Here is a 115,762-nt window from a genome sequence, read left to right on the forward strand (position 1 = left end):
TCTCTGATCTTGTCCCCAAAACAGCCAACCTGAGATGTCCCTCAGATGTGCTTGATCCTAATCCTGTCCATCTTCATCATTCCTAAAGAGAACCCCAACATCCTCATCTTTGCTACATTCATCTCTGCCTCATGTCTTTTCATCACTGCTACAGTCTCTAACATACTGTACAGCAGATCTGCTCTCACTACTGTCTTGTGCAGGACACAATTAAGTCGCTTATAATATGTAATGTAAGAGAAATGAGATTTGTTCAAACAAATGTTGAAAGCAAGCAAACATCTACATTTTTACTTTTAGGGTTTTCTGCTACGTTCACAGCTGCAGAGCTCCTGACTCTTTATACGTAGGAGACTTTTCAAACCAAGAGCTTTGTTAATTATATGCTCTGTGTCATTATCACCAGTCCTCACCAAGTGTATTTTGGCTTGCTCTTGTTGCCTTACTCGGTTTGAACTTGCTGACTGTTTTGGATTGTTTGCTGGAACCACTGTTACTATTATTATTTATTAAACAATTTTACGTGGACTTGAATCTCCTCAGCATGTCACTATATGACAATAAACAGTCATTTACTCCTGTATTTTTTCTCTCTTGAAGTTAAGACAAAAGTGATGCCGATCAGGTTACTAAGAATCTGGGAAAAGCAAATCCTTTGAAGATTCCTCAAACTCCATCCACAAGAGTCTCTTCACCAAACCCATAACTGTTCTTTATTCTTTGTTAAAATAACAGCACTTTTGAATCTGTTATCTATTTGGGCTTAGATTAGCTGGATGTTCTGTCCTGAGTGGTTACTATAGAAACAATAATGTATCAGAATGAGTGCAATAAAATAAACTTGTGATTTAATTTACACCACATTTCAATACCTTATCCAACAGCTGCTATTACATAAGTGTAGATATGTTTACAATAAACCTCTTTGTTAGAATCTTATACTTTTGCACAATGTGCTGTGTAATATACTGTACACTGGTCGGTGCTATTTTTGTGTATAGGTCCTGGTTTGCACTGTCTTTTGTCACGATGCACTTTATCTAGCTAGGACAACTTACTTTACGTCCTTAGCTCTGTGTTGTTTATCTACATACGTAGCTTCACGGTCCTGGAGAAATGATTAATTTCAATCTGTACCGCTTCTATATGGTTAAAATGACAATAAGATTCTTTACTTCTTGACTTGAAAGCAATATAAAATGCAGTAGTAAGTGTGATTGATCGGATTAGACTTCAGACTTTACATGTCCCTCGCAAACAATTGAAAAAAAAATAAAAATACACACCGTGTGATTGCTCTTACTCGAGTTAGTGGTGGCTGTTAGAGAGCTGGTGTAAAGTATAAGATTTACATGGTTCAAACTGAAGGTTATCCATTTAGTTTGGGAGGAGTTTCAGAAATATTCACTTGTTTTATGTAATTAGCTTCCCTACAGATTACTAACACATTCTTCTAATGACCAAATAGTGCACAGAGGCCTTCTTCTGATTAAGCTGATATTTTTTTAAATAGGAAGTGAGAGTTAACTAAACTCCAAAAACGGTTCATACAGTTTCCTTCTCATAGCAGTAATGTTGCTGCGTATGTATGTTTTTGAGGTCAGATAGAGTGTTTAACAGCTGATGTGTGTGTATTTGTGTGTATGTGTGTGTGAGATATATATATATATATATATATATATATATATATATATAGATAGATAGAGAGAGAGAGAGAGAGAGAGAGAGAGAGAGAGACAGACAGACAGACATAGAGAGATGGACAAAAGCAGCTGCCCTGATTACTTGAGGTAATAAAATATGAGTGAAAATCTTTTAACATAAATCATGATGTAGCTGATCACAAAGAGAATAGTTGCTATTGTTAAAAAACAACAACAACCCTACACTAGCCTTGCTGTGTTGTGTGATGAGAATGTCGTCCCCTGTGCTTTAGTGTGTGCAGCGTATGTGGGTGTGTTATGTAAGAAGTAAAATGCAACATGGTGTGCTGTTAGAGGAAAGTAATCAATGGTGAAGTGTACTATTTTCCAGTAATATCACATCCCAGAGGGTTTCGTTCCTCTTCTGTCACAGCAGTCTGAGGAAACTAACAATTTATATTACTCACCTATTAAACAACAGCATGTCAAACCTTTTATGTGTTGTCTGTGAAAGAAATGATTTCTTGTTATAACTTACATCGTAACTACACCAGCCTTTATTTTTTTCCTGTTGAATTTAAAAATTACATTCACTGCTTGTCAAGTGCCCTAGAAACCACAACATCCTCCAATTTGAAGAGTTTCCATGCCAGGCAACATTAAGTTATACAGAGCTGGCAAAAAATTACACCTGCTGACCAATCGGAATCGAGAATTGTGGTTGGATGTGATTAGTCAGGTTTTCTGGCTGTAACATAAACAACATATTCATACTAATATGCTCGTTCTAATACGGTACGGTTTCTATAGTAACAGACTTGTATGATGGATGCACGACATATACATACTGTACATTGTCTTTGCCTACCCTAGCCTCAATTCCTTCCTGCTTCTGGACACGCGTCCCTTATGTGTATTAAATTGTTTCCTCTATATATCCCTGCCGGGTTGCCTTTTGTGGCACGAAAACCTCGTCTTCGAATTTGTTTTTCCTTGTCTATGAGTTTTGTTCGGTGCCTCCAGTTATGTTTTGTCCCAGGGTTTTTCCTAGTGTCTCCTGTCCTTGTTTTCCCAGTGTCTCCTGTCCTCCTGTCCTTGTGTTATTTTTGTTAATAAATCGTGTTCGTTGGCTATCCCTGCACTTGAATGTGGATTTTTACCCTGTTAGAGGCATCCACTTGCTTTACTATGTACTCTAGCTCTAGAATACAAAAGTGAGTATCTTTGTAAGAGTGTCATCTGCCATCTTAAAATTTTTCTCATTCAGACGCGGCAACTCCTCCCCACTTAACACTACGCAAGTAAAGCTGTGAGTGTTGAGTGCATGAAGTGTTCCACACTTGAGTTTTTCAGGTTGAATAAGAACATCATCCAGGTACCTGAAGTGTAATTCTTCTTGCTGGAAGTTTCAGTGTGAACACAATTCAGAATGGTGTGTTGTGTGATTTGGAACAGTACAAGGAGACAGCTGTGGAATTTAACTCCTGTGACTATTTCTTTAACTGATAAGCTCCATCAGGTAGAGGTACATAGGGAGGTATGTTTGGTAGACTTGTTGGTTGAAACAAAGAACAACAGGGAACCAAAATTAATGCAATTGCAGTATTATTGCTAATACTAAATCGATATAGATATGAAGTAATGCATTACGCCTTATATCTTGATTTTATTTATTTATTAATTTGTGGTTTTGGTGCATTTCTTTCTGTTGTTTGTGTTTGTCATGTGAGTCACAACCTTGCTGATAGACTTTATGTTTCATTATTATATGGTTGTTGTTTATCTTTGTCAAGTTGTTGTGCGCTTTATAAAAATAAAAATCTGCAATTGCAACCAACATGTCTACATATCTGTGAGATAAAATAGGTTAGTAAAAATTCTGTCATTCGATTATATTTATGTTTGTGATAAACACAGGACTTCTACAATCCACAAGGCAAAAAGAAAAAACACTTCTTGGGGAAACCGAAGTTTCTTATTAGTCTGGCTCGTGCTTCGTTTCCTTTTCATAGGTTTGCATTCAGTCCTCAAAGTCAATTAACTGAATGTACTTGCAAATAAGAATTATGAGTAAGAGGCTGGTTCGCAGACAGGAATGAGTAACTGTCATTGTGACTCATCTGTCAACTGGAGAAGTGAACAGAAAGGGTGTGTGTGTGTGTGTGTGTGTGTGTGTGTGTGTGTGTGTGTGTGTGTGTGTGTGTGTGTGTGTGTGTGTGTGTGTGTGTGTGTATGTATGTGTGTGTGAGTGAATAGGAGAGGGGAGAGTTGCCATTTCTCTTATTGTATTCGGTATGATTCTGCCCACTGCTGGTAAACCCCAGTAACACACATCACACTGTTGTTGTTTTTTCTTCAGTTTTACCTACCATATTTTCAAGATTACTGACAAACACAAAGGGGAATTTAAAAAAAATATTTTTTGCTTATGAGGGATTTTTTATCCAGAACGAAACTGAAGCATGCACAGACCAGTGTTCCATGACATGCTATAATTATGAAATAGAAGCTCAGATTTGAGTCTTACCTTCCGACTGGTGGTCATCTTGCACAGGAAGCTAAATGTTCGGATGAAAGCATTGCCTGCGACCTCCTCTTTGTCCTCGTCCAGTTCTCCTTTTTTCTCTCCCCAAAGTGAGGACAACCCACGGTCTAAACTGAGACACAGAATCAGAAGTGTTGAAACATTTAAATCATATTCCAGTTGGGGTAAAACTAATATATGTAACATGACCTGACACCACCTAAGGGATAGAAGTGCTCTTCCTACTGCCTCTCCACCCTGCCCTACCACAGGGGTTCTCAAACTAGGGGTTGTGACCACACATGGAGTTGCTTAATTTATAAACATGGTAAATTATGTTTTATAGATCGATTCAAATTTGTATGCTGCTACTGTATATATGAAATAGTTGTAACAATCAAACATGTATGTGCTGTTTTAATTTTATTCACTATCATGGTGCAATACAGAAGGAGTTCAGGAAAAAAAAATGCACAAATTTCTTCACCCATCTGACTGACTGACCCGTCTTTAATGAACGAAAAGTGACTCTGAAACAGTGAAACAACATAAAATAAATAAAAATATCTACTAAATATGGATTAACCACCATGAGGAAATACAAAACACTGAAAAACAGTGTAACCACTTATATACTTGTGTGCATGTATGCTGGTCAACCTGTACTCCCCATTTACTGCCTCTAATCCAACTAGTACTAATAATAATACTTGGGATTTGGGAAGATAACAAACATGAACATGAACAGTCATAATAAATAAAACTGTTTGAAACTCAGGTTACGAACCTTTGAGTTGAGCCTCCGCCTTGGTAGTAAAGAGCACTTTCTGTATTATTATCTGGGAACAGAAAACATATCATGGGCTTCAGAAACTCAACACATCCTTTTAAAATGACACTAAAGTTTGGTTCTTCCCTTTTTAACAGTCAAACTTTAACAAACAGAACCTGAAAGATAAAACCCATGAGCGTTTGTCGATTCTCAGCTCCGCACAAAGCGCCCTGATTCTACAGCTATGGGAAAAGTTTGATCTTTTGGTCAGAATGGTGTTAAGGGCAAGGAAAGAAGAGGAACCATTCTAGAGCTTGCACACAAACAGACACATACACACACACACACACACACACTCACAATTACACACACACACACACACACACACACACACACACACACACACACACACACACACACTCACAATTACACACACACACACACACACACACACACACACACACACACACACACAAAATTACACACACACAATTACACACACCCACACAAACAATTACACACACACACACACACACTAACTCACACTCACTCACAATTACACACTAACTCATAATTACACACACACACACTCACACACACACACACACACACACACACACACACACACACACACACACACACACACACACACACACACACATAATTACACACACATACACACACAATTACACACACCTACACACATACACAATTACACACACTCACCCACAGTTAGACACAATCATACACAATTACACACACCCACACAAACAATTACACACACACACTAACTCACACTCACTCACAATTACACACTAACTCATAATTACACACACATACACACTCACACACACACACACACACACACTCACAATTACACACACATACACACACACACACACACACACACACACACACACACATACACACACACACATAATTACACACACATACACACACAATTACACACACCTACACACATACACAATTAAACACACTCACCCACAGTTAGACACAAACCCACACAATTACACACACAATCACACACAATCATACATAATTACACATACACTATTACACACACTCTCACACATTTACACACACACTCACACACACATACACAATTACACACAAACCCACACATTATACACAGTCACTCACATACACAGCGACACTCACACACAGATATACACATTCACACACACACTCACAGACAACACACTCACTCACAATTACACACACTCACATGCACACAAACACACACAAACACTCACACACTCACACACACACACACACACACACACACACACACAAACTCACTCACAATTATACACATACACTCACACACAATTACACACAAACACTCTCACACACACACACACACACACACACACACACACACACACACACACACACACACACTCTCACACACACACACTCACACACAATTACACAGACTTACACAGACACACACACACACAGTTTCCTTACCATAGCAGTATGAGTGTGGACGAGGAGCAGAAGATTTTGGGGTGCGTCTCACCACACAGAGGCTTGGAGCTGAGACACTGCAGCTACACATCTGACCCACCTGTTCCTAGGTTTTACAGTGTATGTTATTATCATTAGACCACAGCAGTAGTACATTTTGAAATCTGATTGGTCAAAAGGTGATAACAATACGGCTCTGGCAAAGCACAAGGCTAGGCATGGGTTTATATTACAATGCTATTATAATACAATAATGTGTTATCATTTCTGTAGTAACAAGTAATTAACAGGGACTCATAAGTCTAATAAAAATGGATTATAAATGATGTTTTATTATGACAAGATGGATAAATATGCACAATAAAAGTGTTATTCTTGTAATAAAAAGAAAACCTTGGCAAACTGATATTGTATAAGAGGAAAAAACCTTCAGAATAATTTAATTATGTGAATCTGTATCATTCTGTGACTTTAGATAATGATCAAATAATGTCTAAAATAACAGCAAATTAAAGTCTTAAACCAGGATATGAATATCTGTGCATCTCTTTTTGCTGACACATTCAGGGACCTCTATTCTCGGGAATCCTGCATTATCTATTCTATAATTTCTACAGTGACTTCATCTATTTCATCAAGAAACTAAGTTGTAGACAGCAAACAGCGTTCGCATACACACCTCCAGTGTTGTACAGTGCTGTGTCTGTGTCTCAGTCCCAGCTTCCTCCTCAGTAAGAGAGGATAAAGAGCCCTCACAGGTGATAGACCTGCGCGTGTCTCGAGCTCTGCAGCAGCCCAGAGCTCCATCCAGAACCAATGCCATCTCCTCCATGTCCAAGTCTTCCAAACTAACACTGGCAGAACATGATAATGACAGAGTGAGAGAGAGAGAGAGAGAGAGAGAGAGAGAGAGAGAGAGAGAGAGAGAGAGAGAGAGAGAGAGAGAGAGAGAGAGAGAGAGAGAGAGAGAGAGAGAGAGAGAGAGAGAGAGAGAGAATACAGAATTTGGAGTAGGTATAAGCTCTTTAATTAAAGAGGGCACTCTTGAGTAAGATACTATGAATCAATCAACACTAAGACTAAAAACATCACACTTACAAATACTGCATAATGTGGCATTGAATGTGTGTGTGTGTGTGTGTGTGTGTGTGTGTGTGTGTGTGTGTGTGTGTGTGTGTGTGTGTGTGTGTGTGTGTGTGTATATATACCTGCGTGTGTCAGGGTTTGAGTTGCCCTGCATAACGGCACCAGGCTCCCAGCTGTGCCTTCTCCAGGCATCGAGGTGGGCAAGGTGGCGTGTGGCAGGAGAGCGAAAGGTCACGACCCCTGACCTTGCAGGAGAGATGGGTGGAGAGGGAAGAGTAGAGCTTGGAGAAGGAGCAGGATAGCAGCCGTTCGGATGAAGGGAGGATGGAGGAGTGTTTGACATCTAGACACAGACAGAGAAACAAAAGTCTAGAAAATAGAAATTAATTTGACTGCTAAATTCTATTCGGTTCAACACAACCCATTTAATATCTGTTCTAAAAAGTGGAGTGATAAAATAAATGAATTCTAATAATAAACATAAAAATATCATTCAGATAACTTCATGATCTGCAAGAATGTCTTAACTGAAGATACTACAAGTAACGTGAAATAAATAAATAAATTCTGAATAAGCAGAGGTCTAAAAATTATTAGGTTCAATGTAAATAAATATAGACACAAATTACTCCAAGTCATAATAAATAAAGCTAAGGTACAACATGATTATTTTGACTACTGTGGTTATGGAGATTGTTCAGTAAAGTCTCCTCTCCACCACTTTTCCGATCTTGTCCGAATATAAGGAAGATTACCCTAGCTCATTACAAGGTAAATCCCAACAGGTTAAAGATGAGTTCTGGCACATCAGACAAAATAATGATCCTGAGACATCAAGTTCTGCACTGAGAAGGAAACTATGAAAAGGATGCTGTGTGCATCCTAATATGGGTTCCCAGTATGTCATGCCCTCTTTTTCTCAGTGGCATCATTTGTTCCAAATAACATTCACATCCTCTGAATCTCTGAATCACATATGACACAACTAAATATTCCCCTGATGAACTCATTCATTGCTAATTATACTTCAGTTCCAAACCTAAGCAGACAAGTTTGAAGAAGTCATTTCATTCAATTCATACTTCATACTACAGCCCTTACACACACAAGCCTTGCTACGACAACAGTGATCTCCACCCTCCTGAAACAAGTGATCCCTATACCCCAGAGTGAAGACTCCATAAGAATTGGATGCACTGAGGATACAATTCAGTTCAGTATGTTGCTCCAGGGGCATCATTAGGGATGTTACTGAAGGTATCATTCCTCCTCACATTAGATTTAAGGAAGTTGTCACACCACCTTCTGACAATGATGTGGCCACTGAGGTCTAATCATGACTTTACTTCCTGATGTGACCAAGGACGTCATGCCAACAGCCTACAGGGAGCAACTCAGCTTCCAGCTGGAAAGCTGGTCACCTGACTGTCCATAAATCTGTGCTGCCTTGAGCCGTGACCATCCCAAGCTTCCAGTCGGTTCCAACAGATGCTACAATTAGACTTTGCCAGTCTGTCAATCTCTTTGGGTTTCCTGCTATCTAGGCTTCTGGTCCTAATACTGATGACTCTATGGATGTTAAATGTTTAACATATCACCAGTATTGCTTTATATGGAAAACCATCCAGCCATTTTTATAGCCCAAAACATGACATTCAGGGCTCTAAGACACTATGTTGAGTGCATTAAACACCATGCATTAACCCAAGGGGTTCTTTCATGGTTTTGTAATGCGCATTGTGGTCTTTCTGTAACAAACACCCCTGAGCCTTACACACAAACCTGCTATCAGGTCTGCAAAGTATACGTCTATGGCTCTGACATTGGGCTTCATTCATGAAGCTGAACACACATGGATATATGCATAAATGCCTTGTACAAGCATACATTTGCCTTACATTTCTGCTCCTGAGTGTGTACATTTACATGTAAAAAGACTAACTAATGTGAACCTTGATATATCAGATTTGAATCCTTGAATTTGTTATGAATGCATAATTAAAGACACACGAATGTAATCTTTTTAGACGCGTTAGCACGATGCCCTTAGGCCAGATATGTAGTGACTGGTATGAAATGCTTCTTCTTTTGGGGATTTAGCAGCAGTTGCCACATTTTGAGGAATGTTATGGGCATCACCTAATGCAAAACAGCTGGGATGTGCATGCACCTGGTAATTTATGAGTGATTTATGATTGCAAACAAAGTAGTGTACAGAACATGAACACTATTAAAGAGTAATAAAACTTAAGAGCTACAACAAGGAATTGGGAAAAACAAACACACACACACACACACACACACACACACACACACACACACACACACACACACACACACACACACACACACACACACACACGTATACACACACACAATGTTCATACCGTGTCTTTCAGGTGGAGCGACTCTTCAGGAACCATTCTCAGGCAGCATCTTCTGAACTCCCCTAAAGTTCCCACGCTGATCTGACCATTCCACTAGCTCTTGCGCCCTGCAGGTTAATAAAATATTTATTTAAAATCGTATTTCATCCAGTTCTTTCTGAAATGTTTGTTTAGCCTCAACAAAAACTCACAGCTGATTTTTAATGCTGGTGATAATCTGAAACCCAATTTAAAAGCAGTCTGTGTTCATTTAATGGTTTCTTTATCAAAGGGCAGCCATAAAACTCCTCATCAAATAACCTGGATGACAAATAAACACATACGAGCATTTCTATCAATAATAAAACAATCAGCTTTATTAAGATGAACTCTTTGTTAAATCAATACAGACATGTCTGAGAATCATGAAATACACTATCACTATCATACACTATACTCTTCTCTTCACTGCAGTGAGTGTGTTGTTGGGTTCTATATACATTTTTATATAAAATTTATATATATATATAGAACATTAATATCATACACATACTATCATACACTATACTCTTCTCTTCACTGCAGTGAGTGTGTTGTTGGGTTCTATATACATTTTTATATAAAATTTATATATATATATAGAACCCAACAACACACTCACTGCAGTGAAGAGAAGAGTATAGTGTATGATAGTGATAGTGTATTTCATGATTCTCAGACATGTCTGTATTGATAGATAGATAGATAGATAGATAGATAGATAGATAGATAGATAGATAGATAGATAGATAGATAGATAGATAGATAGATAGATAGATAGATAGATAGATAAAACATTTCAGGGAGTAAACAGGTTCTATAGTGAAAAAAAAACGTAAAATATATCAAACATTTATTATAGATTTATTGTATATACAATATTATTAAAAAAAATATACTATATATATATAAACTTTAACTTTAAATTAAACCTGCTGTATTTTGTAATTGTCATTTTTGTATTCGAAATTATTTTTGCATTCGGTATATTGAACTAAATTTTTTGCATGATTATTATTATTGTTGTGAATGAATGAACTCATAAATGTTCTTTATAGAAGCAAAGGTTACAAACAACTCAAAAATAGTTGAACCCTTGAAAATGATTCTATATAGAATCTTTTAGGTGTTCAAAATATGGCGCGCCCAGCGAATCTTTTTACGATTCTACAGAGAAACTTTAGCATGTTGTAATTGTTTGTTAACAGTAGAGCAAATTGAGTTCTAGCAAATGACTCAATGTTAGCATGAGTAGTAAGAGTCATGTATACAACAATGAAGTTTTCCTTTGACATCATATCCCAAAGTGTTTTATTCCGCTTTTAAGACAGTGTCTGTAAAATAATAAATTTAATTTGTGTCATAGCTACGTTCACAGCCATCACTTTTTTCTTTCTGTTGAAGTAAGTGACATGTTAATAATAAATGGCAAGGTGCAAAGTCCTCGTCTGTCCTGAACAAATGTGAGGACACTGAAGACACCTTACACAAATGCTAATAAACTTCTGGCTTACTTATAAAGAAAGCTTCAGTATATCAACATGTTCATGTGTTTTTAATTATTTTAAAAGCCAGCTGGAAATGTCAGAACTGCTGTTACAGAAAATGAATCAAAACCTTTTGACAAATTAGGTCTGAGAATTCAACAGTGTTGTGAATTCAATGATCAAATGATTTCTCACACTAGCAGGTCCTCATTTCTCACAGTTTCATAGTTTTCATAGTTGTTACATGTTTGAAAATATAAATATATAGATGTATAATTTATTTAAATGCAATTATGTTTAAAAAGCCAGATTTATTAAAAAGGTTTGGTTAGCCTCAAAACACAATTCACTGATATACTCTGCTATGAAGTCAACTAAATAATAAAAATTATTTTACTGAATTAAATTGATTACATTTTAAGGTGTAAGACCTTTAAGGTGATTTCATTATACACAAAACACACTTCATAAACTGTAAATGTTCATGACATTTAAATCACTGCCAGGTGAAGTGAATAACATTGAATATCTCTTTACAGTGGGGCCTATTAAAGGGCGGGATATTGAAATCAGCTATAAAGACTCTTGAAACAGGAACAATGAGCAAGCATAAGGACCTGTGTGACTTTGTTAAGGACTAAACTGTAAGTCTAAGAATGCAGTAGTTAGAACCTACCAAAGATGCTTCCAAGAAAGTGGTGAACTGGCAACAGAACCAAAGTGCCCAAGATTCAGTGATGAGCACATGGAGCGAAAGCTAGCTTTTTTGAGCCGAACCCACAGAATACAGAGACACTGTAGCTCAAATTGCTTTACGCTGGCTATGATAGAAAGGTGTCAGAACATGAAGTCCATAGGAGCTGGCTGTGTAGCTGCAGACTGGTCAGGGTTCCCATACTGACTCCTACCTCTGGAGCAGAGAAAGCTAAAAGCCTTGCTTAAGGAACTAGGTGTGGCAGATTGGCAGCTTGAACCCTGACCTTCTGATCAGTACACATGATTCTTAACCACTTGAGTCACCACATAATGGATAATGATAATGGAGACTACAGCACACCTTCAGCAGCATCATACTATTAGAAACAGCTCATTTTTCCTTTCCATGTTTCTAATATCATCAACTGTATATATACTACACACAGTGCAAGACCCCACCACACACACACACACACACAAACACACACATCAAAGCTATTATTTGAAGTGAAGTAATAAGCATATGAGCATGGACACAATGTATGCGAGCTTTCAAAAAGCACACTATTTAATCAGACAGCAAACACACCAGTGATAAGCCTGTTATTACCTCCACACACATTCACACACACACACACACCCATACACACACACACATACACACACACACACACACACACACACACACACACACACACACACACACACACACACACACACACACACACACACACACACACACACACACACCTACAGAGAGAGATTACAGATTTTCTAACAAACCAAAACAACAATCTTTGCACAAAAAATGATCCCTGGCTCTCGTTAGCTATTAAAATGTTGAAAGTAACATACACTGAAATGCATTGATATATTAATACATTAATTAGCTTAAATTTAAATGGAAAGATTCAATGCTAAAATGCATAATTCCAATAATCAGTAAAGTGAAAGAATATGAAATCAAACACTCTTTTTGTTTATGAGTTGCATAATGAAAAAAAAATGGAAATCAACAAACAGCATTAAACAGAAAGTGGGCCTTAGAAAGTGGAAACTTGTATAACTGTGTTGTTGCATAACACTGTCTAAAATCCTATGTCATGATAATGTAATCATGTTACCTCACGGTGAAGGAAGCCAGCATGTTTGTTCTCTCAACACACCCAAAGTCTTCCTCTTCACTCACTCTCCTTAACCCTAACTCTTCCTGCTCTATTTCCTTTCCCTCCTGCTTTCTTTTTTACTCCCTCGCAAAATCCTAAATTCTTCCCCCTTCTCTCTCTCTCTCTCTCTCTCTCTCTCTCTCTCCCTCCCCCCTCCTCCCTTATCACCCTCCCTCTGAAAATTCCTAAAATCTCAGCTGAGTTCCAAAACAAAAAAGCTCAGATTTCCACCCAGTATCTGTAACAGGTTCTGTATCTGTACAAGTATGTGTCTGTGTATATACCTGTGTATGTGTATATGTACATGTATGTGTCTGTGTAAATGTATGTGTTTGTGTATGTGTGTATGTTACACACGTGTGTTACTGTATGTTACATTTACATTTCCAGCATTTGGCAGACGTTCTTATCCAGAGCGACTTACATTATCTGTCAGGACTCAGCCTGGACTTTGGCCATGTGCCTTTTGTTTATGTTCGATGTTCACGTGTCTGCCCCACCCTTGTCTTTTCCTCCCTGCCGCTGCACACCTGTCCCTCATGTTTCTTGATTATTATTAGTATTTAGTTAAGCCGCGTTGCCTTGTGCAGTGCGGAATCCTTTGTTTTGTCCTGTTGTCTTTGTCTTGCCGAGTCTATGTCTCTGTTTCGTGTTTTTTTTAGGTATTAAAACCTGTTTTTCGTTAAGCTGTCCTGCATCTGGGTCCGTTTTTATCCCCGAGCCCCTGACATTATCTCATTTTTTTATACAGCTGAGCAACTGAGGGTTAAGGGCCTTGCTCAGAGGCCCAACAGTGGCAGTTTGGTGGACCTGGGATTGAACTTACAACTGATTGGTAGCCCAACACCTTAACCACAAGACTACCACATGTCACATGTGTGTAAGTGTATGTTACGTGTGTGTGTGTGTGTGTGTGTGTGTGTATATTTTAAACATGTGTGTATAAGTGTATTTTAAAGGGGTGTGTGAGTGTGTAGTTAAACATGTGTGTAAGTGTGTGTGTGTGTGTGTGTGTGTGTGTGTGTGTGTGTGTGTGTGTGTGTGTGTGTGTGTGTGTGTGTGTGTGTGTGTGTGTGTGTGTGAGTGTGTGTGTGTGTGTGTGAGTGTATGTTAAACATGGCTTTTGCACGCCTGTAAATAGTTAACAGCAGTTGCGCTTCATGAGCTACTTTAAAACATCATGTTAGGGCAAAAAAAAAACACTTACCAATCTGCCTTCTACAAATGCTGAAACTTTAACTCCTTCTTCTGGTTTTCTTCTCCTCCTTTTATACTGCTTTCCCTCCCTTGATTCCTAATCCATCCATCAGAATTCTGACGTAACACTTGCACCACTGTCCCTCTCCCAAAGTGCAAACACTCCATCAAGGTGACGATGTGTCACAGTAAACTGGAAGCCACCCGCTGTGTGTTTGTCCGTGTCCGTGTCCGTGTGTGCACGTGTTCCGGGTTAAGCTTGCAGGTGCATCATGAGGACATTAAAGCTCGATTCATGACTCAAGCTACACTCGTCTCCTTAGAAACCAGATTAGCATTAAAAACAGAGCGGATGAATATCTACTTAATGGAGGCTTCATGTTTGACTGTGGCTCACAAACCAGGGACTTGTTTAACTCTCTTCTTACCTCTACATTGCCAACAAGCATTCCCCCGAAATCCTAAAGCAAATTATCCTAATAGCAAAATGTTCTTTCTACTATGAGAACTGGTATCATGAGGGCAAATATCAATACCTACTTTTACAATACCTACCTTATTATGTATGATCAATACAGCATGGCATTAAATTAAATGGCAAAAAACCTTGTAGAAAGTAGAAGTATAGAAACAGAATAAAAATGTTAAAGTTCAAAATTAAGTTATTAATTATCTCTAACAATTTTCCCTAATGATCAAGCCTGAGGAGACTGCGGTGAGAAAAAACTCCCTGAGATGATATGAGGAAGAAACCTTGAGAGGAACCAGTCCCATAAGGGAACCTCATCCTCATTTGTATGACACTGAACAGGAAATAATGTCAATGTAAATAATGCCCTTTCTACAACAGTTTGTAGTCCAGTGGAATTGTGAAACCAAGAGCTCCTGAGGAACTAACAGGTCAGAGTTCACCACATACACTACACTAAATCTTCCTTGCTAAAGTCTACAAAGTAATCAAATGCACGTAACGTGATGCAGAAGTGTATGTCTTCATGTTGAAGTTAGACCTACACAATTTCACTACACTATAGAGTAGAATAATGCAGAATGCCTTATGTGATTTAGGACACACTAATAAAGTTGGCCCAAAGTGAAACTAAATATATTTCACTTCCATTTCCTTTCCCCTCTCTGGCTCTGATTGTGAGTGCTCAGTTGCCTGTAGTCTCCGATTCCTGTGTGTGTGTGTGTGTGTGTGTGTGTGTGTGTGTGTGTGTGTGTGTGTGTGTGTGTGTGTGTGTGTGTGTGTGTGTGTGTTCTGAGATGCTTTTCTGTTTTCTGATCAGTTCAGATCAATCAGTTCATTCTCTTCTCACCTCTCTTATTAGTAAAGCATCGACCAAACTGACGAATCTTTTTTGTTTTTTCCACCACTCTGTATAAACTCTATTCACTGCTGTGTGTGAAAATCCCAAGAGATCAGCAGTTTATTAAAAACCTCAAATAAGCCACACTGAGATGACATTTTTTCTCCATTCCGATGTTTGTGTGATTTGATCATTAACCTAAGATCCAGACCTGCAATGTGCATGATCTCATGCATTATGGTGTATAACGAACGAGCTATTAAAGTGTTCATGTCATCCGTGGAAATGTCAATAGTTCTGTAGGAATGATTAGCTTTTCCTCTTCTGTAGTTTATTAGTGTAATGTTTAAAATATTGTAGCACTTTTTAAGGTAATATTTCACTATATCTGAACCACTCAAAACAATATGCAGCAGTACATCAACACTATACTGTTTTACGTTATTCACTACCATAGTAACTATCCTTATAACTGTGTACAGTATCATCACAATGCAGCACATTCACACAACTATTGCACTACTGTATAAATACAAACAGCTTTCAAGCACACAAAACAGCTGTGCTTTTGTGGTATAGATCTAAAATCTCAGTATTCTCGTGTTTATGAGCTTTTCCTGTTTGTTCTGCCTCAAGAATTAAAGTAAAGGATACAGAGAAAAGTCTAGGAAGACTCACCCCTCATCCTCTGCTCCTACAGCCTCCTGGCTTGTGCTGTTGGGTTTTTGTGTGTGTTTTCTTCACCTCTGTTACAGTCTGTCCATCCCCCGGTCACCTCCTGTGCCATCACTCACTCTGTGACCGTGAACACGCCCTCCCCCGGGCCTCTTTTGTGTCTCTCTTCTGTCTACTTCACCCTTCTTCCCTTTCTTATTCAGGGAGTAGGAGGGAAAGTGTGGATACTAGAGGTCCTGGGTAGGACTGCAGCCAGGTCTGAATATCCACTAATGAGCAAATTTTTTTCTCTTTCCTTGATAAATATGTAGATATTTATTATCTTGTATAAATTTAGAACAGTTTCTTCTGATTCTTCTTATTCTTGTTGTCACTGTCAGTAGACATGTTTTATATTAGAGAGAAATAAACGCTTCTAAAAGGTTCATCTGCTGAGTTAAAAACATGAGAAAACTCAACCTGAGGATAAGATTTGCTTCATCTCACAAGCCAATTAATTACTTTAATTTTCATTTTTGAAAACTTTCAAACTCAAGTTCAATATCCAAAACTTGTCAAGACAAGTGGTGTTAAAGAGAAGAAAGAACTTCACATACAGTAACTCTATCAGGGTGTCGTGATTTACACTGAAGAAAGTACAGCAGTTTGACAGAATGAAGAATTGACAGCATGTGGCATGTGGCATTCACTTTCAGAGACGTGAACGTAAACGAACAGCTCAACCCAGGAGATGCTGAAGTTGCTGGTCTGGTCTGTACTACGATCAGCTGCTAGCTCTTTTTGTTTTGTGTTTTGTTTTGACGCCCTTTTCTACCCAAAAGTTCCTCTCCCAGTGCCGATAATCCCCCCAAGTGCCTCATTACTTCACTATCATTTTCTTTTATGGCTTAACACAGCTGGCCTTACACACACACACACACACACACACACACACACACACACACACACACACACACACACACACACAGACAGACACGCATACTATTAGTAAGAGATTTCCATATTCGGTTCCTTACAAATCTGTTTTTGTCATTCAGTGTTTTTCAGTTTCTCCCTACAGCAAGTTTCTCGAGCCTGTATTTCACTAATCATAAACTCATTAACATTTACTTTTTATCTTTATGTTTTTTTTTCATGGTCCGGTCTGAGCTGTTAAAAGGCAGAAGAACTTAGAGTTATGTTTGGAGGCAGAACAGACACAGTCACTACTGCTAGTGCTGGTACTCAGACATGTTACAACCCTGTCTATTTTTACTGTCATGTCATCAATACACAAGTGTAGAACAGAGCAAAAGGCAACCAATGTAATCCAAATGCACAAGCTGAACAGGATAATGATGAAGTGCTGATGAGTCAAATGAAAAGCAGTGCTTTATCAGTTCTCTTCTGTTGGTGAGTCTAACACTTATTTCCTCTGGTGTGAATCTCTTAACTCTGTCTCTCCATTAGGTCATGCTTTTTAACTTTTCAGATAGAAAACAATCACACACGCAGCAGGCGCGTCCATACAGCTGTTGTGCTCTGTCAGATTTGCTTTGGGAAAAAACAAAGCTTTTTTTTTGGCCTTTGGATGTCATTTCCTAATAAGCGTTTAGATTGGGCAATAAAATAGTCGAGGCAAAAGGATAAAAATGATGAGTCGTCAAAATCCACCCTATTAAACTTGACCACAGCATGAACATATCAAATAATAGTGTTCCTGTGTTACCTATTCACTAATTTTCTGTAGAGCTTGTATTACACAGGGTCAGTGTGAACCTGGCGTCTCTCCAAGAGAACTCAGTGCACAATGCAGGGAACTCCCTGGACAGGGTGCCAACCCATCACAGGGAACAATCACACACAGACACTCTCTCTCTCTCACACATGCACACAAACACACACACGCACACACTCTCACACATGTAAACACACACAAACACGCACACTCAGACACAGACACACACGCACACACTTTCACACACACACTGACACACACACACACACACGTTTTCACACACGCACACACTTTCACACACACAGACACACACTCACACAGACATGCACACTTTCACACACAGAGACACACACATTCACACAGACACACTCACACACACACACACACACACACACACTCACAGACACACACTCAGACACACTCACACAAAGACATGCACTCAGACACACACTCAGACACACAGATATGCACACACACACAAAATACATATTTTTTGACAGGGGGAGAAATGCCTCTATATGCCTCTACAAAGAAATTCTAAAGACTGGAGTACCTGGAGGAAACACCCAAAGAGCAAGGAGAACTTACACAACTTCACACAGAAAGCAGATGTGGGAATCAAACCCTAGAACCTCTAAAAAATAAGAAGGACACTGAAATGTAGAGATTTAATAAATACACTGTAAGCGATGTATCCAAGCCATGGATCAGGAGAATCAATACAAGAGGGGGATTGAACACAAAAAAACACAAAGGAAAAGCACTATCCTGGCAACACTTGATTAGGCGGTCTTTTGATGTAAGAAATGCATCAGGACGCTTTGCCGTTTACACAACAAAACTGAAGTGGCTACATGCAGCCCTGATCTGCTCACGTGTTCTGAGTTATCAAAACAATAGATGCATTTTGAACATGTTCACACTTGCACTACGCAGCATCCAGATGTGATCCGATTAGTCAAGATGGAAATCAATACCACGTATGAAGAGGATTAGTAAATTAAATTACACGCTTGCTACCTCTCTCAGGCTTCACCTTCTGTAAGCCTGGCCTTTCCCACACACTTTAATCACACACCTTCCAGTAGAATAACAAACACAAAAAAACCTGAATAAAGCAAAGCTTTCTATTTGTACGCACACCCACATACACACACACATACATGGAAACAATGTGATTTGCACATGAACTGCTCAATGGCATAGAGAAAATTTACAGTTTGTTTTACTATGCTTGTAAAGACATTCCATTAACATATAAAAATAACCGATAAAAATAACACAAAAATACACCTGGATATGTATATACAGCAAATGTAAGTATATGTGTATGTACTGTATATGTATATATACATGCGTGTGTGTGTTTGTGTGTGCCTGTGTTTTCCTTATGGCAAATATGGGAGCATATCAAGCTCTATAATTCCTGTACAATGCATTGCAGTATATTTTTGGTTCATTACCATACAACAATAAGTATAAGTATATGTGTATGTAAATGTATAAGTACAGTAAGTATATGTGTATGTAAAAATGTAAGTATATGTGTATGTACTATATAAATAAAATAAATACCTACCAAGCTCTCTATTTCCTCGCACTATATTATTGGTTCATGGTTAAATGTCTGTCAAAAGATCAAAACCGAAACACTAACAAACTGTAAAGAGACAATAAGGAGACTTTCACAGTGACACTTTAGCCTGACAGAGAGGAAAATCCTGTAAGCTGTCCTGTGGACCGGGAAGCGCCGGTAAAATCCCAGACTTCCTGCAGGTACTGATAACTTTTGCACACTTTCCGGGCTTTAAGCTTCAGCATACATCAGGATTTCTTAATGGTCTGTATGTGCAGTTGTGCGCAAGCTTTTAAGCTTTTAAGACAAAATGATTTACATGTATAATACGGTGCGTCCTGGGATCCGGATAAGAAAAGCTGATGATATCAGTCAAGATATCATAGAGTTTTCTTGGATACTGATTGCAGTTGACAAGAAATGAGCTTTTATAAAATTAATGAAAATAAAGTGTATTTTTATTGTTGCGACCTTTTGGAACTGAGGACAAATATCTGTTCTGCTGGGTTTTTTCTGTCTGGAGGACAAAATGAGTATATAGTTAATTATTTGTTTGGATAGTTTGCAACTTCTTGTGCTACATTTCAGTGTTTAGATTCCCAGGAACGCTTTTTGTGTCCGTTTTAAATGTATTAACAAAAACTAAACAGCTTCTGTACAGCTTGTGTCGAATTGACTGTTTCTAATGTCATTAATATTACCTGTAAAACGTCTGATCTCTTCAGGTGTCTTGGGGGTCTCACTTTAAGCTCCAGGCGGTCTTGCGTAAAGAATAATAATAATAAGTAAATAACAAAAAAAAAAGTCCTCAAAAAGCCCTTCGTCTTCCGAAAAAGTTCTCTGTTCGGGCTGTTTTCCCACCTCCATCTGAATGAACAGGGTTGAGGTGCTCTGTGGAGTTAATAACACACTGTTATATACTGGCTCATGAGCTGGTTGCCAGATTGGACGTTATTGATTCGAATCACAGTTAATTTTGGTTGAACTGCTGACCTAATGAATGAACTTTTATTTTCGAAATAAATTTGTCCGTCTTGAGTCGAAATGTCTTTTACTCAGTAGTATTTTCTTGTTTATAGAACTGTTCTGTAAAGTTTTTATTTTATTCTATTTATAATGTATTCTGTTGCCTTTATTCTGGATATTTGCATTTCTTTCAATAGTTAAGTGTAAGTTTAGAATGTTAAGTTATTAAGATATTCTGATGTCAAACATGTCCCCAAACCATACAAGGGGACACAGTGGCTTAGTGCTTAGTATGTTGCACCTACAGAATTTGATTCCTGCCTCTTCTCTGTGTCTCTCCATGGGTCAGAGGTTTCCTTCCCAGTCCAAAGATATGTGTTGTAGGCTGATTAGCATCTCCTAATTGTTTAGAGTGTGACTGTGGAATGTGAACAGATTATTTTCTTTATTAGGTAAATATCACATTCATTCTTTAGTCTTAAAAAAAAACAACTTTAAAATAATACAAACTTTGTGCATAATAAAGGTGTTTGAAATAATTTAGATGCAATGTACAATATGTATGAATAAATAGAATTCTATATTACAAAACAATCGTGTATGTATTTGTATGTATGTATCAAGCGAAGTGAGTGAAGTGATGTAGTCTTGAGAAATCTGCTATTATCGCAGACAGTATTATTATTATTATTATTATTATTATTAATTCATTCATTTTCTACCGCTTATCCGAATTCTCGGGTCACCGGGGGAGCCTGTGCCTATCTCAGGCGTCATGGGGCATCAAGGCAGGATACGCCCTGGACGGAGTGCCAACCCATCACAGGGCACACACACTCTCGTTCACTCATGCAATCACACACTACGGACAATTTTCCAGAGATGCCAATCAACCTACCATGCATGTCTTTGGACCGGGGGAGGAAACCGGAGTACCCGGGGGAAACCCCTGAGGCACCGGGAGAACATGCAAACTCCACACACACAAGGCGGAGGCGGGAATCGAACCCCCCAACCCTGGAGGTGTGAGGCAAATGTGCTAACCTCTAAGCCACCGTGCTGTCTATTATTATTATTATTATTATTATTATTATTATTATTATTATTATTATTATTATTATTATTCCACAGTGTCAAACAATACAAATCTGAGAACGTCTTACAGTAATAAAAATATGCATGCACTTAATTTTCTCCTCAGAAGGATCATAAAGTTAAGAATAAAAATAAAAAATAAGGGTATGAAATCCAAAACTACACAATACACTCACATTGGACAATTCAATACTGCTAAAGAAAATCAATGTAGGTAATGTAACAGCTTTAAATTACAGCTCCAGTTATTCATTGTCAGTAATGTGTCATTAAAAACTTAATAAATGTTGACAATATATTACAGTATACAGTATTATGGTACATTAGTTTATTATCATTTTGCTAAAACACAGCTCTACAACAGTGAGATAACGGATAATTACATTTTGTTATACAGCCAGAAAATATATATTAGGAAAATAATAAACTTTACAACCGTGCAAAAATAATTATATATTTTTAAGCAGAAGTGGTCCTGAATATAACGAGTTGGTTACTTTTCAAAACGGAAGACTTTTCTTTATTAATCTTTTCTCTAATTCTCATAACAAAGACAACAATCTCACAAATCTATTCAATGGTATAATGGCATTTGTGACACATAAGGGAGGAAACATTAAAAGTTTCGACTTATTAAGTGTGCAAATTGATTCAAAACACACCTTAAAAACTATATTTTTCAAGCTTTGGGACTTACTCACTTTATCTGACCTGATATTACTTTATGACTTTTCACTATGACATGTTTGATCTATCAGTGTTAATTTTGTTATGAAAAATGTTAAGGTGCATCCCAGATCACATACCTCTACCTATTCACTATTCTAACCATTTTGTAGTGTAAATAGTGTGAGTAATGAGTTCACACTGACTTATACTTCCAGTTAGTAAAGACCCGTTAGCGATTCATTTGATATAACTCTAACCTTTTAGCATTCATACACAAGACACTAGCATGATGTAAGTGCATAGGATGTAGAATGTCATTTGGAATGCAGCTTTAGTGTTTCATAAATCACTAACGTCTGTGAAGATGAACTTTTAGACCATGCGTTGCTGTGGCAGTACTTCAACATGGCAGTATAACTTTATTGTGCATTCAAATTCTACCAAGTTTTTTCTGTTATAAATATCACATCGTCAGCTAATTAATTATCATCTTCTCATTATACTGAAAATGGAAGATTATTTACTCTGGTTCTACAACTGCATGAATGACCAGCAAGAAAGTTTCCTTGTGCAGTACAGAAGTGTGCTCATTTCCTGTTTGCTTATTTCCTTGTCAAGTACAAATTATTGAGGAAAGCTAGAACGCCAAGATCATGACCGTGTGCTAAAGACCCTGCTATGTCCTCCACGTAGTCACAAAACCAAATTCCTCACATCAAATACACCAGAGTCTGCATACCAAGGTCACACAGAGGCTTCAGAACAGGTCTTGATAGGCTGCAACTAGTGGGTTTACTCAATGGCTACTCACCATTCTTTAGACAGCAGATGGCACTATGGTGGCACTCTACAAAACAGAGAAACAGCTGAGGATTTGAGAACCTCTGGATATAGCACACTTAATGAAGGCCAAGTCAGTTGGCTGTTTAATGCTGCCATGATTTATCCCAATGGTAAACCTACTGACATTGATATATCAGTACATCAGGGTCAGTCTCCACTTAGTCAAATTCTGCACTTCATTACGACACCATCTTGTTGGTAATAGCACTTGCATTCAGCTCCTGCACACTAAAAAAAACACTCCCTTTTCCCTGTCAGGAAACTGATCCTCCTTTGGTTTCTCCTACAAGCATGCAGCATTTTTTTTCTTTCTTTCGGCTGCTCCCTGTTCAGGGTTGCCACAGCAGATCATGTAGCATGCATATTAGATTTGGCACAGGTTTTTTAAGATAGATGCCCTTACCGATGAAACCCTCTTTTTTTTACCATGGGATTGGGAAAGAAGCTGAGAGTTATCTCTTCAGTGGCTGGATTAGATCTATTACCAGGAATTGAAGCCATGCGGACCACCAGGAGGCTATAAGCATAGCAAAGTTGTCTACTGTAAAGTGTAGCCCGAAAACCAGGTCCACAAAGGTTGGACCCCTGAGCAAGGCCCTTAACCTTCAGTTGCTCGGTTGTATAATTTTAAATAAACATTTAAGTCACTCTGGGTAAGGGTGTCTGCTAAAAGCCCTAAATGTGTATGTACTCTTTCGTACACTGAATTGATTTTACAAAAATATTCTATTGATTCTAATCTGTGTAACATTTTTATTGTTGTTAGTGAAATAATGAAAACAGTGATGTTGGTTTGTCATGAACCTGAAACTGCACCTATTTCCATTACAGTAGGTGTGAGTTTTACCTACGATATAGAAATGTAAAGCATGAACCTCAGTTATGTCCTGCTCCCAATTTGCTATTGAACTTTCTGGTAGTCTCAGCATAAAAACAAATCAATTACAGCATTCCACGACTGACAAGATAAGAATGCATAAATACACACAGTGTGATACTCCTCAGCTGGAACTGGCTTGGAGTCAAACACACATCCTTTTAAATGTGTGTGTGCGCGCGTGTGTGTGGGTGTGTGAGTATGAGAGAGAGAGAGAGAGAGAGAGAGAGAGAGAGAGAGAGAGAGAGAGAGAGAGAGAGAGAGAGAGAGAGAGAGAGAACTATGATGTTTGGGTGTGATAAAAGATTCACCAGCCAGAAATCAGCAGTCATATTTTATGTAAGTTTAAGGCACACAAATTAAGACTCCACCCATTTCTCAAGGCATATTATCAAGTAAATGTTCCTAAATCCCTTTGACATATCACAGCTTGATGCTTCATTACCACAAGTTCCAGTATCTAAACAATTCATATCCACTCTGACTCAGCTTACAAAATGCCGTTGTTGACTTTACTCAGGACTTGGAAACGTCACATAAGTGAACGCCTGCAGCCCAGAGAGCGGAGTGAGAGCAAAATATACAATATGAACACAACCTGTTTTGGCAGCATCAGTGACTTTTTGTGTAGTTAACATAAATGTTTATATTTCCTTTAAACTATGTACAAAAGAAATACACACTTGCTTGTTAGCTAGCTAGCCATTTAAATAACTAGCAGCCATTTTTACAAGTCAGAATGCCCAATGAACTAGCATGCTAACTGGCTGGCTATTGAGGCATATTAATACAGAGTCTATTTAAACACAAAAAGAGTAAACACTGTGATGGATTAAATATTTTGTGTTGTGCTGCTGTTTAAAGTTTATAACACCTTAATTTGCTGTGTTGGATACGGAAATTGTGTCAGCTCAGAAAACTCTTAAAGTCTGCAACGATGTTGGTTCCTTCTCTCTAAGGATTCTAACAACCTTCACTAGAGTTACTACAGTTGTGTAATCGCACTTAAGATGCTGTTTCCCAAAGGAACCAGGCAATGGTAAGTTCAGAAGGTTGTATTAAAAGTTAGCACAGCTCATGTTTCATATTTAGGGCTGTAACTTGTACCAACTAAGTCATCAACGTTTAGTTTTTCAGAGGTATCTGTCAGGGAACAAGTTTTGCATATTAGTTTTGAAAATGTTGTGGGTTTGGCCCAGTTTTACGGAACTTTACGGCCGCAGCAGGAAACATTGTGGGTAAGTTGCAAAATTCATTTGGTCCAAAAACTTTGTTTCTCAGCATAGACCATTACCAAGAAACCATCCACCTGCTTTCATTAATGCAATGCAGATGATTTCTTTGTCACTTCTCCGCTTTAGGAACTGTTGCTGAGACGGCGGCGCAAGAGAGAGGAGGTTTTTGTCTCTGTGCCTTCCTGGTCGCTTTCACAATCTCTCTAAACAAACAGGAAAAATACAAACATGAAATAGACAGAAAGAGAGACATCTATCTATCTATCTATCTATCTATCTAGATATCCATCTACCTACCTACATACCTATCTATCTACAGTGGCAGCTTGGAAGAACTGGTGCTTAAACCCTGAACTTCTGATCAACAACGCAGAGCCTTAACCACTTGAGCCACCACTGCCCATTTGACATCTAATCTTTATGTCTGATTTTGATATTTAATGTTTAATCTTGAATGATTAAGCTCATTACCATTTTTTGATGCAGGACATCATGCTGTACACACAAACAGCTGCAGAGTCAGTGTATTTTATTATTTCCCACCTCTGGCTATTTTAAATTCAGCGCTTGTGTTAATATCTTACCAGATCTTGATTTTCCAAGGCACTGCTCTTACACACCAGCTTGAGCTTGCACAGGCGATTGCAGGCTGACACCATGTTATAGGACATCTACAAAATAATGCAATAATCACAATTACATACACATAAACAGAGCCAAATGTGCACAACTCATATCTTGCAGACTTCTGAACAAAACCATATTCAGATATATGCATTCTTATCGCAATGACTTATGAATTAGCTCTAGTACCTAGTTTTCTCTTTAATTTAATCCTCTATCACAGGAATTAATGCAAAGACAGCAAACTCTGATATGAAGCGCTTGCATGTAAATTTTTTAAAATTACAGCAAGCTTTTTGCAGATTTGGACCAAAATCTCTCACTCTCATCACAAGTGTGCATTAAGAATTTGATATGTAGAGCCATCAAATGTTAAAGCCAGCATGAGGACAGCATTAGTGAAAGAAGCAATAAGACACCAAGGGTACTAGGGGAAAGGGACTTAAGGAAAGACTACAAAAATTCCACTCACAGTACAGATAATAGTTTTGGGAAACATCCAAGGTTCAGAATTTTGCATAGATAGAACATTTTAGACCTGAGGTAACTTTGGTGCTTAGAAACCTAAATATAATCCATCCATTTTCCACAGACACCATGTTTTTCTCTCACAGGGTCACAGTGTCTATCCCAGGAGACAGGGGACACATTAGACAGGAGAACAACTCGACACACAAAAATTCAGAGATGCCAATCAGCCTACAACACACACGTGGACAATTGTTGGTACCCTTCGTGCAATGAAAGAACAACTTACAATGGTCACAGAAAAAACTTTAATCTGACAAAAGTAATAAATAAAACTTCTACGAATGTTAACCAATGAAAGTCAGACATTGCTTTTCATTTGTTAAATAAGTAATTGTGTGCACATCCCACCTTCTGGCAGGTGCAGGACAAAAACTGCTAAAGTAAAAAAAAAAAATTGAAGTCCGCAACACTGTTTTAACTCCCATATTTATTAATTTGTTAAAAAGCAAAAGCAACGTTTCGACCCTGCTGGGTCTTCTTCAGGCAAATGGAACACATTTGTTAAAAAGGGGATATATAAGCTTTGCAATCAACTGACCCACCCTGTGATTTCAACTAGTTTGATTTGGTCTAAAACAGGCCTAGTAACCTCACCCTTTACTCAATTAAAAGAACACATTCATAGAAAAACAATACAATGAAAAAACACTGCAATGGAAGAAACAGCTCCACACATACTGTACCTACAAGCTCAAAAACAACATGAAAACACCACTCCACATATGCACAAAAGACCACCGAAAAAAGTCAGCTTTTTAACAAATTAATAAATATGGGAGTTAAGTGTTGCGGACATTACATTTTTTTACTTTAGACATTGCTTTTCAACCATGCTTTAAGGGAATTATTTAAAAAAAAAAACAACTCTTAGAACAGGCCTAGACAAAATTATGGTACCCCTAACTTAATATTTTGTTGCACAACCTTTTGAGGCAATCACTGCAATCAGACGATTCCTGTAACTGTCAATGAGACTTCTGCACCTCTCAGAAGGTATTTTGGCCCACTCCTCATGAGCAAACTGCTCCAGTTGTTTCCGGTTTGAAGGGTGTCTTTTCCAGACGGCATGTTTCAGCTCCTTCCAAAGATGCTCAATGGGATTGAGGTCAGGGCTCATAGAAGGCCACTTTAGAATAGTCCAATGGGGCAAGTCATGGAATAATGGTTAGAGAGTCTGACTCGTAATCCTTAGGTTGTGGGTTTGAGTCTCGGGCCAGCCACGACTGAGGTGCCCTTGAGCAAGGCACCGAACCCCCCGCAACTGCTCCCCGGGCGCCGCAGCATAAATGGCTGCCCACTGCTCCGGGTGTGTGTGTGTTCACTGCTGTGTGTGCGCACTTTGGATGGGTCAAATGCAGAGAATGAATTCTGAGTATGGGTCATACTTAGCCATATGTCACGTCACTTTCACCTTCATGTTTTCCTCTTAGCCATTCTTGGGTGTTTTTAGCTGTGTTTTGGGTCATTGTCCTGTTGCAAGACCCATGACCTGCGACTGAGACCAAGCTTTCTGACACTGGCCAGCACATTTATCTCTAGAATCCTTTGATAGTCTTCAGATTTCATTGTTCCCTGCACAGATTCAAGACACCCGGTGCCAGATGCAGCAAAACAGCCCCAGAACATAACATAGCCTCCTTCATGTTTCACATTAGGGACAGTGTTCTTTTCTTGATATGCTTCATTTTTCCGTCTGTGAACATAGAGCTGATGTGCCTTGGCAAAAAGTTCCATTTTTGTCTCATCTGTCCATAGGACATTCTCCCAGAAGCTTTGTGGCTTGTCAACATGTAGTTTGGCATATTCCAGTCTAGCTTTTTTATGATGTGTCCTCCTTGGTCATCTCCTACGTAGTCCACTTTGGCTCACACAACGACAGATGGTGTGATCTGACACTGATGTTCCTTGAGCATGAAGTTCACCTTGGATCTCTTTAGAAGTCTTTCTGGGCTCTTTTTACCATTCAGATTATCCGTCTCTTTGACTTGTCATCAATTTTCCTCATGCGCCCACGTCCAGGGAGGTTGACTACAGTCCCCTGGATTTAAATTTCTGAATAATATGTGCAACTGTAGTCACAGGAACATCTAGCTGGTTGGAGATGGTCTTATAGCCTTTACCTTTATAATCCTTGTCTATAATTTTCTTTATAATCTCCTGAGACAACTCTTTCCTTCGCTTCCTCTGGTCCATGTTGAGTGTGGTACACACCATGTCACCAGACAACACAGTGACTACCTGGAGCCCTATATACAGGCCCACTTTCTGATTACAAGATTGTAGACACCTGCGATGCTAATTAGTGGACACATCTTGAATTAACATGTCCCATTGGTCACATTATTTTCAGTCTTTTTTAGGGGTACCATCATTTTTGTCTAGGCCTGTTCCATGAGTTTATTTTTTTAAATAATTCCGTTGAAGCATGGTTGAAAATGTCTGACTTTCATTGGTTAACATTCATAGAATTTTTATATATTATTACTTTTGTCAGATTAAAGTTTTTTCTGTGACTGTTGGGAGTTTTTCTTTCATTGACCGAAGGGTACCAACAATTTTGTCCACATGTGTATCTTTGGAGTGAGAGAGAAAACTGGAAAACCCAGAGAAAATACCCAAAGCACAGGGAGAACATGCAAGCACACACACGGAATCAAACCCCAACAAAAAAGGTGCAATGCAAACATGCTAACCACTAAGCTACCATAATCTAAATATAAAAACTGATAAATGTAAGATGTTGGTTCCAGAAAATATATATAAATAAAAAAAATACAAAAACACTGTCTATGCCTCAGAGACCCACTGCTATAAATCTTGTGTGTTGAACAAACTATTTTATAGCTCTTATTCACTGCGCATATTAAGCAATGTTTACATGATGTTGTGCTCATACACATGGGCAGTAGATGTCTCTGTTGGTCACACTTGAGCTGATACAGCATGCGAATAGTCACTCACTGAAGAGCTCGGGATAAGTGTAGGTAGATTTGGACTGAAATACTAGAAATATGATGCCATATCAGTATGATTGAGATCAATTTGAATCAATTTGCCAAATTTTGATTATGAAAAATGAATTGGACCAGATTTTTTGTTTTTCTTTTTAAACAGAATTCAAGTTCAGAAAAGAAACCAGATCAATAAAATCTGAATATAAAAATAAATTTAAAACTGAGAGTTGCAATGTGACAAAACAAAAATACAAGGCATTGTTTTGATGTAGTTATTCAAATAGTTGGGTTATCCTTAATCTTACTTAATATGAATTTGTTATAATTTATAATTCAAAACTTTTAGTCAGGAAAAGTATTTCAAACTTGATGATTCGGCAGGTTAAAGATATATATATAAATACAAAATACAGAACAAAAGGCCAATATTGTATCTTATCATCACACGGTGATTTTTTTTTGCAACACTACTGATACATGTATAATATGTAACTGAATCCCTCCAGAATTTTGCAGATTTTTTTATGAATATTGCAGCCAAAAATTTCAACTGATGAAATTTGAAGCACAAAAGCATCTTTTTTCTAAACTACCAGTGAAGACACATATGTGATGACTTTCTGTGAGAGCTGCACTCAAATTTGATGCTTGTGAGTGGAAGAGAGCTTTGGCTGAATGTGTGCTGTGATGATCTGTAACAAATGTTAAATCTGTTGTATTTAAAAAATTTTTTTTAATGAAACTTATATTATTTATTATTATAAATATTGCAGAGGATGCATCAGACTTTGAGTTCATTTCTGTAATTGCAAAATATAGATAACAAACTGCAGGCTGTAGAGTTTAACAACAAATAGATAACTAGATTTGTAAAGTTCGTCACGACAAACTTTGATGTTGGCTTTGACGATGCAAGTATTCGCAAAGGCCGGTGCTTTTTGGAGGTGAGTGGACATAAGGGTCAGTGTTACTTTTGGAAGCAAGCAGACAGAAAGCTAGGGTGCCAAAACATTTGGAGGTAAGTGGAGACGAGAATGTGGCCTCATCCGAATACTCTTGAGGAAGTTCCCCACATTGGGCTGAGTGTTTTGATATGTCCATGTTGTGCTAATTATTTTTTTTCATGTGACGTCACGTGACATGACCAGAATACACGTGAGGAGTGGTTTGATATGTCACAAGTGGGGGATGTGGTAGCTCAGTGGTTAAGGTGTTGCGCTACTGATCGGAAGGTCATGGGTTTGAACCCCAGGTCCACCAAGCTGCCACTGCTGGGCCCCTGAGCAAGGCCCTTTAATGCTCAGTTGTAAGTCACTCTGGATAAGGGTGTCTGCTAAATTCTGTAAATGTAACAAGACCATGTTGTGCAAATATTTAATTTTCACGTGACATCACGTGACATCATCAGAATACCCGTGAGGAAGTTCCCCTCATTGTTCTGAGTGTTCTGATATGTCACATGTCCATGTTGTAAAAAGTTTTGATTTTGCATATTTTGGGGGCGGGGCTGCGGCACAACCGAAAGGCCAGTCAGTACACCAATTTAAAACTTTGTTCAGAGTATCACCCTAAAGGAGCTGGCCCGAGTTTGGTGTAGATAGTTCGAAAGCTTGCCAAGTTATAAACCTCCAAAGTTTATAATGGGAGTCTATGGGAAAAAAGGCCAATTTGAGACCTGGTACCAGAAGTACTGGTACTCGGATCACTTAGAAAAGTAACAACAACAAACCTCAGACCAGGGTCGACGACATATCCGAATTTGGTGCATGTGGCTCGAAAGCCCTAGGAGCAGTTACTATTTATAAATTTTTGTCTAAGCTTAAATAGGAAAACAGAATGTTGGCTTCTACAAAGCCAACATAATGAACACACCTCAATCCTGCTATTAGGTATGAGAAAAAGATCATCGCATCAGGGAGACAGAAACATGTGTGTGCAACATCGGAAGTCTCAAAATCTGAGCGTGCACCGTCGCCGGCCAATGTTTGCTTAAGTAGCAGTGGTGCTATTGAATGTGTGGTGATTCAGAGCTAAGAGCAAACATGACCCACCTTCCACTTTCTCTTAGCATTAAACATCCTGAAGTTCTTTATGTTGATGGAAGAGCGATTTCTCTTTGCCAACTGCGTCCTAGTGAGAGGCTAAAACAGAAGTCAAGTTGAAAACACTTTATCTATACACCTGGCAAGATTATTCTCTCATACATTTAAATTTGAAAGAGGGTTGTTAAGGGGGGCTTTTTTAAAGGCTTACTTTAATCCAGGGGTGAATCAGGCATTCCTCAGCAGTCATTCTCTCACTGTGTTATAAATACATACACACACAAAAAAATATGGAAATGAAAGATAATTAACAACAATGCAATAATTTGTTTAGTTTCTATATTACTTATTCTACACAGGGTCACAGAAAACCTGGAGTCTATACCAAGAGACCCGGGGCAGAAGATCAATCCATCACAGCACAAACTCACTCACACACACACGCACACAAACACACACACACACACACACACACACTACAAAGAATTTAGAGATGACCTACAAAACATCAGCCTACAAAACATGTCTTTGGACTGTGGAGGGAATCAGAATATAGAGTATAGAGAGGAAACTCCCAAACCATATCAACAAACCACAATCTAAGGACTGAAATTCTACCATTAAACCACCAAAAACTGCTCACTGTGCCACACTAAGGGGGAATATAAGGTAAAAATCTAACTTTTTTCCTCATAAATTATTTATGTTTTATATTGTTTTATGTAGCATTTAGACCTTTTTATAATGTAATATTGTGTGATATCTGAATTTGGATTCTGACTCACGTATTAAAAAGTGACAGGATCGTCCATGAATATTTGTTCCGTGAACATTAAAATCATTAAAATCCCGAGAGAGATTTTGTAGCTGAACATTTCTTTAAGAGAAGATGTGAAGGATAAAATGCAGCTTCTGTCAGATAAGCTCTGTTACGCCTCTAATATTTTCTAGCTCAAATGTGTTACCTCTGCTCTTTGACAAGTAGTTTCTGGATAAAGTCTTTGGCCATAGAGCTGGTCTGGCTGAAGTAGTGTGGCTCAAACTCGTACTTCATGTCCACAATGTTCTTCAGCGTCTCTTCGTTTGTGTCGCCTTGGAACGGAGAAAGACCGCTCAGCCTGAAAGCATAAAAGCTTACTTTAATCTCAGAAAGATATTCAGAGTATGCACATTTTCTATCAACCGCAATGTGTTTAAATAGCTATCTTTAAAGAAAAGGAAACACATAACATCTTAATGTAGACATTCATTTAAGATATTAAGTGTACATTAACTAATACTTACAGTGCATCATTATTTATTACACATTATTTAAACATGATGAATCATGTTTTATACTTCATATTGATAAGAAATTCATGTGTAATACTGTAATGTTACTGTATCCTTTCACACACAAACTCTGAATGAATTCCTCCATCCATCATGTGTCAGGTACATGGTATACTGCAATATATCTGCATCAATAGTTAGAAATAATTTGACAAGATTGCCATATAAGCTGAAGTGATAGGGAAAAGAAATGTCTCCTACTTAGAAAAAATAATTGTTTAAGAAATGTTTCAAGTTTGTAACTGCTTCTTCTTTAGGTCCATTACATAACAACGTCCACTATTCTGGGAGTACATTTGCAACCCTGCCCATTGATTGCTATATTTGGACTTCCAGATAAAGCATCTCAGTTAAACTCAATGCAAAAGGAAGTTATTAGCTTTACATCATTGCTGGCTAGAAGTCATCATCTTCTTCAGTGGAAGTCCTCCATCCCACCTTCTCACTCACAATGGCTTAAGGATACAACGTTTTTTATTAAGCTTGAGCTCATATTTCATAGGCCTTCAGGTTTTGCCGGATTTCTGCTTCCTTTCTATTATTTTTATTATTATTATTGTTGCAATTCTTTTACTTTACTCCATTTTTATGTAAAAGCAAACTGGGATTCTGTATTATTATTTGACTTATGTTTGTTTTCAATAAAAAGACTTTTCAAAATAAAAAAAATAAAAAAGAAATAAAGAATGCTGCAGGGATGACGTATTTTTGTAGCACAGCCCGAAAGATAGCATCACTCTGGTTTCCTCAATAAAAAATAAGTGGGATTATTCCATTGGCTTTGGGATTGTTCGAGAAAATAATTTCTGTGATCAAAAGTATATGATTCTTATGTTTGTTATTAAGATAATCTTCAAAATTAAACACAAGTATTAAAAGCATTTTAAACCTTAAATACAATTCCCAGAAGTGACCAAAGATCTGTTAAAAAAAAAAAACCCACTGGCTTCAAAATGACGGAACAAGATGTGCAACATAATAGAAAAAAAAAAACATCAGATGTCACTACACCACTAGCTTTTCTGCCAATAATATACATTAAAATGACTATTTTAAAAAGACGTAAATACATCTTTACAAAACAAGTGTAAAAATATTCTGTGTGGCTAATGATGTCTAAAACTTTACTAGCCAATCAAGTTTTTTATAATTACTTCCCCTAACATAAAGTGCCTAATGGTTTAAGTTTGCAATCAGTTACTGGGTATTAAAATGCTTAACTTTTTACCTAATAAAAGAGATTAAGAATGACAAGAAAACAGAACCAACAGAACTAATCAGAAGTTATTTCCATAATGTTGGCATGAAAATAGCTCAGTCAAGTGAAGAGACAATGAAGACCTTTAGCCAAAGTGACTTTTAGCCCTTTTCACTTATAGAAGAAATCAGATTTTAAAATGTGAAAGCCTAACTTCAGATTGAGGCAGAAGCAAAAAGTAAACACACCAGTAGCTAATAATTAGTTAGGCTGCTATTAGATTGACAAAAACATACATTCACACATATATCTACAAGCTGAGCTCTGTTACAGCTCTGATGTCACTCTTCTAAACAGGGCAGGTACAAAACAAAACACATTTGAGTTCAGTAAAACCTACCTTTCCAGAAATATAAAATAAAGTGTCAACACGACTATATCAAGGGATATTTCAGGCTATTTTAGTGACTACCTGCACGTCTGCCACCAACCACAAGAGGTCACCTTGCTTAGAGAGCTGAACTGCTGATCACCTGCTTGAGATTCACTTCTTTATTTCTCTAGTTGTGCTTTGATGCTTTGTACTACATGTGACAATCTCAGTTTGTACTAATGTCATTGTCTACCTCACACTTTTACAGTGTTCTGTTGTACAAGAGAAAAGTTTAAACGTTCATGCAACAGTTTGGACTGAAATTACAGCACAGCAACAACAATAGCAATTCACTTAGCAACAAGTTAGTAGGTTAATGTTTGTAATAATGTAATGTTGATCATTACCTTCTCCAAACAGCAACTAGTATAGTTTTAACTAGTGTCTTGGCTCAAGAGAAACATTAAACTTCCTGGGGAAGTTGTGGCTTGGTTAGAGAGTCTGACTCCTAACCCTAAGGTTGTGGATTCGAGTCTCGGGCCGGCCACAACCGAGGTGCCCGAACGCCCCAACTGCTCCCCGGGCGCCGCAGCATAAATGGCTGCCCACTGCTCCGGATGTGTGTTCACAGTGTGTGTGTGTGTGTGTGTTCACTGCTGTGTGTGTGCACTTTGGATGGGTTAAACGCAGAGAACAAATTCTGAGTATGGGTCAACGTACTTAGCCGTATGTCACGTCACTTAAACTCTACATAATATCACTCTATAATATGAGGAAGTCAAGACTACCCAAGTAGATAGATTGAAATTTTAGGTTGAGGTGTGATTTGGATAGGGCTGAGTGGTAAATCTATATTGATACTATATTGAAAAAATATCTCCACGATTTTGATAAGGTTTTTGAGCATTTTTCAAGACTTAGCCGATGTTCACAGGATATAATATACACTTACACACATTTATAGTATTTAGCAGATCCAAATAATTAATCTATTTATACAACTGAGGGTCTTGTTCCAGAGATCAGTACTGGCCGTTTGACGGTGATGGGATTTAAACTCACAAACTTCTAGTCAGTGGCCCAACATATTAAAGACTGTTCTACCACTGCCCACAGAACAAAATAGTTCTTCTGTGCAATTTCTGTGAAAACCTGCCAATTTCCTGTCATTTTTATATGTAAGAGTGCAGGGCAGAGACAGGAATTCAACCTCCAACCTAAGGGGTATGAACCAAACATACTAACCACCATGCCAAAGAACTGTGTTTTTTTTCCACAACAGATTTCTTCTTTACTTGACAATCATCTTATTGAGAATACAAGGATCCAAAAGTCTGCACTCCACTGCATAATCCAAATGCATAAACAACCCTCAAAAAGTGTAGTCAAAAAGTGAAGCAGTCACTTGTATGCACTGTTTCAATGATTACTCCATGTGAGAGGAGTTAAAAAAAGAAGTAATCATTTTGTATTTTATAATTAAACTCATGCTCCAACTTAAAAACAGTGGAAAATCAGCACTGATCTCATTACATTGTGACGTAAATGTTATGGCTTTTAGACTGAGTTTTTGTTATGCTTCTTCCACTTCAGAATAAAAGTTATCTTAGCATGGGAAGTTTATATCAACAAGAAGATAAGTTTAATTTAATTTTTGGGGTCTAAGAAACATGTGGAACAAATTTATTTTCGCATTAACGGTATGAAATGAATTTCGATATCAAACAATATGAATAAAATTTTAGTGATAATATTTTTGACTATATTGCCCAGCCCTAATTGTCAGTGGCATTCAGGTGAGGAATTACAAGTTGTAACTTCTTCTTGAATGCATTAAGCATTCATCTGCCTGTTAGAAATCAACTCTTGTGAAGTCTTGCCACTATTTACTGAGCTCAACTCCCTGTGTAGGACCAGTGATATTCCTGTCTTCCATGAAACATCAAACACCCGCATTCATGAAAATTCTTAGTGCAAAGAGTTTCTCGTAGTGAGAAAATTCTAAAAAAATAATTCTTAGAAATGTGGGCGTTTCCCCTTAAGATGAAAGAGAAGATCATAGTAAAGGTAAAAGTTATTTAAAAAGCATCTTAACCCATATAAGGTAAAAAAGTGTTAGGAGTAGTGAGGAGGACGAGGAGGACTTTTAAGAGGATTAAGAGATTCTTTATCAGAGAAGAAAATGGCCGAAAGGAAGGTGAAGAGGGAGAAGAAATGTATAGACACATATACATATAAATGGCATTTACGCACTGTTTCAAAGATTTTAGCATTTCGCTAAGTGGCATAGAAGCAGACATAATTTGATATTTCTGCGTTGTGTCGGAGATGCTTACATTTACACTTAAATTTACATTTACATTTACATTTACGCTTACATTTACACTTAAACTTATTATTACATTTATAACGTACAGATGACTAATATGATCGGTTATGAACATAATCCCTACACGATATAGATTTAAATATCTTAACACAGAAACAAAGCGATGGCTTATAATAGGCCAGATTTTAAAAACGCTCCTTTTTTATTAGCCAAACGATCACAAGAATGTGTCATACCTAGTAACAGTTTTAAGCCCCGCCTCCTATTAAAGATTAAAGTTGTTGTATTTTCCATGCTCAGAGCTGCTGAGATCGGTCCTGAATCACTCTCAAGATAAGATTCCTAGTTAGAAATGTTTAAGCTAAATTAGGAGCTCTTAGGAGAATATTTATGAATGCCGGCCCTGAACTTTTGGTGTGTTTGAATACCTGAATATTTTTGAGTACAATTTTTAATACGATTTTTAATCATTTTTAATTTTTGAGTACAAGTTCATGTTATTTTTGCTACTGATAATAAAATGTGTATTATATTTAGTTGTCAAGAACTCTGTTTATGAGCAGTGCTTAATGTTTACTGAAATGTTTTTCCAAACATTTCCCAAACATCATATTTCATAACGTGTATAAAGATTTTTTTATTGTGTTGAGGAACTCAAATAGGCCTGTGGGTATTTTCAAAAGCATGACTCAGATGAGAAAAATAAGTACTTACAGAATGTAGGTGATAACACCAATACTCCTGAAGAAAAGAAACAGAGGGGAGAACATTCTTTCACTTCTCACACCCCAGTTTCGAAACAGGTATGACGGTTAAACAGAAACAGGATTAAAAATGAGAACCAGATGTTATACATCAGATACAGGCTGCTTACAGCTTCTGCATACCATCATAACCATAGCTAACAAACCCTTTCCAAATTAAAAACTCTGAACATGCTACACCTCTGCTATGTGCCAAGAAATAAACACAAAGATTATAGATAGTTGTTACACAAAAAATGCTTTTAACTGCATACAAAGTGTGAGGGTCTATATGAAAAGTGCGCACATTTTTGTGCAGAAGTGGCCAGGATTCAACTTGTCAAAAATTTACCCTGAGGCACTTTGACACACTGTGTGTGTGTGTGTGTGTGTGTGTGTGTGTGTGTGTGTGTGTGTGTGTGTGTGTGTGTTTGTGTGTGTTTGTGAGAGACTGTGCATGTATGTACATGTACACACCACATATCTGCTGCTGTGCTGAGAGGTTCGAAGTTGATGATCTCCGGGGCTAAAAGCAGAAAAAGAAAGAAACTGAATGAAATGCAGAAAAGTCACGTTACACACTGTTTACACAGTACACGGTACACACCATTCTCTCACTGAATCTGAGAGAATCCACAGCGACTTATGCTGAATAATATACTGGCCCGCACTGTTTCATATCACATCACCTCTGTAAAACCATCAACTCTGGATAATGAATAAAGAAACGACAGCTCAGGTTCCTTTTTTTTCTGAACTTCAAAAGATCAGCAGCAAAGATTAACATATTTAACAGCTAATTGATTTCAAAGATATCCATTCGTCACTCCATCCATCAGTCCATCCATCACTCCATCCACCCATTCCTATTAATACACCTCCTATATGTATATATATTTTTTTCTTTACGGATGAACATATATACATTTCCATCTGAAATGTAACTGAAAAGCCCGTCCCATTTTTCTCTTCCTGTTTCTGTCCACTTATTTCTCACCCTGTTCATGTGACTTCCTGAACTTTCTCTCGTCTCCATGGAGACTGTCTGACCTGAATACCCCCATGCTAAGTATTTTTACTATATGTTCACTCAAATTAAGCACAATTAACACAAGAATGTCTGTCTTACCAATATACTGTGGGGTTCCACCCGTGCTCTTATACTCCACTCCTTGTAGAAAGCAGTGGGCCATTCCAAAATCAATGATCTTAATATTAGGATTGGGGACCTGCTTATCTGACATCATGATGTTCTCAGGCTGAGGGAGGACAAAAGCAAAACAGTGATGCAGGAATAATCTAAAAAACATCTCAAAGCATTGTTTATTTTAAGCTAAATGCATTTAATGACTCTCAAAATCCTAATGTAGCACCAAAAACAAATAACATAGCATATTCAGGTCAAGCCATGTCTAATCCACAGCATTTGATAAAGTAAAAGCATAAAGTAAAATACAACACATGGAAGCTTCTTTATAATAAAACTATATATCAATAAGAATAGAAACTGTAACTCTAAGACAAAGCACCTTTAAGTCAAAGTGGCCCACGTGTTTGCTGTGCATGTAGTTAACCCCCTCTAGAATCTGCTTCAGGAACTTGATCGCGTCCGTCTCGGTCAAGCTCTCCTTCTCAGCAATGAAGTCAAACAACTCACCGCCTTGAATACTAAGAATAAAATAAAAATAAACCATTTCCTTTTTTCACTCTGTGATTCTTGAATTTCTGTAAAATAAGTTTAAAGATAGAGTTAATAATATGCAGAAGTTCAGATTACATCAAAGTAACCAGAAGGAGTCTTGTTAGTTATATGATTGAAAAAGCACATAAAATATAGCAGATGCATACAATTTGTAATTTTATTTTTACATTATATTCTATTGTCTTATATTACATTATTTTACATTATATTCTATTGTCTTATATTACATTATTTTACATTATATTCTATTGTCTTATATTACATTATTTTACATTATATTCTATTCTCTTATATTACATTATTTTACATTATATTTTATTGTCTTATATTACATTATTTTACATTATATTTTATTGCTTTTTCAGCTGAATCAGATTATAAGATTTTCAATACCTACTATAAAAAAAATTTTCCTGCCTGCAGAGAAGCTTTACTTCCTGTACTTGCTCTTCTACGTTGAATACCCAGGATGTAACATAATATTAACATAAAAACAATATTTTGAAGTAACGTGTTAAATTGAGAATAGACAAATACAGATATTTATACCGGTGCAAGCAGTGATTAATGGGGCCAATCACTTTCTGATTGAAAAAGACCACAAGCCTCTGCGAACATCAGTGCTTGCTCCAAAATGCATCTACTTATCCAATGTCGGACCATGGGCAGGTTTTTTGAGTTGTGTTTGTGTTGTAGTGGGAATTTTACTGAAACTTGGCAGTTGTTCTTTTAAAAATATTACATATTAAAAACTTTAATGTACATACTGTACTGTACTTAGTCTAAAGCTGACAATCTTTCTAAATAAGCAAACAAACAAACAAACAAATAAACAACAGCAAAAGCCCTGCACAGAAACCATGATACAGTTTGGATTTGCATTTACAGTATATCCATTTTGGATGCAGCTATAAGTAGTTAAATTTGATTATCGTTGCATTATTTTTAGTTTAATATTTATATTCTTTATTAAAATTCTGAACTAAAACCCATTCTGTTTATCCCCCATTAATTCCCCATCCTGCACTGCATTAAGTGGTTTTGTCATCATAATATTACCCCAGACATCACCGTTTTTAGGGTTAGGACCTGTACATCTACAGTACATACTGTATATGCCTCAACACACACACACACACACACACACACACACACACACATACAAACATACAGCTCTACGATGAGGACCACCTCTGCCTTGCTCTCGAACACATCACGGAGGGCCATGATGTTCTGGTGTTGGAGGCTCTGAAGGATCTCCACCTCTTTCTCCACGCTCGCCCTCTCCAGGCCCAGGCGGCTCCCTGCACCGCGCCGCAGCTTCAGAAACTTCCCTGCCCACACAATCCCGGTAGCCCGCTCACACACCTCACGCACTTGCCCGAAATGACCACTGGTGCAGCAAGAACAGAACATAAGCGAGTTGAGCTCAAACCTGTTCTACACATTATACAACTCATACAAAGCAAAAAGACAAAAATTCTATCAAGGGCTTTTGTTCCATTAATAATACACCTCCTTACATGGTTATGTGGTCTCTTTGTGCCTGGTGTGGCTTTTATTTCTTTACCCCATTTTCTTTTGTGGGTAATTATCTGCCAATAGGTCTCAGGTGCATTAGTGATGTCATGTATGTATTTGTTCATCTGAAAAGCACTACACTAAAATGATCACATATCTTCTTTCTTCCCAATGAGTGCGTGCATGTTTTAGTCTGCATGCCGTGCTATGTGTTTTATCTACAGAAAATAGTTCCTGCATAGAAAGTACAGAAAGTAGTTACCTTTATAACTGTAGCAGGGGAAAAAAAGAGATTTTTAGGGATTTTTAGACTTCTGTCAGGCAAGAACATAAAACTGAAGCTGCAGTGGGCAAACACTCACCAATACTGGACTGCTGAAGACAGGAAAAATTATGAATCTGGATTTATGCTGAGACACACAGATGGAAGGGTCAGTATTTTCTCGAACAGCATGAATCCATGGACCCAATCTGCCTGTGGCAGGTGTATCCTTTTCACACTTTGGGACTTTTAATACTAATCAATCATCACCTGAATGCCACAGAGTATTTGAGTATCGCTGCTCACCATGTGCACACCTTCATGGCACAATTTACCATCTTCTAGTGGCTACTATAAGGACGTTAATGCACAAAATTCGTCTCAAGCTGGTTTCATGAACATGATAATAAGTTCAGCGTTCTTCAGTGTTTTTTTCCCAGTAACTGAATCTGAATCCAGTAGATCACCTTTGCAATGTGATTGGATGAGAGATTAACTATCTGCAGGAATTCAACATGGAGCTGAATCTACATGCCATGAAGAATCGAAGCTGACTCTACCCAGTATTAGTGTAGTGTTAGTAATAAAGTGCTTTATAACTGTCTAATGATTCAGGCTTAATACCATATAAGTAAGATTGCAAAAACATGCTTTTCTGATCACGTTACCACAGAGTTACCACAGACTTCTTGTCAGCTCACACCAGCCTGGCCATCTTATCATTATAAATATTAAAATAAAAATATATAAAAATAGTATGGAAAATTTACAGATCAAAATTAGACTCATGGTGTATGTTGATGTGAAATACTTTTCTCTATTTTACAGAAAACTTCTATCAATGTATGACAGGTGTATCACTGTATAATCAGTTAATATATAAAATCCTTACCTGCCCAGTACCTGTCTGATTTCATATAAATCCTCAACATTATCCAGTTTAAAATGCGCCATGATGCTTCTTCTCACTGTTTTTTATTTTGTTGTTGATGTTGTAGAGTCACAATGTCGAATACAGCATTGTTCTTGATGTGATCTCTGGAATGTTCAATCTGAATAAGAGAGAATGGATTTGTTCTTTATTATAATGTAAATTACCTCAGGAGTAACAACCTGTTTAGACCATTTTATGTTCACATATGTTTACTTTTCACGACACAAAGCAGTCATGGTCATGACATATCACTCATTTTCGAATCTTCTAGAAAAGGAAACATACAAAGAAGTAGTCCTGCAAGTCATTGCAATCGCACAAGCAGGTCATATTCTTTTGTAGCTGTGCCAATGTTGTTACAGTTTCCCATGTAGCACAGAGAATGTTTACTGATGATTACGTAACATCCATTTTTCACATACTAGCACACTTCTGTCATTCTGTTATTTTTTCAATGATTTCATTATGAGAAGTAAAAACATCAGTGACTGAAAGAGAACAAAATAAGAATGTTAGCAGAGGGTTATCTATCTATCTATCTATCTATCTATCTATCTATCTATCTATCTATCTATCTATCTATCTATCTAAGTGGTGTATTATATTATTTAACGAGCCACAGCTAGTATTTTCTTGAATTAACTAGCCCCCTAAATGAACAAATCTTCAAAAAGCTTTCACTAAATCAAATAAATCACAAAAGAGAAACATTTTAAGGTGTACTGTCATGACCAGGTGTCCAAATTCAGTGAGTTAAAAAGAGAGAGTGAGCGACAGTAAATAATTAAAGACAGGTTTAGCGAAAGAGAAACGAGTACAGTAGGTAAACGATGTCAGCTCTTTTTTAGCTGATGCAAGTAATTCCATACACAACTTCAAATAAGTTTGAAAACTTTTATATACATTATTTACATGCTCACCTCAAAGCTTACAGGCTAATGGGTAATATCTTAATAGATTAAATTATGTAGGATTACTGGTTAAATATTAAATACGAATAAGAATAAAACTAGCAGCGGGCGTTAGATTGAAGTAGTTTACTGATACTACTTAAAAATATGTAATAACCTGCTTACGCAGTTGTTAATGGTATGCTAAACTGGCAGCTAGTGATCTTGTTAGCAAAATGAGCATCACAACCAGTACAAAACTAATGTAGCAAACTGGACACTAAACATACGTTAGACTACATTCAAGGTAACGGAGAAGCTTCTGTCTGAACTGTTCCTTTAAGAACACAAGAAGATCGACGACAGTGCAGGTGGCAAATACACAGTGCAGGTGGCCATAAATACTGATAGATAGATAGATAGATAGATAGATAGATAGATAGATAGATAGATAGATAGATAGATAGATAGATAGATAGGTAGGTAGGTAGGTAGGTAGGTAGGTAGGTAGGTAGGTAGGTAGATAGGTGACCTTGTTGCTAAAGAAAGACAGACAGACAGCCTATAGATACATCCAGTTAGATTATCCTATTTCTCTAGGCATTCAGTTAGACACAGAAAGACAGACAGGTAGAGATGGACAAACAAAGAGAGAGACATCAGGTTGGAGGATCCTATTTCTACAGACAGACAGACAGACAGACAGATAAACAAAAAGACAGAAAGACAAACAGACAGAGAGACAGACAGAACGACAGGATAAACTGATCATCAGAGTCACACACACTCACATACAGTAGATACAATTGCCTTATCTCTACTGCATACCATCAGGAGTTTAGTCTTTTCCTGATAATGGCCCCTATCCTCCTCCCACTGGCTTCCTTCAGTCTCATCGCAGGAAGTCAATCACAAAACATAACAATAAACTTCATTCAATCAGAAGCAGTCACTCTTGAGCCCTAGACCAGAGAGGACAATCACCATCACACTGCTGACGGACAGAAATGCTGAAGCTTAGCCAACTTCCACCTACTCTAACTGCACTGTGGTGAACAGTGTGAACATGACATTATTGTTGCTTCAACAGAATGTCAAGGCTACAAAAACATCATGTGTTTACAGTAGACATGTGAAGAGCTTCTAACTCAGTCAGCTGTAGTTGCTGAAAATATTGTAGTTGCAGAAAATACTGTAAATGGTCTAAACATCCCAAAATGCTTTGCATAACACATTTTGCATACTGGTTAATTTTGTTATCTTTAGAGCCAGGCCTGGTGTGTACTGTCTATGCATTTCATGTACATCTGATAAAGGAAAGTGTTCTAAACCTTTCTATTATTCCTCATTTACCAGATACCAGGATGAGAACATTCCTGATCCCAAACCTAAATCATGAAGCAGCTGTAGGCTTTTATGCCCCAAAAATCTTTAAATATTATTCAAAAATATTCATGTTTTTAAAAAACATATAAAGACATCTTTAAAAATTATCTATTAAAGATATTAAGATATCTTTAAAAATTGATTTGATCCATAGTTTAATAATAACTCGTAGTTGTTATTATTTTCTTTATTATTATTAGAATTATCATCATTAAAGGTGGGGTCTCTGATTTTTGAGAAATGCTTCAGAAAACTGAGTCGGGCCGAATACGAAACAAAAAACAAAACAAACGTGTAGCCAATGAGCAAAAAGGGGCAGGTCTTGTCAATATGCGTCGAAGAGAGTGTTCAGTGCAATGTGTGACATTAGCAGAAAGCGGTTTTAACATTGACATGGAGGATACAAACAAAGAAAGAAAGTGAAGAAAGGCTTACGATAAGGCAAGAAGAAGGACCCGTGTTAATATAGGATCAGCTTTCCAGCACTGGAGAGAACTGAAGGAGCAGGAAGTTGGCCGTGTATTCACAGATTCAAGTTTCCTGAGTCAATAACTCCAGGGCTAAACGCTGTTAATACACAAATAGCACCTCTTTTCTATCGTAGTAATGTAGAGAGGCAGTTACAACTGTACAGCTAGTAACAGCGTTTAGCTCAGGAGTTATTGACTCAGGAAATTCTAATCTGTGAATATTCGGCCAACGGGACGTGTTTGTTTTGGTGATTTCAAATGTCAACATTGGCTTTCAAAAATAGAAGACCCTACCTTTAACTATTATTATTTTATTCTAAATTTACACTTTTACTTTTTTATGTTTTGACATGTGAGTCACTTTGAATTTTAAACATTAAAGGTGTTATACATATAACATTCTTCTTCTTCTTATTGTTATTATTATTATTATTATTATTACTATTATTATTATTATTTATTATTATTATTATTATTATTATTATTATTATTATTATTATTATTATATTGTTATATTGTTGTTATATTGTTGCTGGTTCCGTTTTCTCACCACCGTTACCCCTGGCTTGGTCATGAGAGATAAACTGATTAAAAGAATTGAAATATTTCTGTAAATATGCTTTGTAAACGGTTTATAACAAAGGTTCTGCTCATTGAAGGTGAATCTGAAGTAGTGAAGAAGCACAGGCAGTTACTGGGTTAACTTTTACAGCTTATGGGTTACCTTTTAAGGAAAAGTAGGCAGAGCTCTACGTTTCATTTCAGGAAGGGAAAAACAAACAAAAGAATGATGCAAAGCAATACTGTGTTTCACATCACCTTTAAAGATTATTAGTAGTAGTATTATTATTTGGCCAAATTAATATTGTTCACATGAATTCCTGTCAACTTTTTTATTCAATCCTAAAAGTAACTCAACCCGGTCTCTTATTTAAAAAAACACACCCAACCCCTTAAATCATCCTTGATATAATTAGTTTTGAATAGATCCTATTTTCTGTAGAAATGTCAAACTGTAGAACTAACAAATTGTGTAGTTCTCTCTGATTCGGTCATAACATCTTCTCAAGCTTTGTTTAGTGAAACCAAAGCAAGAGCAATTTTATTTTTCATATAAATCACGGTTTCCCTGGCAAAGCGTGTTATGTCACTCTGTTATGCTTATAAAGTCTTATCATTACTGATACACATGCACTCCATTCACTACTGCTCTTTATTCAAGTAAACATCTGCAAATGCTTGCGTATGATCTGCTCTGAGTATTCGTGCACATTTATTATTTAGCCAACTGTTAATTAAAGTAGTCAACCAAGTTACCAACCAGTTAGTACCAACACCGTTGTCTGACTCTGACCTGCAATGCCATTAAGGATAAGTGGCATGAAAGATTGTGCCTCCAGGACCATGCAGGACTTATAATGCATGTTACATGGTCCATCCAGGACTGTTATAGACTTAACAGCGTGTATTGCAATGTTCACCAGGTGTAGTGTAGCTACAATGCTGAGCAGAATTCATGGCTCCTGAGGATATGAAATTGCGTGCACGTTCGGATCACGACTCAAACGTATGAGATGCGTGACTGCAGAAAAAAGCACTGGGGGAAAAACCAAACAAACTCTTATCTATACTCACCTGGACCTGAACAAACACTATATTCACCACTAGAGTAATTCCTTAGCTGTGTATTACAGGGTAGTAATAATAATAATAAAAAAACGGGGATTGTAGCGAGCGCTTGCATTTGCAAACTTGCTTTTCAAAATGTATCCGAATCTCGATGAATTTCTTTTGGTGTAAACTAGGATATCAAATATCCAGTCGCAGTGATCAGTGCCTACAGTGTAGCCCAGCACGTATTTCCGTGTAGCCTGTAGCTCGAGCGTTACTGCAGTAACATAAATCTAACATCCACATCCCTTTGTGAATAAAGTCACTCATGCAAAAGCTAAACACTGACCTGTAAAGTCTGACGGCGCTTCTGGGTTCATCTCTGCCTTCCTCACGAAGAACCATTCACCTTATTTGAGGCTTTAACTTGAATCTATGCACAGGACCTGGTCAGACGAGCACGCGCGTTCTGACCGGGTGCGCGTACTTCGAGGTAACTAACGTCCATTGCAGGAGGAGCTTAGACACAAAAATATTAAAACCTGAAATGTTTTCTTCCCCTATGCATTAACAGTACAATGCACCACGTATTGGTAAAGTGAAGTATCCCGTATAATATAGTTGCATTTCTTTTCTTTTTTTTTTCCTTTTCTTTTTAAATTCTATTCAATTCAATTTTTTCAAACATTTTATTTGTACTATCATTACAAAATAATACCAGCATTTTAACTATGCATTGGTTTAAATAAAGATCTTTTACATACCTTAGTGATTAGTAAAAAAAATTCTTACACAATATGGCCAAGAATATGTTATTTTATTTATGTTATAAATACTAGAACGTATTGATTGTCTTTATGTGCTGCAGCATAACAAGGTCCATTCACTGGAACTAAGAGGCCCAAACATGTTCATGCATGAAAACCCAATGTACACAAAGTAAGCATCATAAAGATACAGGTTGCCAAGTTTGTGTTGCTTAAGAACATAAGTGACCTGCACAGATCCCACATTGAACACCTTTGCACCTTTTACACCCCAGACCTCCTCGCCCAACATTAGCACCTGTTATAAGTTTAAGTCATAAAGACTTTCCTGTGTTTATCCCAGGACTCACAAAATGCTCCTACTGAACACCTTTTATTTAACTTATTTAACTCAGGCAGCAGTTTTGTCTCTCATTGCCTTAAATTGTAAGGCTATAAATCCCATCTAGAATTTGGAACTTGCACAATAAAGAGAAATTAATATGCTTAATTCCTAACATACTGTACATCACCACGATAAAGCATCAATGAAGATTTCTGAATGTCCTGAGTGGCTGAGTGAAAAATTAATCCAGGAACAGAGACAGTAGTAGTGTCTTTTTACAGTGTTTTCCCGCCATCTAGTGGACAAATAGAGTGCGTACAATTTAGTACTGATTAAAAAAAAATGTTTGAAATAAACAGAAACAGAATCAGCTTTATTGACAGGCATGTTTAGAGATGCGAGGAATTTGTTTTAGTAACATAATCTCCACAGTGTAACAGGATGTCATATGCAGTATAGAAGAAATTGTATGTACACATTTACAGGTGTGAAAATGTGCAGTTTAAATAAACATATGAAATATACATATGCAAATAAGTATACAATATATACAATTTGTATGTACACATGTGCAATTGTGAAGTGTGCAGTTGAAGTAAACAGTACAGACAATATGTATGTATGTATGTACAGAGTGCAAGTATGAAATGTGCTATTGAGGTATACATAGTGCAAATATTAGGAGTTGTGTGTTCCATGGTGTTAATTGTTCATCAGATGGATTGCTTGAGGGAAGAAACTGTTCCTATGTCTGGTCGTTCTGGTGCACAGGGCCGACCAGATGGTAACAGTTCAAAGAGGGAGTGTGCTGGATGTGAGGCGTCCTGAGTGATTTTCTTTGCTCTTTTGCTCACTCTGGAGGAGTACAGGTCTTGGAGAGTGGGGAGAGTTGTGCCAATGATTCGCTCAGCAGTCCGGACTACCCTCTGTAGTCTTCTGAGATCGAATTTGGTGGCTGAGCTGAACCAAACAGTTACTGAGGTGCAGAGGATGGATTCGATCATGGCAGTGTAAAACTGTTTCAGCAAATCCTGTGGCAGGTTGAACTTCTTCAGCTGATGAAGGAAGTACAACCTCTGCTAAGCCTTTTTCACAATGGAGTCAATGTGAATGTCCCACTTCAGGTCCTGGGAGATTGTGGTTCCCAGGAATCTGAATGACTCCACTGCTGTGACAATGCTGTCCATAATGGTTAGTGGGGGAAGAGCAGGGGGGTTTCTCCTGAAGTCCACTATCAACTCCACTGTCTTGAGCGTATTCAGCTCCAGGTTGTTAAGGCTGCACCAGACAGCCAGCCGCTCAACCTCCAGTCTGTAAGCAGACTCGTCACCGTCCTGGATGAGGCCGATCAGTGTGGTGTCGTCTGCAAACTTCAGGAGCTTGACAGATGGGTCATTAGAGGTGCAGTCATTTGTGTACAGGGAGAAGAGTAGTGGGGAGAGAACACAGCCCTGGGGGGCGCCAGTGCTGACGGTGCGGGTGCTAGATTTGAGTTTACCCAGTCGCACTAGCTGCTGCCGGTCTGTCAGAAAGCTGGTGATCCACTGACAGACAGAGGAGGGCACGGAGAGCTGGGTTAATTTGGGCTCTAGTAGTGATGGGATGATGGTGTTAAAGGCAGAGCTGAAGTCCACAAGCAGGATCCTCACATAAGTCCCTGGTCTGTCTAGATGCTGCAGAACATAACGCAGTCCCATGTTGACTGCATCATTCACAGACCTGTTTGCAATGTAGGCAAACTGCAGGGGGGTCCAGTAAGGGTCCCGTGATGTCCTTCAGATAAGCCAGAACCAGTCTTTCAAATGATTTCATGACCACAGATGTTAGAGCCACAGGTCTGTAGTCATTAAGTCCGGTGATTTTGGGTTTCTTTGGGATGGGGATGATGGTGGAGCTTTTGAAGCATGAGGGTATTTCACATAGCTCCAGTGACGTGTTAAATATCCGCGTGAAGATGGGGGCCAGCTGATCAGCACAGGCTTTCAGACAGGCTGGTGAAACACTGTCTGGGCCTGGAGCCTTTCTTCTCTTGGTCTTCCTGAAGACCTGACACACATCATCTTCACTGAACTGGATTGTAGGTGTGACTGATTCGGGGGTTACGGAAGGTGAGAATCTGGCTTTTTCAAACCTGCAGTTTGAACTCATTCAGGTCGTCTGCCAGTTGTTGAGTCATCACAGTGCTGGGGGATGGTGTCGTGTAGTTGGTGATGGCTTTCAGACCTTTCCACACTGAAGCAGAGTCATTGGAGGAAAATTGAATCCGTAATTTTTCAGAATAATTCCTCTTTGCCACTCTGATCTCCTTTTCCAGTGTGTATTTGGCCTGATTGTACAAGACTCTATCCCCAGTTCTGTGAGCATCCACTTTGGCCTGACGGAGCTGGCTGAGTTTCGCAGTGAACCATGGCTTGTTATTGTTGTAAGCAAAACGTCCGAATACTCAAAAACCGGAAAAATATCTTGTGGTGTGTGCTGCCGAATGTTCAGCAGTTCATCTCTGGTGAAACTGATCGGGTTTTCTTTGCAGAGAACAGAAAAAACTAACAAAAACAGAACAAACACTGCGGAGCTAAGCACTGAGGCTGCCATTCGCGGCGCCATCTTAGAACCATATAATAGTTGGTTTCTTCAAATTCATTCACAATAAATGGTGTATGTAAATCCTCCGTCTAAGGAGTCTATAGAAAAGTCCAGTTAAGCAGTTTCTTAATATTTATGCAAGTGCGACCTTATTGTAAGAATGAAAATGCTTTTTTTTTTTTTTTTATAGAAAAGTGATAGCATAGAGTATAAGGTGTTAGGCCACTGCTGGGAAGGTCGTGAGTTTGAATCCCAGGGCCAACAAGATGGCGCTGTTCAGATGTATAAATGAGATAAATGTAAGTCGAAACGTGCAATATGTTAAAAGCAATATCTCATCTGTTTACTACTTCAATCAAGTAGCATTTTATCGGATCTATGTTAATATTTATACTCTTTTATATGTTTGTATAAATTTTTTTCTTTTTTACCATTTTATGCACTATAAGGACTGACACAATTGCATTACACAGGGTACACGGACAATAAATAATCCATCTATCCAAGCAAATAATTTTAGCATTGTGGACAGAATTTACAAAATAAAAATCAACAACAAAGAAGGTGGGGAGCAATTAGTAGTAAAAATGTATTTAATGCATAATACCCTTGAGTGACAGTATAGTCATTCAGTCTTATAAAAGTACACCTATGAAATGCACATTGCAACTATCACAAAATACCATTTTTTTTCTCAACTCCAATTATGCAATTGTGTATGCATTCTTTTTTCATTACCATGGTTTGCAAAAATGCCCAACATCATCAACTGTATATGGTGAAAGACTTAAATTGTTTTCAGTTTTGCACTGAAACCTTGTGTTTGAACTGACTTACAATTCTCTCACAAGGTGATGATATATGACAGTCTCGCAAAGACTAAGCAGCTGATGCTTCTTTTATATCCAATTTTGATTTTGTGGAACCTTCAGAATAGGGTTAGTATAAACTTTTATTTAGTCTTATTATTATTTTTGTAGGCATCAAATTCTAAATGTGTAAATATTTAAACAGGATTTTTTCCCACTGAAAACCTGAAAACAATGAAAACAGCACCGAACACAAAGTACCTTCAAAGGTTTTTTTTTAAACAAAAATAATATACCAAATCATACTGGTAATAATAAGAACAATATAAAATGAGTACCAAAACAATAACTTCAGGAAAGGTCAAGGCCAAAGTAACAAACATTGACAGGGACATGAAAGAGTTAAATTAATGTCATGTGATCATGGTGGAGGGTCGTGGGATTACCTGAGAATAGGAATATTAGTCACCTAATTTAATGTGGTAGAGAGAGGGGGTGAGTCAGGACGATGTATTCTTTGTTGACCATACACACATATATACTTTCAAACATGAAGAAATATCTGTCTGTGCAATAAAAAGGGACTATTAACATCTGTTTGCCTCACTGACTCTTCATATGCATCGCAAATACATTGATTTCCTCCTTCAGCCTCTCAGTGGCCTTTTAACAACGCAAGATAGCCGCTACATTTTGTCACCAAAGAGCTTCACTTCTTGTGCCCATCGCAAAGATTGAACATTGCGTCACGGAGTACAGGATTCTGCTCAACAGAGATGAAATAGAAGCTGAAACGCCAATGAGAAATGTCCAACAAAGCTCCCAAGTGAAGCATGCAAACAATCACTGCATAGCTCAGTGTTCGGCTTTTCCTAATGAGCTGTGCTGTTTTGGAAAGCGCGTTGTTAGTGTTCGGTACGTTGTTTATCCATTGGGAATGATCGCGCGGTGGTTTTGTTTGTTGTTTGGCTTTAGTTGGTTTTGTCCAGAGCTCTGGTGTTTGAAATAGGTTGTTTGTCAATTCGTTTGTTGTGGAAAATAATGTAGCGATGTTTTTGAAAGTTAATGATGTTTGTCTACATTTCGTTGTGATGCTGTGAGAAGTTGGAAGTAAAGCGTGATATGATTGTTGTTGATGCGTTGGAAAGCACACAAACATAAGGGGAAGCGAGTGCTGATGACGTCATGGATGGTGAAAAAAGAGTAGCAAAACCCACTGTAAAGGCCTTGGCGAACCACATTGAAAGTTTGCAAAAGCAACGAAAAACAAAGGTGAATAAATTTAAAGGGTTAATTCCAAAGATAAAGAATCTAATGACAAGAAAGGAAAATGCCTCTCAGGTACAAATGCTGTTTGAAACTCTTGTTGAATTTTGGGAAAATGCCATCAAGCTGCATGATATGCTGATTCCCTTACTTCCTGAAGATGAGCATGAAAAACAAAATGAATGTTTTTTGAGCATCATGAAATATACTGATACATTTAAAGATGCAGTTCAAAAGTGGTTGAAGATGCCAGAGGAGAATGTTATTCCTGTTCAGTCTGAAACTGGTGCAACACAGGAAGAGTTTACTATTCTTTAAGCGACAGTCCAAGCTTCGTCCATTGTTACATCATATAAACTACAAGATAACATTAAACCTAATGATAGTGTCTCAAATGTAGGCAGCAGATCATCTAAAAATCAGAGCTCAATTAGTGAAAGAAGATCTGGGGAGTCATCTATTTCTTCTGTACATCTCAAAGCAGAGGCTGAGTTGGCTGCATTAAAGACACAACAAAAATTGTTGAAGGATAAACATGAACTAAAGGATCAAGAGGAGCAGCTAAGAAAAGAACAACTTAATCTGCAAGGAGAAATTGAAGTTCAAGTGGCTAAACTGAATGTTTTAAAATCTCAGAGTGTGGCAAGCGATAAATCTGGACATTCAAGAGGAAAACGTTCCAACTTGGAGTCAGATCGAAGGAAAACACAGAGTCTTAATGCCAGTGCTAAATCATTTGTTCCTCAAATGTCAGTAAATGTTAATGGATCATTTCATTCATTCATTCATTTTCTACCGCTCATCCGAACTTCTCGGGTCACGGGGAGCCTGTGTTAATGGATCAATGCATGACCAATTAGGATCCGGAGCAAGGCCTATTGGAGGAATTGTACAACCGAGAGTACCTTTACAGCCTCCAATAGGGGTACATCATCCTTCTGGACACCAAACAGTGGAGCAAGGGACATAAGGAAATCCATTGGTCCACATGTTGAAGACGAAGTGCAGAGCAACATTTATGGTGTAATTAGAAAGCAAAATGAAATAACAATGCTCTTGTTAAAACAGCAATGTTTGTCATCCTTACCCAAAAGAGATCTGAAAGTGTTTGATGGTGACCCTTTTCAGTATCATGCATTCATGAGAGCTTTCATGAACAGTGTTGAGAGTAAGACTGATAACTACAGTGATTGCCTGTATTACCTTGAACAATATACTGTTGGTCCCCATGTCAGCATATTGACCCACACAGGGGATATATGAGAGCCTGCATGAACATTTTGGAAATGAACAGAAAATTGCATCTGCTTATATGAATAAAGCTCTGCCATGGCCTCAGATTAAACTGAAGATGTTAATGCTTTACAAGAATACAGTCTTTTCCTTAGAGGCTGTGGTAATGTCATGGAGGAGGTACAATATATGTGTGAGTTGGACATGCCAGCCAATATGATGATTATTATAAAGAAACTCCCTTGCAGTCTTCGGGATAAATGGAGAACAATGGCTTGTGAATTACAAGAAAGACACAACCGCCGAGTTACCTTCATTTATCTTGTTAACTTTATAGAGCATCAAGTCAAAGTGGGAATGGACCCAGTGTTGGAAAATATACAGGATAATCCTGTAGTAATGAATAAGGATGTGAAAAGAAGTCAATTTCTTTCTCGTCCTGGAATAAAACGAACCAGCTTTGCTACCACAGTGATTGCTGCAAGCAAAGGAAGTGAATCTGAAAAGACAGGAAAGATAAAGGTTGGTCTGGATATGAAAGAATGTCTCTTCTGTGAAGGTGTACACACATTGGGTATGTGTCCTCAGTTGGGAAAACAATCCCACAATGAGAAGTTTAGCTTCTTGAAGTCAAGTGGAGTTGTTTTGGCTGTTTGAACATTGGGCACATAAGCAAAGAATGCAGAAAATGTCTTTGGTGTGATGTTTGTGGTCTTAAACATCCCACTTTGCTACATATCTTTCTAAAGGAAAAGACTCTTGATACAGTACAACTGAGTAGAAACCAAAGATGGCAGTGAATGATGTTTTGATTTCCAGTGGTCTTACTGGTGACTATGATTGTAAACTCCCAATTGTGCCTGTACAAATCATAGCCAAGAAAGGCAGTAAAATTGTTACTACTTTTTTTTTAGATCAAGGGAGCACACCTGTGTTTTGTACTGAGAGTTTAATGAAAAAACTTAAACTCACAGGAACCAAAGTGCGGATACTTTTAAGAACTATGGGACAAGAAAAGGTTACTAGTAGATATGCTCTGTCTGAAATGGAAGTAGCAGGATTGAATGGGAATGACGTTTGTGAATTGCATAGAGTCTACACACAAGAAAGTATGCCTGTTCACAAGAGGAATATACCTAAAGAAAGTAACCTGCAAAGATGGCCCCATCTAAAGAGTGTTCATTTACCAGAGATTGAGGCGGGGGTTGAGCTGTTGATTGGAACGAATGTTCCTGAAGTTTTAGAACCATTGAAAGTCATCCGCAGTGTGAATGATGGACCCTATGCAATCAGGACAATGTTAGGATAGACTGTTAATGGACCACTATCTGGAGATACTAATGATGTAAAGGATTCTGCTCAAACAGCGGTCACAGTCAATAGAATTTCAGTTCTGAATCTGGAAGACATGTGGCAACAGCAATTTAAAATGGACTTCCCTGAATGTAGCCAAGATGAACAAACTAGCTATTCAAGAGAAAGATCAGAAATGTAAGGAAATGGTGACAAATTCTGCTAAGCTTGTTGATGGGTATTATGAGATTGGCTTACCTCTGAGAAAGAGAATTCATATGCCAAATAATCGGAGACTTGTAGAACAATGTGCTTTACATTTAAAGAAGAGACTTCAAAAGGATTCTGTATTTCTTACTGACTATAAAGATTTTCTGAAGGATATGTTTTCCAAAGCTTATGCAGAGCAAGTACCTGCAAAGGATTTGATGCCTAGTGATGAACAAATTTGGTATATCCCGCATCATGGTGTCTACCATCCCACAAAGAAGAAAATCCGTGTGGTGTTTGATTCTGGAGTGAGTTTCCAAGAAACATCCCTTAATGCTCAACTCTTGCAAGGACCAGATCTCAACAGCTCACTCATTGGAGTTGTGACGAGATTTGGAAAAGAACCTGTGGTGATTATGGCAGATATCGAGTCAATGTTCCATCAAGTAAGGGTACCACCCCAGGATGCTGACTTGTTAAGGATTCTTTGGTGGCCTGATGGGGATTTAAGCCAAGACCCTACTGATTTTAGGATGTTAGTGCACCTATTTTGAGCAACATCATCTCCTAGCTGTGCTAATTTTGCTCTAAGGAAATGTACAGAAGATCATAAGGAAGAGCTCAATAAGGAAACAGTGGATAAAATTCTACATTCTTTTTATGTTGATGATTGCCTTGTTTCAGTTGCTCCTATTGAACAAGCAATGACATTGTGCCAGAAACTTGTATCCAGATGTGCCAAAGGTGGATTCAGTCTAACAAAGTCATGGCGGTAATACCTGAGGATCAAAGAACAAAGACAGCAAAAAAACTGAATATTGATTGGGAATCTCCATTAGTTGAGAGAGTGTTGGGTATGCAGTGGTGCATTCAGTCTGACACATTCAAGTTCAAGATTGTAATCAAAGACAGACCTATAACTCGAAGAGGAATACTGTCCATGATTAGCTCTGTCTATGATCCTTTGGGAATTGTGAGCCCTGTACTATTGTCTGTTAAGAAAATATTGCAAGACCTCTGCAACTTAGGATGGGAACTTAGAAACTTAGGATGGGACGATGTCTTGCCTGAATTAGTTGTTCAAAAATGGAAAAGCTGGCTTCAAGAACTTCATCTTATGGAAAGCTTTGAGCTTACAAGAGGTTCATTTATTCATTCATTTTCTACCGCTTATCTGAACTTCTCGGGTCACGGGGAGCCTGTGCCTATCTTAGGCATCATCGGGCATCAAGGCAGGATACACCCGGGGTGGAGTGCCAACCCATTGCAGGGCACACACACACACTCTCATTCACTCACGCAATCACACACTACGGACAATTTTCCAGAGATGCCAATCAACCTACCATGCATGTCTTTGGACCGGTGGAGGAAACCGGAGTACCCAGAGGAAACCCCCGAGGCATGGGGAGAACATGCAAACTCCACACACAAGGCGGAGGTGAGAATCAAACCCCCAACTCTGGAGGTGTGAGGCAAACGTGCTAACCACTAAGCCACCGCGCCCCCTTACAAGAGGTTAAAAACCTCCAAACTTTGGTGACATCAATTTGCACAGTTGCATCATTTTTCAGATGCAAGCAAGGATGGCTATGGAACTGTGACATACTTGCTAACACTCAATATGCATTCTCTAGTACATTGTGCTTTTATCATGGGAAAGTCAAGAGTAGCCCCAATGAAGTCTGTTACCATCCCACGAACGGAGCTCAATGGCAAGCCGTATGGATGATATATGGAAGAAGGAATTATATCTGCAGCTTCAGGATTCTGTTTTTTGGACAGACAGTGCTTCTGTTCTCAAATACAGTATTTTCCGCACCATAATGCGGATTATAATGCGCAGTCTCAATTACGGGGTCTATGTCTGTACTTAACCCATACATAAGGTGCAACGTATTATAAGGCACATGCTAAAACATACGGTCCACAAAAAAGGTAACAGAAGCAAAACAGTGAGTTTAGTTGAACTTTATTCTACTATTTAACAATACACACACATTGTTTTTTAATCAATCTTCTTCCACAAATCCATCAAAGTCCTTATCTACTGTGTTTTCTTCACTTGGCGCAGTACATTTTCTTGCTTCCTCAACTTCTGAACCATGGATTCATTAATGTTGAATTCTTTCACAGCTGCTCTATTCCCATTTACAACCGCGTAACTGATAGCTTGTAGTTTGAATTGTGCTTCGTAAGCATCTGACTTTTATTGGTAGATGGCAAACCAACTTAAAGTGCATTTACCGCCACCTACTGGACAGGAGTGTGGAGCGCATAGTTTAGGAAGAAACAAATGTTGTTTTGCAACATACCGGTAGTATGGTAAGCATACGTACTGTACGTATTACGTAATGTTCTCTGATTGGTTTATCGCTGCCAGCGTACGTAGTGTACGTATTACATCCCTGTGTCAGCAGGAAATGGTCCGACAGTCAATCAAGCTGAGCGCTTACCAAAGTCACACAGATTTTTGTAACTTGGTGCACACATAAGGCGCACCGGATTATTAGGCGCATGGACGATTTTTGAGAAAATTTAAGGCTTTTAGGTGCACCTTATAGTGCGGAAAGTACTGTACATCAAAAACGAGACTTCACGATTCAAAATCTTTGTAGCCAATCGGGTGACAGAAATTCTCAAGGCTTCACAAGCTACACAGTGGAGATACGTAGATACAGCAAGCAATAGAGCTGATGTTGCTTCTAGAAGATCGACTGACAAAGACTTTCTCAAAAACAGGACATGGACATCAGGTCCTGCCTTTCTTCTTCATTCTGAAAGTGAATGGCCTGCCAATCTGAATGACCTTATAAAGCTTGAAGTGGATGACCCTGAGGTCAAGAAAGGTATTGAGATTAACTCTGTGCAGCTTCATGAAGAAGATGACAAGCTTGCACGTTTCATTAATCACTTCTCTTCTTGGTTCTGTTTGAAAAGGGCAATGGCTTGGATTTTAAGATTTAAGAAACTGCTCCTATTTCTTACTCAGAAGAGGAAACAGCTGAGACTTGCTTCAGCTCATTCTGTTGGACAACAAGGAAATTCTTTGAAAAAGGAAATGGAGATTTTTAAATGTAGAGACGGCTGAGTTGGAGATTATTAGACTCTCACAAGAAAGATGTTTCCTGATGAGCTTGCTTGTCTAAAAAGAGGGGAAAGTGTGTAAAGAAAGGTAGCCACATTTAAAGGACTTTGTCCTGTGCTTAATGATGTTTTGAGGGTTGGTGGCAGATTAAGTATGGCATCAATACCTGAAGAATCCAAGCATAAAGTCATTCTAGCAAAGAATTCACACATTTCTGATATTATCCTGAGACACATACATGAAGAAGTAGGACATTGTGGTCGTAATCATATGTTGTCTAAATTACGACAAAAATATTGGATTACAGGTGCAAGTGCAGCAATAAGAAGTGTACTATCCAAATGTGTCATATGTCGAAGACTGAATTCACTTCCAGGATGCCAACAGATGGCTGACCTAACATCAGAGTCACTCCGAATGAGCCACCATTTACCCGTGTTGGGGTGGATTATTTTGGACCTTTCGAGGTAAAAAGCAGAAGAAGTGTGGTGAAAAGATATGGAATAATTTTTACCTGTTTAGCCATATGGGCTATACATACAGTATTGAATTGGCACCCTCCTTGGACACAAATTCATTTATAAACACACTTTGACGTGTCATTGCAAGACGTGGTCAAGTCAAAGAACTCAGATATGATAATGGAAGGAATTTTGTTGGAGCAGAGCGGGAATTAAAAGTTGCCATACAGGAATGGAATCAGTGTCAAATTAATGATGTCCTCCTTCAGAAAGGTATTAAATGGTCATTTAACCCCCGACTGGATCACATTACGGAGGGACCTGGGAAAGGTTAATTCGATCTGTACGAAAAGTTTTGAATTCCATTTTAAAGCTGCAGAATCTGGACGAAGAGAGTTTGCAAGCGTTTTTTTGCGAATCTATTATCAATGGTCGTCCAATCACCCAAAGCATCCACTGATCCAAATGACCTGGAAGCATTAACACAAAACCACCTGTTGATTTTGAGAACTTTACCATCATTACCACCAGGTGAATTCAAAAAGGAAGATGTTTATGCTCGTAAATGTTGGAGACAGGTCCAGTACATGTCAGACTTGTTGAAATGGGTTCTGGAGTACTTACCGCAGCTTCAAAAACGTCAGAAATGGTCAAGAGTCAAACGCAACTTTAAACCAGGAGACATAGTGCTCATAGTGGACAAAACAGCACCTTGAAACCCCTGCCTTATTGGACGCAAAATTCAAACATTTCCAGATAGAAGAGGATTTGTGCATCATGTGCAAGTTAAAACTAAAAACTAAAACTGTCTGGAAAGGCCAATAACTATCTGTCTTTTACAAGAAGCAGTAGATGGATAATTGTGTTGCTTGAAATTAGAAGGCTGATAAACTAAAATAAATAAATAAATAAATAAATACTACTACTACTACTACTACTACTACTAATAATAATAATAATAATAATTATTATTATTATTATTATTATTATTATTATTATTATTATTATTATTATTATTATTCACTACTACCGTAACATCATCAGAAGCGCAAAACCAAAGATAGAAGATTCTAAGGAAGGTAACTGGTAACATTAATAACTCGCACATTTAACAACCAGGATAGCAGCAATCACAACAATCTGAGCAGGACAAAGACAGAAAAGTTATTTCTCAGAAACAGGGGAGAAAAAAACACAAGCAAAAACACAACTCTAACACCAGATACAAATACATCACTGGATGTAACACTATGTTATCCACAAAATTTGAGATATGATTTTTGGCTCATATTTAACATTTCTAAATGATTTCCTGTATGTACAGATGTTTGTACAAATGTTTGTGGTATCTTCAGTTGTTTAGAAATTGATCTTAAATAGAAACCAGACTTGTGGATGTCAATAATATAATTACTGAGATGATGTCTAAGTTCTTTGGATTTCTTTATGCACTTTATTCAGGGCAAAAACACTGACAAGAAATACAGCCACAGGAACATTTCCAATTTATCGTTTTAAAATGTCCTCCGATGTGAACAATTCTAGACACTTTAAAATGATTTATAAAGTAATATGAGTTGACATGAATTGTGTAGAGTAGTGAAAAACCTTTAGCGTTGTGCATGGAAACCTTTGGACTATGCTGTATTCAGGAATGAAGTGGTTTATTTTGAAGAATCCCACTGATGCACAAGATCAGAAGTTCTAGTATGTGAAGCTGGGGCAATTTTTTTTTCCTGCCTTCCCTCTTGTTTTCATTGTTCTATGCTTTCACTCTTATTCTCTTCCTGTGTGGTTGTTAAAGGACATAAACTGTCGTTCTCTCTTATTCTATCTCTCTCTCTCTCACTTTCACTCCTACTCTAACTCGGAAAAAACACTGCTGTACAGTCTAATCATTTGGCCGGGTTGATAAAACTTTAGGGTGTAAAGTTTCACTTCATTAACTGATAAACAGCACAGAGAATTTTTTGTGCTCCATAAAAAAATTCAACAATAATTCCATGTTGAAAATCTTTAACAAATTACAGATACAGAGTACAGCACAGGTTATTTCCTTCTCTCTCTCTCTCTCTCTCTCTCTCTCTCTCTCTCTCTCTCTCTCTGTCTCTCTCTCTCTTTCACCCACACCCACACTCTCAGTGACGCAAATCTTCTCATGAACAGTTGACGACTTGACGATAGCCAAGCATCCTGCCTCTGAAGATGGACTTTGACTATCAAACAATTAAAGGTTAGTCACTTTTCATTTTTTACTTATGGATAAACAGACAAACATCTAGTCAGGATACTCATAGTGCAGCGTTGTAACGCAAACTATCATGGAGCTTCTAAACAATGTTATTTTTTTCTTTGAGAAATGTTTCATTGTCTTGACAGTGACAATGGTATTGTAATGTAGGTCACATTATACCATTCAGTCCTGCAGTAGCCACTTTGTTCTCTATTCAGCATCATCATCATTAGCATTAGCATTAAAATTAATTCACGGTTATTTTGTGTGTTCATTTACATATCCAGCATATCATGCATTCAGGACCATTTTTCTAGTAACAGGAAATAATATATAATATTAGCATACAACGTGTGCACACAAATGAAAGAAAACTTGCTCTATATGGTATGTCTGTGGTTAAAGTGAGGATCTGCATTTCCGCTCTGCAGACCATTTTGAGATTTAGGTCATGTGTGAATATATATCTTATAACTTGAAAAGGAGAGATCACTCTGAAGAGAAATGATCGTGCACTTTCAAACTAAAGAGCTGGAGGAGTTTAAAGCATGTGCGAGGGATTACTAAAGATGTCTTCTTTAACAATTGAGAATTTAACGAATTAAGTTTTTTTGTATTTTTTTGTCATGAAGTGCGCAATCGATCGATTTTTCAGTAATACCATAGACAACGTGAACTGAATTTGAGATTATGTGCAACATGAAAAAGTAATTTCTATTGTATATAAAGCGTGTATATGAAATGAAATGTCTACGAAACATCAACAACCATAAAGTGTTATCACATTTAAGATTTGTTATACACTGGATTGATGCAGTCACAAGACAAGTCAGTGCTTGTTTCAAAATGATTTGTTGATTCTTTCTAGAATGTCATAGAGTCTTATCAAGCCGTAATCTTCATTTCAGTTTTTTTTACTCAGCACTGATAAGACAGTACTTCGTAAATTCATGTGCTAATAAAGTTTGTGTTGCAATACTTGTCTTGCATCATGGTCATGAAAATTATTATAGGTTTCTGTGGTCCTGGACTAGCCATGGCAGCATTTTATGATGTCGGTAAAGAATACTTTCTAGGTTTCTATTAGTATTAATCCAAAATGAGGAATTTTACATGACAGCTGCAGATGTGTTACCCTTTATTTTGTAATGCAAACTTCCGGCTTATTTCCGGCTAATATGAATTTCTTCATACTGTACATAGGAAAATGTCCCACTGAATGGAACATGGAGTAGTGACAATATTTTGAAATGTGGATTTAAACTGTGATCAGTTATTTAACTTATCTTTGGCACATACCTCATTTTACTTTAAAAGTGTTACTTTAGCTATTTGAACTGATATCTCTATTACTTATTTATGTTAACAGAATATAAATTTCTGCTATTTTTAATTCCAGAGAAAATGTAGATGTTCTCCAAATATAAAAGAGGAACAATTATGACAATAGTAAAAACAAGTACAGCAATTAAATTTCTCCATTCTTTACATATTGATCAATATTATTGTAATAAAAAAAAACACTAAAATTGAATGATAATTGATTTGAATATCTGATTCATGTGTAGAAGAGGAATCTCGTCAGAGGGAAGAGCGAATCAGCTCTCTCCCAGTCCTCCATCCAAAACCCATGCCTCGGCTATGTACTGCAACAGAAGCTCCGCCAAGTAAACCGAAGCCTCCAATTAAACCCAGACGCAGCATCAAATGCCATGCCAACACACAGCCAGGATCAGGAGGGTCACACATCCAGACCAATCAGACGGAGAATGTAGTAAGTACTACACAATCACTGATCACTATGAACAATGCTTCATGAATAATATCAGCCTTCATTTAAAACAGCCTTTAATGAGAGAAAGAATGATGACTATATTTGTTTCCAATTGCTTCCTATAGATCATTAGCATAGCAAATTAATTAATTCAGGTTGCACCAGTCCCAGGTGAGTCAATGAACAAAGGTGGGCTGAAATAAGTCAAGCAAATGGAGATTAAGTCTGGGGGGGTTTACTCACCTAATACGAACATCACTTACATGCTAAGTGAATCTATTCCTTGAGCTTGTGATGTCAGGGCACTGTATTACATCATTCTTGACCTCTAAACTATAGTGGGACAAATCATGGAAGCCAAGGAAGTATGTTTTGTTAGCAAAAAACTAGCTAGCAAATTGTGATTAATGATGTATATTTATCTCTTCAGAACAGCATATTCTATAGTCAGTGTTATAAATTTGTCATATATGTTTGTTGACTAAGAAAAAGCAGACAGTATAATATACTAGGGCTTCCTACTAGACTATTTTCTTGGCTAAATTACAGATTAGCGGCATAAAAAGCAGCATTAAACTTCAATTACTAAACACAGGCAGTTGTAAAGTACATATTTTGTAAGATTAAAAAAAAATTTTATTTTTCAGATTTTTTACTAGACTAAGGTCTGAGCTTTGACTCAGTCAAGTCAAGTCATGTAACAATTTTATTTATAAAGCACATTTAAAGACAACAATGGTTGACCCAAAGTGTTATCAATAATATTAAGACAATAAAAATACTGTACGTTTTCAGTGACAATTTAAAAATGGCTAAAGCCAGAGTAGATCTCATATGAAAGGAGAGATTGTTCCAGAGTTTAGGACTAACCACAGAAAAGGCTCGATCACTCTTTGTACTAGTAGAAGAACATGGAACAGATAGAAGTTGGTTAGATTTTAGCATTCTGGTAGGGGAGTAAGGGTGTGGTAATTAAAGATCAGTGTTGTAATGTGGAGCAATTCAATCAATTCAATTTGGCTCCTGCGATGGGTAGGGGGGTGTCCCATCCCTGTGCGTTGAGCCGACCAGATGAACTAGTTGTTTCCAGCACTGACAGTCTTGTGCCAGCTGCTCTGCATCCTCTATAGCAACTCCTTGTTGTTGAAGGTCGCCTGCAAGGACGTCAAGCCATCGGGTGCGGGGTTTACCTCGTGGTCGTCTCCAGCCTGCAGCCCTCGGATCAAACTGGAGAATAGCTCTCGTCGGATGGTCAGAAGGGAGACGGAGGACATGGCCAAGCCAGCGGGTGCGACGTTGTGCGGCCAGGGAGGATGCTCTGGGCTGGCACGTGCGGGCTCTAAGCATTTGATTGGAAACCCGCTGGGGCCACCTGATATTCTCAATGGTTCTGAGAGCCCTGCTATCAAAGCCATCTAATCTTGCAGCCAGTGTCTTGTTTAAGGGCCAAGTCTCTGAGCCATATAGCAGGATGGAGAGTACTGCTGAGTTGTAAATCCGGAGCTTCGTCTTGCCAGGGCTCTTCTGCGATGCACAAAATTCTTGACAAGTTCCACGAAGTCATTGCCAAGCCACAGGGAAGGTGGATGTGGTCTGTCACCGACATACATGAACTTGGTTTTTGTCCAGCTCACCTGGAGGCCAAGCTTCTCCGCCTCTTCACTGTATATGGCCAGAGCATCTCTCAGCTGGCTGTAGGACATGCTGAGCAGTATGGTGTCATCAGCATACTCCAGGTCAGTAAGGTGGTAGCTGCCGAAGGACACACCGGGGACCCACTCACAAACCCTGGACATCAGATGGTCAATGATGCAATTGAAGAGGTCAGGTGCAGCCACGCAGCCCTGGCGAACGCCACTGGAGATGGGAAACCAGTCTGAGTCTCTGTCGTTGATGCGGACACAGCTCTGAGCGTTGCTATAAAGCAGCTTGAACAGGGCAACGATCTTGGGTGGTACTCCAAGGGTGTGTAGGATACTCCACAGTGAAGTGTGGCAGACGGTATTGAAGGCAGACTTCAGATCTATGAATCCGATGTAAAGATGACTATCTACGGAATTCATAGGTCTTCTCTATCAGCAAGCGAACGGTGGAGATTTGGTCTATTGTAGAGCGATTAGGCATGAAGCCGGCCTGCTGGGGTCTGCGGCTGCTTCTAATGGCTGGGAGAGCACGAGTAAGCAAGATCCTGGTAAAGAGCTTGCCGGGGATGGAGAGAAGGGTAATGCCTCTGTGGTTGCTGCAGACTAGCCTGTCGCCCTTACGTTTCCAGAAGGGCAAGATGACTCCTCTGGTCCAGTCGCTGGGGAGCCTCTCTGTCTCCCACACCTCATTGAATATGCGGGTAAGCCACTCGACAATGCTTTCACCACCTGACTTTAGCATCTCTGTGGTAATTGCACATATGCCAGGGCTTTCCTGTTGTTAAGTTTCCCCAGGGCAGCTCGCACTTCCTCAGGTGTGACAGGGCTTGTACTGCAGGCAACAATAGGGGCTGCAGCATTAGCAGCCAATGAGATGGTGGGATCGGCCGGGGAGGTGCCATGCTGCAGAAGGAGGCTGAAGTGCTCTTTCCAGCGTTCAAGGCAGTTTGCTTCAGTTGCTATAAGGTTGCCATCAGAATCTTTCACCAGGGCTGTCTTAATGCGGGGGCCATTACGGGCTTGGCGCAGCAGACTGAAAACATGGCTCATGTTGTTATTATTGGCTGCGGACTCTAGGTGTTTAGCTTCTGCTTGCCAGAACTTCTCTCTATCCTCGGCTATAGCCACATTGCGTTGGCGGTTCAGTCGCGATACTCTGTCAGGTCACCTCAGAGATGGGCCTCACGTCGCTGGTCGATGATGTTAAGTGTCCTCTCCGATATCCAGGGCTTTTTCGGGGGAGGTCGAAAGTGTCCGAAGACATTGTGAGCTGACTGGATGATACTTTCCTTGAAGGTCTGCCAGTCATTCACCTTGTCTTTAGCCAGGTTATAAAAGGTGCGGCGGAAGGCGCAAATGGGTCACTGAGTAGGGAGGAGTCCAGGCGAGGCAGAGTCTTGGTGTGCTGGTTGGCTCGCAGCTTTAACTTGATATGGGCCACCAGCAGGCGATGGTCTGTGTCGCCAAGCTCTGCTCCTACACACGGCAGTTGGTGACAATCCAGCATCGAGAGATGAGGATATGGTCCAGCGCTTTCCTGGTTCTGCCATCTGGGCTGTACCATGTCCAGTAACGGATAAGCTTCCTGGGGAACCAGGTATCAGTGACACAGAGGTTATTATGGTGGCAGAGAAGGAGAAGGCGGTTACCGTTGTCGTTTGTGGACCTGTCAGCAAAGATTGTGCTGACAGGTGAGCCTGTGGATCGATCACTGATGGACAAAGTGGCGTTGGTATCGGTCAGGATGATGGTGATGTCATGTGTTGAGGCTAGGCCAACAGCCTGGTGGAGTTGGTCAAAGAAAGCATCCTTTGCATCCTCCTCAGCAACATCGGTGGGAGCATAAGCGACGATTACTGTCATCTTGCCATGTTGGTGGAGAAAGCGGGCCGACAGTAATCTGTCGCTCAGGGGTGTCCAGCTAATCAAGGACTTGCGGAGGTCCTTTGAGATGGCAAGGGCCACACCATAAAGGCCTGTTCGTCTCTCGGGGCCACTCCAGAAGTAGCAATGGTCGCCTACTGTTATTTCGCCATTGCCATGCAATTGAACTTCACAGAGCCCGGCCAAGGAGATGTTATAGCGGCAGACCTCTCGGGACAGCAGGGTGGCAACTCCAGGGCGAAGGAGTGTCTGGACATTCCATGTGGCGATTCGGGTCCTATGACGAAGGTTGATCCATACTCGTTGGTTGGGGGCAGGCTGGGGTCCGTTACCATGTTTGGCAGTCCAGTTTCTTTCTCTGATCGGTTTCGTAACAAAAGAGGTTTCTCCTGGGTGGGTTGTTAGCCCTCCGCAGAATAGTCGGTTGGTGGGGCTGCCACCTCACAGCGTACCGACATGCTGGGGTCTTTGTTTGTCTGGAACCTACCCTGGAGACCGACCCGCCTAGGGTGACCCTACCAGGAGCGAGCACCCGACGGTATATCGGTATATCAGCAACTGGTTATAATAAAAAGTCTATGTAATGCAGGATGTAAATCAGACATCCTCTCTTTTAAAAAAATTAAACTGATAAATCAGGCTTCCATAAATTAGACTTTGATCATGCAGTCTATGGGTGACATTAAATTGTCATTGAAACATAACATATGTGGTTTTGAAAACAAATAGCAGAAGCATAATTTTAAGTTGTGATTGAGATAGTGAGTGTGAAATACCACTGGGCAGTTTATAGAGTTATGAACAGACACCTCGGAAGCCAATGCTGCTGAATTGCTATTTTTAGACATGGCTCTCTACGTGCCATTTAAAATGCTTTACAGGAAGGAAAAATGTTCTAAAGAACTTAGAACTTAGTGTGTGTGTGTGTGTGTGTGTGTGTGTGTGTGTGTGTGTGTGTGTGTGTGTGTGTGTGTGTGAGGAACGGAAGCGAATTGCTCCATCACAGGTGCTGAACCCTATAGTGCCCCTGGATGCTCAGACTCCATCTCTGCAAGCTCATAATCTGCTGTGGTTTCAGAGAACGCAGCTGCCTCGGCTGCCAAAACCCGTGCCTTGCTGGCTCCATGGCTTTGCTACACGCAGGTTCTCTCTCACCTCACACTCAAAACACACACACTCTGAATGTCACAGCTACTACAGGTGCATTCAACCAACCACATTTAGCACCTTTTATGTAAGATGCCCTATTTTAACCTGTTGCATTTTTCGTTACTTTCTCATTCTCAGGGAAGCAGAGCAGCTACTGCAGGAAAAGCAGCAGGGCTGTTTCCTGTTGAGGCTTAGTGAGTCAAAGGTTGGCTTTGTGCTCTCTTATAGGTATGTACCTATATGAAAGCATGCCCTTTACAGTTACACACTCACATACCCACAATTATGCACATTTAAATGTAATTCCAGAGGTGTAGACAAGTGCCGTCACTTCATCGTAGAGGAAGAAGATGACGCATCTGGAAATGAAAGCCGATACGTCATAGCTGGAGAGAACAGCAAGCATTGCAGTCTTGAGGAACTGATAAACTACTATATCGACAATCCAGTGGGGCCTTTTAATGAAAGGCTCACTGTGCCTTGCTTACAGGTATGATCGGCTTGCTAAAACACAGACATCCTCTCTATCTACGGCTTACATCTATTTAACCTTTTCATCCCAACCTGGCCGAAGCTACAAATGATATCTGTTGAAAGCTAAGAGCAATTCATTAAGCAGGTTGAATCAATTGTGGCTCCTGCTTGGTTGGGATGAAAACATTTGCCCCAGTGGGTACAAGCCATCAGGTAAACATTAAAATTAACTCTGCACTCTTACAAATTGTGTCTCAAGTGTTTAGAACATTCTAAAGGTGTTCAACGTAGCACTTAATTAAAAACATTCTAAAAAATGTTTTTTTTTTTTAAGAATTACTTAAAGTGACACAATGGAGAATAAACATGCTAGCATTTTTAAACAAGCCCAATCTGGCAACCCCATTAAATGTTGTGTCTTCTGTGTCTCTTTCCCAGCATGAGGGAATGTTTTCTACCCCTCTGGGCCTTTATTAGTACTGGTGGTGGTTCTAGTTTTGACCACTAAGTTCAGTAGGCCTATCCTTATGGATGTTAAGTGGGGCAGTGCTCACGCTGTCCGACAATAGAGCAAAATTTAAAAACATGAGAAAATCAATAGGTTTATACTGTATTTTTGAAATAGCAATATTTTTTTACATCATTGGTCAGTCAACAGAGGACATTTAAAACGTTTTGTTTTGAGAAGGAGTGCTTGTAACATGACAAGAGCCATCACAAATACAGATGTGCGGCTTAAAATTCATCTGAGAAAAAAAAGTCGACTCCTAAAGAACTTTCAGGCATTTCTTAGGGTGCTTTCAACACCTATAGTTCAGTTAATTTGGTCCGGACCAAAAGCAAAAAATGATACATTGTAGCTTTTTAGCAGTTTTGGTTCCTTTTCACACCACACTGATCGTTCTGTCAAAATGCAGTCATGTGATAACATCCACATCACTCATTGGCCACATGTCTTTGAGCGTATTTCCTAAACGGCTTCTCGATTGGTCAGAATAAACGTGCGGGAAATTTCAACGAAACTCCGGAAGTAAACAAAAAGAGGAAAATACAGGAAAATACAGCATACAGTACACCATGGAGAGACAACTGCGCGTTGCAATTATGTTTGTGGTTGTAATCTACTACATCGCTTGTATACAGCATTCTATGCAAAGTCTTAATTTTCAGAATGAAGCGCGGATGCGGCTTGAAAATATCGTTTTAATGCACTGCAAACGGCGAAGACGCATCACAAGACACTTCAGGAGGCGGCGAGTATTACTTTTGCGAAACTGTGACATGCACATCTTCCGAAAATATTGCCAACGACCCACTACGGCAGCTGGTTTAGTCCAAAATGTGCAATACTTTTTGCAGTTAGGTCTATTCGATCTCGGATCGTGTTCTCACAACAAACGAACCGTACCAGAGTTCGTTTGAAAGCCTCTTCAAGGAGGTCTCGGTACGCTTGTTTGGTCCGCTTTTGATGCGCACCAGAGTTCGATTGCTGCAATCTCACCTGCCCAAATGAACCGCACCAAATGAGCAATCGAACTCTGGTACGATTCAACCGAACTAAACAAGGCAGGTGTGAAAGCACCCTTATACATTACTCAGTGAAGATGTCCACACTGACACAAAAATGGACTAACGGACTGTCAGTGTTCACCAAATGCTACCAAATGCTTTCTCAGACCAACCTGTAGAAGCAGTCAAAATGGGCCTACAGTCTTCTTCAGTATTCTTAGGAATACGGTTTTTGTTGTGCCTTTTCCACAAGATGAGTGACCATGAATAGACCACAGCTTTCTTGCACTAAGTGTGTAGCTTTTGAAGATTTGAAGACTTTCAGAGTGATAGTGTTGTCCGTAAACCGGACCTCAAGCAGTCTTGCACTTACTCTTTGTGGGTCTATTCATCATTGATGGTGATGAGGCTCTTACCAGTGGTGTTATCAGCAAGCTTAAGGATGCAGTTGATATGTTCGGTGACATGGTCACAAATGAGCAGCATGTACAGAAGTAGTCTTGGTATCCAGCATCTAGAGGTTTCTGGAATTCAGCCGGTTCACCAAAGAGAATGGAAGCTGGACAAGAAAAACATTTGCTACTACTACAAAATTTAGCACAAGCTTTAACATGAGAATTAACAAACACAAAATTAAGAGCTCACTGATATCATGTCAGTGGGTGGATTTGCTAAAACAAATTGGTCTTTGGTATGAATGTGTGTGGATTGTCCACTTTATCCTAACCATTCCACAATAACTGGTATTACATTTTTCCTCTTTCTAAAGTTCGATGTGAACATTATCTGTAGCTCTTGGTCTGTACCTGCATGGTTTTATGCATTGCACTGCCGCCACATGATTGGGTAATTAGATTACTACATTAAAGTGCAAATGTACCGGTGTTCTTTATAAAGTGAACGGTGAACGTATAGTGCCTTTACATAGTCTTGTGTGTAGATATTTTGCATCATATTGTATAATTAACTAGAATTAAAACTACATACATGTTGCGTGTCTATAATAAAAGGAAAAAAATCCATACATAGCTTAATTTCCTTTACTACCTCTCCTATAGGCCAACAGCATCTGGGAGGATAAAGCAAATCTGGAAGAGAGAACCAAAGCAGAAAATGATGAAGAAAGAAAAGCCACTCCACCCTGTAGCAAAGAATACCCTCCTCAGTCAGCACAGTACGCTGTAGTGAGAAAAGCACTGAAGAAGTCTCACTCTTTATCCGAGTGTGTGACTGTACCCGACATGCTGCCACTTGTCCAAGAAAATACAGATAGTGGAACAAAAACTGAGGTATCACATTACACCAAATAAATATCTTTAAAAAAAGATCACTAACATTACAAATGCCTTTTACTTGCTGGTTTAAACAATTAGAATGCAAACACAATTTCCACCTTCCAGAACAACACACCAGAGGCTGGGTTCGCCAACGCGGACATGTGTGTAGGAGGAGACGTCGCCCACCCTATAGATGCCCCTTACGCACGTGTCAACAAACCCCAGCGGCCAGCACAGCCTTCGTCCTTCGACCACATGAATGCCAGTGCATGGGCTGCATCAGCAGCCATGGAGTCTCAGTCCTTCCCCAGTTTTGCAGCTGTAGCAGAGCAGAAATACTGTGAACTAGAGCCTATGCATACGTATGAGGAGGCTCTGCACACACGCACTCACGAAAATCAGATTGATTTCTATGCGGTGGGGCGGCACAGAGAAAACACAAGGGATGAAGGTGAGGAGGGAGAAAGGGATGAATTATGAATTTAATGTGATAATACTAGAGTTTTCTATATACTGGATTGTCTATTTGAAAAGCTATAGGACTACAAGAACTTTCTATATTCTACAAATATTCTACAAATTACTCGGCAGCTCAGCTATCAGTATGTAGCCTTAAACAAGTCGCCTCAACCTCATCTGAGTGAGGGAAATATTTTAGTAACTAGCAAAACATGTCAAAGGACGTTAAGTGCCATTATAGAGTGCAGCATAAGTGTGCTGTTAACTGGTGCACTACATAAAACAGTGAAAGAGTTGATGCTATTGAAACAATAACGATCTGAAGTGCAGCCATCACTTCTTTCAGAACCGTGCTGTTATTAGCAGCATTAACAATTAACATCATTCGAGTGCTTTGGTATAATTGGAGTTAAGCCTTGCAAGAGCTTATTCTAAAGAATTATTTTATCTACCATTATTAAATATTTGGTTCAATTATTCTAAGAAGAACATGTCCAGGTGGACTGGATATAATCGAGTCAAATATTTTAGGAACTAATATTTGACTGTCTAACAATTCTAAACATTATTATTCAGTCCCTCCTTGATTTCTTGACAATATTTAGAGGAACCTGCCATTTTTCGAAGTTACTAAAGGTTTTCAGATTTGGGCCAAGAACCACCGTCAAATGTCATCACAACACACATTCATCAAAAGCCCTCTTCAGTTCATATATGTTGACAATGAGTACAGCTCTCATAGAAAATCATGACATGGATGTGTTTTCTGGGGTAAGAAAAAGCACAAAAAAGCTCACAATATCCTGCTGGAACTGATGTATTTAATGACTTTTCTGAGAGCTCGTCTGCTTGTGATGTACCAACAGATTTCCCTGCCAATCACGTCTACTCAGAGGTCAACATTAAAGGGACCAGAGATGACCCCATGTCGGCTTCTCCGCCAGTATGGACGGGCACGACATTCATCTCTACCCAGTCTTCCACAAGGCCCATTCCTAGACTGCCTCCAAGATCTTCCCTTAGACCTGCACATGCTCCAGCACGAGCCGAGAGCAGCGCTCAGGTATGAATTTACAGTCACTTCATACCAACATTAATATTTAGCAAATTACACTCAGTGGTCTCCAGAAAACTGACTAACAATGCTACTGAGGTCTCACGAACGAATTTTCCCACAGAATGTTGGTGTTTCAGCTTTAAGGAATCCACCCTCTTACCCATCCGAGCAAATGCTGGCAGAAAACTCGGATCTCTCCATATATGAGCAGATTCCAGAAAGACAGAATAAATCCAGACCTCCATTACCACCTCTGAACTCCAGACGCTAACTCTAGGTCATCTCATCCTGACATCAAACCCTTTCTACTACAAAATCCATCTTTCACAATGAATATTGTATCTACTCACAGAAAAAGATCAACAATGCCTTCAAAAACATACAGGAATCACCTGGTGCATTCAGTGCTGTACATTACAATGCTTCCGGTTATCCTGTTCAGATGCCACTTCAGTGTTTCTCACCAAACAAATATATTTAATATCATATACTGCATGTTTATTTGCATAAATATTAGTCTTTTTCATCTCAGTCTTTGAAAATGAATTGTATATAATGAGGATTTATATCTACTATAGTATCAGTTGGAATATCAGATTTATATGTAGAATCACTATTAAAAGTATTTTAGATAAACTTTGTATTGTTTTGGGCTATAAAATTAACATCAACTAGTTTGTTAATGTTTTTTCCTTTGAGTCTTTAAATGTGTAGACTACAGAACTTCTACCAGTGGTGAATAAACTACTGTTATCCTATTGGGCTAATAATAATAATAATAATAAAAATGAGCTTCAGACATCTTACATATTGGTCACAATTAGTAACAAATTCCCTTAAAGCAAAGCAGCTATACAATTAAGGTTGCTAAGATAAGATAAATACGACAAACACTCCGGTATATTGTTTTTGTAAAAACCCACATTTATTTGTTCCCACTTGAGATCTCTGAGCAGCCATGAAGACAATACGGATCCAATTTGTCTACACACTTAATCCCCCACCCCACAAAAAAAGGAAGAGTTGGCAGTTTGCGTGTTATGAAGACGAAAAGATGACTTCAGTCATACGCTAGCATGGGTCTAAAAAGGATATACAGCCATTCTGTTAGCCCTGTCTAAACTTGCATCCTTAATAATGTTACCCCAATATGGGTAATAAAATTACTGAAACCATTTCAAAAACATGTCTGCCCTTCCCATGACCCCTTTTTTAATGCTTTAACAGCAAACTTCTTCATTAGTTCTTCTTGCTTTTGGGAGAATCGTATTTCCTTTTGCTGGAGTACCAAAGGAGCAGTGGGATGCCAATGGAGGGGAGAGTCATAACACCAAAAGCAGCCCAGTCCAGCTACGGAAAAACACACACACAGTTTAATCTCATTAAGGGAATCTATATTGAACTACTAAATTCTCTCAACAATTCTATTTTAAACTGCAGAACTTTTTTGCACAGAAGTTAACTCATTAAAGCTCAATTTAAGAAGTTATGTGTGAAAGCGTTTGAATGATCATACTTTCTGGCTTACTTGGTCAAATATGGAGACTAAAGGTTTGTTGGAAATGGTCTCAAGCATGAGGACCATCAGAGGCAGAAAAAGAACTTGTGCAGCAGACTGTGCTGCAATTAAACACTTACGTAATGTGGAGAAAAGCGTCTGTCAAACTCCCTCTGGGCTAGAATGCCTCCCTGACCAGGAGCACTGGTGTAGCCAACCTAAAAAGAGATGAAATGTGATTATTGCATAAATATCATCATTATTATACTGTTTCTTCAAACAGATCTCAAACAAAAAAATCCTATAAAAATCAGCAGTACATTTACATGCTGTTATAAAATACTCAAAATGTCAATGTGTAAATCTACCACCATTTGACTACTGAAACACACACATACACAATACAAACACACTTCTGCTAAAAATATATACTGTGGTTAAACCCCACATCGCTAATGCATATCCTGTTTTCAAGAACCATGATCACATTTTCCATCTAAAATGCTCAGCATTCACACACAAGTAGGTGCTAGAAGGAAACACTCACCACAACCTGCCCTCCTTCTTGTGCCAAATAGCTGACGGTGGCGGAGGTAAAGTTAAAGTAACCGGCTTTCAGTGGGCGCAGAACTACGGTATGAGACACGTTACTGGCTCTGAGTGAGAAAGAGCGAGTCAAGGAAAATGACTTATAATCATCTGATTAAATATAGTGGATTATACTTTTAAAAAACACCTTAACATTTTCACACTATCCAGAATTCATAGCAGATCCACCCAAAGGTATTTGCAGAAGGTCACATTAATGTCTAAAGATAATTAAAAAGCTGTGACATAACCAGAAACCTGTCTGTTGGAACAATTGTTCTCATCTCATCTGTTTCTCTTGTTGCAAGACACTGAAGCTTCAAAGAAAATATTAATAATTACGTCATTTAAATCCTGATCTATTTTTCTTATAATACAATGTACAAATATGGCAAAAAGGTTCAATTTGTTGACACCAAAACAAATTGCATAAATACAAATACAGTGTTCTTGTGAAGCCTGTATCGGGACTTTGGTGCGTAGTCTAATGCTTAGAACAAGACAAGACGGCTAAAGCTGATAAGGCTTTAAACTGCTAAAAAGAAAGGATACGGGGCGATGCGATCCCACTTCACGTTAAGCATCCCAGAGACGATGCCAAAATCCTCAGGAGGGAACGAGTCATCAGAGAGCTCCACTTCCAGTGCAGCACTAAAAACACAGACAATATGGAATATAATGTAGATCTTAGAAATGAGAAATATGCTTGTAATATGAAATCAGGGGTGCTATAGATTTTGGCTAGAAAATGATGCACTGTCCAAAATATTATCAGCTATCCTTAGAATTAACACATGTTGAACATTTAAATAATGATAATTATTATTATTATTATTATTAATTCTTATAATTATTATGAATGTCACATGTAACAATGTCCAGATTTTACACAGAATGGTTCTGATGGTTCATGCAAACTTCTTTGCACTGGATAATGGCATGTGCAGGTGTTAAAGTGTATTGCATTTTTAAAAGAAAAGCTAAGAAAAGAAAAAATAGTTGGAAGGGAAAATGAATGCAAAATGTATTATCTAATGATCAGTATAATGACTGTGTCCACATGTGTGTGCGCGTGTGTGTGTGTAGGTATGGGGTTGTATGTCAGGTAAAGGTATCGGAGAGATGACAGTCATTACATCTTCTATAAATGCACAAGTTTATGTTGAGATTTTGGACACTTCTCTTATTCCATCAATTGAAAGGATGTTTGGTGATGGCAGCATCATTTTTCAGGATGATAATGCATCATGCCATAGGGCAAAATCTGTGAAAACATTCCTACAGGAAAGTCATATAATGTCAACGGCATGGCCTGCAAATAGTCCGGACCTCAATCCAATTGGAAATGTGGTGGAAATTAAAGAAAATGGTCCACGACAAGGCTCCAACCTGCAAAGCTGATCTGGCAACTGCAATAAGACAAAGCTGGAGACAGATTGATGAAGTATACTATTTGTCATTAGTTAAATCCATGCCTCAGAGAATTCAAGCTGTTATAAAAGCCAGAGGTGGTGCAACAAAGTACTAGTAGTGTTTTTATTAGGCGATTCCATATAATTTCTCAGATTTGTGTGATTCCATATTTTTTCCCTCTGTTTGACCTGTAAAAACAGTTGTAATTGACTATAGTTATCTTTCTTTGTTTTTTTAAAGTGTTTTATACAGCCAGAAGTTTGGATTGTTGAGTGAAATTTGTTTTTTGGCATACGTGTGCTTGGTTTTTTTTTCTACACAATTAAACATTAGAATGAACATATGAGAGGGGTGATTTCATGCTTTTTGCCAGGGGTTGTATATGGGAACAAGAATAATGTAATGTAATCTTGTAACATGTAATCTTACAATGTGATTGTCCACATGTGAAGGCTGGATCAAGTCATACCTGGTGCCCACATTGTAGATGTTGTACTGCAGCGTGAGGTCTCGACCCTCCACAGCATACCGGTTCAGCAGGGACTTGGAGGCCAGCAGACGAGCTCCTTCCTCCCCCATCACCGCAGCCAGCGAGGCAAGCAAAGCAAACACACACAGCACCCTCATCTGTGGATTAACACAGAGACACACACACAATCTTAAACATTGTTCTAAAGGTACACTATATAATACGGTGAAAGAATTATAATCCAACACTAGTTGTTCTCAGAGCCGGGTTCGAGATGCATAGATGGAAGGCCATGATCAGTTTTGTCCTCAAAGAAAAAAAATTTTTTTGTAAAACTAAAAAATTATCAAAAGTTACTAGAATTATTTTTGAGCTTTTATGCTTAGTATGTTGCCCTGGTACTCACCTGAACCAACAAAAGATAAAAACCGTTATATCTTCAATAAACAACCAAAAATGAGTGAAAAGATGTGTGTGAGATTTCTACCTGAATAGTAAGTTCATATGCACAGAATTTGTACTGAGGAGGTCCTTGAAATTATTAGTATTATTGATGTTGAAAAAAACAAACAAGACTTCTCATCTACCTATAATACATTTATAAAGGAATAAAAAATTAATATTTAAAAATTTTAAAAACATCCACTAATAGAACATGTATAGGTGAACTACATTAATTCTAGTAATCAGCAGTACACGTGTAATAGCATGACGTGTACAAGAAGCTATATTTCATTATATACAGCCAATACACAATCTGATTGTTGACTCATTTTCTCTGACTTCTTTCGACTGCACCAATTTCTCAGGTTTGTATTTACCTCGTTCAGATAAACTGAGCTGCCTTAGCAGAGTGACGTAGACGGCGAACATAAGTCACAAAATACCATGCACTCGTTAATAAGGAGAAACTTTCTGTAATGAGACAATTATTTAATGTGTAACAACTATGGAAGGAATCTCCAGTGTTAAAGCTTTGAAACAGTAAGTTCCCCATCAGGACAGAGGATTTTGGACTATCAAATTTCTCTAACTCGATAAGACAAGTTAAGTAAGATAAGTTTGTTTGTCTTACTACCTTCAAGAGGAAAAAAGACTGTTTTGTGATGAATTAACTTTGTTAATTCTTATATATATATATATATAAAGTTTATGAATTTCCATGGTTGCCAGGTTGATCGTTTTAGCGTCACACAAACCTGCACAATTAAAATCCTGAAATAAGAAAAAAGAAATGAATACTAGATAAAATAAAGATATGCAAATGTTAACTATACTTTAAAGTGTGATAAAACACAGCCATTTCATTATAAAGCTAAGCTAAGCTAAGCTATGCTAAGATAATTTACAGTGTTATGTACGCTTACGTGTACTTGAGCTCTTTGCTAATCTCAGTTTAGCATCATTCAGGAGCGTTTTTCCCTCATATTACTGTAACAAAACTTAAGTTATTTCACAAAGGTGTGTTCACAAACATCGTAAGCAGTTAAAAGCCTGCATTAGATTCAGTATAAATATAAATGTATATACATTATATCAGAAAGTTACTGCACCTTCTTTCAGTTCCCTGGTCGGTGAGATTGTGAAGGCAGACCCGAGCATGCGCAGTCGTATTCATCCGCTGTGAGACATGACGTGTCTTTGTTTTTTTTTTATTACTATTATTATGGTGCAGTAAAAGGGCGCGTTGACATCTAGTGCTTCGGGGTGGAACTTAAAGAGTGTAAGCAAGATTCAAAGGAAAGGTGTGAGGAAAAGACACGAAGCAGAGATGAGGATGTTGAGGTTCTCTTTACTTATATATGGTTTTACTATAACATTTACATTTACATTTACGGCATTTAGCAGACACCCTTATCCAGAGTGACTTACAACTGAGCAACTGAGGGTTAAGGGCCGTGCTCAGGGGCCCAGCAGTGGCAGCTTGCTGACCTGGGGTAAAAACAGTCTGATATTCCATGAATTGGTTATTTTCTTAAAACAAACAAGACTGATCAATAGAATTTAACATATAGTTGTATTATTATTATTATTATTATTATTATTATTATTATTATTATTATTATTATTATTATTATTATTATTATTATATACTAATATTTATATATATATGTATAAAATTATGAGCTCCACACTCCAGTCCAGTAGGTGGCGAAAATGCACCTTAAGTTGGTTTGCCATCCGCCAATAAAAATCAGAAGAAGAAGAAGAAGAAGAAGAAGATGCACGAAGGCGGCGTTTTTTTTTTGTTTTGTTTTGTTTTTTCCCGGGAATTATTGTATAAATTGTATTATTGTTTTGTGAGCCATGGGACCTGTAGCACCCAGAAATTCGGTAAAAATATTTTATTTCTACCTTTCTCTAAAATATTCCTTGAATGAGTCTAATATATAGCTCCTAATTTAAAATAGTTTTTTTTATTTAAGAATTCACAAAACAGAACAAAGAGGTAAGTTTTTGCTGATGATTCTTTTGTAAATTATTTATTGTATAAAATGAAATGAATTACTGTGCTGTCATGTTGCCAAGTCTTTAAAAGAAAGCTTCATTGTGTCATTTGAAGTGTATATGTGAAAGATTGCCAACAGAGTTCATGTTTGAAAAGGTTTTAGGATTGTTTAATATAGCATGTTATCGGTCTAAATTTAAAAAATGCACCTAATATTAGGTTTTACTGTATATTTGACTTGTTCTATTTTTTTCAGGACACATGGGGACATTTACTTCAGACATACAGAAAATAAGAAGCAAAGCCTATTATCATGCGCTCGCACATTAATTGGATGGAGATCACCGAGCCTCCAAAACTGCTGGTGAAACTTGAATTTTCACGCCCTCTTCATAAACCAGGCAACAAATTTACTCTCTGGAGTCAACAGTAATCTGTGTGTGTTATTCAGATTCTGATCCAAAAAGGTACTACAGGGCATCTCTTTCCTGCAGAAAAAGAAATTCAAAGAGAATTCTGATTAACACGTCTTAAAACATGGCACGAGCTTGTATCCCATGTAGTCATGTCTTTTTATCCAGAAGGTCGTGGTGATGGTATAACATTTCCTACAACAGTGAAATGTCAGGCATACTTTAGAGGCTCAAATGGTTACAACAAAAGAGGTCCATGCTTCATGTCACCAGCTGTTTCATCTAAAAGACCCTGGTAAAGGGGATCATCCCTATGGGTACTGTGCTGAGACAGAGTGCTTGAGCAAACTACTATTCCAGGCATAGAAGACGAAACAGTGATGGAAAATCACACTAAGGAAAACTTACAGAATCTCAGACCTTTAACAACAGCACGCTTGATAGAGCAGCTTCAGAAGGCTGGCATTCCAATGAATGACGAGAACATTCTCTTCTACCGCCCAATGCAGTGACTTTTGTAAGTAACCTGGATAATGATGTCCACCAAATGCTGTAGATGGAAATGAATGTAATATGTACTTTTTTGTGATATATAGTTGATATTTAGTGTAGCCAAACCACCTCACTGTATGTTTTAGACTGTAGGAGAAAACCCAAGAGAACACGGTGAGAAAATGTTAAATGCTACAAAGACAATAACTAAAGAATACAATTATAACCATAATTGTTAAAATATTAACAGCATATCTGGATATTTCTCTTTTATGTAATTATATTACAAGCTCATTGATGTATCATGTAATCAAGTTAAAAACAACAACAAAGACATTTTGACTGTTAGCTAGTTTAGTTGTTTGTGCACTAGCTAGTTATTCTAACGTGAGCTAGGTAGCTAATTGTTACAGCTAATCTTGTTTCACAAACAATTGATGATTTATCCTATGTTTATGATATGAATTATGTTTACAGTATTATCATGCTGGTGTTCAAATGTATAAAATTGAAGAAACTCGTGAAAGACTTTAAGCCATATCCATGATCCAGTATGATTGTGTTACTATTAGTAACATGTTTTTCTGTAAATATGTGACTATAGTGTTAAAAATAGTTACAGACAATGTACACAAATTTCATACTTTGATAATTTCTCAGCATCATATCAACACATTACTTAGTGTAAGCCTGTAAATGAGTGAATCATCAGCAGTGATAGAAAGATGGGTGTGGGTGGGTGTGTGGGTGACAAGGAGAGTGTAGTGAAGTAGACTGTTAATATCTTCCTCTCAGAGCCGTGTGAAGATGTCAGCTGTGATCTTTGTGCCCTGTCCGGTACCTTTGGGCTGTCAAAAAAGGACGTGTGGCGGCTCAACTGCACCGGTTCACCCGGGAGCAAAACCTGCATAAAGCAGAGAAACACATCAAGCAAGGTAAAACACAGAGAGGTACTTTTAGTATATATTTTTAGATTTAAATATTCTGTGTCATTTACAATTTGTCATTTGCCACTAAGAACAGTAAAAATGTGTGACTGTTGCAGAACTGATGTTGAGATGGTGTAATCGGTCACTGTGCTGTGGTCTATACCTGTTCTCTGTTCAGGTGTGAATGTGGACTGCGTGAATCATCTGGGCCAGACATGTCTTTTCTGCTCGTCCCTGCTAGGCTTCACCGATGTGGTCGAGCTGCTTCTTCAGCATGGAGCTGATCCCAATCAGTATGTTTACATGGCTCCTCTTTAGGGTTGCAAAAGGGGTGGAAGATTTCTGGTAAATTTCCAGAAACTTTCCATGGGATCTGTGGAATTTTGGAAATATTCCAAGTTGGAAACTTATCAGGAATTTGTTCATATAAATCATATAAAAACATAAATATTCTACATATATGTAACTATATAAATAAATATACGTGTGTAACTATATATAAAAACATGAATAAAATGTAACTATCTGTAATTGTGTGATAGAGTTGTTGTTATGTTATAATAAAACCATATATAAAAAACATATATCATTGTGGACTTCAGGAAAGAGACAAGAGGCAAAGATGACAAAATCCACATCAATGGGATGGCTGTTGAGCACTGTTGAGTTTCAAGTTCCTGGGGATCCACATCTCGGAGGACCTGTCCTGGTCTACCAACACCTCCAGCCTGGTCAAGAAGGCTCACCAGCACCTCTTTTTCCTGAGGACACTACCATTGTAGTGTCCTCAGGAAATCTCTATTACCATTGTATATATCCACCTGATTTCTGCTTATAGTAATATCCATATATTATGTTCATAGTAAATATCCTCCTGTATATTTCTGTTTATAGTTATAGCCATATATTTTGTTTATAGCACATATCCTTCTGTATATTTCTGTTTATAGTTATCGCCATCTGTATATTATGTTAATAGTACATATACATCTGTAAATTACTTCTATAATTCCCATTTTATTTAACTTATTTAATGTAAACACTCTACATCCTGCACTTGCTGCTATTGCACTCTGGTTAGATTTAAACTGCATTTCGTTGCCTTGTACTTGTACATGTGTAATGACAATGAAGTTGAATCTAATCTATAAATAAAGAGAACCTCAACATCATCTCTGCTTCATGTCTTTTAATCACACATTTCTCTCGAATCTTGCTGACACTCTTAAGTTCCACCTTGAAGCACTAGATGTCAACATGCCTGTTTACTGCACCATAATAATAATAATAAAATATCAGACATGTCATGTCTCTGGCGGTGTAAGGGGGCGTTGGTTGGTGGCGACAGCTGGATTGTGACTGGAGTGCTGATGGTAGGAAGTAGTGTAGATTCCGGAAGCGATCCGGAAATGGAGGATGAAATGGCTGATGAGCATAGTGGAGGCAATGCAAGTAATGAATGAAAATTGGTAGAAACTCTCAAAAGAAAGAAAAATTGTGGACAAATCTCAGAAACTGACAGTGAAAAGGGAAATCACCAAGAAGGAGGAAAGGAGTATAAAAGTATTGCTGAAGTTTGATACTGAGTCCGTTAATGTCATAAACCCTTTGAAATTAACGAAAACACTTAAAAAATCATTAGGAACAATTGAAAGTATCAAGACATTGAGGGGTGGCATATTAATATTGTTCTGTAAAGACGATAAACAAAAAACGGCCCTGGCAATAAAGTCACTGATTGGACGCAAAGTAGTAATGCTCAAACCCAGAAGAGAAGAATTGGGTTAGAGGTGTGATAACAGGGATCCCAACTGATATTTCAGCTGAGAAAATCATAAGAAACTGGGGCAGCAGTAAATGATGTCAGGTTGCTCAAGTGTATTAGAAATAATGAAAAGATTGACAGCCTCTCAGACAGAGCTGATCAGCCCTATACGCTCACTATGCAAGTTGCGTAGGGCCCCGCAATTTACGCAAGGCCCTGCCTCCCCCTGCCTCATTTTACAGCGTGTGTTAATGTTTTCTGGATAGATGACTATACAAAGCGGAGCTATCCATCTGTCTTTGAAAAGAGAAAAAAGAAACAAGATGAGAGTGAAATGCGAGAAAAGCAATCAGGTAAATAACAGTAAAGTTAAGTTGATGTTGAAGTCAGGATCGGCTCTGCTCTCAGTAATGTTAAACTTTGATGAGAACAAATTGCCTGAGAGAGTATATTTAGGTTTTGTGAGCTACAACGTCAGGCCATATGTTCACCCACCGATAAGTTGTGCCAAATTTGGCCAAGTAGTGGCAGTATGTAAAGTTAAACAGAGATGTGAGCGTTGTGGAAGTGAGCATGAATATGGCAAATGTGGGCAAGGTATTGATCAAATGCTGTAATTGTGGAGGAGAGCACAGTGCAGGATATGGAGGTTGTTTAGTAAGGAGGAATGCAGTGAAAGTACAAAATGTCAGAGTGGCAGAAGGAATATCATATAGACATAAAGAAAGTAGAACAAGCACCCAAAGTAATTGAAACAAGGACAACAGCACCACAACAAAAAACAGTGTTGAAATAAGTAAAGAGAGTGAAGTGATTGTTGATAAAGTATTATTCATAGTGTTCATAGCAGAGGTGGTGAACTGTTCCACCCAAACTGAAAGCAGGACAAAGAGAATTAAAATCATTATTAGAGCTGCAGAAAAGTACTCCTGAGGAACTTACAAATGTCGTATGCCAACTCGCACTCCTTTTTCCATTCTGCTAGACATGGTGAGTTAAAATTGCAAAATGATCAAACAAGTGCCATGTGTCAAAACAAAACTTAGGATAACGAATAAAAGCTCAGGAATATCTTTGAGGTTGCCATGTTGTAACATGAATCTAAACTCAAGGCTGCCAACTCTCACGCATTCAGCATGAGACTCATGCATATTCTTATGCAGACTTGTGCAGCATTTTGATTTTGCAAAGCAACGTGCAGAGAGACCAGACAGACAGTGTAGTGGCTTCAAAACAAAAATCAAAACAAATGTGTAGCCAATGAGCAGAAAGGGGCGGGGCTTGTCAATATGTGGCGGAGAGAGTGTTCAGTGCGCATGTGTGACATTAGCAGAAAGTGGTTTTAGCATTGACATGGAGGATAAAAACAAAGAAAGAAAGCGAAGAAAGGGTTACAACAAGGAAAGAAGTAAGACCCGTGCTGATATAGGATCAGCTTTCCAGCGCTGGAGAGAACTGAAGGAGCAGGAAGTTCACAGATTGGAGTTTCCCGAGTCAATAACTCCTGAGCTAAACACTGTTACTACACCAATAACACCTCTTTTCTATCTTAGTAATGTAGAGAGGCAGCTACAACTGCATTTTGCTAGTAACAGCGTTTAGCTCAGGAGTTATTGACTCGGTAAATTCAACTTTACTTAAGACGCTTTGTTACACAGAACTAATATATGCCGTCCTTTGCATGATTATGCTTGTGTGTCATTTTTGCTTGTTTGTTTCTCTGCATTCGTATTGTTCTTCCCTTCAGCTATGATAATGACACATTTCTTTCCATGAGTTGCCTGGGTTACACGTGTGTGTGGGCGGAGCTATCAATACAGGGGTGGGACCCATTTGGGTTAGGGGTGTGTTTGTTTTGGGGATTTCAAATGTTGACATTGGCTTTCAAAAATCGGAGACCCTGCCTTTAAGGCTGCAAAATTAGCCACCAGCACTTACAATAGCGTACATGTTAATCTGTGAACATGTTAATCACATTTCTGTAAAATATTTGTGAAAATTAAATGTAATGTAAATCTCCCAAGAAATTCTGTACCAATTACTTGGACAATATATACTTAATACACTCCTGCTATTGCAAGGATTTTGTGTTTGTATCTTTTTCCACACCAAGCCATGCCCCTCCATAAGCCCCTCCTCCATAACAAAGCCCCGGCCCCAGAATATCATGCTAAGCTGAACTCAAAAGTTGGCAGCCCTGCTAAACTGCATATGTTCACTTCAGTTGTGAGTAAATTGACCAATGGCTTAATTCAAATAAAAAGAAATTATGATCATGATGATGTTAAAAACAAATCACAAAATAATACTGTGTGGATTACCAAAATAATCAGTAAGATAATTTCACTTTAACTTTAAAGAAAACTGTTGTAGTTACAGAATTAGTATTAGGAAAATGGGAAAACAGCATTTTTGAAAAGGGGAAAAAAAATTATTTATTTATTTACTCATTCATTCATTTATTTATTTTTAACCCTATGTTCAATTTTCAGGGTGTGGAGGAAGGCTGTCCCAAGAATTCAGACACAACAAAAAAGTGTTTGGAGACTAATTGCTACATAATGCAAAATGCACCTTCAAACAAGAATTTGCTGAGTGTTCCTTAAAGAACATTATATGTAAATTCTGTGTATATATATGTGTATATATGTGTATAATGTATATGTGTATGTATGTGTATATATTTGAGTCTGGTTCCAAATTGGGACCAACTTTATGGAGATGCAGATTTAATTTTCCAACAGGACTTGGCACCTGCACACAGTGCCAAAGCTAACAGTACCTGGTTTAAGGACCATGGTATCCCTGTCCTTAATTGGCCAGCAAACTCACCTGACTATAACCTCATAGAAAATCTTTGGGGTATTGTGAAGAGGAAGATGCGATATGCCAGACCCAATGCAGAAGAGCAACCTGGGCTCTCAAGGCCACTATCAGAGCAACCTGGGCTCTCATAACACCTGAGCAGTGCCACAGACTGATCGACTCCATGCCACGCCGGATTGCTGCAGTAATTCAGGCGAAAGGAGCCTCAACTAAGTATTGAGTGCTGTACATGTTCATACTTTCATACCCAGATTTCTAAAAATCCTTTCTTTGTGTTGGTCTTAAGTAATATTCTAATTTTCTGAGATACTGAATTTGGGATTTTCCTGTCAGTTATAATCATCAAAATTAAAAGAAATAAACATTTGAAATATATCAGTCTGTGTGTAATGAATGAATATAATATGTGGTGGTAGGTGGGCTCTGGAATTGTCAGTCAACTATAAAGAAAGCTGATTTTATCTCTGCTTTAACTTCCCATTACTCCTTTGATTTCCTTGCGCTAACAGAGACCTGGATATCCCACAGAACACTGCTACACCAGCTGCTTTAACCTCTGCCTATGCTTTCTCCCACTCACCATGAGAAACAGGCAGGGGTGGTGGTACAGGTTTATTTTTGTCAAAGAAATGATACTTTACACCTCTCGTCTTCTCTCATTTAACCATCTCTTCTTTTGAATTCCATGCCATTTCAGTTACCTCTCCAATCAACCTTGTTATCATTGTTGTCTACCGTCCTCCTGGTCCCCTAGGAGACTTCCTGGAAGAAATGGATTCACTGCTTAGTGCTTTCCCTTCCGATAGCTCCCCCCTGACAGTGCTTGGTGATTTCAACCTCCCCTGTGACAAGCTACATTCTTCTTCCCTCCTGTCTCTTCTCGACTCATTCTCCCTCACACTCAACAGCTACATCCCCACACACAAAGGAGGCAATGTCCTGGACCTGGTTTTCACCCGTCCTTCTCCAGCTACAGACGTGACTGCTACCCCTCTACACGTCTCTGATCATCACCTGGTATCCTTCACCATCACTCTACCTATCCTACCTAAAACTACCTCTCACCCCCTCGCTCTTAACCGCCGCAACCTTCACTCTGTCTCCCCTTCATCTGTAGCTTCTGGCAATCTTTCTTCCCTTCCTGATCCTGAGTCTTTTTCCTCACTACCCTTGGACTCAGCCACAGATACTTTCCTCTCATCTCTTTCCTCAACTATGGACTTCCTCTACCCTATGTTCACTAAACTCAAGAAAACTTCTTGTTCTGCTCCTTGGCTTTCAGATGTGCTGCGCAACAATCGAAGAGAGCTAAGATCTTCAGAGAGAAAGTGGAAGAAATCACAACTTGATGCAGATCTTGATTTTTACAGAACACTTCTTGTCAAGTTCTCCTCAGATGTGACTTCTACCAAGACTTCCTTCTACAAGGAAAAGCTTGAAGCTTCCTCACATGACCCTCGGAAATTCCACAACATCATCTCTTCTCTGCTCAACCCCCCGGCTCCACCTTCTTCATCCTCCCTGACTGCAGAAGACTTTGCTTCTTTCTACCAGGAGAAGATTGATCGTCAATAGATCCATAGCATCTGGTCAGGTACCAACTTTCAAGAGAGCAAGGGTTATTCCCATCCTAAAGAAACCTGCTCTGGATCCATCAGACATCAGTAACTACAGACCGGTATCACTTCTCTTATTTCTTTCAAAAATTCTTGAACACAATGTCTATAATCAACTGTCTGTCTATCTCTCACAGAACAACCTCCAAGACCCCAACCAGTCTGGCTTTAAAGCAGCTCACTCTACAGAGACAGCCCTTTTGGATGTCTCTGAGAAACTACATGCTGCTAGATCAGCCAAACTGTCATCCATCCTTGGTGAAGTTATTTCATCACATGGGTTCTCTTACAACTGCTATGCTGACGATACACAACTTATCTTCTCTTTCCCACCCTCAGATGCCACAGCTTCTGACCGGATCTCGGCATGTTGCAGAAATTTCATCATGGATGATGGCTCATCAGTTAAAGCTCAATCCTAGCAAAATTGAACTGCTGTTCATCCCAGGTGATTCATCCCCAGGTCATGATCTTGCTATATCCTTGCACAACGATCTGATCTCCCCTTCAGCCACAGCTCGCAACCTTGGGGTAATCATGGACAATCAACTGTCCTTTTCCTCTCATGTTGCTAATGTGACTTGCTCATGTCGGTTTCTTCTCTACAACATTAGAAGGATTCGGCCATTTTTGTCCACACAGACTGCTCAGGTACTTGTTCAGTCTCTTGTCATTTCTAGACTGGATTACTGCAATGCACTGCTGGCAGGCCTACCTATGAACGCAATCTGTCCTCTGCAAATGATCCAAAATGCAGCTGCCTGGCTTGTTTTCAACCTGCCAAAGTTCTCGCATACCACCCCCCTGCTGCGATCCCTCCACTGGCTTCCGGTAGCTGCACGCATCCGATTCATAACACTGATGCTGGCCTACAAAGCCAAAAATGGACCAGCTCCCTCTTACCTCAAAGCCCTCATCATTCCTCGCACTGCACCCCGCAACCTCCGATCTACCAGCACTGCTCGACTGGTTCCACCATCTCTCAGGGTAAGAGGCAAGTATACTACAAGACTCTTCTCTGTTCTGGCACCAAGGTGGTGGAATGAACTTCCCCTAGAGGTCCGGACAGCTGAATCACTGGCTATTTTCAAGCGGCGATTGAAGACCTACTGTACTTATTCAGGAAACACTTCACCTAGCACTTCTTTCCTTATCTTTTGCATTTAAAAATAAAAACAAAAAAAAACCTTTGACACTTTTTCATTAACTTTGAACAAATGTTTTAAACTCATGGTATCTTAAGTATGTAACCTAGTGAACGAGCATTAATGTATTCAATGTTAGAGATTTAAGCACTTATGTATGTCGCTCTGGATAAGGATGTACATGAAGATCTTAAAGGATGTTGGAGATGGAGCTGCCAGGTAAGACGTCAAGAGGAAGGCAAAAGAGGAGATACAGTGGCAAGAAAAATATGAGAACCTTTTGGAATTTCATGGTTTTCTGAATAAATTTGTCATAAAATGTGATCTGATCTTCATCTAAGTCAAGGTATTCTGATCTTTTATGTCTTTATTGAGAACAACAAAAAAAAAACCTCAAAGAGCATTGTGGAAAAAGTATGTGAACCCTTGAATTAATGACCTCAAAAAAGCTAATTGGAGTCCGCACACCTGGTCTCGTAAAGATAATACGCTTGGAGGTGTGGACTACAGCTACTTTGACTGAAATGGGAGTGCAACATAAACTCTATCATCAAAAAGGCCCAGCAGAGGATGACATACGTTCTACGTCAATTAAGGAAATATGGTCTGCCACAGGAGCTGTTGATGCTGTTCTACACTGCAATCATAGAATCTGTCCTGTGCACATCCATCACCATCTGGTTTGGTGCAGCAACAAAACAGGAGAGAAACAGACTGCAACGCACGGTTAGAACAGCAGAAAAAATAATTGGCGCCCACCTGCCCACTCTCCAGGACTTGTATGACACAAGAACCAGAAACTGGGCAGGGAAACGCCCTGGACATCTTTCAGCTCTTCCCTTCTGGCAGGCGCTACAGATCTCTGCTTACTAAACCTGCCAGACACAGGAACAGTGTCTTTCCCCAGGCAATCACGCTGATCAACAACTCACCATAATTATATTCACTGCTTCTTATCATAAGGCATAATCAGGACTGTCAGTCATCAAATCATCTGTATATTACACACTACTGCTGCTGTATATTGCACAAAAAGCATAATATTGCACAATATTGTTATTTGTACTCCCACACTTTATGTACATTACTGATCGTTATATTTTATTCTGTCTACATTGTATCTCATCATCTGCATTGTTTTCTTGTATAGTATAGTGTTATTTATGTCTGTACCTTTGAGAGTCACAAACTGCTGGAACCAAATTCCTTGTGTGCCAGTAAATCTGATTCTGATTCTGATATAAACCCCTCAAACATTTGGAGTTTGCTCTGCACAAGAACACGCTTATGTGAGCCATGCCTCACCAAAAAGAGCTTTTGGAGGACCTAAGATCAAGAATTGTTGCTTTATATAAAGCTAGAAAGAGCTACCAAGTTATTTCAAATACTTTAGAAATTCACCAGTCTACAGTTAGGCAAACAGTCTACAAATGGAGATGCTTTGGGACTGTTACTTTATCTAGAAGTGGTCATGACACCAAGAACACAACTAAGACTCATCAATGAGGTAAAGAAACAACCCAGAATGACAGCCAAAGATTTGAAGGCATCATTGGAACTTCCTAACATCTCTGCACGGTGGCTTAGTGGTTAGCACGTTCGCCTCACACCTCCAGGGTTGGGGTTCGATTCCCGCCTCCGCCTTGTGTGTGCGGAGTTTGCATGTTCTCCCCGTGCCTCGGGGGTTTCCTCCGGGTACTCCGGTTTCCTCCCCCGGTCCAAAGACATGCATGGTAGGTTGATTGGCATCTCTGGAAAATTGTCCGTAGTGTGTGATTGCGTGAGTGAATGAGAGTGTGTGTGCCCTGCGATGGGTTGGCACTCCGTCCAGGGTGTATCCTGCCTTGATGCCTGATGACGCCTGAGATAGGCACAGACTCCCCGTGACCCGAGGTAGTTCGGATAAAGCGGTAGAAAGTGAGTGAGTAAAACAATTCCTTGACTTTTTAGTTACTTTTTAGTTTAGTCACTTTTTTTAGTTGTGGCAGTTGGAGAGCTATCTGTCGGACTGCTCATACATAATTGTATTAAGATAAGATAAGATAAGATAAGGCAAGATATACCTATTATTGTAATTTAATACCCATGGAACCTGGAAAACCCAGAAAGTCAGTAAATATATTTTATTTATTTGTGATATAATATTTCTCTAAAATATTAATTGAATGAGTTAAAGTTAATAAAATTACTGCTCTTATATCTAATATAAAGCTACTAATTTAAAATAGTTTTTTTATTTAAGAATTCACAAAACAGAAGAACTATGGGCAACAGAAATGTTTAGTAGTTGAACCCCCCCTTCTCTCCCACCACTCGCCATCATGGATAGCATTGTCACAGCAGTGGAGCCATTCAGATTCCTGGGAACCACAATCTCCCAGGACCTGAAGTGGGACATTCACATTGACTCCATTGTGAAAAAGGCTCAGCAGAGGTTGTACTTCCTTCATAAGCTGAGGAAGTTCAACCTGCCACAGGATCTGCTGAAACAGTTCTACACTGCTATCATTGAGTCCATCCTCTGCACCTCAGTGACTGTTTGGTTCAGCTCAGCCACCCAATCCGACCTCAGAAGACTACAGAGGGTAGTCGGGACTGCTGAGCAAATCATTGGCACAACACTCCCACTCTCCAAGACCTGTACCTCTCCAGAGTGAGCAAAAGGGCAAAAAAAATCACTCTCCCTCACATCTAGCACACTCACTCTCTGAACTGTTGCCATCTGGTCGACGCTACAGAGCCCTGAGCACCAGAACAACCAGACATAGGAACAGTTTCTTCCCACAGGCAATCCATCTGATGAACACTTAACATACATCTGAACATACACCCAACATGCACAGAAACCGTATTCTCACATTGTTTACAAGTACTCATTTATATTTTAATTCACACATCTATACTTCAATTTGCACATCTATATTTCAATTTGCACATTCTTTTTTCCACTGTACATACAACTGTCTATTATACATGTGTTCATTTCTTATCATTGCCATTCTGTTTACACTGTGGAGCTCCTGTACTAGAAAAAATTCCTCGTGTGTGGAAACATACTTGGCAATAAAGACCTTTCTGATTCTGATTCTAGTATTTTGAGACCTTGATGTGTAAATGTTGCTCAGACCTCCTGTAATCGCTGAATAAAGCCCCGGAAATAAATGTTGTTTCTATTTTGAACATGCTCATTCATTGTCCTCTGCTAATCTGTTCGTAAATGACCTGGCCGAGGTGGCTAGGAGCTCAGTCGATCCTGTGAGTGTTAAATGAGTGGAATGTCTGATCCTTGAAAATCAATGGATAACTTGCCGCAAACTTGGGGAAGAGATGCATCTGTAAGAACTCTACATGCAATCATTCACGAACACCACTTTCACATTACAGGAATTCAGCTGCCATATCCCCTCCCCTGTACAGTTCTGACCTTTCTCCAATGAATGCAATTAATATTTTGCATTTAAATAACATCTGACTTCAGCTTTGTGATGGGGGTGTACACTATTGAGAAAAATCCTTATTTGAAGCAAGTTGCAAGCTGCGACAAAAAATTCTATTCCATGATTTCCATCATCAGTCCAGGGATTTATTGGCCTTAATATCATTCCTTCAAGAATGACGTGCAAATTTCTTTCTGCATTGTTTGGTTGAGCATGATTACTCATAGCCATAATGAACATTGCAATAATAGAAATATGATTGTCAAGGTGATGTGAGAAATGCTCCAGATGGTTTACCTCCCTTGAATCAGCTGTTGCAAAAAAAATAAAATATATACATATATACATATATATATATATATATATACATATATATATATATATATATATATATACATATATACATATATATATATATATATATATTCCAGTTCAACAAAGTATTGAAGTATTTCTGCAAATGCCAGTTTAAAAAATGCAAAATTTTAAACAATTTCATATATTCAGAATTCAATCAATATATTCTGAATTTTCATTCAATATATTCAGGATCCATTCTACATATTCAGAATTTATTCTGTAGGAGCCATGAAGTTAAATATGAATATAATATTGTAAATATAATGTTTTCTATTTCAACGTTCATGTTCACTGGTTTTATGGTGTTTTGTGCTCCCCGTGTGGTGAATGGGAAGATTTGCCCCATCTTTGCACCGTAGTCATATTAGACAGGAAGTGAGGTGGCGAGGGGGAGTGGTAAGGGAGACAGTATCTTGACCTACATACACAATATGATGTTAAATTGATCTTTTTCACTTGGAATTGAATTCTTAAATAAAATCATCATTTCATCTATGGAGTAGTGTCAACTTTACTTTCACACCAGAAATGGCTAAACTTAAAAGGAAGCCATTACACATTCAATATATTCAGACATTTCATTCAGTATATTCAAGATTCAATTCAGTTCAGTTGAAGTTGCACTTTTTACAATTGACATCATCTCAAAGCAGATTTACAGAACATAAACATAGAAAAATGGTTATTATAAAGAATAATAAAGATTAATAGAGTACAAAATTCTAAATTAATATTAGATATATTTAGTTGTGTATGTATTTATCCCCAATGAGCAAGTCTGAGGTGACTCAGGCATCAGTGGCAAGGAAAAACTCCCTTAGATGGTAAAGGAAGAAACCTTGAGATGAACCAGACTCAAATATACACACATATACATATACACATATATACACATATATATAGAATGTATATATAGTGTTCTTTAATGAACACGCAGTAAATTTTTGTTTGAAGTAGCATTTTGCATTATGTAGCAATTAGTCTCCAAACACTTTGTTTTGTTGTGTCTGAATTCTTCTTGGGACAGCCTTCCTCCACACCCTGAAATTTGAACATAATCAGATTTTGCAAATAATAATAATAATAATAATAATAACAACAACAACAACAACAACAACAACAACAACAATAATAATACAGCAATGGAGTCTACAGATGAAAGAAATTGGGGCATTTTTTTCTTGACAGAAACTCACCTTCAATTGATTTTGTTTGATTTTCCGTAGAGATTCCAATATTTGGAGCTCCAAAGGTTCACAGAAACGGTTGTGTGCTTCTGTCATTTCTTTCACTTCATCAGATTCCATGATTTCATTGTACTCTTCCTCTGTCTGAAAAACATAACAGGCCACAGTAAATATCCAGATGGAAAAGGTTAAAAACCAGTGCAGGTCAGGAAGTCATTTTATGGAAAACTGTAAAGACTTACGTATTCCTCGAAACATTCTCCTAGATTGTAGCGTTCTAATCCAGGAAAGGTCAAGCCAGTTTCAAACAGCTCCTTTATACTTCTGGCTACAAGGTGCAGAACTTCATCTTCGTAGGCATAGATATTCCCGTCTTCACACAGCAAGATTACTAACTGCAGGCCAATTGCGTCGCATGGGAACTCATCAATTGCACCAATCACCACCATCTCCATTCTCTCTGGTAGGAAGAAATCTTTCCAGGCTTCCAGCTGATCGTCATTGCCACTGTAGACTGTGTCATCCTGTCCACACACCCTTATACTGTAACCCTTTGGGTTTGTGAGGGGAATCAGTGTACCAGAGTAACGTTTTACAACACTGGCAAATTCACCAAGGTCCAAACAACCACCTAAAAAGATCAATGAAAAATGAATGAAAGCCTGACTGATGCAAAAATGAACAAAGATAGCATCTAGAATAAAGTAACCCACAAAAGAAACTACCAAAGAGCATTATTACAATGAATTAAACATCATGTTCTAAAGACGATCAATACAAGAATATATGAATATTGAAATTCACAGTAAGTAAAAATATAACATTAAATGTCAGCATTCTACAAAATATTGATGGTTATTATACCTTCTGTATAGAGTCCAGATAGTTTGCATTGAACTTGGTGACATCTACAAAACAGAAACATAAACATTAATATAACAATAATAATAATAATAATAATAATAATCTACTGAAATAATAAACTGTACAATGTTCTTATGATAAACTGACTTAGAAGTTAAGAAAAATGTATATGCCTCAAAGGATATTTAATTAATAAATAAATAATAATCAGTATTGTGTAACCTGAGTAGGAAAATTACTACATACCCATTTTTAATGTCTGATGGAACATTTGTGACCAATTCATGCAATTGTGCCGCCATAATTCTAAAAGTATGAGAAACTTTGTATAGCACGTGTTTCTTACACTTTTACAATGATGAATGCACAATCGATGAAGTGGGCTGTTAAGAGAGAAGGGACAACATTTAATATGAAGAGTATAAATGTATGGTTAATAATGAATGCAAAACATTTATGGAATATTAGCATAAACACTGATATTCTCTAGAACATTCTTAATTATTCTGACATAACTATATGAAAAAATAAAGTTTAATAACAGGGGCGGTTCTAGGATTTCATCTTTAGGGGGGCTTAGCCCTCGGTGAGCCTATCAACTCTGGTAATAAGAATAGTGAAATTTCACTGGTATTGGTATGATTTTTTTTTTTAAATGTCAACACAGTACTGTGTATATATACACTATAGCCACACACAAATCTCTGTACATTAAGTTCACTACTATAGCAGAAACATGCAGCAGTAGTAGTACAGATTTTTATAACTGTACCTCCAACAAACTTTTACTTGTGGGATGACATAAAATACATCCTCACAATACATACATTTTAAAAGAAATGTCTCCAATTAAATAATGAAAACTACTAGGGTGGGCTTATAGAAATATGTTTTCATATGAAAAACATGTGGGAGTAACAGACACAAAACACAACCTTGCAAACAGTTTGAACACAAATAGCATAACATTGTACAACCTCATGAGTGCCAAATTCCCTGGAATTGTGAATTACTGTGCCGTTAATTTTTAGATGGTATTATTAATCTGTAACTCCTATCTTTCATGTAGGAAAAACGGTCAAGTTTGTCCTGACCTATGGAATTAAAGACATCTCTTTCAAGTGGCATCACAGCCAGGTGATGGAGCCTGTTTTGATCCATTGTTCCCCTAAGCCAAGTGTGGAGGCGACGTAGTGCACTGAATGACCGTTCACAGCTGCAACTACTCACATTAAAAACACCTTCTATAACCGTCTTTGCGGTTTTCCGCCGATTAACTTTATAGACAAACGCTTCCAGCTCTGACTGACTCTGTGCTTCTCCGTTCGGATAAAACAGACAGCTGATGACGCAATTTTGAAAGACTACAACGCACGCGCGTAAAAGCAAACTGATCAATAATTTTCTTTCCCATCGACGACATGTCCTGCATTTTAACGTAATTCGTATTTTTTTTTTTTTTATCTTAGAAATTAAAAGTTTTAGGGTGGCTTAGATCACGGCGGGTGTGTGTGTGTGTGTGTGTGTGTGTGTGTGTGTGTGTAAGGTCTAGAACCGCTTCAATAATAAAATAAAACCTTTAAAACCTTTCTTCTATAACATTACACACACACAAACACACACACACACACACACACACACACACACACACACACACACACTTTATATATAAATACATACATTGTACGTCATATATGTGTGAGTATGTGTGTGTGTGTGTGTGTATATATATATATATATATATATATATATATATATATATATATATATATATATATATATATATATATGTATGGATTTTTTCTACACACACAGGCCCAGAGCTAAAAGCTTATATCACTGAAATTATTACCAAATTTAAAATAATATAATCACACCAACAAACTTAAATGAAATAGAGCTCACAAAGAAGCAACATTCAAAGTTAAATCAGCTTTAAAAAAAAAAGATACGAGATTAGACTTACACAAAGTTTGTTCCCTTTGTGGCTGCTTTGCGGAAGTAACCTGAATTTCTCCTCCCTAGTGTCGTGACGCACAAACAAAACAATAATGTTTTTCACTTCTGCTTCTTCTTCATCTATTGGCAGTTGGCAACTTAGAAGGTACATTTCCACCACCTACTGGATTGGATTGTGTATTGCAACGCAGTAAAAAACAACAACAAAAAACCTAAACAAATAAATGAAGGGCGTAATCCTAAATCCTGTGTCCAATGTGCTTTCTGGTGATTCTAACGTCCTCTTTTCTGGAGTCAAATTTGTTTCTTTCTGAACCAACATGCTCTTGAATGTGGTATAAGTTTTAAATCCCACTCTGCCACGTCTTTTTTATTTCTTTCACCGGCCCTTTACTTAATGATTAATGCATGTCACTTTGTGAGTGTTTCAAATCCTGCTTGGCCAGAGTTTTTGCCTCCTTATTTCCTTTCACCCCATATGTGATAAGACCCACAAGAGGTACCAAAAAATCTGTACCTAATAGTTTTAAAAATGCTTTTTGTGCTTAATGAACCAAGTCTTGTCTTGCTGTAAATGTTCCATTCAACAGGCTGCTTAAAACAAACAGTGCATCTGTGCAAATTATTGACCTAGCAGGCTGTACTACCTCTATCCACTGAAGTTCTAGCACTATAGTTGATATCGCTCAGATGAAAAGACATTTTTTCTGTTTAGCATCTCTGACCCAGCACGAATTCTTTGTGAAAAACCAAGCAATTCAAGTGTCTGTTGAACTTTGTGTTCAATTTAGGCTTGATTAGGATTGGATATTCCTTAAGTAAGATTAAATCAAATGACAATATAATAAAAAATGTAAAATGAAAAGGATATCAATATTGATGGACTAAATCAGGCAAAGCATTTACAGCTAAATGTTTTTGTTTCTATATTATTTAAAATCACTATAAAAGCATCCATTGAGTTCAGCTCCTTAAGTTTCAGCTCAACTTGAGTTATTTTGTCATTTTTACGTGAGTCATAGTCTCAGGGGTCTAAGCCTCTCATCCCTTCCACCCATTGCAACACCACTGCTCCAGATCCACTACAACCCTGACCAGGTTGAAGAGTTTATTTTGGATATTAAGGATTTAAGCAGATTAGCAGTTTTGATTGGACGGCCTAAAACCTGATTTACCTGTGTGAACAACCTTGCTGTTGTTTATAATAATGGGAACTATTGAAATAAAATTTAGCTAATATACATTACAGAGCCAACAGCAGGCAATGAAATATGCAGTTCTGGGGATTTTCAATATTTTATTTATGTAGATGTTTCAATGCAATCAAGCAAACAAACATAATAAATAAGATAAAACCATAAGAAAAGAAGGTATCACTGTGGTGCCCCATCATTGCAGCCTCAGCTCCAGAGTCCTGGTTATGATTGTATTCTTTAGTTACTGTCTTTGTAGTATTTAACATTTTCTCCCTGTGTTCTCTTGGGTTTTCTCCTACAGTCTAAAATGAGGTGGTTTGGCTATATATCATACAAAAAAGTACATATTACTTTCATTTCCATGTACAGCATTTGGTAGACATCATTATCCAGGTGGCTTACAGAAGTCACTGCATTGGGCTGTAGATGTGAATGTTTTCATCATTCATTTGAATGTGAACCTTCTGAAGCTCTTCTATCAAGCGTGCTGTTGTTAAACATCTGAGATTCTGTAAGTTTTCCCCAGTATGATTTTCCATCTCTGTTTCTTCTTGTATGCCTGGATTTTTGAATAGTAGTTTGCTCAAGCACTCTGCCTCAGCACAGTTCCCATAGGGATGATCCCCTTTACCTGGGTCTGGGTCTTTTAGATTAAACAGCTGGTGACACTTGAAGCATGGACCTCTTTTGTTGTAACCATTTGAGTCTCTAAAGTATGCCTGACATTTCACTGATGTAGGAAATGTTATACCATCACCAGGACCTTCTGGATAAAATGACATTACTGCATGGGATACAAGCTCGTGCCATGTTTTAAGACAAGACACGTCGATCAGAATTCTCTTTGAATTTCCTGTTCTGCAGGAAAGAGATGCCCCGTAGTACCTTTTTGGATCTGAATCTAAATAACACACACAGATTACTGTTGACTCCAGAGAGTAAAATTGCTCATATGTGTTTCCTGGTTTGTGAAGATGGGGTGGGAATTTAAGTTTCTCCAGCAGTTTTTGAAGTTCTGTTAATATGTTCTCTTCATGCACGATCTCCATCTAAATACAAATGGAAACAACAACAAAGTAATCCAATGAAAATATACAAATACATAGAATATTATATGTCAAGCTCTTCTTTATCAGATTTCTTGGGGATGGGGATGGGGATGGGGTGCTGCCCTGCCCTAACTTGGATATTGTTCTGCTCTCTGCTGAGGAAACTCTTAGACATATCCTCAGTGGACCACTAGATAGCAGCCTCACAACTCCTTCTGTTCTTACCTGTTTCGTGTTATTTCATTAATAACCTATTTAAGCTCCTTTTTAAGCTCCATCCCCCAGGGCTCCATTTTGGGGCCTATTCTGATCTCCTTGTATATGCTCCCTTTGGGGCATATTTTTAGGAAATTTGGTATTTCTTTTCATTGTTATGCAGATGACCTGCAAATCTGCCCTTGAAACGCAAAGATACCTGCTCTCTAGTGCCTCTACTGCAGTGCTTTGAAGAAATTAAGACCTGGATGGCACTAAATTTCCTTAATTTTAATGAAAAGAAAACAGAAGTGGTGTTGTCTATGCCAGGGGGAACCTGTGAGTCAGTAGACCTAAACCTCGGTGCGCTGAGTCCTTATTTGAAGCCCTTTGTAAAAGATTTAGATGTTGTTATGGATTGTGAATTTAAATTGGATAAACAGATTAATTTAGTAGTTAAATCATGTGAAACCTTTCCTGTCCTATAAGGACTTTCAGAGAGTTGTGCATATTTTCATCTCAAGTCCCCTTGATTACTGTAACAGCCTTTATTTTTGGTATTAATCAGGCCTCCCTCTCCACACTGCAAATGGTCCAGAATGCGGAAGCTCGCCTATTGATGGGCACACGAAAGCGGGAACATATTACTCCCATTCTCGTGTCTCTTTATTGGCTTCCTGTCCATTATTGGATTCATTTTAAAATATTGGTACTTGTTTTTAAATCTCTTAATGGGTCAGCACCAAGTTACTTAGCAGATTTGATTAATCTGTACGCTCCGTCAAGAGCACTAAGGTTTGCTGACCATTTGCTCTTAGCTGTTCCAAGAGTGAAACTGAAGAGCAGGGGGGACCAAGCCTTTGCAGGTGCGCCCCGAAGCTCTGGAACAGTTTGCCTCTCTATATTAGACAGGCTCAAACACTTGAGGTTTTTAAATCTGCCTTAAAAAACGTATTTTTACAGTCTGGCGTACGATGCCATGTGAGAGCTGCTTTCTTTTATTGTTTTATTGTGTCTTAAGTATTTTTCTTTTATTTGTGTGTTTGTATTAATAAACCATGTGTACTTTCTGTATGTACAGCACTTTGACAAACACTTGTTGTTTTAAAAAAAAAAGTGCTTTATAAATAAACTTGACTTGACTTGACTTTTTAAAGCATTTACTTGCCTAAATGTTTTTTGTTGTTTTGCCTGCCATAGTGGTCTTTGTGGTTTTCTTTTTCTCTGCACTTTACCTCCACCTTTACCTCCAATTTGTGACACAAATGATGGTGGTTGTTTTTTTTTCTTCTCAAAAATGCTGTTTTCTTATTTTCTCATTACCAAACACTATAACTATAACAGTCTTCTTTAAGGTAATTTTGTAATGGTAAAATTATCTTAATGCTAATCCAATTTCTTAAGTTTTGTTTTGACACATGGCACTTGTTTTGATCATTTTTGCAGTTTGAACTCACCATGTCTAGCAGAATGGAAAAGGGAGTGCGAGTTGGCAGTTGACTTTTGTACATCTCAAATGGCCAAGGAAACATTTCCTTTGCCTTTGTAACTGTTTCTTTTCCGAAGAACCTTTCAGGAGCCAATCTGAGCTTATGAATGTAACCAAGGAAGAAAATACTGTGAAGAATCTAAGACAAAGAAATATATTGAAAATATATTAATAATAGTCTGAAAAGTTTTTTTTACTGTATATGTAAAATGACAGCATTTTTTACATTTGCATTTTGGGCCTTATTCAGAGTTGCCACTGTGATTTGCATGAATATTTATTAGGCACTGTGGTATTAATTTATATAATTCATATACTAATGTCTAATTTGGTGTCACCACAGTTTTAAGAGTAATCTGACCAAGCCTAAAGACATAAATATCGGTGTGCCATATTTTAGCAACATCAAACAAAGACAGTTGGAATACCAACACATATTTCTGAGTAACTTATACATGCTTGTGTTTTAGGCAAACTCTGTGTACACAAATACATGTCACCTCCTGAAGAGAAGAAAGGAGAAACCCCCAAAACAACACCTGTAAGAGGCTAAAGGTAATGCCAGGAAAAGCATAACAAAAGAAGAAACCAACAATTTGGCAATCAAGGGATATGCAACCAAATATAACATATTATTTACTTCAAGACTTACCTGGTACTAGCTAACAAAACTACAAAACCTGAGACAATAGGTAATATGCTTTATGTTGTTTAACAAATCCAGATGTAAATACTAGGAAGTAAAAGCTACAGTCCTAAGCTCTTCTGTCTTTTGATCTCAAACTCAAATGACTTTGGTGTCTAAGACAAACAATTGAATTGCCCTAAATATTCGAATATCATGAATAATATTCATGTATACTAATCAGTTAGGTTTGATTGTTGTAATTGTGTCATGTTTAATCTTAGAGTTAGGTTTGTTGTAATACAAAACCTGTTAATAAATATGGACACAGTTATAGACACAACACTGCCAATTAATGAAAAATTAACCACTTAAAGTACTGTAGTGTAAATTGGCACAAATTGGGTAGGACACTAAATTACTTCAAATTGTTTTCGGGTTATTTCCACCTACCTCATCCATGTAAACGCGGAGTCTGTCATTTTTTCCTGTCATTTCCATTGTTTTGCAGATTAATGAGCAAGCGCATGATAATAGGCTTTTCTTATTATTTTCTTTATATATCATGAAATTTGCCCCGGGTTTCCTAAAAAAATAGAACAAGTCAAATATACAGTTAAAACCTAATGTTAGGCGCATTTTTTTAATTTAGACCAATAACATGCTATATTAAACAATCCTAAAACCTTTTCAAATATGAACTCTTTTGTCATCTTCTATGCACTTCAAATGACACACTGGTTTATTTTAAAGACTTGGCAACATGACAGAACAGTGATTCATTTCACATTTGGTTAGCAGTAACATATTTATACAATAAATAATTTACAAAAGAAACAGCAACAAAAACTTACCTCTTTGTTCTGTTTTGTGAATTCTTAAATAAAAACAATGTAATTAGTAGCTATAGATATAAGAGCAGTATTTTTTTTTTAGTTTTACCTCGTTTAATTAATATTTTAGGGGAAGGGAGAAATAAAATATAATTACCGACTCTCTGCGTGTTCCAGGTTCCATGGTTCACAAACAAATTCAAGAATACTGAATGTATGAGCAGTCCGACAGATAGCTCTCTGACTAGCCACACCTAAAAAAAAACGGGCGTTTATGTTTCACTTTCCAGGAAGTGTTTCATTTCCTTGTAAAAAGTCTCTTTTGTACAATTTTTATTTTCAAGTATTACAATACTTGAAATTATTGTTACTATATTTCTGCATCTCTTTTTGTAGTATGTTATGCCTTTAGTATTTTCTGGTACGTGTTAATATTGGTTTTGATGTTTGCACTTCTGTATGTGTGCATATATGCGCGCATATATGTACATATATGTACATATAATATAGGAAAACGGCCAATTTTATATATGTCACATATATCAAAAACCTATATCAAAACCTATATTGAAACATATATATTTATATAGGCTTTTTCCATGTGGGTATTGAATGAATCTTGAATATATTGAATGAAATGTCTGAATATATTGAATGTGTAATGGCTTCCTTTTAAGTTTAGCCATTTCTGGTGGGAAAGTAAAGTTCACACTTCATGCGATGTGAAGTAGAACATTATTAAATCAGTGATTCCTTAAAGAAGGAAATTGTTCACTAGAGCGAAATACAGTAAATAAGTGAACGTGAGCGAGTAAACAAACAAATGAGTAAACAGAAACACGTAGTATATGTTGCAGTATAGAAGCTTTTTTATATATTTATTGTCTTTTGATTATTGTATCATCTCAGTGACAGGTCTTGTCCTGCCCATGTACATCTTACGAAATCATGAGAGGAAAACACTCCCTAAATGTCAACTTGCATGTGGTAAGCCGAGGGAGTGATATTTTGACAAAATATTTAACGGGAACTGAACTTTATTTAACAAGTTACTATATGGCCCAACTATTTCCTTCGAACACTCTGCTTGATTAATATAATATAATAACATATATGTGGAGTGGTTAGATTACACCATCTAGCATTAATTATTATCTCTTTATAACTTTATAATCTGTCCGTTTATAATCTTTATAATCCGTTTATAACTTTATAATGTAGTGTATCACCTAGTGCAGGCAAGGGAACATCTAAAAACACATTTTGCAAGCAAAATGACAACAATCGCTGATAATGATAACTGATAGAAAATCACTAAATTATGTAGATTGCAATGATTTGGCATTACCTTTATAATATTTATATGTGAATATGGTTTCATAAGATACATTTTAGATTCATTATGCCCTAATTTGTTTTAATGGATTGGATGAATAGATGGATGTATAGATGTAAAGCTAAATAAGCAGATGGAAATGTAGACAAAGCAGATTTGTATTTTGCTGTTTATTGAGGAGGAGGAATGAGGAATCTACCAGATATCAAAGAATCATATACACACATTTAAACATTAAAGAAGAGAGATTTAAACATTTCCAACTGTTTATAATGACATTATACTATAATGATATTAGTGGTCAACTGATAGATTATCAAGGCCGCTTGGTACAGAAATGCAAAGTGCAATATTTGTCTTTTTAATTGTTAATTTTTAGATGGTTTAGGAGAGGCTCAGTACATGATGAAAGCGAATTATTATGTTAAAATTTTCTTCAGAGATACTTACATAAATATTATGCAATATAAGTGCTCATTTACTTTTACATGTCTTCGGTATGTCTCCTTGCTGTAATCAAATTTGCTATAGCAGCCTCAGATTGACCGATTTGCCACATTGATTTCTAGATTTTGACCATTAAAAGTTTATAAGCTCATCAGTCCATGTAATCTATTGACAAAGAGTCTTAAATGCTCTCTTTATTGAACACTCAGTATTTTTTTGTTTGAAGGTGCATTTTGCATTATGTAGCAATTAGTTTCCAAACACTGTTTTGTTGTGTCTGAATTCTTCTTGGGACAGCCTTCCTCCACACCCTGAAATTTGTAACACTGTTTTGTTGTATCTGAATTCTTCTTGGGACAGCCTTCCTCCACATCCTGAAATTTTCAGATTTTGCAATAATTAATCAAATTTTGCAAAAAAAAATAAAAAAATACAGCAATCTGGTCTACAGATGTCAAATTGGGGCATTTTTTTCTTGACTGAAATGCACCTTCAATTGATTTTGTTTGATTTTCCGTAGAGATTCCAATATTTGGAGCTCCAAAGGTTCACAAAAACGGTTGTGTGCTTCTGTCATTTCTTTCATTTCATCAGATTCCATGATTTCATTGTACTCTTCCTCTGTCTGAAAAACATAACAGGCCACAGTAAATATCCAGAAGAATATAGGTTAAAAACCAGTGCAGGTCAGGAAGTCATTTTATGGAAAACTGTAAAGACTTACGTATTCCTCGAAACATTCTCCTAGATTGTAGCGTTCTAATCCAGGAAAGGTCAAGCCAGTTTCAAACAGCTCCTTTATACTTCTGGCTACAAGGTGCAGAACTTCATCTTCGTAGGCATAGATATTCCCGTCTTCACACAGCAAGATTACTAACTGTAGGCCAAATGCGTCGCATGGGAACTCATCAATTGCACCAATCACCACCATCTCCATTCTCTCTGGTAGGAAGAAATCTTTCCAGGCTTCCAGCTGATCGTCATTGCCACTGTAGACTGTGTCATCCTGTCCACACACCCTTATACTGTAACCCTTTGGGTTTGTGAGGGGAATCAGTGTACCAGAGTAACGTTTTACAACACTGGCAAAATCACCAAGTTCCAAACAACCACCTAAAAAGATCAATGAAAAATGAATGAGAGTTCTAGAATAAAGTAACCCACAAAACACAAACTACCAAAGAGCATTATTACAATGAATTAAACATCATGTTTTAAAGACTATCAATACAAGAATATATAAATATTGAAATTCACAGTATGTATAACATTAAATGTCAACATTCTACAAAATATTGATGGTTATTATACCTTCTGTATAGAGTCCAGATAATTTGCATTGAACTTGGTGACATCTACAAAACAGCAACATAAACATTAATATAATAATAATAATAATAATAATAATAATAATAATAATAATAATAATAAACCTACTGTAATAAGAAACTGTACAATTTTCTTATGATAAACTGACTCAGAAGAAGTTAAGAAAAATGGATATGCCTCAAAGGATATTTAATTAATAAATAAACAATAATCAGTATTGTGTAACTTGAGTAGGAAAATTACTACATACCCATTTTTAATGTCTGATGGAACATTTGTGACCAATTCATGCAATTGTGCAGCCATAATTCTAAAAGTATGAGAAACTTTGTATAGCACGTGTTTCTTACACTTTTACAATGATGAATGCACAATCGATGAAGTGGGCTGTTAAGAGAGAAGGGACAACAGTTAATATGAAGAGTATAAATGTATGGTTAATAATGAAAGCAAAACACAGAATATTAGCATAAACAATGATATTCCCTAGAATATTCTTAATTATTCTGACATAACTATATGAAAAAAGTTTAATAATAAAATAAAACCTTTTTTCTAAACTTTAAGACTAAAAACATTTCATAATAACGCACGCACGCACACTTTAACACGCGCAGACTGGCCCAGAGCCAAAAGCTTATATCACGTTCAGTGAAATTATTACCAAATTTAAAATAATATAATCACACCAACAAACTTAAATGAAATAGAGTTCACAAAGAAGCAACATTCAAAGTTAAATCAGCTTTAAAAAAAGATACGAGATTAGACTTACACAAAGTTTGTTCCCTTTGTGGCTGCTTTGCGGAAGTAACCTGAATTTCTCCTCCCTAGTGTCGTGACGCACAAACAAAACACTAATGTTTTTCACTTCTGCTTCTTCTTCATCTATTGGCAGTTGGCAACTTAGAAGGTACATTTCCACCACCTACTGGATTGGATTGTGGATTGCAACGCAGTAGTGAAGTTAGGCGCAGGAAAAAAAGAGGCTTTTTAGTGCTTAATGAACGAAGTCTTGTCTTGCTGTAAATGTTCCATTCGATAGGCTGCTTAAAACAGACAGTGCATCTGTGCAAATTATTGACCTAGCAGGCTGTACTACCTCTATCCACTGAAGTTCTAGCACTATAGTTGATTTCTCAGACAGACATTTTATCTATCTTTGACATCTCTGACCCAGTGCTGAATTCTTTACCATCAAACACCAAGCATTAAGTCAAGTTTCTGTTGAACATTGTGTTCAATTTAGGCTTGATTAGGATTGGATATTCCTTTAAGATTATAGCAAATTACATTATAATAAAAATGTACAATAAAAAGGATATCAATATTGATCCATGGACTAGATCAGGCAAAACATTTACTGCTAAATGTTTCTGTTTCCATATTATTTAAATTCACTATAGTTCGGCTCCTTAAGTTTCAGCTCAAGTTATTTTTTCACTTTTACATAAGTCATGAGTCTCAGGGGTCTAAGCCCCTCATCCCTTCCACCCATAGCAACACCACTGCTCCAGATCCACTGCAACCCTGACCAGGTTGAAGAGTTTATTTTGGATATTAAGTAAAACCTGATTTACACAAACAAGAAAATGTATTTCTATAATAATAATGTGTGAACAACCTTGCTGTTGTTGATAAGGGAACTATTGAAATAAAATTTAGCTAATATACATTACAGAGCCAACAACAGTTAATGAAATCTGCAGTATTTTATTTATGTAGATGTTTCCACAAACACAAGGATGAGCTGCAGTAAAATAAAATGTGTAAAAATGTCTTAAGTGCATATTTTTTAAGTTCTTCATAGACTTTTAATTTCTTTTATTTTTCAAAATATTATGCACAATAAATGTTCATTTATTTTCACCAATTTTCTGTATGTCTCATTTACTGTTATTACATTTGTGTTATATCAGCCTCATATTGGCCAGTTATCTAACATGAGGCTATTTATTTGCTAAATTGTACTATAGTTATGGACAAATTGCAATGAATTAGCTAGCCACAATATATGTGTTTGTTGTTAGTTAGATTACACCATACTCTTCAACCTCTTTCTAAGTACATTTGTTTTACTGACCCATTCTGACCAGCAATGCAAAGTCTGCTGAGCAGCGCTTCACTTCATCTTTAAAGCTACCTGTACTTTCCCAGTCAAATCAGATAAGTAATTTTGCTGAGAGTAAAAAGTTTAGAGTTGTCAACTTTTGTTATGTCATGTACTGATGTTAGATCTGACTGGGTAGGACAGGGTCTGTGAGCTTTGTCTTAGTAAACCTATGGCACACGCAAGCAAATTATATGGTGCGGAATAAATAATTCCACACCCAACCAAAAAACTTTTAGGGTTTAAAGCAAACAAACAAACAAACAAATAAATAAATAAGAAAAAAGGTGTCACAGTGGTGCACCATCATTGCAGCCTCACAGCTCTATCATTTGTAATGTTGCTCCCACTTATAACAGTTCGGCTCAAGCCCAGCCATTTTTAGGGTCATGATTGACAATGTCCCGTCCAGAGACAAGCTGTTTCGTGTTGAGGTTTTGTTCAAACCGACCATCGAAAATACCCTCTCTAATGAATATGTTTTTTTTTTCATTGGTTGTTGCGTTAAATCGTTACAGTTTTTTTCAGTCGCTAACAAGCGTTTGTCCAAACAGTTGTCACATTTTCAAAACTCTAAACACAATTAGCACAGCATCAGTCTTTTGTGGCCATACCATTCACACATTTCATGTCGTTTTCACACAATATGCAATCAGTGAACACATTTCCACCATGCTTACATTTTCTTAACAGACAAGCTATACCTCCCAACAAAATTATGGATTATTTTTGTAGTATTCACGAATGTTAACACACAACATCCCACAATAGCAAAAACAATATTCCAAACCTTAGATACAGTATAAAAACCTCTGCTTCTGCAATGATATCAGTTCAAAAACAATATATCTCAGCTGATAATAAACAAACAATTGCCTCCATTATTCGCATCTTTCAACAAACCAACAGGTAAGTATTGCATTTTACATGGAATGTTTCTATTCTCACTTGACATGACAATAAGGTCATACAGTAATGCATATGTTGATTTTTTTTCCCCTCTAAAGAATGCAACATCTTCCACCCTCTGGGGGAAGAGGAAAGATCCTCAATAATGATCAAGAGCTTGCCATTGTAGAAATGGTTGTTGCAAATAATGCAATAAAACTGCATGAAATTAAAACTAGAATTGTGGAGGACCATGAGATATTTGGCAATATAGAAAGCATCAGCCTCACAACCATTAGACGGACATTGTCCAAACACAGAGTGCGGATGAAGCAGCTCTACACTGTTCCCTTCAGAGGAACAGTGAGAGAGTCAAGGAGCTACGACGACAATATGTCCAGGTATAGTGTATATTCAATTCAATGTCCAGTTCTATAAGCTTTGCACTTTGCAAGTAGGTAACCTACACATTAATAGGTTACAGTACAGAATGGTATACAGTAATGACATGATATACATAAACGTTGTTTCAGAGAGTTATGGAATTGAAGGCCAACCAGGCCCCTCATGAATTCATTTACATAGATGAGGCAGGATTCAATCTATCCTAAAGGCGTCGACGTGGACGAAATATAATTGGAAAAAGGGCCACAGTTGATGTGCCAGTACAGAGAGGGGCAAACATTACCATGTGTGCAGCAATGGCAAATGCAGGATTACTCCTTCACAGATGTCAGGTTGGACCCTATAATACCGAGCGCCTCCTTGCCTTTCTCAATGATCTCCACCAGCACCTGGTACCAGAGCAGGATCAGGAAGGTGAAAACATGAGGACCTTTGTAATTACCTGGGACAATGTTGCTTTCCATCATTTGCAAGCAATAACAGCATTACCCAAGACTGGTAAGTTACTTCCTTCCACCCTATTCACCTTTCCTCAACCCCATAGAGGAGTTCTTTTCTGCATGGAGGTGGAAGGTTTATGACCATCAGCCACATGACCAGATGTCCCTCCTTGAAGCCATGGATGCTGGCTGCAGGGACATCTCAGTTCAAGATTGCCAAGGGTGCCTAACCCTGAAGATCGAAGGGATTAGATACACTAATTTTGTGCTATTTTTAGTTCCCCCCTTCTTATCTGGGCTTTTTGCTGTTTTGTTTTTTGTTTTGTTTTTTTGTTTTTCAGAATGCTCTTATATATGATATTTTGTTCACTGTAAGCAATACTGTAAAACTTTTTCTGTTCTATTATATTATGTTTCTACTGTACCTCCTTTAGTACCTCCTTTTTTTAATAAAAAAACTGATTTGCTTTTTACTGGAATGCGTTTGAATGTGAACATTACTGTACATGTACATTTCATTTCACTTCATTTTGGTGACCTTTTATATTATAATTATATATATATATATATATATATATATATATATATATATATATATATATATATATATATATATATATATATATAATTTAGTTTTATATTATATATTACCAAAAGTTATGGTATTATTTAAAATTTTATGCATGATGTAATGATGCCAGCTTGAAACAAATCAGTTCATGTACGGTATGTGTGCATTCTCTACGAACAGTGTGTCCAATGAATGCAGTCATTAATAAAAAAAAATATTCACAAGACAAAGACCAAATCAATAAATGTTATTTTTATATAGTATTGAATGGATTGTTTGCATTAATATTTTGTTTTTTCTATCAACTCTGGTAATAAGAACAGTGAAATTTCACTGCTTTTTGGTTGCCGTCTTTACGGTTTTCTGCCGATTAACAGCTCTGACTGCGCGTGCACGCTGCGCGTGCCTGTGCTTCTCCGTTCAAATTAAGCTGACGCACTTTTGAAAGACTACAACGCACGCGCGTAAAAGCAAAGTAAAAAAATCGCTCTTGGATCAAACTGATAAATAATTTTCTTTCCCATCGACGACATGTCCTGCATTTTAACGTAATTTTTATTTTTTATTTATGAAACTAAAAACTGTACTTTTAGTTTTAGGATGGCTGAGATCACAGACAGGGGGGGTGGAGCCACCCTAAAAAGGTCTCTACGCCCCTGTCTGCTGGTATGTTAACGAGCACGCTTTTTGGTCGTTCGAGCCACCCAAACCCCCACTGCCTACGGGCTTGACACGTCCAGCTACAATAATGTATCATATTAATTTGAAACAGCAACCCAGAATATTTGTCAAAAGCATTGATTAAAACAATGATGACAATAATCACATGAAAAAAAACGACTTAAATTCTGGACCTTTGGCAGTGAGGGGGGTTCCCCGCCTGCGTGCTTGGATAGTGCTATTTGCTGATTGGCTATTGCGTAGCCTCTATTTTTGATTGGCTGATAAGTCTCAGGCTCGACTAAGAGCTCCAGAGGAGACGCGCTTGATTCCTGCCCGGTTCCATATAGACAGCGGTGCGGACTGATATATTTTGGGCGCTGCGGCATATTAATTATATGATAAATAGTACGTTTTTCTGCGTGAGAAATACAATGTGTGGCGGAAGAGCGTGAGAAAAGACCAACACGAGGGACTGTCACTCTCAATGCGTGACACTTGACAGCCCTCTATATGTTTGGAAAGTTGTAATTGTTTGCAGTTCATTTTGCCTCCATTTTTGGCGGAAAATGGCGGAACGGCTGGAAAGAGAAAAGTTGATTAAGGGTGCAGGGGATTTAACCAAAAGTGGACAGCGTTTATTTCGTTCAGTGTAAATACGTGCCTGTTTGTCTCATTTGTCAAGAACAATGTCTGCGTTCAAAGAATACTATGAATCCCACCACAAGCCCAGATTAACCAGTCATCCGTTTGAGTTAGCTTTCAGTTAGCTAAACTGATTACAATCGGTTCAGTGATGGTGAGTTTGTCAAGAAATATATGAAGGCTGTTGAGGATTTTGTGGGTTTTAAATAAACCTCGAAATAAGTCTTCGGAAAAGACGTCTTAAATGCGGTGAGTCTCTGCAAGTACAATCAACTGGAAAATGAATGCTGGAAAATATGAAATAATTAGCATATATTGCATTAGCACAGGATGAGAGCAATGACATGCAAGACATATTAGCACAGCTGCTAGTTTTTCTTCGTGGAGTTAGCTGAAACTTTAAAGTGTTTGAGAAGCTGGCAGCCTCTCAAAGTCTCAATGACAGGGAAGGACATTTTTGGTAAAGTGTGGAAAACGATGGGAGAGTTGGGTCTAAACTGGCATAGACTGGTCTAAACCGGCCAGCGCATCACGACTGACAGGACTTTTAGCATTAAGCCCAACAGTCTCTGAATTGTAAGCTGCAAAGTAACGAGATATACACAAACATCAAAAAGTCATACAGTGACGATGTCTACACTTTTTAACAGCACGTATATTCGTGAGCAAATCTTTTCATTCAGGAAACTGATGAAAACTCCAATGAGATCAAGACTCAGTGAGTTCAAGGCATCAGTCTTTGAGACTGGCTGTGACAGGAATGGATCCTGACATTGGACTTCTCACCAGCCTGAAGCAAGCCCACATTTCACACTAATTAATATCCATAAGTAAGTAAATGTTTTGTTTTCAATAGCAATGAAGAAAGTGTCATGACAGTATTTTTGATAGGCTGCTATATATCTCAAGGAAACAACCACAAAGTAATCCAATGAAAAAATGCAAACACATAGAATATCATAGGTCAAGCTCTTCTTTCTCAGATTTCTTGGGGATGGGGTGCCGCCCTGCTCTAACTTGGATATTGTTCTGTTCTCTGCTGAGGACACTGCTTAGACATTTCCCCACTATACCACTAGATGGCAGCCTCTCACACATTTTTGAACTCCTTCTGTTCTTACCTGTTTCATGTTTTTTCATTGATCACCTATTTAAGCTCCTTTTTGAAAACTGTGCTTGATTCGTGACCAGATGGTGTAATCTAGCTAACCACTCCACATATAATGTAACTAGCTAATTCATTGCATTCAATATAACATTTTAGTTATTTATGAAAAAAGCCATTTTATGTCAATTTTGTTTAATAATTCCCATTTTTATCAGAATAGAGATTGTTCAGTCATTTCACTTGTAAAAGATTTTTTTTAAACGTTCCCTCCGGTGACTGTTTTATTGTGTCTGAATTCTTCTTGGGACAGCCTTTCTCCACACACTGAACAGGAATGGATCCTGACATTGGACTTCTCACCAGCCTGAAGCAAGCCCACAGTTCACACTAATTAATATGCATAAGTAAGTAAATGTTTTGTTTTTAGTAGCAATGTAGAAAGTGTCATGACAGTAATAATGCTCTTTTGATAGGCTGCTATATATCTCAAGTAATGCTCATTTGTCTGTACAGTGCATAACAAAATAATGAACTATTCAAGCTTTAGGAGGTGTAGTAAATACTATGTAATAAAAATCATAAAATCTCCACGATAATACTAGTAATTACTCCGGCCCTTGTAATTTTCTGTTACAGACCCCGTTAAAGTAAGAAAAACGATGTGGCCCTCACAGAAAAAAATTTAAGGACCCCTGCTTTAATATGATTTTTTAATGTAATGGTGAAATTATCTTACTGATTATTTTGGTAATCCACACAGTATTATTTTGTTATTTGTTTTTAACATCATGACAATTGCAATTTCGTTTTATTTGAATTAATACACATTGGTCAATTTACTCATAACTAAAATGAAAATTGGCTTAGTGGTCAGCACGTTCGCCTCACACCTCCAGGGTCGGGGGTTCGATTCCCTCCTTCGCCTTGAGTGTGTGGAGTTTGCATGTTCTCCCCGTGCCTTGGGGGTTTCCTCCGGGTACTCCGGTTTCCTCCCCCGGTCCAAAGACATGCATGGTAGGTTGATTGGCATCTCTGGAAAGTTGTCCGTAGTGTGTGATTGCATGAGTGAATGAGTGTGTGTGTGCCCTGCGATGGGTTGGCATTCCGTCCAGGGTGTATCCTGCCTTGATGCCCGATGACGCCTGAGATAGGCACAGGCTCCCCGTGACCCGAGAAGTTTGGATAAGCGGTAGAAAATGAATGAATGAATGAATGAATACAATGAAAATCTGCCGTTTAGATTCATGTTACAACATGGCAGCCTCAAAGATATTCCTGAGCTTTTATTCCTTTTCTTAAGTTTGGTTTTGACACATTTCACTTGTTTGGATCATTTTTGCAATTTTGACTCACCATGTCTAGCAGAATAATACACAGTATATTATTTTGTAAATCTGCTGAGCAGTGCTTTACTTCATCTTTAAAGCTACCTGTATTTTCCCAGTCAAATCAGGTAAGTCATTATGCTGAGAGTAAAGAGTTTAGATTTGGCAACTTCTGTTATGTTATGTACTGATGTTAGATGTGACTGGATAGGACAGGGTCTGTGAGCTTTGTCTTAGCAAACCTATGGCACACCTAAGCAAATTATATGGTACAGTATAAATAATTCCACACCCAGCCAGAAAACATTTTGTGAATTAACAAAGCAAACAATCAAAGAAATAAATAAATAAAAGAAGGTGTCACAGTGGTGCACCATCATTGCAGCCTCACAGCTCCAGAGTCCTGATTATGATTTTATTCTTTGGTTATTGTCTTTGTAGCATTTAACATTTTCTTCCTGTGTTCTCTTGGGTTTTCTCCTATAGTCTAAAATGAGGTGGTTTGGCTACACTAAATATCAACTATATATTATACAAAAAAGTGTGCTCTGTCAAGCCTACTGTTGTTAAATGTCTGAGATTCTGTAAGTTTTCCTCAGTGTGATTTTTCATCAGTGTTTCCTTTTGTATGTACAGATTTTTTAATAGTAGTTCGCTCAAGCACTCTGTCTCAGCACAGTACCCATAGGGATGATACACTTTACCTGGGTCTTGGTATTTTAGATTAAACAGCTGGTGACACTCTTTTGATGTAACCATTCGAGTCTCTAAAGTATGAGTATAAGTAAAGGAAAGAGATGTCCCGTAGTACCTTTGTGGATCAGAATCTGAATAACACACAGATTACTGTTGACCCCAGAGAGTAAAATTGCTCAAATTTGTTGCCTGGTTTGTGAAGAGGACATGAGAATTCTCCATTAGTTTTGGAAGCTCTGTTATTATGTTCACTTTAGTGTCATGAATGATGTCCATCTAAATACAAATGGAAACAAAAACAAAGTAATCTAATGAAAAAATGCAAACACATAGAATATCAAGCTCTTCTTTCTCAGATTTCTTGGGGATGGGGATGGGGTGCCACCCTGCCCTAATTATTGTTCTGTTCTCTGCTGAGGACACTGCTTAGACATTTCCCCACTAGACCAATAGATGGCAGCCTCTCACACCTTCTTGAACTCCTCCTTCTGTTCTTAACCGTTTCATGTTATTTCATTAATCATCTATTTAAGCTCCTTTTTAAAGCATTTACTTGTCTAAATGTTTTTGTTGCTTTGCCTGCCATAGTGGTGTTTGTGGTTTTCTTTATAGACAGCCTTTTTCTTAGCATTTATGTTTTTTCTTCTTTCCACTATAAATTAAACTCTGCACTTGCATCCACCTCACCTCCAATTTTTGACACAAATGATGGTGGTTGGTTTTTTCTCATTTCAAAAAATGCTGTTTTCACATTTTCCTAATATTAATATTCATTGGACCCCTCTATTTCAAAAAAACTTTCGACCTATCTCTGTCTTGCCTTTCGTGTCAAAAATTCTGGAGAAAATTGTGCTAAATCAACTTCAAAGTTTTCTGAATAACAATTGTATCTATGAAGTTTTTCAATCGGGTTTCAGGTCTGCTCACAGTACTGAATCTGCCCTTTTGAGAGTTTTAAATGACATTTATCTTTCTACTGACTCTGGAGATTCTGTGGTTCTTATTCTTTTAGATTTATCAGCTGCTTTTGATACCATAGACCACTCCCTCTTATTATCGAGGCTTGAGACCTGGGTAGGTCTAAAAGCAAATGTTTTGAGCTGGTTTCAGTCATACCTAACTGACAGAAAATTCATAGTGAAACTGGGTAACTTTTCCTCTGCCCCGCCGCGCTGTCCTATGGCCTTCCACAAGGCTCTATTTTAGCTCCTTCTCTATTTTCGTTATACATGCTACCCCTGGGCTCTATTCTCCGGAAACACGGTGTATCTTTTCATTTCTATGCTGATGACACCCAAATCTACTTACCAATTAGGAAAAACAATCCTTCAGCAATCTCTTCTAAAATGTTTAGAAGAGGTTAAATTTTGGCTGGCACAAAATTTCCTGTTTTTAAATGAAGAAAAGACTGAAGTAATAATGTTTAGCCCAAATGAGAACTCTCAGTCCTCAAGCTTCAATCTAGACAGTTTATCTGTTTTTAGATCTTCATGGGTGCAGAATCTTGGCATCTTTATTGATCAGAACTTAAAATTTGACACACACATCTCGTCCGTTATCGGGTCTAGCTTTTACCAACTGCGGATTCTCTCCAAAATTAAACGCTTTCTTACCCCTAAGACCTTAGAAATGGCTGTTCATGCGTTTATAACCTCTCGCTTAGATTACTGTAACTCTTTATATTGCGGTATATCTAAAACTCCGATTACGCGTCTCCAGCTCGTTCAAAATGCTGCTGCCAGATTTCTCTCCAGTTGTCGCAAACATGAACACATCACTCCCATTCTCAAATCTCTACACTGGCTTCCTATTTCTCAGAGAATAGATTTTAAGATTTTACTCTTTGTCTATAAGTCTCTCCATAATATCGCTCCTCTCTACCTATCTGAACTTCTTCGTCCCTATTTTCCTATTAGAAGTCTCCGTTCATCTGACCAGGCTTTGTTGGTTGTCCCTCGTGTACGGCTCAAGCGTAGAGGAGAGCGTGCCTTTTCTGTGGCCGGTCCTAAATTATGGAACTCCCTGCCACTAGAGATTAGGATGGCACCCATCATTTCTAGTTTTAAGTCCATGCCAAAGACCCACTTATTTTCTCTAGCCTTTTCATGATTGCCCAGGGTTTTATGTCTGTTATATCTTATGGTCTTAAACTGGCTATTTTATTTTATTATTTTTTTTATTTTAATTTATTTGTACTATCTTATTGTGTATTTTTTAAGTGTATCTGAAATATCAAACGCACTGTGAAGCACTTTGGTCAGCCGTGTGGCTGTTTGTAAATGTGCTATATAAATAAACTTGAACTTGATATTAAACACTGTAACTATAACAGTTTTCGTTAAGGTAATTTTGTAATGGTCAACTTATCTTACTAATTATTTTGGTAATCCACACAGTATTATTTTGTGATTTGTTTTTAACATCATGACGATTTTTTTTAATTTGAATTAATGCACATTGGTCAATTTACTCACAACTGAAGTGAAATTCATTTATTCATTTTCCTAAGTTTTGTTTGGATCATTTTTGCAATTTTAACTCACCATGTCTAGTAGAAAGGAAAAGGGAGTGCGAGTTGGCAGATGATTTTGTACATCTCGAATGGCCGAGGAACCATTTCTTTTGCCTCTAAGTTTTTCAGGAGTATTGAAGAACATTTCAGGAGCCAATCTGAGCTTATGTATGTGACCAAGGAAGAAAATGCTGTGCAGCATCTAAGACAAAGAAATATGTTGCAATTATATTAACAATAGTCTGAAAAGATGCTTTTATTTATATGTAAAATGACAGCACTTTTTACATTTGCATATTGGGCCTTATTCAGAGTTGTTGGATTTAATTAACTTTTTTATGACAACAGGTTCCACGTAACTGTGTGCTGTTGATTTTAAGTAACATTATCTTTTTCAGTAAACTTAAGTTTTTTTTATATAAAGTTAATGCAATCTTGTTTAGTTGAATCAGATTAACAATCTTGTTTTTATTTTCAAATATTAATTCAATTAAGTTCAACTGAATTATATATATTTTTACATTCAACCAAAATAAAAATGATTTTTTTGCTTTGGTTGAATTATATATATTTTTACATTCAACCAAAATAAAAATGATTTTTTTGCTTTGCATTACTTTATTTAATCAGTGCATTTTTAAATTTTACACATTTTTAACACACTGAA

General features: G+C 37.9%; 7 protein-coding genes and 4 long non-coding RNA genes across 19 annotated transcripts in view; 4 read left to right on the forward strand and 7 right to left on the reverse strand.

The window, feature by feature from the left end:
* arhgef1a (Rho guanine nucleotide exchange factor (GEF) 1a) overlaps nucleotides 1-20,621 on the reverse strand; it is a 70,858-nt gene extending 50,237 nt beyond the window's left edge. For 2 of the 3 annotated variants that reach the window (XM_047816360.1, XM_047816361.1), the window contains exons 1-7: nucleotides 20,447-20,621; nucleotides 9,904-10,010; nucleotides 7,639-7,859; nucleotides 7,110-7,284; nucleotides 6,431-6,536; nucleotides 4,955-5,006; nucleotides 4,171-4,300 (exon numbers count right to left, since the gene is read on the reverse strand). In XM_047816360.1, coding sequence (XP_047672316.1) covers nucleotides 4,171-4,300; nucleotides 4,955-5,006; nucleotides 6,431-6,536; nucleotides 7,110-7,284; nucleotides 7,639-7,859; nucleotides 9,904-9,939 — 720 coding nt within the window. In that variant the 5' untranslated portion in view covers nucleotides 9,940-10,010; nucleotides 20,447-20,621. The remainder of the gene's footprint in view (nucleotides 1-4,170; nucleotides 4,301-4,954; nucleotides 5,007-6,430; nucleotides 6,537-7,109; nucleotides 7,285-7,638; nucleotides 7,860-9,903; nucleotides 10,011-20,446) is intronic. The other variant, XM_027143937.2, reaches the window with a different exon arrangement.
* A 3,895-nt stretch (nucleotides 20,622-24,516) lies between these two features.
* si:dkey-240h12.4 (death-associated protein kinase 2) lies at nucleotides 24,517-46,838 on the reverse strand. 4 transcript variants are annotated; one of them, XM_027143981.2, is made up of 12 exons: nucleotides 46,682-46,838; nucleotides 41,934-42,093; nucleotides 40,430-40,651; nucleotides 39,086-39,224; nucleotides 38,686-38,815; nucleotides 38,034-38,082; nucleotides 37,528-37,554; nucleotides 32,547-32,699; nucleotides 31,793-31,838; nucleotides 31,591-31,680; nucleotides 26,015-26,101; nucleotides 24,517-25,633 (listed from the first exon to the last, which is right to left on the reverse strand). In XM_027143981.2, exons 2-12 carry the CDS (start codon nucleotides 41,993-41,995, stop codon nucleotides 25,553-25,555), a joined length of 1,086 nt encoding a protein of 361 aa, XP_026999782.1. In that variant the 5' UTR covers nucleotides 41,996-42,093; nucleotides 46,682-46,838; the 3' UTR covers nucleotides 24,517-25,552. The 4 variants fall into 4 exon arrangements, with proteins under 4 accessions (XP_026999782.1, XP_047672456.1, XP_047672457.1 ...); XM_047816500.1 differs by lacking the exon at nucleotides 46,682-46,838 and adding an exon at nucleotides 43,694-43,836; XM_047816501.1 differs by lacking the exon at nucleotides 46,682-46,838 and adding an exon at nucleotides 41,142-41,189 and having other exon boundaries at nucleotides 41,934-42,052.
* A 13,612-nt stretch (nucleotides 46,839-60,450) lies between these two features.
* si:ch73-109i22.2 lies at nucleotides 60,451-72,584 on the forward strand. Its single transcript, XM_027143978.2, has 9 exons — nucleotides 60,451-60,600; nucleotides 62,169-62,374; nucleotides 66,881-67,044; nucleotides 67,189-67,278; nucleotides 67,360-67,540; nucleotides 70,092-70,322; nucleotides 70,434-70,761; nucleotides 71,636-71,832; nucleotides 71,948-72,584. The coding sequence occupies exons 1-9, from the start codon at nucleotides 60,573-60,575 to the stop codon at nucleotides 72,095-72,097; spliced, it is 1,575 nt and encodes a 524-aa protein (XP_026999779.2). The 5' UTR covers nucleotides 60,451-60,572; the 3' UTR covers nucleotides 72,098-72,584.
* Nucleotides 72,585-72,727: 143 nt separating this feature from the next.
* On the reverse strand, nucleotides 72,728-77,489 carry ssr2 (signal sequence receptor, beta). Its single transcript, XM_027143980.2, has 6 exons — nucleotides 77,348-77,489; nucleotides 75,795-75,952; nucleotides 74,465-74,563; nucleotides 73,872-73,980; nucleotides 73,465-73,542; nucleotides 72,728-73,176 (listed from the first exon to the last, which is right to left on the reverse strand). Exons 2-6 carry the CDS (start codon nucleotides 75,950-75,952, stop codon nucleotides 73,066-73,068), a joined length of 555 nt encoding a protein of 184 aa, XP_026999781.1. The 5' UTR covers nucleotides 77,348-77,489; the 3' UTR covers nucleotides 72,728-73,065.
* Nucleotides 77,490-77,989: 500 nt separating this feature from the next.
* On the forward strand, nucleotides 77,990-81,111 carry LOC113641230. Of its 2 annotated transcripts, XR_007143500.1 has the most exons (6): nucleotides 78,002-78,128; nucleotides 78,221-78,243; nucleotides 78,500-79,173; nucleotides 79,944-80,083; nucleotides 80,256-80,370; nucleotides 80,680-81,111. It is a non-coding gene; the product is annotated as an uncharacterized LOC113641230 (long non-coding RNA). The 2 variants fall into 2 exon arrangements; XR_003440253.2 differs by lacking the exon at nucleotides 78,221-78,243 and having other exon boundaries at nucleotides 77,990-78,128; nucleotides 80,680-81,049.
* Nucleotides 79,913-88,647, reverse strand: LOC113641231. The gene is made up of 3 exons (XR_003440254.2): nucleotides 88,603-88,647; nucleotides 80,241-80,450; nucleotides 79,913-80,052 (listed from the first exon to the last, which is right to left on the reverse strand). It is a non-coding gene; the product is annotated as an uncharacterized LOC113641231 (long non-coding RNA).
* A 3,072-nt stretch (nucleotides 88,648-91,719) lies between these two features.
* Nucleotides 91,720-95,395, reverse strand: LOC113641305. Its single transcript, XM_027143954.2, has 6 exons — nucleotides 95,244-95,395; nucleotides 93,524-93,660; nucleotides 93,278-93,321; nucleotides 92,656-93,044; nucleotides 92,423-92,557; nucleotides 91,720-92,267 (listed from the first exon to the last, which is right to left on the reverse strand). The coding sequence occupies exons 2-6, from the start codon at nucleotides 93,577-93,579 to the stop codon at nucleotides 92,193-92,195; spliced, it is 699 nt and encodes a 232-aa protein (XP_026999755.1). The 5' UTR covers nucleotides 93,580-93,660; nucleotides 95,244-95,395; the 3' UTR covers nucleotides 91,720-92,192.
* Nucleotides 95,396-96,513: 1,118 nt separating this feature from the next.
* On the reverse strand, nucleotides 96,514-100,915 carry LOC113641304. 2 transcript variants are annotated; one of them, XM_027143953.2, is made up of 5 exons: nucleotides 100,781-100,915; nucleotides 100,645-100,667; nucleotides 100,244-100,376; nucleotides 99,134-99,304; nucleotides 96,514-97,481 (listed from the first exon to the last, which is right to left on the reverse strand). In XM_027143953.2, the coding sequence occupies exons 1-5, from the start codon at nucleotides 100,805-100,807 to the stop codon at nucleotides 96,840-96,842; spliced, it is 996 nt and encodes a 331-aa protein (XP_026999754.1). In that variant the 5' UTR covers nucleotides 100,808-100,915; the 3' UTR covers nucleotides 96,514-96,839. The 2 variants fall into 2 exon arrangements, with proteins under 2 accessions (XP_026999754.1, XP_026999753.2); XM_027143952.2 differs by lacking the exon at nucleotides 100,781-100,915 and having other exon boundaries at nucleotides 100,244-100,754.
* A 1,195-nt stretch (nucleotides 100,916-102,110) lies between these two features.
* On the reverse strand, nucleotides 102,111-104,669 carry LOC125145168. 2 transcript variants are annotated; one of them, XM_047816044.1, is made up of 6 exons: nucleotides 104,511-104,669; nucleotides 103,986-104,122; nucleotides 103,718-103,761; nucleotides 103,131-103,519; nucleotides 102,897-103,031; nucleotides 102,111-102,717 (listed from the first exon to the last, which is right to left on the reverse strand). In XM_047816044.1, the coding sequence occupies exons 2-6, from the start codon at nucleotides 104,039-104,041 to the stop codon at nucleotides 102,601-102,603; spliced, it is 741 nt and encodes a 246-aa protein (XP_047672000.1). In that variant the 5' UTR covers nucleotides 104,042-104,122; nucleotides 104,511-104,669; the 3' UTR covers nucleotides 102,111-102,600. The 2 variants fall into 2 exon arrangements, with proteins under 2 accessions (XP_047672000.1, XP_047671999.1); XM_047816043.1 differs by having other exon boundaries at nucleotides 102,111-102,780.
* Nucleotides 104,670-106,721: 2,052 nt separating this feature from the next.
* LOC125145241 lies at nucleotides 106,722-107,773 on the forward strand. Its single transcript, XR_007143588.1, has 3 exons — nucleotides 106,722-106,754; nucleotides 106,853-107,134; nucleotides 107,267-107,773. It is a non-coding gene; the product is annotated as an uncharacterized LOC125145241 (long non-coding RNA).
* A 1,430-nt stretch (nucleotides 107,774-109,203) lies between these two features.
* LOC113641316 lies at nucleotides 109,204-115,490 on the forward strand. The gene is made up of 3 exons (XR_003440283.2): nucleotides 109,204-110,284; nucleotides 110,873-110,966; nucleotides 111,199-115,490. It is a non-coding gene; the product is annotated as an uncharacterized LOC113641316 (long non-coding RNA).
* The last annotated feature ends 272 nt before the right edge of the window (nucleotides 115,491-115,762 follow it).

Source organism: Tachysurus fulvidraco, chromosome 7 (genome assembly GCF_022655615.1).
Source record: "Tachysurus fulvidraco isolate hzauxx_2018 chromosome 7, HZAU_PFXX_2.0, whole genome shotgun sequence".
Classification (NCBI taxonomy): Eukaryota; Metazoa; Chordata; class Actinopteri; order Siluriformes; family Bagridae; genus Tachysurus; species Tachysurus fulvidraco.

Excerpts from the sequence above, each read along its gene's own strand:
- si:dkey-240h12.4 (XM_027143981.2), bottom strand. The coding sequence starts at position 41,995 with ATGGCGCATTTTAAACTGGATAATGTTGAGGATTTATATGAAATCAGA. Across the intron at positions 39,225-40,429 it reads GTGGTCCTCATCGTAGAGCT|TATTCAAGGCGGTGAGTTGT; the intron begins GTATGTTTGTAT and ends TTTTATTCTTAG. Across the intron at positions 32,700-37,527 it reads GGTGTTATCACCTACATTCT|GCTGAGCGGTCTTTCTCCGT; the intron begins GTAAGTACTTAT and ends TTATGCTTTCAG.
- si:ch73-109i22.2 (XM_027143978.2), top strand. The coding sequence starts at position 60,573 with ATGGACTTTGACTATCAAACAATTAAAG. Across the intron at positions 67,541-70,091 it reads TCACTGTGCCTTGCTTACAG|GCCAACAGCATCTGGGAGGA; the intron begins GTATGATCGGCT and ends CCTCTCCTATAG. Across the intron at positions 70,762-71,635 it reads AGAAAACACAAGGGATGAAG|ATTTCCCTGCCAATCACGTC; the intron begins GTGAGGAGGGAG and ends ATGTACCAACAG.
- ssr2 (XM_027143980.2), bottom strand. The coding sequence starts at position 75,952 with ATGAGGGTGCTGTGTGTGTTTGCTTTGCTTGCCTCGCTGGCTGCGGTG. Across the intron at positions 73,981-74,464 it reads AAGTGGGATCGCATCGCCCC|AGCCAGTAACGTGTCTCATA; the intron begins GTATCCTTTCTT and ends TTTCTCACTCAG. Across the intron at positions 73,543-73,871 it reads AAGAAGGAGGGCAGGTTGTG|GTTGGCTACACCAGTGCTCC; the intron begins GTGAGTGTTTCC and ends ATCTCTTTTTAG.
- LOC113641305 (XM_027143954.2), bottom strand. The coding sequence starts at position 93,579 with ATGGCGGCACAATTGCATGAATTGGTCACAAATGTTCCATCAGACATT. Across the intron at positions 93,322-93,523 it reads CCATCAGACATTAAAAATGG|ATGTCACCAAGTTCAATGCA; the intron begins GTATGTAGTAAT and ends TCTGTTTTGTAG. Across the intron at positions 93,045-93,277 it reads ATCTGGACTCTATACAGAAG|GTGGTTGTTTGGACCTTGGT; the intron begins GTATAATAACCA and ends TGATCTTTTTAG.
- LOC113641304 (XM_027143952.2), bottom strand. The coding sequence starts at position 100,429 with ATGCGCCTAACATTAGGTTTTAACTGTATATTTGACTTGTTCTATTTT. Across the intron at positions 99,305-100,243 it reads TCCGCGTTTACATGGATGAG|ATTCTTCACAGTATTTTCTT; the intron begins GTAGGTGGAAAT and ends TCTTTGTCTTAG. Across the intron at positions 97,482-99,133 it reads TTTCCATTCTGCTAGACATG|ATGGAGATCGTGCATGAAGA; the intron begins GTGAGTTCAAAC and ends ATTTGTATTTAG.
- LOC125145168 (XM_047816043.1), bottom strand. The coding sequence starts at position 104,041 with ATGGCTGCACAATTGCATGAATTGGTCACAAATGTTCCATCAGACATT. Across the intron at positions 103,520-103,717 it reads ATCTGGACTCTATACAGAAG|GTGGTTGTTTGGAACTTGGT; the intron begins GTATAATAACCA and ends TGATCTTTTTAG. Across the intron at positions 103,032-103,130 it reads GAGAATGTTTCGAGGAATAC|ACAGAGGAAGAGTACAATGA; the intron begins GTAAGTCTTTAC and ends TATGTTTTTCAG.